Source organism: Podarcis liolepis (assembly GCF_965112155.1).
Source record: "Podarcis liolepis genome assembly, chromosome: 5".
Taxonomy (NCBI): Eukaryota; Metazoa; Chordata; class Lepidosauria; order Squamata; family Lacertidae; genus Podarcis; species Podarcis liolepis.
Window position 1 is genome coordinate 39005037 of NC_139556.1, and position 122118 is coordinate 39127154.

The following is a 122118-nucleotide window of genomic DNA, read 5'->3' on the forward strand; positions in this document are numbered from 1 at the left end:
ATGGGTTCTGGCATGGATGATGCATATTTCTGGTGCCAGCCCTGTGCACTACAGCACAGTAGTGCTCTGGACAGTGGTGCAATCAGGGCAGAACTTTGGGGCAGAGATCCACGGCCTCACTCAGCAGAAGAACTCCTTCAAAGCGAGACTGGTTAATCGCTTTCCCCCTTAAAGATGGCGCCTTCGTAAGACTATTCAGTCCAGAGTCTAAAATTACATTACAGCACCACTGGTTCTTGCAGATTTCCCATTAATTCAGAGAGAGAGAGAGAGAGTGCAGGAGAATTTCATTTCCCCAATTGTGACTTGCATCTGTTTCCAAGTCTGCATTGTGAAGAGTACAGTGGTACCTCTGGTTGCGAATGGGATCCGTTCCGGAGGCCCATTCACAACATGAAAAGAACGCAACCTGCAGCGGTGTGTCTGCGCATGCGCGGGTTGCGATTTGCCGCTTCTACACATGCACGTGATGTCATTTTTCCTCTCTGTGCATGCGCGAGTGGCGAAACCAGGAAGTAACCCTTTCCGGGTCGCTGCAGGACGTATCCTGAAAGAATGTAACATGAAGCGGACGTAACATGAGGCATGACTGTATCTCTTTTCCTCACGTTATCCAGGTATTCATCAAATACAGACCAAGAAATGGTGGTGCTGAAGATGGTTGCTGACAGCGGCGAAGACATTGGACTGTTTATGTAAGAATTATGAATGTTCCATTTAAAAAAATCAAGGGGAGGTAAATACTATATCAGAATGATTTTTTTCAGTCACTTTAATTTTTTAAAAGATTAGGATGATCTGGCAGGTGGGTGTGGTGGGACAGAGAGAAAAGAGAGACCACACAATGGAAATTTAAAGAAAGTTAGCAGAGAGGGGAGTTTAAAGAGACCTGTGATATTGAGTGGAATCCAGCTGGTGACCCTCACACTCACAGGAGGGCTTTTGATCCAGTGGATGTCTCTATTAATAAAGAGAGGAGGCAATCAGTTATGAGTTGCCAGTCTCTGCAGCCACAGCAGGCGCTGTGATTCTCCAGTGGTTTGACTTCACCCCTGGAGGTGCACTCCGTTGTCTCCTGAGATGGATGCCAACAACAGCCCCTTAGTATTTCCTAGGAAACAGAGCTCCAGAGCAGCACAAGAACAGGAAGGTGCTGGGCGTGGGTGGGCACTGCAGGGGACATGGAGAATTGGCAAGAATCATCTTTTGATAGAAGCACCCACTTGATCAAATAGGTTCTGCGAGCACAAGGGCAACCATTGCAAATAGATAAAGAGCAAAATCAAGCTGTAGGCTTAGATGGAAAAGGGATGTTAAGAGAGAATGGGTTAAAAAGGAAATACAGATTTTGAGTCTCTTGAACTAAACATTCAGGAAAACATTCTGACAGCAAGAGCGGTTCAGCAGTGGAACAGACTCCCACAAGAGGTGGTGGACTCTCCTTCCTTGGAAGTTTTTAAACAGAAGTTGGGTGGCCAACTGTCATGGATGCTTTAGCTGAGATTCCTGCATTGCAGGGGGTTGGACTAGATGACCCTTGGGGTCCCTTCCAACTCTAAGTTTCTATGAATTAATAAAAATGTGAAGTAGCCCTTGGTCTATACATGTGGCAGAATGAGGTGACTTTTGAATGCTTCCTGCTTCGTGTAATATATATATATATTATACATATACATATACATATATATATATATATATATATATATATATAATCTTTTTATGTGATTTACACAAATTATCTAAAAAGGCTGCATTAGTGAATATTTTTAAATTTTTTAAAAAATAATTTTTATTAAGTTCCATTTAACAAACCAATCATATCACATTAATTATTCCAAATTATACCAATACATATCATAAAGTCCAAATATTTTGCCAAATTATAATTTTTTTGTTGGGGGTTCCCATGATTCGAGTTCAGTAAGGGTTTCTGCTGCTTTTAGTATTCACCCGTCCGATCTTTCAATCTTCTTGTTGTTATCCTTTTTCTTCTTAATAGCCTCTGAGTTATTTCCACAGGCGAGTTAAAGTAAGCAATATTATACTTCTGTGTGAACTTTGTAAGGCTCTCCCTTTTTTAAAAAGCTGGTAAGCATTTTGTTTGCAATAAATCTTCACACGCTGATCCAAAAGTCCTCCTCGGGCGGCAAACGCCATTTTTCTCAGTTCCGATGAAATACCATCTAGACCTTTGCTCATTAATTTTCCCAGACAGGTTGCACCATAAATTAGTCTTTCCAGAGAAGATTTGCCAAGTCGAATTTAGAATACAAACATGATAACATAGTAATGGCTCGCCTCCCCCTTTGACTATTAATCTCGCAACATAGTCTGTCTCATAATGGCGGATCCCGATTAAAAACTGCATCACAAGAGAGCCTTTTATTTTCTTTCCAGATATTTCAAAAAACAAAGGCTTTAGTTGATATTTTTATTTTCACACAGTTTATTTTCCAATCTCACTTGCTATAGGTTGTATGACGGTTCTTCGGGGGGGGGGGGTTTGTTAGGTAATATCATAATAAAAAAAGAAAAAGTCCCACCCCCTTTCCGTTCCGTTTCAACATACTGGCATAGATGTTATTCTTTAATGTTATCTACTTTCCAGTCCATTCCATCACTCTTAACTTCTCAGTGGCAGGCTTAATTAGCAGCTAACATGCCCTTTTCTTCGCTCGAAGCATGTGTAATAATTCTTATTTCCAATTTTTCATCTTAAGAAATGCAACTAGAGTCACTCTCAGAGACAGCGTCCGGGAGATCCGAACTCATTCGAGGGCTTTCCGTCCAGTGCCCTCATCCCCTCCTTCTTTTGCACTCGGGGGTGATTTATGGGCAACCACGGACGAGGCTGCATCTTCCCTTCCACCGGGAAGAATTTGGGAGGCTTATTTACTCCCATCTCAGCCCCTTAATTACCTCGTGTGAGCTGGCGAGATGGTATTGTCGGCCATCTTCCAAGGCACCCCTAGCGCCCCCCCCCCCAATTATTTTTCAAATTTTTAAAATTCTTATTAATTTTTCTTAGGTGGTTTCCAATTCACCCTGTCAGTATGAACAACACCAACCGTCTTATATGTAGTGACAACGTTGGTTATGCAGTTCATCTCCTTGAAGAAGACAAAAACGTAGGATATTTTCAAGGAAAGGTAGGAACTGTTTACTTTGCTCCCAAAATAAATTAGGATTTTACCAATGCAATACCTTATCAAGACTTTCCAATGTTCAGGCTACTGTGATCAGTCAGCATCACTGGTTTATCAGCCAGTGATATCTTCTTTTTTCTTTGGCGATCACTTATAGCTGAGTAAGATTGTCTCCCATGATCACGATCTTAACAGTGAGTCTGTAAGTGACTGTGGAGGCCAATTTTGGATCCACATGTCCTTCTACAGTGAGGACATAGGTTTCCAGGTGGGAGCTGATCATGGTGAGGGTTTGCCAAACGTGACTTCCTCTTAGCACGTTTCTCCCTTTCATCCTGAGTTCGATCATCTTAAAGTCCATAACACCTTTGATAGAGGCTGTTCTCCAACTGGCGCTCTCACAGACTGGTGTTTCCCAATTGTCAGTTTTCATACTACTTTTGTTTTGTTTTTTAAGTATTTTTTTAGTTCTATAGTGTATAATTTATTTTTAGTATTTTATTTTTAATCTTAGCATGGAGAAGTTAAAAATGAACTTTTAAAAAACAGTAGTGGATATCACCTTTTTCCAGCTGTAAGCTCCCCTTTCTAATTCCACCTGCTCAATCCAGCACAGAATTCTAGTTCAGAAATTATGCCCAAATTCTTGTAAAATATTAGTCACAATCCAGCCAGTTTTAGATACCGCTTCTCTATATGGAAGGCAGGAAATTATTCACTCTCTAGCTGAAACCAATATGATGTACCAGCACTTAATTGGATGATGCCCTTAATTTTTACCTCCATGTTTTACAGTGGCTTTCAATAATTGTATAATTGGCAATAATTGGCAACCAGCAACAAGGTCTGGGTAACCATTATTATCTTCTTCAGTGGGGTTGTTCCACAACAGATCACCACACCTTTACAACATCTGTATTACCGACTCTCAAACTTTGGGATTGTTGAAATATATACAACAAAAAAGTAACCAACTGGAGTCATGTGACTCAAATTGGGTCTACTAGACCCACAATTTTTAAGCAGTGTGGACTAAAGTCGCTTCTGGAGTCCCTCAAGGATTAGAGGCCTTGAAGCTTAAGCTTCATTAGTTTCCCAGTAGATCTGCCCTGATTGGCTTGATCCAGCAGGCTGTTGTTGTGTTATGTTATATATTGCAAAGATACTACAGTCTCTAGTGGCCTTCCTTTGAAGGAAAGCAAACCTGAAGTACACACTGCAAACCCTGTAACTTCTCAGTGCTTGGAGATTAGGGTGCTCATAAAAAAGAGCACAATCTGCTAAAAAGGGGGTCTAATGGGAAAGGCAGGTGGAGCTCCATAGCAGCTCCTCAGCACCAGTGGCGTAGCGTGGGTTGTCAGCACCCGGGGCAAGGCAAGTAATTTGCGCCCCCTAAACCGTGGATTTGCGCCCCCTAACCCTCATCCCCAGATGTTGCGCCCGGTGCGGCCGGCCCCCCCCTGCACCCCCCACGCTACGCCACTGCTCAGCACAGCGGAAAAGGACAGTCACACCACTTTCACACAACAGCATAAGAAGTCCGACTCCCCCTCCTGCCACATAGTTTCTCACCTTGTAAGGGAAATGTCTACCTATACAGGTGCTCAGTGTATAAACATTACATCACACAAAGTTGAGGGACATGAAATGAAGGGAAACAACAAAGATAGCAGAGATGTTGGGCTCCACTGTGATAAAGGACCATTTACTTCCATTATATCATGCCACATATTACTTAACTGAGGTGGATGGGAAAATCTAGGTGATGCATGCTATCTAGTGAGCATTAACTGGTTTCACATTCTTGCATCTACAAACATTTTCCGTGAGGCACAAAAATGAATATGTGGCAGACGTTTTGCAGCAATATTTTGGATGGCATCACCAATGAGACCATTCCTCCCCTTGCAGGGGCCGTATGTAGCAGGTTTTGCATCATCTAACCTGGGAGATGTGTCTCCGAACACAAAAGGTCCACATTGCATTAACACGGGAGAGTCGTGTGAGAACTTGAACAATTACTGCCCAGGAGGTGGGGTAGGTATCATTTTATCTTGATTTATTTAACAAGGTTTAAATATTGCCTAATCAACAAAAACCTTTGAGTGGCTCACATAGCACAGGATAAAATACTCCTTAAAACCAACTGCTAAAATCAATCTATGTCTAGATTGGCTTTGTCTCCTCTCCAGTTTCAATTATAGGGTTCCCAGTGCTTCCCTCACACCCTGTAAAACCAATCTCAATAAGCAGGTTTAGCAAAACCACAACTCCTACATACTCAGCCATCTATAAATGTCTCGGTCTTTCTGTTTCAGCATACTTTGTACATAAATTATCTCAAGAGGTGTTTCAGATACTCATTAAATACAAAATTACACTACTGCTGCCCAAGTTAAATGCCACTGGCTAATTACATCTTTACCCACAGAAAGAGTTTACAATTGTTTGTACTGCGCTTTTGCAAATGGTGCTTCATTCAGCACCATTCTAGCTGACATAATGAATTAGGCCAGTAGCAATCCTGATGGCACAACCAAATGGCTTGAGCTCAGCCTGTGAATTTGGCCAGAACCTAGGTGAAATGCAGCCAACGTTTATAGCAACCAATTTCATGAACTTGGGGAGTCATCCTGAGCATCTCTCAAACCAGGACAATGATCCACAATAACCCAGTCTTCTGTAGCTGCTGTTGAGGTTTTTGTCACAGTTCAGTTTAAAGGCATGGTGTGCGGCTGATGCAAATGCTATTTCCCCGTTCCCATTCAGTGCCAATCCTCCTTCTGTTATTTGCATGTGCCTTTCCTCGAAACTCACAATGAGATGACAGACTGGCAATCAAGGAAAGGGACATATGAGATCAAATAGTGGGTTTGATCTCATTTTGGGGTGGGGGTGGGGGGTTGCAAAGACGACAAATGAAATCCATTCCACAGTAGTGGAGAAACAGCATCTTCCCTGGCGCCCCCAGAGTGGCCTGTGGCAGTGTTAGAATTCTACTCAGGACATCTTTCTATCTTCCCTACAAGATGAGTGAAAGGGAAATATTTATTTATTTACCACAAATAAATATGTGTGGTGCTTTACAGAGCACCAGAGGCCACGTTCCTGCCTCAGGGTGCTTACAATCCAAAAATCAACTGAGAGAAAATCAACAAGAGGAAGGGACTCTGGTTAAGATGGCGTCAGGTCAGAAAGCTGGCTCCGGAGCTCTGCTGATCACATGATTTTAATTGAGTTTTAATTGGTTTTAACTTGTGCCAAATCAATGGTTTTATCAACAAGAGGAAGGCGAGGAGAGGCAGAGAGTTACTAGAGAAGCAACTGGTGTGTTTGTCTCAATTGTGTGCACCTAGAGTAGAACATAGGAACTGAGCTGCAGGAGCAAAGATCACAGGGAGGGATGTACTATTGGGATAAGAGACAAGTGGCGAGACAGTTCCTTCTGATCACACTGGGGAGAAAAGAGATAAGCCTCCCCACTTCCTGATAAGGGTGTCTCCCCTTCAATGCCTGAATTTAAGCAAGGAAAACTAGAAGCACAGGTGCCTGTTCTGTATCTAGCAAGCATCTTGGCCGGCCCTAAGGCCCAATTCATATATTTTTCTAGCTATGTAGGAGTCCCATAAAGCGGAGTAATATAAATAAGTTTCCTGACAGTGCAGGTTCATGGAATTATGATGGAAATACATATAAGAGCTGCCCTCTTTGATAAAACTGCTACAACAGTTTTTGCCTCTGTATACTATAGTATAAAACTATATACTAACAGTTTGTGCCTTTCCCCTTTTATTTGTTCTTTCCAATGTTAGGCCACAAAGTGCATAGCTTCAGGTCCTGGCAAAGATATGTTTGAGAGCACCAAAATAATTGGCAGAAAGATCTACTTGAAAGCGAAGGTAAGCTTTGATGGGTTGAAATTCTAGGATGCCTTTGTGTTTTAAAAACAAGCATTCTTCTGACAATTAAGTTTTCATCTGTAAGTCTTTGAAAATGCCTTTGACCATTTCCTCCAGCTGGAAATAGGTAGGTAAAGGTAAAGGACCCCTGGACGGTTAGGTCCAGTCAAAGGCAGCTATGGGGTGTGGCGCTCATCTCGCTTCAGAGTTCTTTTTCCAGTCCATTCCAAGGACATAGGGAGAGTCACAATACATTCTTATCTTATTTCATATTGATAGGCACCTTATCTGACAGGTAAGGCTGATGGTATGTAACTAGTATGTAACCCAGGAAGCGCTACTGAATAGTGATGACTGAATAGTTTGCTGTGAATTTCTTCCTCTAAAATATTGTTGGTAATACCAGCCTGACTCCTATTCAGTAGAGTGGGAATAAATATCACTATTGTGCACAAAACTAGCTGTGCCATAAACAGTTCCTACCATTCTAGTAGGGGGTGGTGGTGTGTTGTTTTGTTTTGTTTTTTAAAAAAGGCAAATATCCATGACCTATTAAGACTCAGTTCAGATACCCAGGAAGGATATAGATCATTCTTGTCCTCAGAAGAAGCAGTTCTATTCCATAGACTAGTTGATCGTTGTTCTGGCTTTCTTCTCTTCCAGTATTACCCCCTCCTAACTAGCAGAGAAGATTAAATCGGCTGCATGAGAGAGAACAATAGAACAGAAAAAGGACCGCCAGTAATGACAATTCACCCAAGGCTAATATGGCGTGCAGAGATGACTCTTGGGAGTGGGGCAGAGATGATGGCATCCTTCTGTACACGATAGCACTGCACTTGTCGGGACAGTGCTGGGGTTGCAGTGAAATCAGCAAATGTCTGGGGCAGGTGCAGTGTTCCCAAAAGTGTATCCATTGCTGCCACCCCAGAGCTCACCCAACCTTGCCCCATCCCAAGTGCCCTGTCGCTGCCTCCGGAAGGGTACCACTGCCTCCACTTCTCACCCCCTCAGGAACCAACTGTTGACATGGCTGAGACTCACTCCATCTCAGGAGCAAATAGCAAAGCAAGGAGGGGGAGGCTATGCAATAGGGCCTCCAGCCTTCCTATGTGTAGAGGAAGTTGGTAGGACAGATCCTCTGGAAATATAAGCATGCAGATTAGGGTGGGTTTTCCCATGACTGCCATTTGTATTTCAGGAACTGTCTATGAAGGCCTCCGAAGAGATAAGTGGCCCCATCAGATCAAGTCACGAGTGGGTGGACATGGCTAACTTCACTGTGCAGCTCAATGCTACTCACTCGGTAAAGTATCAGCAGCCACCTTGGAAGTCTGTTGCTAGGTAGAAAGTCAGCAAATAAACAACAATACAGAGGCATTTACAAAGCGCACCTTAACTTTTTCATTATGCTTTTCTCAAGGGAAAAACATGTAAACCTGCTGTGGGGTACAGCTTTGCTGCTGGTACTGTAGATGGACCAGGCATCCTGAATTTCACTCAAGGCAAGTGGAGATAAACCTTACAGTTGACTTGCAACTTGCACACTTTTAGCTTGCGCGATTACAGCTTTGCATGCCTGGCATGTTGGGTTCCGGAGAGAGGGATGATCACACATGGTAAGTTCAGGCTATGCACTATTTTTCCCTTTGTGTACAGTCCCTGGAAACTAATACCCACGCAAGTTGTAAGTTGTCTGTATATGTTTGCTAATTATTGGGGGGCCACTAGGGAGCGCATTGGAAGATGGCCGACAATACCATCTCTCCGACCCACACGGGGTAATTATGAGGCTGTTATGGGAGTAGGCAGCCTCCCTTGTTGCCCCAAGGAAATGGGGAACACTGCCCTTGCTTGCTGTGCCCATAAATCACACCCTAATTCGAAAGAAAGGGGTGAGGGCCCTAGGCAGAATGCCCCCGTGTGGACATCGGCTCTCCTGGACGCTGTCTCTGATCGCGCACTAGTTGCAGCAATTTGGAATAATTAATTACAAAAGAAGCAAATGCACATATTTCAAGTGAAGAAGGGGAGTGAAATCTGCTAATTTAAGTGACCTCTACGAAAGAAGACGACGGGCTGGAGAAACAGGAATATTTTACGATGAAGATACACTAAAGGCGGGGTATGTTGACAATGGGGCTGAATGGGGGGGAAACCTTTTTACTTTCCTTCTATGTGATTTACAAGAACCCCTCCTCATTAGAACCGTCGGTTGAACTGACCCAAGCAGGATGATTAAGGTCTGTGTGGAGATAAACTATAATGGTATGGGGTTGTTTGTGCGTAAGTTGTCGCCTCTCCTGGCTATGTTGCCTTGTTAAACCTTTCTGCCTGGACAGCCCTTCAATTCGTGGCTGCCTCAGTCACTAGCAGAATCCATCAGTGGGCGTTTCTTAAACCTTTTCCAACATAAAAGTTGTTTGACACCCAGTCTCCTCCTACTTTCTCTGCGCGGAAGTCTTCTGCGCAGGGTGGGCATGGGTAGTGGAGGACCCGTGCTCTCCCCGCTGGTGTCCAGTGAAGAGTCTGGGAGCCCTCTCGCCGATTCCCCCATCTGCCCCTCCTTATTCCTGGTGTTGCACTGAATTGCTTCCCCATCTGCTGAGCTGCCTCTCTCCCTGCTGGGCCCTTCTCCAGCATCATTTGAGAGCCTTCCCTCCGCCTCTAGCGCCGATGTCAGTTCCCTGACATAAACTTTAACCAAAAGTATGCTTTATGGATACCGAGAAGCAATAAGAGCTTTTGGGAATGGCACAGCAATTAATTCGGAGTCGCCATCTTGCCAAAGGATTTACAGCCGGGAGGAAGAACGGATTTGTTTTGAGACTGCATTCCTAGTGAATCTCCTCAGAGGTTTTGAGAAAGGAGGCAGATTGGTGAAGATTAATGACGCTAAGACTGTTTTGATGTATGGAAATGATGTTATGTGGAAAACGTCTGGATATGGCTACTGGATAAATAAAAAAAAAAATCCACGCAGGATTACAAACTGTTCTAACCAGCTTGTGGATACCATCAGATGTCACAAAGAGAAAGGAAAAATATATGAAAATAACAACAAGATATGTGGAAAAATAATAAGAAAGGACTGGATAGTACTGTGAACATCATAAGGTTAGATTTGTGGACATTAATACAGCAGTAAGAAGCAAGAAGTTGATTGGATCCCTTCGGAACTTGAAATATGGGTACCCCCAACAAAAATTTAAAATTCGGCTCTGTAATTTGGAATTTATGTAATTTGGTTTGATTTGATGTGATTGGTCGGTTAATACAAAATTATTCTTAAAAAAAAAAGTTTGCTAATTATTGTTATTGATTGTATAACATTTTGTGATCAGTATGGACCTTGAAATCAGGTAGTGTTGATTTGGAAGGGTCGGATATCTTCTAATCTGATCTGATTTCACCACTGGCCTAAAATTCACCCCTCAGGTGGCCCACCCTAAGATGGCTCCTAACTTCAGGTGTCCCTCTCTTGTGCACACCAGATAGGCCTTAAACACCCTTAGTCTGATTTTACCCAAATGATTAAAAAGGTAATGGACCCCTGACAGTTAAGTCCAGTCACAGATGACTCTGGGGTTGCGGTGCTCATCTCGCTTTACAGGCCGAGGGAGCCGGAGTTTGTCCTCAGACAGTTTTTTCGGGTCATGTGGCCAGCATGACTAAGCTGTTTCTGGCAAAACCAGAGCAGCACATGGAAACACCATTTCCGCCAGAGCTGTACCTATTTATCTACTTGCATTTTTTGGCATGCTTTCGAAACTTCTAGGTTGGCAGGAGCTGGGACCAAGCAACAGGAGCTCATCCCATCGCGGGGATTCAAACGGCGACCTTCTGATCGGCAAGCCTAAGAGGCTCAGTGGTTTAGACCACAGCACCACCCGTGTCCCTACCCAAATGATTAATCAATATCAAAAAGTTGAATTGGCCTTCCTTAGCTTTAACTCCCTCTGTAGTGAACAATAAGAGATTTTGTGGGAGTTCATTCCCTGTATGTATGTTTATTGTATGTAAAGGCTGTTACCTTCTTAAAAGATAGGCTCATGAGAGTGTACAGCCAATCCTCGCACATGATTTGCATCCTTAGACCCTTACATAGACTACTGTGAGATAAGCCATGTTGTGGACAGCAGTTCCCACTGCTGCAGGCAATGTTTGTTAGTCAGCTTAGCTCAAAGGGTTATGAAATCGCACAGCCTTCTGCAGTGAAAATCATGAGCACTATTAAAAGTAGGGCAGCGGCCATTAAAATGTGGTAAGGAATCTTTATTTGATCTCTCATTTCTACATAAATGTTTTTCTCTATATTAATGTTCAGTTGGTTGATTAATTATCTCAAACTCTTTAAATGATGGGTAGCTGTAATTAGCAGCTTTTTATAGGCTGGGGACGTGGGTGGCGCTGTGGGTTAAACCACAGAGCCTAGGACTTGCCAATCAGAAGGTTGGCGGTTCAAATCCCCGTGACGGGGTGAGCTCCTGTTGCTCGGTCCCTGCTCCTGCCAACCTAGCAGTTTGAAAGCATGTCAAAGTGCAAGTAGATAAATAGGTACCACTCCAGCGGGAAGGTAAATGGCGTTTCCGTGTGCTGCTCTGGTTCGCCAGAAGCAGCTTAGTCCTGCTGGCCACATGACCCGGAAGCTGTACGCCGGCTCCCTCGGCCAATAAAGCGAGATGAGCGCCACAACCCCAGAGTCGCCCACGACTGGACCTAATGGTCAAGGGTCCCTTTACCTTTACCTTAAGTCATACTTGACAGCAATATGAATTAGTGATAATGTTTTGGGAGGAGCCTAAGCTATTTGTTTTTTTCAAGGTAATGGAATCGAAACTACATATCCATCAGGCTTCTTTTGAAAATACTGTGCGTGTATTTTTTAAATGCACATAATAGGTTTTTATATTAGAACTAAAGCTAGGCATTCATTCTCAACATATATATTATTTCAAAAATAAGTAAAATATTAGCAGGTTACCTGCTGAAGAAAAATGTGTTCAGCAGCAGCACGAGACTAACATTTAATGAGCTTTTTATAACAAAATAGCATGAGCTTCCATGAGTAACCACATGAGAACATGACAAGAACCCTCTGGCCCATTTAGTCCAAGACTGGTCTCACAGTGACCAGCCTTATACCCTTAGCTACCTACTTCTTGAGATGCTCGGTTGGAACCAGTGGAAAGGAAGGTGGAAATGTCAGGCAAAAACCAATCAACAGAAAACACTCTAATGCTCTTAAAATAGTATGGAAATAGTATGGCTCATGCAGAATATAATGTTCAAAGCAACATCCTCTCTCTTTAGCTCCAGCTTTTTGCCTTCAAAAATCTAATAAACACCTCTTAAGCTATCTTACATATTTGTTGACAGGCACAACAGAAGGCAATTCATTGTGGGATGCACTTCGTGACGCATTATTTGTTGAGCCATCCAATGAAACGAAAGAATGCCACAGTCCGAAGCCCATCCTGCTTCCTACAGGAGAGGTATGAAACATGAGAATTTGCTGCCAGGAGTGAATCCATTTCAGCTCAGACTTGAGTAATCTAATTGATGTGGACCTAGATAGTCAACATAATGCTGTGCACACCAGTCTTCTCGGAGCAAAAAGGCACTTTCCCAGGCTGGTTTTCCTGGAAGAGGCTGATTGCCATTGTGCAATATTTGAGTTTATTTACAAATAAAATAGGTGGAGCATAGATGGAGGCGCATCTCCTCATACCTCCATTCACTTTTCTCTGATCAGTCACTAGTCCCCACAATTTTGGTGAGGATGAGGATGGGCTGTTTCAGAGGACTCAGCTAGATTGGTAAAGAAAAAGCGATTGATATGCATTATATATGCAATATAACATTGTGCCACCAGATAGCGCTGTGGAGCCCCGTTTTTCTCTACACGTTTTCCCTGTTTAAATTTAGAATGCTTTTAACTGAAACGCTTCTTTGATGTGTCTAGATTCATCCAGAATGGCATCTTTCAGAATAAAAGCTAACATGAGATTCTCATTTACTTCCTGAATTTCTTAAGCTTTCAAAACCTTACCCATGGCACCCACATGTGATTGATGTTCAAATAGCAACCATTGGATCTGTGGCAATAGTGGCTCTTCCAGGAGAGTTTACGTATGTATTCACATTCTACGTTGATAGTAAAGTGCATTCATTAATGTGTGTTAAGGACCTTCACAGTGCGTTCAAAAGCAGGATAAATAGTTGAAGGGAAAGAGATAGTTCTGAAAGACCTGCAGCTGTGCATTTGGAAATGGAATGAAAAACAGCTGGGAAAGTGGAAAGGTCAAACAGACAATATGAGTGGCATATTAGTTCTGTATTAAAGTACTGCAAACTTAAAAGGAGAAGGTCCAATGCTTTTTTAAAAAAGAATAATAAAAAGGTGCCAGTATTCACCATGAAGTTGTCCATTGTGCCACACTTTCAACATTTGCAAAAAAAAAGGTGGGGGAAAGGTGGAGCTGGTACTAAGTAATAATAATAATTTATTATTTATACCCCGCCCATCTGGCTGGGTTTCCCCAGCCACTCTGGGCGGCTTCCAAAAGAATATTAAAATACAATAGTCCATTAATCATTAAAAGCTTCCCTAAACAGGGCTGTCTTCAGATGTCTTCTAGAAGTCTGGTAGTTGTTGTTCTCTTTGACATCTGGTGGGAGGGTGTTCCACAGGGCGGGTGCCACTACCGAGAAGGTCCTCTGCCTGGTTCCCTGTAACTTGGCTTCTTGGAACGAGGGAACTGCCAGAAGGCCCTCGGCGTTGGATTTCAGTGTCCGGGTAGAATGATGGGGGTGGAGACACTCCTTCAGGTATACTGGACCAAGGCCTTTTACCCTTGAATACTCCCAGAAAAAATAGCACTGGAAAAGATCCATTCCCATTTGACTTTGTACACATTAGCATAGTAACTATGTTATATTTAATACACAGTGGACACAACTGAGCAAAAGATAAGTCATGATTAAGGTTGCAATTCTGTGCCCAATTACCTGCAGTAATATAGGGCTGCAGTATCAGTCGTATTTAAAGCAATGGGACTTAATCTAGTCACTAGCTTGTTCTCTAAGTTTCAGCTTAACTTAAAGAGTAGCTCTGATCTAGATCTACAAGTCCTTTTCTATTCCCTTGTGCAATGTCAGAGATGTCAGTAATTGTTTTTGCCCTTCTCCTAAATCCCCTACAGATTTTGGAAGTACAAATCCCATCAAATCCAGTCAGCATGACCATGGAAGGGATAGCCCATAACATCTAGAGGGCACCAAATGGGGGGATGCTTAATAGTAGTAGTAGTAGTAGTAGTAATATCTGCGTTACATCCATAGATATCAGGGTGGATCACAACATAAAAAATCGGTTCTGTACCAATCACCTACAAACCTTCAAGGTGCTTTGATAGTCTTGAAACCTAATTTACTTACAGCTCAGTGGAAGGGTATGGACACTAATGTATCTGTTTTCATGTTTCTCAGGACAATGGCTGGTAGAAGGGTGCGTGAAGCTGTTAAAAGTGTAAGTTCACAGCTTTAAAAGTATATGGGATTGCCCATAAGACAATTCTCCCGCTCTTGATTTATTCATTTCCCCTTTGAATCAATAAGGTAAAGGTAAAGGGACCCCTGGCCATCAGGTCCAGTCGTGGCCAACTCTGGGGTTGCAGCGCTCATCTCGCTTTACTGGCTGAGGGAGCTGGCGTACAGCTTCCGGGTCATGTGGCCAGCATGACTAAGCCGCTTCTGGCTGAATCAATAGACTATTATAAAAAGCTAGCTTGGGCAATAGTTTCTTTCTACTAGTCCCATCCCGTCCTGCTCACATGCCACTGCCACAGTCTTGCTAAACTGAGGAGGATTTAAACCGCCCCCCCCCCCCACTTATCAGCTGATGAGCGGAGGGTCAAATTCTGCTGCTTTGGCTATGCACCCTACAGGCCCATGCAGCTAATGCATGATTCAATCCCAAGGTAATTAGTTCTGAATAGTAATTAGTTCTTCTGCTTCATGCCGATTGACTCATTTGTGCACCTGTTTCTTAGGAATTTGAGAGTCAAGGGAAACCAGGAATGAACATTATACTTTCGGGACTGTGTAATATTTATACCCACTATATAACTACTTACGAAGAATACCAGGTAAATAAACTGGCACCACCCTCGTACAAAATTTCTTTTTCTTTCATATCTGACCATCTTTCATTACAGCTGCAAACTCATTAACACCCACACCAGCAAATGAATGACTCAAAATTACCTCCAGAAAAATTGTGGATAGATTGGAAGCATATAAAGGCACTTTTTGAAGGTGCCTGTCATCTAGTAATTTAGCAGGAGCATGAAACAACAATAAACCCCAGAGGGCCTGCTCCCTGTTTTTCTGTTGATGCCACTACACCTCATTACACTCCCACAGGGAGTGGAGGTTATTGTTCCTTGTCCTTGCGCACAGAAGCCAGATCAGAGCGGCCGGTCCTTCACCACCTGAGGCAAAACAGGAAGATGCCACCCTGCCTCTGCCTAGCTTACAGGGGTCACATGGCAACTTCGGCACGTCTCCAGAAGAAGCCACCACCACCACCACACAAAAGCAGCAGGGGCAGGCAGGGCACTTTGGCAAGTTCTGAGGCCCTTGATGCCAGCCCAGAACTCAGGTGTTTTCCTATGTCACTTCACAGGTTCAACGATACGAAGGAGCATCCACCATTTTTGGACCACACACCCTTTCTGCTTACATCCAGTCATTCCGTGCTCTGGCCAGGGCTATTGCTAAGGTAATTGCTGAGCTGTACAGATGGGACTCTCTATATTTAATTGAAACAGAACTGCGGTCTTTTCTTTTGTGTTCTTCAAGGGCTATTTCATAATGCAGCTTGGACGCTCAGTATTTAGGACCGGCTCTACCATTAGGTAGATGGTGGCAGCGCTAAACTCTTGCCTCTTCCCTTTTCCATGCCTGTACAGTGGTACCTCGGGTTAGGAACTTAATTCATTCCGGAGGTGCGTTCTTAACCTCAAGCTGTTCTTAACCTGAAGCACCACTTTAGCTAATGCGGCCTCTTGCTGCTGCTGCGCCGCCAGAGCACGATTTCTGTTCTCATCCTGGGGCAAAGTTCTTAACCCGAGGTACTATTTCTGGATTAGCGGAGTCTGTAACCTGAAGCATCTGTAACCTAAAGTGTATATAACCCGAGGTACCACTGTACATCATTAAGACGCAACAGACCATTGCCATTTCAAAGCAAATTTAACTCATTTCAGGATACTGTTCCGGACTTGCCCAAACTCCCAGAACCAGTCATTTTCAACATAAGCCTGAACTTGTTGCTTCCTGTTCTTGATGCAAAACCACTTGGTAGCAAATTTGGGGACATCGTACAAGATGCACGGTCAAAGTACAGGGTGGTATGTATACCATTTTTAAAAAAATAAAATACTACGGTGTTCTTCTTTGTACCATTTTGAACATGGAAATTATGCAGTTTCTTAACTTACATCAAATATACTAATTAAGGATATGCATTTGGGAAATAGAATTAGAAGTTAGAATGGTAGTAGCCCCATTAATATTCATCTTGGATTAAATAGATATGAACCAAAAGAACTCCAAATGAGATAACCCCAAACGCTTTTTTCATTAATTATTTTCAGGCTTCTTTTTCCACACACACCCTTTCCAGATTTATTTAGCTCCACACACACACACACACACACACACACACACACACACACTATTCCAACACACACATGATGAAAGCCGGGGCAACTGAAGGGGTGTTCTCCCCCCCCCCCAGATGCTTTTATGTCAGAAGTGGACTTTTTTTGCCCTACTGTGCAGATTGGTGCAAAGTTAGCTTCTGAAATGCAATCTGAATTAACGAAATACAAATGAAAAACATACGAAATAAATTACGAAAATAATGTTTAATCCCCCCCCCAAAAGGTAAAAATATAGCCACTACCCTCCATTCCTCTGAGTTCTTCATTGAACCAAAACAGCACCGTTTGTGCAGCAGAGAAATAACCCCACCCTCTTTTCAAAGCCACAGCACATTCCTTTATGTCTATTTAATGGTTCCTACTATAGTAGGAGCTGAACAAACACCATCCTAGTGCTCAGAGGGAAGGAGTGATAATCACCTGACCTCCTTGCGCAGGAGCAGTGTTGTGTGGTGTGTACACACAACATAGCATTCGTTTCCTCAAGAACAATTCTCTCTCTCACACCTCAGGGCGAAGTTGTCGATGTTCATTTTGTTGGTGCAAATCCAAGGAATTCTGCGGCAAATATGGTAAGAATCTTCAGGGACAGGTTTTTTCTGGGTTTGTTGGTTTCCAGCCCCCCCCCCCATCTCCCTGCATTTATGTGCAGAGATTGGAGGTGTGAGAAATACGGGAGCATAAGGGATACTGAGAGGAAACAAAGGTGAGGAAGGAATAGCACTGGGAACTTAAAAAACACATTGTTTGAAAAAAACATTTATGCCAACGCGCCTCTGCAGAGGCAAGTCTCATCTCATGCTTCTCGTGATAATCTCTGGGTCACTGTTCTGTAAACTTTTTTTTTCCAGACCAGTTTCACATTTCTCACAGTAGAGAAATTTGACAATGCTTCCAGAAGTTGGCAAGTAGTGCATGATGATGCCTCATGGGACACCAGGTGAGCCAATTAAAAAATAATAATACAGAGAACTGGCAGGAGTTACATTTTCCTCAAACTGCTGTGGGCCAACCTTTTCACAATCCTAAAAGCATTGCTTGCAGGTTGCAGCAATCCTCTTTTTTAAAATGCAAATAGCATCTTTAAGAGGGAGACAATCAGGAAGGGGACAATTGTAGGCAGGGAGATTTAACCCTTATGCTTCTCTGCCAAAGTACTGACGAAAATTCCTTGGTACAAGATGCAAGTTCTTCTTGGTTCCAGTGAGAGCTTCTATTCCATTCCAAACAGCAATTTACAGAGCAGTGGTTTTTACTGGGACAACCTGGGAGGGAAACTTTCTTTCGAAGCCTCCCCATGTGTCATGTAGCTTGTTCTTGATTATGTCCTCCAAAAGCAATGACATGCACCTCTGCTTCCACATTTGTGGAATGCACTCCCCAGGGAGGCTTGCTTGGTGCAATCTTTTATCAATTCGGGGGCCACCAGGCAACTGCATTCCTTTTTGTGCAAAATTGTTCACTGATGCAGACTGTTTCATACAGTAGAAACGGGACGTATAAATGTGAAAATACAAAGTCGATATACAAAGCTTATATATAGGTATATTATGTTAACCTTCAGCAATTATGGCTTTAAATGTCTCAACATCTAATTTGAAATTTGTTGCTCGTAATATCAGGGCCCTTGCTCATCCCAGTTGGGCATAGGAAGCAGACACCATGAAATGCAAACTGTGACATTTCAAATAGCTATCTGGACATCCCATAGTCATTAGCTTGCCTACGTTCCAATAAAAAACTACTACCGGTAATTGCCTGCTTGCAATCTCATTTCCCAATCCTTTCCTGAAGACAAGTGACTGGGAAGCACACAATAGGTATCCATCTTGTCCCTTTCTCCCATAGAATCATTGAATTGTCAAGCAGGAAGGGGCCACGAGGCTCATCTTGTCCAATTCCCTGCAGTGCAGGAATATTTTGCCCAATGAAATGTACTTTTCCGGTAACTGTTGCTTGTGTATTCTCTGACTTGGCTTAATCCATCACCCTCGCTCTCCCAACCAGGTTCATCTGGCAAAAAGGCAACTGGGGACGAAGCACATCTCAATTACAGTGGCACATTCAAAACAATACTGAACCAGGAACTTACAGACTACAATACTTTGGTCACAGCAAAGAATTGCTGGGCTCAATTCGGGCATTTAATGGCTCATCTTCCACATTTGAAGTTTCAAACTGAAATCTGCAATTGTAAAATTGGTAGCTAGAAGCTGGAATGTTTATCATAAGGGTGATGTAAATAAACGGGAGGCTTTTGTGTAGCAATAGTGGCCATCTCCATCCTTAGCCTTAGAAGTCAATAGGATTGACTTCTGGTATGAATTCTGTGACCGTGTTCACAGTACTCACAATTTGTTTACAGTCCTCTGCTGTGCAACAGAAAATGAGATGCCAGGCGCAATAGAGATTGTAGGTTGGTTGTGCAGGGGAGTACATTTAAAGGGAGTAAATTTAAAGACAGACACAGCCGGAATATTTGTACCAGCCTTCAAGCATTTCAAATGAAACACTGTTGTTTCTGGTGTCTCATTCTAGTCTGTAGCTCGTTGTACTTATTCTTTAATAACTATTATTTAATAGCATTTTCATAGATCACAGAACTGTAAAGTTGGAAGGGACCCTGAGTCCAACCCCCAACATGGGGCTCAAACTCACAACCCTGAGATCAAGAGTCTCATGTTCTGCCAACTAAGCTGAAATGCAAATTTATAAGTCTATTCTGTGGAAGAGTGTTCACTGCAGGTGTTCAAAGATTTGTAACACGGGTGCTAAAACATTGCCCCAAAGTTGTGCTGAGCTAAATGGGCTACTGTGAAAACCTACTCATTCTCTCAGGACAGAGAAATATGTCTGTACTAATGCAGCCCTGGCCAACTGGATACCCTCCAATTCCCATCCACCCCAGCCAACACAAGCTGTCAAGGCCTAGTGGGAGTTGTTACCTATAACACCTGGAGGAAGCTGTGTTGGCTACCTAGGAGGGCCTTAGGAAAGCATACTGTGAAAAGTTGTAGGGAGGAAACAATGAGCTGTATCCTTGTTGCAGCACCAGATGTCTACCTGCCAGTCCTGGCAGTACAGGACTGTGTGTCATGTGAGATTTGAACATCTTTGTGAAAGGAAGAGCAGTTGATAACTTCGCTGTGGCTGGGGCATGCATACTGCATGGCCTGCAGGCACTAACTCCCCTGAGTTACTCATGAACACAATTAAATTCAGTAGAATATTTAGCCAAATGTAGCTTTGGGGAAGTGTGTTTTCAGTCTTTGATCACTGGTTTGGTTTGGAAATTTTCATACTGATTAACCTTTTGAGACTGATGAAAGCAAGCTGTTAATTTAATATTAAATTGCCTAGCTATTTATGCAACAGACTCACCAGACTCTGATTTACAGTGGAAGGATTAGCTCAGAGAGTCATCGCTTTTTCGCAGCTAGCAGTAGAATGTCCAAGTGACAACAGACATGTTCAAAGATCAATAGTGAGTTCCTTATATAATTGGGGTGATGGCTCCCAAAGTTTCTTTTGAGAATATGTTCACTTTACATGTTTAATGGGTGAATCCCCTCTGCAAGCAGTCAGTTTAGACTGATCTGGTCCCCATCACCAGTCCCAAAGCCTGCTGGGTAAGGAGGGAGGGAAAAGAAAGAAGGTTGGAAGAAGAAGAGGAGGAGGAAGAAGAGACAGTCCCACCCACTTAATTCTCTGGCCCTGCACACCACCAGCATGTGTCACCTCATGGATTACCCTTGAGTGACCAAAAAAGTTTCCTCATGGTTTGCTTTAAAAGGAACCTTGAAGAGGTCTAGTAGCCATTTGTAAGATCAACCATTATTGGAATGTCTCTCCTGCATGTAGGTAATCATATAGTAGAATTCTTATTTTTGGCCAATAGAACAGGCAAGGCCCAAAACACACCAACCGTGAACAATGCAAAACCATTTGTCACCCTACGTGGGAAGTTATATATATAAAACCGCTTCAGTACAGATGTGCAGATTCCAGCCATGCCATAAAACAGGTTACTTGAAGTGACCACAACTGCAGAGAGAGAGCTGCCTCACACAAACAGGTTGCACCCACATAACTGCATCATGAAGAAGCAAATGTGACTAGCTACGCCTAGAAACAGAGTCACTGCAATGGTTTATAATTGTTGTGCTATGAAGCAGGAGATGTGGCTGAAACGCAGAGAAATACCTTCCATTTGTGCTGCATAATTCTGCTTAGTATATGCATTTTGTCAAGCAGTTTTCTTCTGACAGAAAGCATCTTTGTTGGGCAGGGGCTGGATTTTGCTAATATATGCATTCCACGTGCACTTTTCAATCACATGTACTGTACACATTCTCGGTTGGAGAAATACAAGGCAAAAGATGCAAATTTTTATTAAAAAAAGGTAAAGGTAAAGGACCCCTGGACAGTTAAGTCCAGTCAAAGGCAACTATAGGATGCAGTGCTCATCTCGCTTTCGGGCTGAGGGAGCCGGCGTTTGTCCATAGACAGCTTTCTGTGTCATGTGGCCAGCATGACTAAACTGCTTCTGGTGCAGTGGAACACTGTGATGGAAGCCAGAGCTCATGGAAACAGTTTAATTTCCCGCTACAACGGTACCTATTTATCTACTTGCACTGGTGTGCTTTCGAACTGCTAGGTTGGTGTGAGCTGGGACAAAGCAACAGGAGCTCACTCTATCATAGGGATTCGAACCCCTGACCTTCTGATCAGCAAGCCCAAGAGGCTCAGTGCTTTAGACCACAGTGCCACCTGCATTATTAACACCGGATGCATTCACTGAAGGAATGAAGAATTCATCTGCATCAACTTCAAATGCAAACTGAACTCATTTCTCCCCCATCTCTAGCATGCACTCATCAACAATGAACGTTCTCTGGGTTTTAATATGTGTGCAACTGAGCAGAACAAGCACACAAAGAATTTCAAAGCTAAAATTAACTGCCTTTTAGGAAATCAAAAAGGCTTTAAAATAAAGGAACAAACCTTAGTTAAATTTAATGAAGGCCCCTTTCTAGATGTTCATTGTATTATGCTTCCCAAACAAGAGGGTTACCATAGACAACTGCACTTAAGTGGCTACATCACAAGCAAGAACCCACATGGTTGGATGCATGTACTCAAGATATTCGAGTGTGTTTACTTTGCACATCAATACTGCAAAAGCTCAGTATTGCTCAGTAGAAAGCTGCCTCCATACCAGCAATGTCGCAACAACTCCTTGTGATACTAGAGCCAGCTTCGCTATGAGTTTTTTCAAATGGAAATTCGTTCCTTCCATTTGTTCCCTCTGATTACTACAAATTGTTTTCGGGTGTTTTAAAGAAGAAACCTGTGAGAATCGCCAGCCTTCCAAAAGCCACATCCCAGTTGTTTATCAAATCCAGGCACATCATAAAGCATATTTTGTGACCTTTTGAAATGAAGTTAACCACAGTATAAAGCAGCAGTTCTGCAGCTGAGTTCCTTTGCAGAAGTCAGTAGGCATCTGTTGATTTTCAGAGTTAACCAAATAACACATTTAACCTTTTTTCATCCCTGCTTATTCCAGGCAAGAGCAGCCACGTGCAAAATTAAAAGGCTTTTTACTGTGTCAACACTGTTTTACACACAGTTTTATCATCTATTTGAATGTCTAGTTTGCCTTCTTTGTGCATACAGGGCCACCCTCAACCTCCCCGGCACTGCGTTAGAAACTATCTTAACTACATCCTCAGAGAAGAACTTCCTCCTTCTCTGCTACCCTCATTAGGGCACAGGCTTTTTACCTGCTGAAAGGACAGAAAACAAAAGTCCCATTCCTTCTCTCCTTTCTTCCAATGGGGAGGAACATCTTCAAATAGTGTAGCAAGACTTAACAAAAATCTATCTTAGCAAAAGGTTATTGGGTACGCTAAGGAGAGGGGGAGGGCCCTTTCAAGCACGTTGTCATCTTTTGCTATAACTCTTTGCCTCACTGGCCAGCAGCTCCACACCTCTGGGATCTAATTCTCTAGTTACAGAATAGACAATGGCTCCATTTGTCCAGCTTGGTTGCTTGGCCCCAGGCCTCAAGGGAGTCCGTTTCGCCTTCTTGGCTAGTCTTGCGCAACACAGAAGCATCGAGCTGAATATCATGGAAAACCCACACAGCAGAAACGAGGCCATGTAGTTGCCAGTTGTGTCCACAAGCCAACCTGTAGGGAAAGATACAACATTGCAGCCATTATTATTATTATTATTATTATTATTATTATTATTATTATTATTATTATTATTTCAATTTATATACCACCCTTTATCAAATGATTCCAGGGCAGTGTACAATATTAAGAATGCATTAAAAGGTAAAGATAAAGGGACCCCTGACCATTAGGTCTAGTCGTAACCGACTCAGGGGTTGCGGCGCTCATCTCGCTTTATTGGCCAAGGGAGCCGGCGTACAGCTTTTGGATCATGTGGCCAGCATGACTAAGCCACTTCTGGTGAACCAGAGCAGCGCACCCCGTCATGGGGATTCGAACCACCGACCTTCTGATCGGCAGGTCCTAGGCTCTGGGGTTTAATCCACAGCACCACCCGCGTCCCTATGCATTAGGGAGCACCTAACCCTTATGGCTGCAAAGGTCATCCTTGAAAATGTGTTGATAATACCTGGTGAAATCTTGAAAGCCAGAGGACATGCTGAGCAATATGACAGGCAGGGCTTCCATGCTCTACATTGCTAGGTGCAATGCAACTAGAAGCAGCAGAAGGTATTATCATCAACAACCTCTGTATCCCATGGTCGTCTGCATGGATGTGGGTTACCCTGCTTTGTCCTCACAACAATCCCATGAGGAGGGGTCAGGCTGAGAGCAACTGAGTCCCAGTCCCCCAATGAGCTTCACAGCTGAGTAAGAGTTTAAACCCAGACCTGCCAGACTGTTTGGTCTGCATAGCTCACATAAGGCAAATGGTTCCAATTTCTTCGGCAGATAATTTGAGTTGCCTTGACGCAGACATTTGGTGGCAGTGGCAAATGCTACTTCTAAATAGCAGCTCAAGAGTATCCACATTTGCATTAGAGCAGTTAAGGAAAACAAGGTGTGATTTTGCACTGAAAGTTCACAGTGAGAGAATGAAGAAAAATACCCAGAAGACAATGAAGAACTCTGTTCAGATCTGTCACATATTACTGGCTTTATAGCAACAATGCAGTATGGTGTCTGCTGTTTTTTCCGTTTCCTCTTAACTGGACTTCTCTAGGGTCCTCTTTCTTGCATTTGCCTTGCATACAGAAGGAATGTATTGCCCTCTGGTGTTCAGTTTAGTGCAAGAGGAATCCAAACAGCGATTGGAAAGAAAAGGAAGGAGCCGGTAAAGCCATGTACTTGAGATTCATACATAACCAGGGAAGCCGATTCACATACAAAACTGACCTGCAACAGGTGGGCTGATTAGGTAGGGTATTGCGTGAAGGAAGTACACCACCCCAAGGGCGGATGACAAGGAAGCCGTGCCCACCACGTCCGCGGTCACCACTGGGAGAAGCGTGATGTAGGCTCCATCGAAATACCCGAAGGTGAAGGAGAAAGGCACAAGGAGCGGAAAGCTCTGGAGCACCGGAAGGAAAAGGCAGCACAGGCCATCCATCCCCACCGCAAAGAAGTAGCAAACATAACGATACTTCTTCAAACACCTGCAAGGCAGTAGGCAAGAGAGTCAGTTGCAATGAAGTAATATTCATTTCATCTGATATCTGTGATCTTCACTGTAGCTGGGGTCTATCTATCTATCTATCTATCTATCTGTCTGTCTATCTATCGGCAACTCCATGGGCTGATCCTCATGTTTTCTGCCTGGACATGCTCTGTTGCATTTGTTGGATTTTTGTCTCCTTTGGTTGTGGACTCTAGCCTGTAATAAAAGGGTAAAGGACCCCTGGACAGTTAAGTCCAGTCAAAGGCGACTATGGGGTTGTGGCACTCATCTCACTTTCAGGCCAAGGGAGCCGGCATTTGTCCACAGACAGTTTTTCAGGTCATGTGGCCAGGATGACTAAACTGCTACTGGCACACAGAGGACCGTGGCGAGTACCAGAGTGCACGGAAACACTGTATACCTTCCTGCCGCAGCAGTACCTATTTATCTACTTGCACTGGCATGCTTTCAAACTGCTAGGTTGGCAGGAGCTGAGACAGACCTTGTTGTGGGGATTCGAACCGCCGACCTTCCGATCAGCAAGCCCAAGAGGCTCAGTGGTTTAGACCACAGCGCCACCCTTGTCCCAACTAGCCTGTAATATTTAGCAAGGACACGCAGCTTGAGATGTACTGGATAAAATGGAAACCACAATAAAATTGTTAATGCTGAAGGGGGGAGGGAGGAAAGATGCACTCTTCTTAACGTGGAAAATAATCCCTGGGGCGTGCAATGGGGGTCATTATCCCACATCACCCAGCTTTCTATGTCATCGCTCTTGGCCATTACCGTCTATCTGTCAGCCATCCAAAAGTGATGTTGCCGATGATGTCGACGACCCCAAGGATGGACATGAGGAAGGCCGCCTGCTGATGACTCATCCCGACCCTTAAGGCATAAGGCACCAGGTAAACGAAGAGGGGGCTGCAGCCGTAAGCCATGAACAAGATGGACACCGCGAGCACCACAAAGTCCGGCATCAGCAGAAAGTGGTACTCCTGCCACGAGCACTGGCACAGGTATTTGTGGGACCAGACTTTGATCAGAGGGGAGCAGACCGACCACTGTGTCAAGTCCTGCTTCTGTGCTTCCGGCCCAAACTCCTGCTCCGGGAAGTCGGGCACGCTCTTGCGGTCCTCTTTGCCCGCAACCGGTCTCATCAAGGCACCGCAGACGCAGAGGTTTAAAACGAAACCTCCCAGGATGAGCAAGGCTCCCCGCCAGGAAAACTGTTCAATTAGGAGCTGGACCACCGGGGCCAGGATGAAGGTGCCAATGCCGCTGCCTGACATGGCCATCCCATAAGCCAGGGCTTTCCTCTTGCTGAAATAGTTGCCCACCATGGCTATGGCTGGTGAATAAGAAAGTGCAAATCCCAGGCCTGGAAGAAGAAAATCACAAACACAAGCAAATCACGATTTGTTAGCAATGCAGATTCATTCACTGTTTCTCTTCTCTGCTAACCATTCTCTGCTAACCATTCAAAAGGCCAATGAGATCAGCATAAAGGAAATAGCCCTCCTTCCATAGTTTGCTCTCAGATTTTTGCTATGTTCAAAAGGCACACTGAACTGAGGGCTCGCCATCATATCTTGCAGCAGTGAGTTCCATAGATGGTTCTCATAGTAACTGTCATTCAGGAAGCTGCCAAGGCATGAAGGAAATCTGCTAGTACAAAGTGCTGGTTATTTTGGGGCAATAGCTGAGCTGAAGGCTGATACTGAAGCACTCGCACAATATGTGCTATAATAGGGACCTTTTTTTTCTTAGCAAACAAGCTATTGGCAGCATTTGAGTACAGCATTTCTACAAAATTGTTATTAAACTGCAGGGGTCTGTGCTCTAAGCTCCCATCACCGTGGCTATAATGCGAGTTTTAACAAGTCAGCAATTTCTGTGTAAACATTTCCATTCCTCATTTTTGAAGAAAACGAACTAGCAGAACATTGCAGGTTATTTCACACACACACACACACACACACACACACGGCTGAATTCGCTGGGGATGATCCCAAGCAATGTAACCAGCTGAAAATGCTGGTTTCACATTTAATTTTAGTGAATTAACCATAGAAGGTTAACTGGTGTGCTTACTTCACACTGTCACAATGTGTGGCCTTTAACTGGGGGGATCATGTAATCACTTGAAATCTGATGAACTTTCAGAATCCAGAGTTTGAGAATTTTCAGCTGCAGACTTGAGAATCTTAGTGAGAAGTAGTGGGAAATTTGACCAGAACTTCAAAAGGTGTCATTGGTGAGCCTCACATTGTAACACCAACATTTGAACAGCCATAGGCACACAATTATGGCATTCCACCAAAACAACAAACCTGCATTTCTGAATTTCAAAATTAAGATCCCATTGTGATTTTCAACATTTGAATTTGCAATCTGAGAATCCAAGTCAGAATTATTATTATTTTTCAAAAGTAACCTTGGCTTTGTTCTGATTGTTTCCTTCATATTCCTGATTTTGTTGACCAGGTTCCCTCCTTTTCCCCTCTCCACATCTCACCATAGTTATGGTTCTCACTGTATGGCTTTGTTCAAGTCACTGTCTCCTTACCTAAGTTCCCACTCTGTAAAATGGAATTATGGTGTCCTGATTCAAATATGTAGTTGGGAAACTGACAGCTGGTCATACGTAAAAGCATAAGATATTCTGATCCATTAACAGATATGTCCAATAATGGAGGAGGAGGGGAGAATTTCCACACACACCCCACACCCCATCTCCCCTCCTCTCTGCAGCCTTCAGTGTTCCTCCACAAATATGCTCTGAGGGGTCCCTCAACCCTCCAGGACAGATTTTCAGGGACTACCAGGGCCTGCAGGTGGAGAGAGAATCAGCCAACATCATCTCCTCTTGTCCTCCATTAGTGGATGCCTCTGGTGAAGCAACAGCACTAGGACGACCAGCTGGATTTTGGGCAGCGGCTGCAGCCCTAAACACACACAACACACAAACAAGTCAAATTAGTCTCCTGAGCAACATGCATGGAGCTCTGCTGCAAGGTTGCAGTTCTCTAGATGCCTATCTGGGGTTAAGTCTCAATGAATTAAGCAGCAGAGCCCATTTCCCAGAAAAATGCACAGAACTGGGCTCTCAGAGGAGGTTCCTGAAGCATGGAGAATAATAGTATTGATGCTACAATAATAACAGCAATAGTAATAGTAGTAGTAGTAGTAGTAGTAGTAGTAGTAATAGTAATAGTATGATACCTGTAAGAATTCCTAAGGAAAGGTAAAGATGCTCTAGGCTTGTGGCAAAGGAGCTCAGGATAAGTCCAGCAGATGCAAGAAGTCCTCCCAGAATGATGCCCACTTGGCAGGAGAGGTGATTGCTGATGAAACTCCCCAGTGGAGCTTAAAATGAAAATGAAGGCAGTCAATGGGGTGCATCTCCATTTGAACACACGTACTTTCACATGGACCAGCATGCACATTGGGGATAGATTTCTGTGTACTAAAAAGGGATGCACACATATCTGTGATGCTCCCAAATCAAACAGAGAGAAAGGACGCCATGGGTTGTGCACCCTACTCTCCATAAAGCTTTCAACCATGGCTGTTTCCCCTCAAAAAAAAAATCAAGAACGGTGGGGAGGGGGATAAAAGAAAATATTGGCATCCACTCTAGAGCCCAGGTGATTTGTACATTTAAATTAATAACACACTCCCTAAGTTATGTTGAAATGTTATCCTCCGATGAGGAAGAAATAGGTTCTATGCCCCATAATGACTCTGTGCATCTCATAAATGAAATGTGGGTAGAGATTATCTCATAAGGGAATTCTCAGTGAGTGATGGTTTGCAGATGGGGAAGCAATAGACATACGGGTCAAAGGAGCCCATGTCATCCCCTTCCCAGGTGACACTTGACAATAGATGTGAGTTGGGATGAGCAGATTAACCTGTTTCTACTCTGTCTCAGTTCTAAACATACCCATTCATAAATCTGTTCTGTCTTTTTTCCATGCTGGTCTGTGAATTTTTTTAAACGTACAAAAGTTCACACTGGGTGGCGTTCGACTAAATGTTATTCAGAGTAGGCTCACTGAAGTGAATGGGCTTAACTCATTTCAGTAGGTCTGCCCTGAATAAAACTTAAGTCAAATACCACCGTTTTTTAAAAGGTCTTTCATGGAAAGAAGTGCCAATTCCCTTCTGCTTGCGCAAATATGGCTTCGGAGGCCAGGAAGTGAATTGTACCCTGTGAGTTTTGCATTTCAGCTTGTGTAATTACAGTCACACCTCGTCTTACATTTGCTTCAAGTTGCGGCTTTTCAGGTTACAAACGCGGCCAACCTGGAAGTGTTTACTTCTGAGTTCACCGCACACACAGAAGCAATCTGTGCGCTTCATGCATGTGCAGAAGCGCTCTATTGCACTTTGCGCATGCACAGTAGCGGCACTCTACTTACAGACCTTTTGGGGTGCGAACGGCACCCTGAAACAGATCACATTCGTAAGTAGAGGTACCACTGTAGTCCAAAACAAAGTGATGGGAGTGCATCCTAAAAGTTTCTCCAATCAGTACCTGCCTTAAACTTTGATTCCCTGATTACTAAAATGCATATCGTGTATTTTAAACCATAACAGGAAAGCAGTGCACTATAAATGAAATGAAACAACTGGAAACCAGAGAGATTGTGTGGAATTGCTTCTTCTGATCATCAGGCAGGTCTAAACCAGAAACTCTGCTCATTTAGTTCTGGTTTTTTATGACTATGTATCAAACCGTTACTAAAAGGAGACGTGCAGCACAATCCCTATGCATATTTGCGCAGAAGGAAGTCCTACTGAATTGAATGAGACTTTTAGGCATAGGACTGCAGCCTAAAAGTACTTCACCCATACGCACAATTGATCCAAATACTCACCACAAAACATTGTAGCACAGTCTACTATGGAATGGATCCAAGCTGTCCGGGCATAATCTTGAGCAAAGTAAGTCTGGAACTCCACAAAAAAAATTGAGATGCACCTGGAAAACACACACACACACACACATGTAATTCAACATGTTAAGCTACTGCAGTTAAAGAATAAATGGAAACTAACTTAAGATGTATGGTGGATTCCAAGTGAAAGGCAGAGAGTTGATTCAACATGGTTCCTTGTGCTTTTTGAGCTAGGGATGTCAGAGCAAGGGAAAGGGGCGTGGAAATTGCCATAATTCATGTGTTCACCCGTGGGCAGGAATGGAAATAATAGAAACGAATATGAGCACTATTAGCTATCTATATCTATCTATTATCTAGATCTATCTATCTATCTATCATGTATCTATCATTTATCTAAAGTTAAGTAACATTCATGGACCTTTAGCCAACAGAATACTCCCCACTGCTCAACCAAAACCCCCCAAATTGAGGCACAGAGGGATTGTGTGTGTGTGTGTTTTATTAAATTTCCTGTTTTATAATTTCAGATAAACATTTTACATACTTAAGATATCACCAACTTCCCTTCTTCTCTTTTCATGGTTCATTTTACATATCTTATATCCCTGCATATTTTATAAAAACTATACCAGTCGGTTTTCCATTATTACATCCATCAAAACTTATTTACACCATTGAATTTATCTTAATACTGCCAGCATTTTCACATGTACACAATTATTTTCCATATATTCAATAAACCTTTTCCAATCTTCTTTAAACATATGTTCTTCTTGTTCTCTTATTCTATATGTTAAGTCTGCAAGCTGTGCATATTCTGTCAACTTAAATTGTCAATTTTCTTTGGCTGGGACCTTGCTCGTTTTCGATTTTGGGGGCTAACAAAGCATGGGCCGCAGTTGGTGCATACATAAACCACCTTTTCTTACACGTAGGAATTTCAGTCTGAATTATCCCCAACAGAAAGGACTCTGGGGTTTTTTTTTTGGGGGGGGGGTAATTTTAAACATTTTTTTCAATTCATTATCAATCATTTCCCAATACTATTTTACCCTTTTCCATGCCCAGGCACAGAGGGATTTTCAAGGGGGTAGGGGAGGTGAGAGTTGGGGCCCCGGTGTGCTGCCAACAACAGTTTCTTTGGTTTGAAAATATGCCCCCAGGTCCCAAAAGTTTGGTAACTCCTGAAAATCAAGCAGCCCTACCATTAGCAAAGCAAGGAAACCTGAAAATTTTATAGATTTCTTTTTGGGGGGTGGAGGAGATTAGTATTAAAGAATGGCAAATTGTCCATTTCTCCTCACCAGTGTGTGGACTCCATTTAGTTTTTACTTTGAGGGCACCAAGGAGCCTTGGAATGTCTTTGGGCTCGAGGCCCAGTTTGTTATTTCAGGGAAACTTATTTTTAATAGAGTAAGAAGAGCCCTGCTGGATCAGGTCCATGGCCCATTTACTCCAGCACCCTGTTCTCACAGAGGCCAGCCAGATGCCTCTGGGAAACCCACCAGCAGAACTTGAGCCCGACAACACTCTCCTCACTTGTGTTTCCCAGCAACTGGCACTCAGAGGCCTACTGCGTCCGACTGTGGAGGCAGAATATGGTCCTCGTGGCCAATGGACATTGACTATTTAGCCATGGATTTTACCCTGTTGTGAGGGTTACTGGGCCCCTTCTTTCAAATAAGCCCTCTGATGGCAAAGAGAAATGAGAAAGATGGCTTCTGTAAGAAACAGGAGGATGACGGTGGCTGATCGTCTTTTGTGTAGTCTCAGACTAAAGCTCCTATCTCAGGTATGCACAGAGCAGGTGCATTGTTCCGAACAACACAGATCTACTGAGTGGTGTTCTTATGAAGGAATACGAAATGGAGCTTGAAGCTTATAATGTTTATGTCCGATTATTGTGATCTATACATCAGTTTTCACTGTTCTGTGCAAGACACACACTCACCCAAGAGGTGTGGATTAAAAAGGCTTTTCTCCGTTTTAGATAAGACATTCCCCTTGCTTCACACAAGATAAACAAGCTTCCTCCTGGGAAAACTGCAAACATGACAGAAAACTGCCCTTCCGAGGGGCCCGTGTGTTCACAACTGATGATTAATGGCAGTGTTTGTTTCAAGCTCATCATGATACAGCATTAACTGAAACACGTTCACCTCTGAAAAACAACTCAGAGCTGTCTTTCCGTGCCATCTGATTTGGCTGGAACACCGAGGCCCATTTTAATGTGCTCCCCAGTTATGTCATCTGTTGCACTTGCTTTAGCTGCAGGATATTCCTCCTGGTGCACGCTCTGAGGCTTCAGTCTCTTTCCTCTAGACAAGTTAGCAGACACAGCCTGCAGTGCTAAATATTTGGCTGGACGTTTCTGCCCTTCTTGGGTTGGTGGGAACAAAATTCCATGTATAATTCTATTTCTTAAAGTTTTATCACCAGGAAGAAAATGGAACTGAAGCCACATTTGCAAACCAACAGAGACAGGCTTGCCTATATCTCCTCCACACCTCGGGGCCAAATGCATTTTAATTTGTGCAATGCACTCTTGAACAGTCCTTGCACAATTTGTGAAAAGCAGCTCTGAATCAGTGTTGTAGTTTGCATGATATGTGTTATGTGGTTGAAGAGCAACACCTGGAGGAATAATTTTGTCTCCATACTCCAATGCGTATTATGCAAACGCTGAACGCTGGCCAATTTTTTCTTCTTCTATTTTCTATTTTGAAGGAAGGCAGTATCAGATATTTTCTGAATATCTAAGATGCTTGAAGAGTATATATAGAGAAGGGGCCTTCTTGGGTCACTCACCCGTCTCATTGAGGGTAGTTGTGGAAAGGGATTGCACAACCAATGTCTGAGACATGAGTCATGTCAGGCAAGTCCTCAAAAAACAGGGCAGAACCAAGAAACCTGCTGTCTCTCTCCGTCTCTCACGTTGCCCACCGAGACAAAACAGCACACAGCCCATCAGGCATGTGCAGCAGTCCCATTGGATAGGGGTCTTTTTTATTGAACAAAGATAATTATTAAACAAACTTAGTACAGTGGTGCCTCGCAAGATGAAATTAATTCGTTCCGCAAGTTTTTTCTTCTTGCGAGTTTTTCGTCTTGCGAAGCACGGTTTCCCATAGGAATGCATTGAAAATCAATTAATGCGTTCCTAGGGAAACCGCCTTCAGACCAGGTCCGGGGACAGTCTGTCCCCCGACCTCTTCTGAAGGCTGGGGGGGGAACAAGGGCTTTTCTTCCCATTGCCAGCCTTCAGAAGGCTGTTCTGAAGGCTGGCGGTGGGAAGAAAAGCCCTTCTTCCCACCTCCCGCCCCGCAAGCTCCGGGGACAGGAGGGCTTTGCTGCCGACCGCCAGCATTTTAAAAGCCCCTGCTGTCCCGGGGCGATTTTAAAATGCTGGCGGGCGGCAGCGAAGCCTCCGCTGTCCCGGGGAGATTTTAAAATGCTGGGGGTTGGCAGCGAACGCTTCGCTCCCGCCCGCCAACATTTTAAGATCGCCCGGGACAGCAGAGAAGTCTCCGCTGTCCCGGGAAGGCAGGCAGGGGGGAGCAAAGACTTTTGCCCCCCGCCGGCCTTCAGAAGAGGTCCAGGACCTCTTCTGAAGGCCGGCTGTGGGCGAAAGTCTTTGCTCCCGACCGCCAGCAATTTAAAACAGGTCCCCGGAGATTTCCCTATGGGCTTTCGTCTTGCGAAGCAAGCCCATAGGGAAATTCGTCTTGCGAAGCGCCTCCAAAACAGAAAACCCTTTCGTCTTGCGGGTTTTCCGTCTTGCGAGGCATTCGTCTTGCGGGGTACCACTGTAATTACTTTTTGAAGAAGTGTAAATCATATTACAAAGCGTCTTGGTAGCGACTCTGACAAGGGGGCAGTGCTAACAAAAGGTTGTCCTCACCTTGGTTCTGTTATTTGCCATCCTCTTGCATAATTTTCAGAAAGGTTGTGAACTGAGGCCAGTCCTATCACTAAGCAGAGTAAGCCTCAGACAGCAAGATTAGGATGTGATGAAAGAGCAGCGAGTTGTATCAGCCACTTAATCTGTTATTGTATAGAAAAGACCCTTGTGGCCTCGGGTGCTAAGACTAATTTTAGTTACTTAAAGTACTGTTATCGGCCACCCCAACCTCTGCTGAGCAGTGCAAGATACAAAGGGTCTTGGCACCCAACCAGGGCTTATGTTTCTTTTGGGCACAATGGAGGCTGTAGGGTCTTTATGAAATATGGTTTGTTATTTACACCTGAGTCTGGATGGAGAGAGGGTTCTGAGCATCACATCTCAAGAGGGACTTGCTTGCTACAGCGGCACAGCACTGGATTTAAAGGCAACCAAAACACCATTCCTGTGTCTCCTCCATACAGCTTGTCCGTCCCTCGGCCCACATGGCCCCACTCTTTTTCTTCCCCAAAACCCTTGCTAAAAATGCAAGCCAAGTTTCGTTTTTAAAAAAGGACATTTTCCCCTGTGGTGACATCACACCCACTGTTACCCTGGCAACCTCATTTGCTCAGCCTCAAGAATCTGATTGGTCATCAGCACCTTTGTATTCCTTAACGAGTCCCCACCCCAGGCTATGCCCAGGTCTGGAAAAGGAGCTTATTCTGCAGTTTTACTAAATCCAATACCAAAAACAGTACTTTTAGGTTGCCTTGTAAAGGTCAAACACCACCACCACCGCAAAGGCAGATTACAAAAGAAAATGCAATGCAGTACAATTGCAATTAAAACCTCACATATATTAATAAAAGCAAGAAATGCATACATAAATTATCCAAGCAAAACTGCTACAGGAAAATAATCTCAGAAGGAAACAAAGGCAGGTATCCAGGGTTCTCCTGGATATGTGTGACCATGGGGTTTGAGGAATCCCAGCAGGAAATGTCTTCTAGAAATGTGAGGCCACTGTGGCCTCCCTTTTGTGCTCTCCACCCTCTCAGTGGCAGGCATGTGAGGGCCTCCGTTGCAGATCTTAACATATGGACAGGCTGCAAAGGCAGTCCTCAAAGTAACTCAGATCCGAAACATTTAAGGCTCCAAAGCTGTGGTGCCTAACCCTGACTCCCAGTGGTTTGATCTGCTCCCTGCCCTCCACAAATTCTTCTGTCCTGCTCAAAGCAGATTTCCAGGAGCCCACCAATTTTGAAGGTGGCAGCAAAATGAAAAAAAAGTTGGCAGAGAAGCTTCAGCCCCGTGCCCTGATGGGGATGCAAACTGCTCCCTGTTAAATAAATGCAACCACCTCATTTTGAATTGGTCTTAGCAATGCACTGGCAATCAGCACAAGTGCCTCGTGAACCAATTGTCAGGCTCCTAACAGGACACAGCCAGCTGCATTTTGTACCAATTGAAGTCATCTGGTTGGCCATACCAAGAAGAGAACATTGAGAACTGGCCTGATCCAGCAGGGATCTTCTTATATTCTTGGCAGTCTTCAAAGATAGTCCTATGTGAAGCACGTTGCAGAAATCCAGCCCGCATATCACTAACACTTGGATAACTGAGGCAAGGTCAGACAGTGGCATACCAGTCTAAATTGGTTAAAAAAACACACTCCTGGCTGCTATCACCACTCGAGCTTCCCCAGTTGGCATGGAGAACTCCAGAATTCCACTCTTCGTCCTCCAGGGGAAGTACATGTCCAAACAGCACTGGTTGCAAGCCTCCATCCACTCACTTTATCTGGATGGAACCCATCTTGTCTGGATTCAGTATCAGCTTGATGGCCCTCATCCACTCTATGTGTTGACTAACTCAAAGCCAACAAGTTCAGTAGGTGTACTCAAGAGTATGACACAGCTGGCTACAACCCTACATGTCTTTGTGGCTCTTCAGAGGTAGGTACCATCATGTATCAGGGATGCAGAGGGATGTCACATCCATATTTCAATGCACTCCCCTCAGGTGATCCACCTGGGTTTTTCTCAATGTATGTGACACACTTTTAATGCTGCCTTAGCAAAGCAATCCTGCTGTTATTAGACTTAGAATCAGAGAGTTGGGAGGGAACTTGAGGATCATCTAGTCCAATCTCACGCAATGCAGGACTATGCAGCTGCCCCTGTGACCTTGGCTTTATCAGCACCATGCTCTAACCAGCTGAGCTATCCAGTGGACTGCTGTAATCATTCTGCAGATAACACAGCTAAGAAGTGTCCAGATAGATTATTTAACATCCTCCATTCCTGGACCACGAGGTAGCATTTCCCACTTCCCACCGCTTTCAAGCAGGGGATAACAACAACAAAAGCTGAGTGAAGAATCACACCCATAAACGCCCTTACCTTGTTACAGCTCTCGTGCAGATAGTAACAAGGAAGCAGCCGATCACAATCATCCACCCCCAGCCACCATCGGGAGGGGAGGCGCTTAAACCTTTCCTTGGTGCAGCCATGGCTGGGATAGGGAGTCTTCCTTTCTGTCCAGAGTCACTCTGCAAGACCTGCCAGTTGACAGGCAAGGCATGCATGGAATGTTACCTGGCACATGGGTTATTTGACATCTGAAACAAGAAAACAAAAAAGAAACAATAGGGAACAGATCAAAGCGAACCACACATGGCTCTGTCAAAGGCCACTATCAAATAGTTCAATGGAGAGGCAAGCTTTATTGTTTAAACTTAAGCTTCTTATTTTTAACTCCCAACAACCGTAGGAGTAAATTCTATGCATTGTTGGCAGCAGCTGACTATGGGCCATATTCGCCACTTTAATCCAGAGTCACTCCATTGATCTCACTTCATGTTCTGCCTCACCCATAACAGATGGAATCTCTGTATCTGGCAGAGAATCTATCATCAGAATACTTTTAAATCATAGCACATTAACATTCAAAATGCATTTGAATGGACTAAATCCTGAACTGCAATGTCCTGTTGTTTTACTTCGATACTTGGGAGCTGGTGAGGTGAGGTGGCTTAGAGTCCAGTCCACAAACCAATATTTACTCAGATGTTCCATTAACATCACTAATTCCTAAGTAACCATGCACAGGATCACAGCCTTAGATGTATGATAGAACATCTGTGTTCATGTAAGAAGGAGGAGGAAGAGGAGGCGGCCTCACAGGCTAATCTTCCAGAAGTGCAGAGTAATGACTCTTAAAAGGTATGCATGCAACTTTCACGGCTGAGACAACAGCATTTTGCCCCAGTGGTGGGGGGAAAAAGCAGTTAACGTCTTTCTAAAGTTGGGAAGGGTAGAATGTCAAAGGCATAACTAACATCAAGCAGCCCAACTGTCAAAAGTGCCTTTGAGGATCATCTCCCTTATAGCTTTGCATGAATGAGGAACTGTATCGGCAAGCTGGAATTTAAAGCCAGACCAAAGATGGGCACCACTAAATCCCAGACAGCCAGCCAGTTTCAAATGCAGTCTCTGCAGAATATGCTTCCTTTTCCTAGACCCATTCCCTATTTGTTAGTTTTAAAAGCTTTTATACTGTATACAGTACTTTTTAGGTTAAGTTGCCCCTCAGAGGAGTTTTACAACCATGTTCAAATATAAATCCATCAAATTCAAAGGAGAAGCCAGTAAAAGAAATAAAATATCCAGTTTGGTTCCAGTCATATGCAAGCCAGCATACCAACAGAATAACCCAGGTATCTCTAAAGAATGTGATGTTGTTCATAGTTTTATTCAAATGGGTATATCATGGTTTTATTATTGTTGGGATTAATTGTGCTGTAAATCACCATTAGGTGAATAGTGGTAGGCAAATTTACCAAACGAAAGTGAATAAAACACCTTATACCTTCGTCTAAAAGCCCACACAACCTCTTTCATTGGACCTGTCAGTTGCCTGTCTGTACTCCTGTCAGGGCCCAATTTCAGAGTCTTATTGGACAGGGGTAGGACGCTGTGTTGAAAGGATTCCCAGTTCTCAGAATTCTCAGTTCCCAAAATCCTCTGGGGAAAACCTTAACAATTAAATGGATATAAAATCCGCCTCATAGATATGAATGGATTTTCTAACTGTGGTGTTGTATAGTTCTCAGAATTCTCTGGAGAAAGTCTTAACAATTACACTGACAGGAAAAACCTCCTCATATTTATGAACTTTTATTAGTTCATAGTATGGATATGCCCTCTTGTTCATCTGAGAACAGGGGAAATGGCTTCCAGGTCAGAGAGCCTAAATTATCTGGAGAAACCCTGGAGCTAAGACACTACCACACTTTCCACTACCTTACTCAAGCAAAAGCACTTCATTTGGACCCTCAACATTAACATTCTGTTGCTCTGTTGAAAAGGATGTTTCTTCCCCTGCTGAATGAAGAATTCTTTTTTAAAAATAATAATAATAAAACAAATAAGCAAAGCTGTCTGGTATGTGATATAGTTTTCCTTGGAGGGAGACCTAAAATAGCCCAGCTGCAGCCTAATCCTTTAGTGGTTGAACACACAATATTCCTGCTGACAAGAATCACAGGCAGTCCCTTGAAACCTTATCCAATGCCATTTCTAGGAGGGAACTGAGTCCATTTCAAGATAAACAACGATAAGCAGCTTGGAAGAAGCTTTTAGTTCCATTTCAGCTTTATTAGCACTGATCTTGAGGCCAACTCTAATGTTATGGCCCCACATCATAACTACCAATAAAGTACCAGGAATGTGCCCAGGACTCGCTTGCGCAATGGTCCCTACCTTGACAGAACTCTGGTGTGGTGCCAGCCAGGCCAGGACTTTGGGTCAGAGGGCCAAGGTCCCATTCAGTGGAATGAGCTGTTCATAACAGGCAGCAGTTCTGCACAGTTCCCTATACCTCTATATCTGTCCTGGGTAGAAGAGTATTCATGTCTTTCATCCAGTTGTCAAGGGTCTCCGTTCTTTATTTTTAAAACTGTGATCCTTAAAGCTGCCTCGTATCCTCTGCTGCGCATGAAGTGCCCTGCTTGAACATACACACCAACTCCAAGCGGGATGTGGTTCTCAGATCAACAGGAGATCTGGCAGGAAAGTGCTTCCTAAGAATCTCAGGATTTTGCATATTAACTTTTATGCATGACTTGTTTTAAACATTTACATTCCATTTCCCCCAAACGTTTCTATAAAAGCTGCTCCTTTATAGCCGTGCACATGACTTACATGCAACCACACCAAAAGTGGAAGAGAGGTTCGGAAGAAGGGTGGTGGGATGAAAAGGAGGGCAGGGCTCCTGGCACCTTTACCAGCTGCAGAAAATCAGGATTACAGCAGGTATAGCAGCCCTGCTCCCCCTTCCATCTGACCACTCTACTCAAACTGTTTTAAGTGCCAAGCAAAAAATCAGTCTGCTTCCAGAAAGAGGTATATTATGTATCGGTGCCCCACATGCATCCAAGATTATTTCCAGTGTCCTTATGACATAGGTAAAGGTAAAGGGACCCCTGACCATTAGGTCCAGTCGTGACCGACTCGGGTTGTGGTGCTCATCTCGCTTTATTGGCCAAGGGAGCCGGCGTACAGCTTCTGGGTCATGTGGCCAGCATGACTAAGCCGCTTCTGGCGAACCAGAGCAGCGCACGGAAACGCCGTTTACCTTCCCACTGGAGCAGTACCTATTTATCTACTTGCACTTTGACATGCTTTCAAACTGCTAGGTTGGCAGGAGCAGGGACCAAGCATCGGGAGCTCACCCCGTCACAGGGATTCGAACCGCCGACCTTCTGATCGGTGAGTCCTAGGCTCTGTGGTTTAACCAACAGCACCACCCGCGTCCTTCCTTATGACAAAGTGAACATTAAAATGTCAGTACCTAGCTTTCCCCAATCTAATCCAGATTTACCCTACCTGAAGGAAATCCAATGAGTTTTTTTTAAAAAACACCTGTTGCCATAACAACCCATTATCATGTTTCTGGAAGTACCCTAAAAGCCATCACAATCCCCACCCCCCACCCCGATAATGGTGTGCTGCCTTTAACTCATGCCTGAAAGAAATGCAACAGGTACAGTTTCCCCCTACGCCACGCTACTTGCTTGTCAGACAGAATGATCCCCTCCTCCTCTCTTCCAAGTGCTGTTTTGGGGGCTCTCTGATGAGGATTTGGGGAAGATGCAGGGGAGGGAGCCCCACTGAACGAGTGGAAGCCATTGCACTGGTTTCTGCTAGTGTGCCAGCTAAATTTAAACCAGTCCTAAGGGTTGTCTTCAACCAAGTCTTACTCAAAGTAGACCCACTGAAGTTTATTGACTAACTTCGGTTCATTAATTTTAGTGGGTCTATGCTAAATAGCCCTTAGTTCAAGACAACCCCAAGAGACTTCGTCTGGAAAACAAAGGTGTCAAATCTAGTTGTGACCTTAAACCTAGAGCTTCCCTAAAAGGCAGCGATTTCTACCTGCTCCTGCAGTGAACAACACAGGATAATATCACCAAGGCAACAATAAACATCCATAAAAATGGCAACGGTAGTTTCTTTCCCAAAAAGATTTTATCTTTTTAAAAAAAAATGTTTTATTGTGTTTTTATATATGTTAGAAGCTGCCCAGAGTGGCTGGAGCAAGCCAGTCAGATGGGTAGGGTAAAGGTAAATGGTCAGGGGTGACCATTAGGTCCAGTCGTGACCGACTCTGGGGTTGCGGCGCTCATCTCGCTATATTGGCCGAGGGAGCCGGCGTACAGCTTCTGGGTCATGTGGCCAGCATGACTAAGCCGCTTCTGGCGAACCAGAGCAGCGTACGGAAACGCCATTTACCTTCCCGCCGGAGTGGTACCTATTTATCTACTTGCACTTTGATGTGCTTTTGAACTGCTAGGTTGGCAGGAGCAGGGACCGAGCAACGGGAGCTCACTCCATCGCGGGGATTTGAACCGCCGACCTTCTGATCGGCAAGTCCTAGGCTCTGTGGTTTAACCCACAGCGCCACCCATGTCCCCTAAGATTTTATCTTAAACAACAGCAAAAACAGTACATAAAGAGTTCACTTGTAATATATATCAGTGGTTCAGGTTTAACAAACTGAAGAACATCGTCCTCTTTCTATGCTCCTCCCGATGGAAACATGCAGATGGGGACAGATGTACCCCTGCTTTAAGTCGTTTACATACTGTCTTCTCTTGTATATTATTTACTAGAAAGCTTGATGACTAAGCATTTTAGTGACGAAACGTTGTATTACCGGAACGACGTCCGAGCACTGAACCACTGGTATATCACAAGTGGACTCTTTATTACTGCATTTGCAATTGTTCAAGATAAAATCTGTTCTGGAAAGAGAAGAGATGAACACTGAACCACTGATATATTACTAGTTAACTCTTTATTGACCATGTTTGCTATTGTTTAGGATAAAACCTATTTGGGAAAGAAACTGCCTTAGCCATTTTTATGGACGTTTATTGTTTGTTTGCAGATCGTTGCCTTGGTGATATTATCGTGAGTTGATTGCAGTAGTCATTGTTCATTTTTTTATTGTTATTCTCCTGCAGTGGGCAGCTGAATGAAGGAGCCGTGTGTGCTAGGCTGCAGTCCGTTCATGCAGGGAGATGGTGATGTCGCTTTAAGAGCTGCATGGAAAAGGACATCTCAGTGGGTGTGAAGTGTCATGCAGGGCGAGAAGCTGTACCTGCTGAAATGCACTCTTCTGCATTACTTTCAGTAGGGCATTCGTATAAGAGTGCTTACAATCCCAGTTACCTTACGAGCATATTGAAAGGATAGCAAATGAGCCTGGATCCTGCACCTGGCAGCTGGCCTCTCTAGCCCACTAAGGGACTTCAGCGGGAAAGGTCACTGCAACACCATACATTTAAAGCACATGGCCTCCCCTCTGGGAACTGTAGTTTACTCCTCGCTTACTTACAAATCCTAGCACCCCAAACTGCAGTTCCCAGAATCCTTGGGGGGGGGAGAGTCATATGCTTTAAATGTATGGTATAGATGTGACTTTCTACTGCTGGACATTTTCAGACCAGGAAGCAGAGGCAGCTGTGAAGCCTGCAGTCAGAGCAGTGAAGGAATGTTCAATGGGAATAAAGAAAACACACCATCCATGGTCGCTGTGCAATGTTAAATTAGGCTCAATCCTGCACCCCACGAAATGATAAAGAAATTCTAAACCCTGAGAATACGGAGGAAAATTGAATTTTTATTTTTTTATTTTTATTTTTTGCAGGGGAAGAAAACATGGAGGACAGGTTTCGGCACAGAACTAATAGAAATATCCTGTTGAGGCTTTGTTTTTTTTAGGGCCATTTGGAAATACCATTGTATTCATCTTAGTGCAATGAGACACACCTAATCTGTAGTGCAATGAGACACACCTAATCTGTAGATCGAATGTTGGGGAAACTAATCTCTGCATTTCCTCAAGGCAAAAACATCACCAGCATCACCATCACCGTGGGCAACAGACTTTGAAGAGGAAGCATAGCAGCAAGTCAATAAAATGGAAGGTGTTTTTCCTAGGTGGTATCTCTGTGTTTCTGTTGCTTCGGGGGGGGGGGATTTCCCAGAAGTGAATAAGTGATAGGGAAACTTGATGAAAACGGGACAGCTGTCAAAAGCTCAGCAGCCCCATGAAGGACGGGAACGGTGAAGCTAAATGGAAATCAGATACATCAGAGTGAGGATACTTAATCTGCCTCAACTCTAGAACTCGTGAGTAGTCGCCAACTAAAAACACCTACTATGAGAAGCTGTACATGTAACAGAAGCCAAAAGCGGAATAAGTACAAGCTCTCGTTCACATCAACATGAAGTCAGAAACAGCATCCACTTGGTTGGATAACTGCAAAACAGTGTGGGATTAAGTATTAAGGGCTAGACATGATACAATGGCAGCACGTCAGCCACATTGGGAGCTGAAGGGGCACAGGATGGAGCCTGAACAATTAGAAGGAAAGGAAGCAACCAGAAAACCAATGGAATTTCTGACATTTTCTTTTAGGCAGTAGACCCCACACAACATCACAAGGTTGTGTGTCGGTGTTGTTTCTAAATGACACCTCAGTTTCAAACATAAAACTTAGAAGGCTGATGATCAAGAAACAGAAACCCAATGGGCACACCCCATGCTTAATCACCCCATGCTTTGGACTCGGGCTACATTTCCCATCAATATCTCTTTCCCAGACCATTACACCTGTTCCCTTGTTAAATACAGGGTTGCCATGTGAAACCGCCCTGCCTCTTTAAAAGCTGCAAATCATGATGTCGCTGTAATCTTTCTCACTTTGTTTTCCCTGCAGTCCTACCACCCACCTTTTCTCCAACCACACCTTGTTCCTCCAGTTATTTAATTACCGTATTTTTCGTCCCATAGGACGCTCCGTCCCATAGGATGCACCTAGTTTTTTTGGGGGGAAATAAAGGAATTTTCCCCCCTTTATTTCCCCCCCAAAAGCAGGTCGGGGAAACCGAACCAGGTCGAGGAACAGCGGGATGGCGGCGCTGCGCCTCCCTGCTGTCCCCCGAGCTTGTGGGGCTGGCCCATGTCTGCCCGGCGCGAGGGGCGCTCTGCATCAGGGCGCCCCGCCCGCCGGGCAGCAGGCTGCTATCCGCAGCGTGGGGAGCTTTGCGGGGAACTCCTGCAAGGCTCCCCACGCTGCGGATGTCTGCCGGGCGCGGGGGGCGCTCTGCTCCCCACGCTGCAGGTGTCTGCAGGGCTCCCCACGCTTGTGGGGAACTCCTGCAAGGCTCCCCACGCTGCGGATGTTTGGCGGGCACGGGGGGGGCTCTGCTTCAGGGCGCCCCTCGCGCTGGGCTTCAGCAAAAGCCTGCATTCGCCCCATAGGACGCACCCAGATTTCCCCTTCATTTTTGGAAGGGGAAAAGTGAGTCCTATAGGGCGAAATATACGGTAATACCTATGTAATATGTATATAGCCCAGAAATCCTGGACTGCACACAAACCCTGACAGAAAGTGTAAACTGGGTACATGATCTTGAGGGAAAACACTTACTGAAACCAACCAACCAACCAACAATTTCCATTAGTCGGCATCAGAATTAATTTCCAACCCTTTGTGGATTCCAGGGGAAGAATTTCTAGGTCAGAGAGCCGGTCCTGGAGGCAAGCTGGAGCTTCAGTATTCCTAATTTTAAAAAGAAACTTGAGCAATGACCTATTTAATGAGCACTTCCGGTTCCTCAACTATATCTCTTGGTATTTTCCATCCCTAATTAGTGCTCTCTCATTTTTACATGGATTTAAGTGAGGTCTTCCTTGCTATCAGGGTGGAAATCAAACAAGGCTAGGATCAATTGTTTCCTAGTCTTGAGCATGAAAAGATACCCAACCAGACCCACTGGCTTTTTTTTAATCGAGCATGTATTCTGATAATGGACAAGATTCATTACTAGTACTATAATATTAATCTTTCTCAATGGCCATTACTTCCACTTATTGCAGGTTTGCTTTGTGCGCTATGCTTCTGAAAATTATGATGCCTATCATTGTATATCATCAAGCCTCATTGTATTGATTCCACCCTCTCTCAACTACCACCACTGTTGACCATCAGGGGATTTATGGAAGCAATAAAAGAACATATCCAAAAGTAGGGGATGTCCACAGCTCAACCACAAGAATCAAGTGAGATTTCTTTAGACGTATGGGCTTTTTAAAAAGGGGGCTTTAACATGTCAGTTATTGATGAACATGTTGCAACAATGAGGCTCGATGCTGCAGTGCAGCCAACAATGCAAACACAAATCACAAATCTGACAGAATCCCCATTAACCAAGTTATTAGAAACTCCTTGCTTTAAGAGCTCATTGAGTCTGTGGGAAATGGGTGTGTTTCAGTACACACTGGAGTTTCCACAAAATTTCACCTAAAGTAAAATCAGAGGTGAATTTGGAAAGGCCTTGATCAACTAAACTGATCTGTAGGGACTACGAGAGAAGTTGTTGCTGTTACTAATGTTTTATGAGTGGTAAATAAGAAAATGAGGGTGGGGTGTGGATACACTCACACAAGAGATCACACATGCCTCATTTATTTTCACTTCCAAAAATCAAGATCTGTTGTATGCCACCGTAGCCCCCTTGATACTCTCCAATTCCCAAAACTGACTGAAAAATTTATTCAATGCTCCTGAATAAACCAAGTTGCCTAGAAGCCATAGGTTGATTGAGCAGCTTTGAAGCAGCAATCCTCCCCACCCCCATGTGAATTCTGAGGTGGTACAGTCCTAACAAGGAACAGCGTAGCTCAAAGGTGAGAACAGATTCCTGAGAGATGTTTGTTGACCTCATGTCACCCTGGCTGAACCGCCTCCAAATCTCCTTTGCCTTCAACACCTGAAGTTGAGGCAGTCACAGAGGATAAAGAACATATTGCTTCTGTTTCAGTGCTGCGGCTGCTACAGCTGCTTCTGCTGCTATCAGTGCCAATGTTATTTCATATCTATTAGCAGGCAACTGTGTATCAAGAACACACATGGCCTGTGAGTTTATCCTCTAAACCAGGTGGGACTAGCATTTTAAGAGACCAAAAGTTTTTTTAGCCAGCAGAGAGGTTCAGAAATGAATGAACGCATGAAATTGTATTGTGACCCAAAATCAGAAATGTATAAACAGTAGAGACTAAAATAATATGGGATGTGCACTGGTGGGAAGCGACCCATTGTGACCACCCCCAAACCTTTTGCACATAGAGAAACATTATAGCATCATGAGCACAAATCATCATGAATGCTCAATAGAAAGAATATCTAGCTGGGCCCATAGCTAATTTAAGCTGCAACACATTATTTTTTTAGATTTCTAAATAATGTAAACAGTTTGGAATGGCAACATTAGTTGTTGTTGTTTTTTAAGGAATAAAGGCAATATGTGGGGCTACCTCTGAAGACAGTTCAGAAACCTCAACTGGTGCAGAATTTGGTGGCCAGGTTTCTCATTGGGGCAAGATGGTTTGAATATATTACATTGCCCCTGGCCCAACTGCACAGGCTGCCAATTACTTTCCAGGCCCAATTCAAAGTGCTGGTTTTGACCTATAAAGCCTTAAATGGCCCAGGACCACAAGGTCCACCTCCCTCCATATGAACCAACCTAAATGTTGTGATCATCATCTGAGGCCCTTCTTTGTATGCCCCTTTTACAAGAGGTCTGGAGGCTGGCAACACAAGAACGGGCCTTTTCTGTGCCAGGGAAGCTGACCTGGCACCTTCATTATACAGTGGTACTTTCTTGGGCTCCATGATCACTGCAGATGGTGACAGCAGCCACAAAATTAAAAGACGCCTGCTCCTTGGGAGGAAGGCGAGTGCAAACCTAGACAGCGTCTTAAAAAGCAGAGACATCACCTTGCTAACAAAGGTCCGTATAGTAAAAGCTATGGTTTTACCCAGTAGTGATGTATGGAAGTGAAAGCTGAACTATAAAGAAGGCTGATCGCCGAAGAATTGATGCTTTTGAATTATGGTGCTGGAGGAGACTCTTGAGAGTCCCATGGACTGCAAGAAGATCAAACCTCTCCATTCTGAAGGAAATCAGCCCTGAGTGCTCACTGGAAGGACAGATCCTGAAGCTGAGACTCCAATACTTTGGCCACCTCATGAGAAGAGAAGACTCCCTGGAAAAGACCCTGATGTTGGGAAAGATGGAGGGCACAATGAGAAGGGGATGACAGAGGACGAGATGGTTGGATAGTGTTCTCGAAGCTACCAGCATGAGTTTGACTAAACTGCGGGAGGCAGTGGAAGACAGAAGTGCCTGGCGTACTCTGGTCCATGGGGTCACGAAGAGTCGGACACGACTAAACGACTAAACAACAACAACCTCAGGTTACATACGCTTCAGGTTACAGACTCCGCTAACCCAGAAATATTGCTTCAGGTTAAGAACTTTGCTTCAGGATGAGAACAGAAATCATGCTCCGGCGGTGCACCAGCAGTGGGAGGCCCCATTAGCTAAAGTGGTGCTTCAGGTTAAGAACAGTTTCAGGTTAAGAACGGACCTCCAGAACGAATTAAGTACTTAACCTGAGGTACCACTGTATACTGGTAGGTGCCAGGCAGAAATGTTTCTCTTCAACCAGGCCTTGGGCTGATTAACATTCCAAGGCCTTTTAAATATGTTAGTGGAGTAAACAATTTTGCTTCTGTTTTTGTTTTCTTATCTATTTTGTGTTATGTATTTTGCGTTCTTATTTCGTATTTTTGAGTTGTGAACCACCCTGCGATTTATTATAATAAATAACAGTAATAGCAATAATAATGTAAACCCCGTGTGTATCTGAATCCGCAACGCTTTGCTTACCTTGTAGATTTGGGAGCTGCCGGGATATGTACTTGTCAGCAGATCAGAGCAAAGAGATGGAAGGACATATCTGTAAGTACATAAACATAAGGTGGTTCTTAAAAGAAAAAAGAGGGATTTGTGCATCGCAACATGAGAAGCTGGACGTGTCCACACTTTTACATCCATATCTTACATCAAGGAGTTCAAGAGGAATGGCAGAGGAGTTGAAGCTAAAATGGGAGATGATCCATGTAACATCAGGGGATTGGCTCCACACTCAAAAATGGTCCACAGAGGGTAGGATAATTCTGGATCTGGCTCGCAAGGTGAAAAAAAATTCCCTATCCCTATTTTATAGTGCGGTCACTCCAAAACACATCTCACCCCCCAATTTTGTTAATCGGTAGCCTATTGTGTTACGTTGAAGTCTAGATTTGGCATGTGTTCCAAAGATAAAGGCACAGTCGAGATGAGTGCTACCACTAGGCAGCATGAGGTAGTTCAACTCAGGTGGAAAATCTCGGAATTGTCTTAGAGTAAATGATTTCTGCTTTCATCTTAAGTCTAGAATAGAATCGTTGGGCTAAAAGCAACACCACAAGAAAACTATCAACTGGATAAAATGAAATGAAACAATGAAAGAGAAGAAAAAGAAGTGGAGGTCAAGGGAAAGCACTTTTTCTTACCTATATGGATGTTAGGAAACTTTGAACTGGTCGCACAACTAATGCTCTGGTCTTTCAAAGAGAGAGACTCACATTCCATAAGTTTAAAGGTAACTGGTGTGGCCAGGCAAGTCAGCAAATTCTCTGTGCTCAATGAGCAATTTGGAGTTGCTGAATAACTCGCATTCCCAAATGTCTATTTTTCTGTATTACACACTTTTCTCAAAAGCTTTATTTTGAACTCCCACAGTAGAACAAAAGAAAAAGACCATGTTGTTATCTGAGTAACCAGCCAGCAGTAACTTCATGAACAGGGAATGGTTATTGGGAGGGAGGGTGTCCTACAGATTTGCACAGTTGCACTCCTGACTGTAACTGATATGGACAAAGGTTTTCAGGAGCTGCCATTCTCTTCCATTTGGTTGTTGACTCTTTCCCCTGCCCAAGAGTGTTACATTTAGAAAAAGAACCCCAGTCCATTTTGCCATGTTACTTAAGTGTGTTCATATTTCAATAACTTGTTTTTAAAATAATCAAAAGAAAAACAAAAACAACCCAATAACACACACACACACACACCGATAGCATTGGCTGTCAATCATCCAAAGGCTTAGTTAAAGAGGAACATTCTTGCCCTCACGCCTTTTAGGACAAGTAGTGATTTTTAAAGAACAACTGCTTATCCCTTCTGAACAGAAATTTTGCATTTAATTAACGAAATGACTGGTTATACTATACCACAAGATCCGAAGGTAGTTCTGTTATGCTATCTTCAGGATTTGATCAATGGTACAGTGGTACCTCGGTTTAAGAACAGTCCTGTTTAAGAATGATTTGGTTTATGAACTTCGCAAAACCAGAAGTAGTGTCCCAGTTTGCAAACTTTACCTCAGTCTAAGAACAGAATCCAAACGGTGGAAGGGCACCAGCGGTGGGAGGCCTCATTAGGGAAAGTGCACCTCGGTTTAAGAACGGTCTCGGTTTAAGAACAGACTTCCAGAACGGATTAAGTTCGTAAACTGGCCGCCTTCATCTGCCCCAGCTGCAATCCAACATGTCTCCTCCGCATCGGACTCTACAGTCAGAGCAGGCACTGTCCAACAGCTTGACCTCATCCTCAATGGCACACTCCTCCATTGTCTCCTGAGACAGACGGATGCCAACAAAAACTCAGGGGAACACTTCATGCGTCTGATGAAGTGAATTGTAGTCCATGGAAGCTTATGCTTTAAGAAATGTGTTAGTCCTTAAGGTGTCGCAAAACTCATTCTTTTTTGCAGCAAGAGACTAGCACAGCAGTTGTCTTGGTAGCCAAGTGGCATGGGAGAATATGGAATATCACATTCTTACTAAATTAACATGCTATAGAAGTGGGAGACTGACAAATGAACATCAGAAAAATAGGCTTATCCAAAGATGTTATTTGCAATGATTTGCATATACTGTTTTAGAATAATCAACTATCTACTTAGTTTCTGTCTTATAAACATGTCTCTCCCCCACTCCATCATTTCCAAGGTCCTTATGTATACCAGATTGTTAGTTATTATTATTTCTATGAATATCTGCATAGGTATGTTTCATATAGGCGTCATCATTTTAATTTTTGTAGCAATATGTGAATGTATGATTGGACCCTTAATACACGTGTTTTTTAAAATAAATAAAGGAGGTAGTGAAGTTGCTGCTACTCTTGAGTAATTCAAACAGGGGTGGGGAACTGAGTCTGGCCAGTGGGCCAAATCCTAATCTCCACATATACCCAGGGGGCAAGTTTGACAGGTGGGCGAGACCACCCACCTGTCAATCACCTGACATCATCATGACATTGGGACGCAACATCGCCTTTGAAGTACATTTCTAAGTGGTTGTGGAAAATGGAAACAGAAAGCCGTCTGCTCTCTTTCCAACAGCTGTGCCAGAGGAGAGGAGAGGAGAGGAGAGGAGAGGAGAGGAGAGGAGAGGAGAGGAGAGGAGAGGAGAGGAGAGCATGAGCTAGATGCTTGCTGCTGATTGGAACAGTCTGTTCTACATTCTTAATGTATGCAGTGCCTGCCTGAGTAGACATGGATGTAAGAATGCTCTTGTTCCCATTAAAGGTCATATGGGGCGAGGGATAGGAGAAGAGGCCACGTGAGATCAAGGCGTACCCTTGCATCTCTGCCATGTGTGTAACCAACACACCCTTGTGCGAACCTCCCAAAGAAAATGGAACACATCTGTGCCAGCTTTTCATTAATACTTGCCTTGTTTTTTGCTTCGTTTGGAAAGGATTAATCAACGATGGGATCATTGCCCCTGCAGAATTCTGGCTGTGTGCAATGACAGATCAGTTGTTTAAAGCAAAGAAAAAGAAAATAAAAGGGATCAAGGACCATGCGAATAAAAGAAAGATCAGGCGGGCTACCTCTGGTTAAGCTCTTCTCAGGGTCCTCCCTTGGAAACAATGCATTTAAGAGACCCAACGGCTGCAGATAGGTGACAATAGATAGGATTAACTGGAACTGTTGCTATACCCATTTCATGTCTGAGCTGCATTTTCTTGTGTGGCGGTTTGGTTCAGACATGAAGGTGCCATTGCTTATGGAGCCAAGTCAGCCCCACCCACACCCAAGACAAAAGTAGCAGCAGGCTTGGGGAAGCCACAATGTTTGCAGAAGTTCAGGTTTATTCTGGGGCAGTGGCAAGCATTACTCAGTTCCATTCCAATCTGGTTCAGACCTGGCCACAAGACTGAGATGTCACTGATCACCCTTTGTAGAAAGTGGGGCAGGGGAGTGTGACCTCGCTTTTACTTCATGATCTCTCATTGGCTTTCAATATCATTGGCTATGATATCCTTCCAGGCTGGCTCCAGGGAATGGGAATTGGGGGCATAGTTTTACAGCAACCATGTGCTTCATGTAACCATTTAGTCTGCCTTAGTCATGCAGTTGTGCAATGGGTTGTTTTTACGTAGGCTCCTCAAGTAGTGTGTGCTGAGGTTGCAAGTTTTTTGTTTTGTTTTTTGAGATTGTTTACTCCTACACTTGTGCAGCTATTATAATTACGCTATATGTATATTAATGTTTTATGTTTAACAAACTGTGGGGTCAATAAGAACACACATACCATTTTGGACATTGATGAATGTTACATAGTGGGATATTGTTGACTCTCATGACTTATGTATCACTATATTGTTTTACTGCAAAATGAACGTTATCAATAAAAGCATAGTTTTCTGTTTGTAAATGAGGTCACCCTCAGTACCTTCCACTAAGTATTTTATCTTTATAGCTTTCTTGGGTACCCAAAAACAAAACAATAAGCGTCAGTGTTTCTATCAACAAAGGGTTAAATAGAAGATCGCGTTGTTCACATTAATCCTTGTATGATTTATTTTTTTTAAGTATGAGGAGAAAAGTAAACAATAATCTAATGGTTTCCTGAGCAATTATTGTTACTGAAAAGTTAAGCCACCGAACTAGAGGATAAAAATAATAACCAAGTGATCTACTTGATTTTCCATAGCAATAATGTATCAGCCAGCTTTAAAGTCATTATCCTAAAGGTCTGTCCCCTTTCAACTAAACCACCAAAGAGATAACTTTCTCGTGGGAAACACTTCGCCTTGGATATATATTATTTCCTTTCTTTCCTTTTGGCAGAAAATAAGAGGTTAAAGTTTAATTTTAAAAAAATGAAAACAAGAAAAAGATCGGGGGTGGTGGTGTCTGTATCATAACTTCCTTTTAAAATCAAATCCATTCATTATGGAGTTTTTTCCCCAGAATACACCACAAACAAAAGAAATGTTATTTCCTTAAAGATTACCACCCACGCCATTAGCTTCTCACAAAAATGCTAAATAATCAAGCTTAGTGAGAATGATTACAATCTTCTACTATAACATGAAATAAGATACAGAATATGAAAGCGAAGAAATGATTGAGTCCAATTCACTCCCAGGGGAGACCAGACAGGGCACTCGGTGAAGACCATTTTTCCCACAGAAATTTTAAGTAAGCTTAAGATTTTATAGCTAATTTTAAATGGTTTATATCCTTTATATCTCTTTTGTGACCACTTAGAAATGATGGTGTTAATATACGGCAATATACGGCAAATGGCAGAAATCAATCAAATCAATAAAATGATCAATAAAGTACTGAACTTTATGCTTTGATCCGATCCTTCCTCCAAGGAACTCAATGAATGGATGCACCAAATGCAGAGGAAACCTCTTTTCCCACCCAGATGCCTTCCAAGATTATGACCTGGTCTGCATGGTGAAGTGAGCCAATTTGTGTGCAAATTTGCGGGTTCCCAGAGAGGAGCTCACAGTACTTTGCTCCTTTCCTGCCCCTCTTGGCTGCTGAATTAAGCTAAGCCAAGATTTGTTCTAGTGTGTCATCCACACCAGGACTCACGATTAACTTTCTCCTCCTCGCTATCAGCTAAGGTCAAGAACAAACCTTGGCTGAAGCTTGTGGTTAGCAAGAAGAGAGCCTAATCATGAGCCCCAGTGCAGATATTGAGTTGATGGCTTGGGTATGGAGGGTGCTAATTGGTTCCAACCAAACCTGTGGTTTTGAATCTGCAAAAAAGGGGTCTGTACAAGATGGAACCTGCTGTACTGGCGAAAGAAACCAATCTTTTCATAAGATAATGGCATTAGCCAGCCAAGCTAAGTACCCCCACTTGCATGACTAAACAGACGGCCATGTTATCATGGAGACAATGGAGGGATGGTGTTATACAGGAGGGGGCAAACATTTTCCCTACCCCCTCACCTGGCTGGAGGTGACATCATATTGTAAGGAGGAGAACAGCAAAGGCTGGTTGGCATGTTTAATGTTGACTGGAAGCTGGAAAGACAGGGAGGCTTTTTGCTCTTTGCTGAATCCAAAGCTATGGCATTGGGGACCCCTCACCCCACCCCTAGAACCCTAACAGGGAAGCAAGATCTGTTGGAGCATTGATGTAATAATCCATTCCATCCTATGCTCAGGTTGTATATATGTGTAAATACAACCATGTATCCTAAAGACACTACAATCTCCATTGACCTGCATTCCAAGGAAACCAAACCATGAATGAGCTCCTGGAACCCCTGGAATCTCTCGCCGCTCAAAGATTGGGGCATGCACAGTAATACGCATAGATGCAAATGTAGCCTGACTGCAAACACTGACTGCCAAGAGGATTTTCTGGGCTCAGAACACTATATGTGGTCTGGGCCCTCTACCCCACCTGCAGCCTGTACTGCTGTGTATGTCATAGTAATACTAAAACAAATGTCTCTGGCCTGATTAAGATGGTGCACAGCTAGAGTTTCACTTCATGTGAAGTGAAATAAATAAAAAGTGAGAAGGATGCCCCTGCTGGTCTCCACATTTTAGGCCCCAGAAGCTGCAACCGTATACATGCTTACTTGGGAATACGGAGGGTAGATCAAGCATCAAATTGGCCCATAGTCCACTTTTCTCTAGTTTGGCTTGTAGTGTCTTTCTGTGAATTTCTCTAATACTGGGCTTTTTTCCTTTTCCAAGTTTTTGAATTCAACAGCCTTTGTTCCCATAGGGCAGGCATAGACAAACTCGGCCCTCCAGATGTTTTGGGACTACAGCTCCCATCATCCCTGACCACTGGTCCTGTTAGCTAGGGATCATGGGAGCTATAGTCCCAAAACATCTATGCCTGCCATAGGATTTGGTCAGCTACCATCTTTGATCTTAACTGTGTATTCAATTTAACTTATTTTATTCACTGTTGAGATGGTTATATTAGCCATTAACCACTGTTAACATATATTGGCTTATTGTTAATCTTTCTCTCACTTTTTGGCCCTGTGACGCAAGCAGAAAGCACAGTCACTGTCTTTCATCTAAATGTGAGTCTATGTTATTTATTAATGTAGCGAAAAATGAGCTTTACTTGTACAGTGGTAACTCTGGTTACGAACTTAATTCATTCCGGAGGTCTGTTCTTAACCTGAGGTACCACTTTAGCTAATGGGGCCTCTCACTGCCGCTGGCGCGCAATTTCTGTTCTCATCCTGGGGCAAAGTTCTTAATCCGAGGTACTACTTCTGGGTTAGCAGAGTGTGTAACCAGAAGCGTCTGTAACCTGAAGCGTCTATAACCGAGGTGTTTGTAACCCAAGGTACCACTGTATTTTGTGAATGTTAAAATGTGAGCTGGATGTGTATATTTTTCTAATAACATTGTGACAAATTTATAACATTGTAATAAACAGTTTATTTTTCCATCATGCTGTTTATGCTTATTAATTTTCATTATTAATCCATGCAAAAATACCCAATACTGTATTGTGGATTGTTGTTTTTTGTTGTTGTTTTTTTCTGGACAGAGCATGTGGGTTGGGGGAGGGGGGGAACCATAAACATCCAGTGCCCTGAAATCTGTCCAAAAATCGAAAGCAACAATCAATGAAATGGGCAGTCATTTACTTGACAATGTAAATTGTGTAGATGGCAAGAAAAAAGTCACCAAGAAGAGTAACTCCAGGAAGGGGGTGAAAGTGCATCATCCCCTCAACCTCACTTCCAACAGGCAGTAACCCTGAAGCAAGATGCATAATTCAATTAGCAAGGTAAAGGGACAGTGCTGTGGTCTAAACCACTGAGCCTCTTGGGCTTGGAGATCAGAAGGTCGGTGGTTCAAATCCCTGCGACAGAGTGAGCTCCCATTGCTCTCTCCCAGCTCCTGCCAGCATAGCAGTTCAAAAGCACGGCAGTGCAAGTACATATATAGGTACCACTGTGGCGGGAAGGTAAATGGCTTTTCCGTGCACTCTGGTTTCCGTCTCAGTGTTCCATTGCGCCAGAAGCGGTTTAATCATGCTGGCCACATGACCCGGAAAACTGTCTGCAGACAAACACCAGCTCCCTCGGCCTGAAAGCGCCGCAACCCCATAGTCGCCTTTGACTGGACTTAACCATCCAGGGGTCCTTTACCTTTAGCTTACTTCAATTAGCAATTACCAGTTCAATGAGATTTCAGCCAATTCTAAAAGTGTAATTAAAAATTGTAAACAATAACATTACTTATGAAGAGCTAAAGAGAACTGAAGCAAACTGGCACAGCTAATGTGTCTACCAAGTATCGCTGGGAGTCCCACTGAACTCAGTGGAGCTTACTTCCGGGTAGACAAAAGCAACCCAAAATGCTTATTTTCCAGTCGCTCCGGATATTTGCAACATGCGCCATAGGATTACAAAATGTTATCTAAGGACACAACATCTCCTTCTCCAGGAAACAATCCCTTGCTGAGATGTGCAGCAACGGCGCCGCTGTACAACTTTGTTGTTTTGCCAATTTTACATCTCAGCCACAGGTCACTTTGCAAAATGCAGACCAAAGTCAAGCCATTTTATTGTCCCTTCCTCCCAAATGCTGTTTTGATTGCAGGATCGCTACTACCAGTACTGCTACATTTTTTGGTAGAGGATATGCCTTTGCTGTATAGTGACACAAACAGTATGTTTTTCCAACTGTTACAAAAGTTCTAAGGTTTCAAATATAAAATAAATGTTTGTAGGTGCACAAGGTAAATACACACATATAAGTATATAAACCACAAGTCTGAAAGAGTACAGAGAGCAATCCTGAAGCCATCTTGACCTTTAATGACACCCCCCCCCTTATTTCCTGTGCAGAAGGAAATATATTGGAGAAACCTTTTCCAATCATTCTTTTCACTTACAAATCCTGTCTTAAGGTCATATTTTGTGTATGAATAGGGTATGTCTGTGACCTGGCCAGGTAATGCAATCAGTGACCATTATCAGGTATCTTGTCAGACAGGAGACAAGCCACACTCTCTTCTGTTATAGACCGCCTCTTTCTGTGACACGTATATTATGCCTTTTCGGTGGTCTTTGGCTAAGGAGTTGGCAATTTCAAAATGTCATTCTGGCGCACCTTTGCTCTGGGTCCTCACCTCCTTGCAAGGGGTGGTGGGACTCTCTTGCAACATAAAAATAAAGATCTTCCTTGCTTTCACTCAATTTTCTCTGATCGACCTAGGGGGAAACTGAATCCTCTGATGGAGAGTTGGGCTGTAAAAGCCAACCCTAATTTTTTTCTAGAACACTATTATTGTTCTGGGTTACCCGTATCTAGGAAGCAATGTTATACTTCAAGACTTTCTTTGATTTATTTGTATTTATTTTTTTCCAGACTTATATTCTGTTATAGCAGACTGGCTCATGTCGAGTTGGCCAACATGAAAACATTCCTTTCTCCAAAAATGTATTAATAGTAGGAGCACTAATAGCAGAAGCGGTTATTTTTATGCTATCTTTATAGATAAAAGTAAGGTAGGAGGAAATGACAGCCCACCAACCGGGTCAAGTTCACAACCTAAATTCAGTAGAAAGGGAAACAGATGGAAAGGAAGCCAGAGAACCAGGAACATATAGCTCCATTTCAAATGAGGACTGAGGTGTAAAGGGTTAAGGAAGGAGGGGAGTGGGGGGGGACCCTGAACGGGCCAAGGAAAAGCACAGGCATGTGGAAGTCAAGTTGTAAGGAAGCACAAAATGCAGGCACCTATAGAACACGTTTGCTGCTTACTTGACACGGAAACCAAGGTGGAAGCCTGAACTCAACCATTTCTATGCTTTTTTTATTCAGCGTGACTTCCTCCGTGTAAAGCACTTCAACTCTTTTCTTAAAGCAAACTTTTTTGAATACAGAATCAAACATACCGTAATGTTAGTAAGCACACTTAATACACACGGGGGGGGGGGGGCATTTGAGCAAAAACAGAGAGAAAGAGAGAGAGTTGAGGAAACAAATAACGCTGCTCCCTAATCTGTTTTCAGAAACGAAGCAAGACAGGAGGTTTGAAAACTCAGCAGTAAAGCAAAGAGTGAGGCAAAACAGCTTAAGGCTTAGGCTGTTGACTTTGGTCTATTATTTATTTAATAACAAAAGAAAATAACTCTTTGGATCTTTTCCATTGTCTCATGACTGCAGCAATGCACAATCAATTTTTTAAAAAGAAGTATGAAGCCTGCTTTTTCCTTAATTTTCCCACACACTCCATGTGCAGAGTCAACGTTGCAAAATATGCAGCTAAAACAAGGAGTTTCCCAGGACATCTCCATACCATACATTTAAAGCACATCCAACTCACTTTTAAAGCCCAGGACTCCCCCCCCCCAAAAAAAAAATATGGGAACCCTAGTTTGTAAGGAATGTTATGAGGGGAAACTACAATTCCATAGATTTATCCCAATCACTTTTAAAAACAGATTTACCACATTTATCACATGTACAAATGAAAAAGGGCTTTTGCATTTGTTGCTTCATGAAGTACCAAAGCAGGCAAATGTATACCGTAGTTAAGTGGCATACTTTACTATAGCAAAAATAACAGAGTCACGTGGCTAACGCATTCATGAAAGTCCACCATATATTTTTTTTACGGCAAAAGCTTTTGTGAACTACACTCCACTTCATTAGACGCATGAGACGCCTTTCTGAGTTGAAAGTGTGCATGTATTTCATTCTTAACCGTGGCCATTCACACACACACAAAGTTGTGTTGATAACACAGGCATCTTCACACTGGCAAGTCAGTTAACCCATGTCATGTGATTTGTGTTTTTAAAAGAAATCCACTGTGACAATGCAACCCACAAATGACAGAACAGAACCTCTTGATGAATTGTAATTCTGGGGTTTTACATTGAAGTCCCCATTTGAGGTTCCTTTGGTCCAGAACAGTCCCCTTAAGATCAATTACAAACCATGGCTTAGTATGAGTGAGCAGGCTCCTATAGAGCAGATTATAGCCACCTTGCTCAACCTTGGTTATTTTGCTTCTGCACTGCGTTGAGCCAAGTCATGGATTGGCATAACCTGGACTTGTGATACAGCACTGTCCAGACAAACCACAAACCAGTCCTACCGTGGTTTACAGCTTGTGATTTGTCCAGGAGAGTCAACCATAACCCTGGTTTCCAGTGGTTGCGGATGCTTCTTGAGACTGGGAGGGTAGAAGGCAGGGAGACCAGCAGTAAGCAGAGCCACAGCAAAAGACAGGAACAGCCAGGTAATTCCAGGTTTGCTCCCATCCTCCTTCCCCGCAAAGTTCTACAAGAATGAGGAGGAAGAAGCTGGCAAGCAATGCCACTCCTTGGGCTGGTTGTATGTAACGAGACAGCAGGCAGGCAGGGGAGGGGAGGCTGAGGTTGGGGGGGCAACGCATGCTTCCGATGACACACTAAGCCAAACCATGGCTTAGCTCAGAGGGAAGAGAAATTGGCTACTGTGTTCTCTCTGGGAATCTGCACATAAAAATATTTCTGGAGAAATGCTGTGCGGTGGGACTTTGAAATAAACTGTAGCAATGAAAACGGATTTTACGAAGACTGGTGCTACCTGTAATCAAGGCATAACTTTTAGAGCACGCCTTAATCCTGCCGCGTTTCATTAAGTTTTCTTGTTGTCCTAGTAATTTGCCAGCATTGAAGGAAACGTTCCTTCATCAGCTCTGCAGGGAACAGGCATGGAAAGCTGTGAGCAGAAGTTGGCCACTCCAATCTGCTTGTTAATACAATCAAATCACTGTACTCAAAAGCCTCCATGCAAAACTCACTCGAACCAGTTCCTCCTGAGCAATGAATTCATCACTAGGTGGCTTTTGTTGTTGTTTTTTAAAGTAGTAAGTGCAATCTGGCGGCATCATTGAGAGAAATGAGAGCTAGTCTAGAGGGCTCCATAAATAAATCCTGACGCAGGACCAAACTAATGGCAGCATAAAAAAAGCATGTTTCTCCAAGGTTGAAAGCCTTAAGAAGTTTCTGCAGACTTCCATCTATGCCCAAATTTCACCGTAAATAAGTAAATTGTTGCCGATAAGGCTTGGATCCTAAAAAAAAATAAGGGAAGGAAAGTTTTGCATCCCATAAACCCCTGCAGTGGTTTACTGGGGGTCTACTGGAAATTGGCCCAAATACTTACCTAAAGAAAAATTGCTTTCCCGCGGACCATGAGCAGAAGAAATCTGTATTCAATGAGCCATAGCTCAGTTGCAGAGCATCAAATTTAATCTGCTTTGAATGCAGTGGTTAAATTGCTAGTATCTCCAGGTACGTCTGGAAACACAATCCCTCCCTGTCTGAAACCCTGCCAGTCAGTGTAGACAATACTAAGCTAGACTGACCAACGGCCTGACTTGGTGTAAGGCGGCTTCCTAAGTTCATTTGAAGAAAAAGAATTATCGGTGCATTTGCACAAGTTCATCCATATCCAGTGGTGGCACTCTCGCCAACACACAACGAAAAGAGTGGGAGGAAGGGAATGAGACCAAGTATAGGACGATTGCTGTGCGCACACACACACACACACCCTGCCCAAGACCCACAACATAGATGACAAATTCCATCACATCCATACCACCCACCCACCCTGCCTATGGATGCAGCCAGTGGGATTCAGGGGGTGCAGCTGCCCACCCAACCAAATAAATAAATAAATAAATAAATAAATAAAAATGCATAACTAACTGACCAATTATGCCACAGATAATGCAGTTCGGGCCCCCTAGCATAAAGTCTGCCCCCCCCCAAATAAAACCTGACTAGGCCCCTGACTCTGCCCATAATTTATCTTCAGATTTCCTGGAAAAGCTTATGACAATTCACACAAATAATGCAATAAAATCCATAAAGATGTCAATCCTGAACCTTTAAAATCAAGCATCCACCCAAGAAAACTACTGTGGTTAATTCCCTTTCCACCCTTTCCAGAGATGAGTTTTTCTACTGCAGGGCAGCTTTTATATGACCCTTCTCCCTGAAAGCACTAATACTAGCAATATGTGACAAGAGAATACAGGTTAGAAAGGGAGGTGCATTACTTGATCCTTTGCATTGGTAGTTGAATCTGGGTCCTTATCCATGCAGAGCATGTGCTCTAACACTGAATCATGGCCCACTTCTCAAGATGAACCTCCCCAGACACAAAGGGGGCCCAACCAGCAGAAGAGAAAATATTGATGTATATGCATCTTTTAATGTAGGGACAAGGAAAGTTGCGCCAACCTTCTACCCCAGCCTTTGCCATCCAGATGTTTTGGACTACAACTTCCATCAGTCCCAACCAGCTGCACTGCCTGGGGCTGCTGGGAGTTGTATTTCAAAACATCCAGAGAGCCCCAGGTGGGCAAAAGTCACAACTCTGCAGAGATGCAAAAGCCTTTGCATCTGATTACCTACAACCTAGTCTGGCATGGTGGGTGGGGGGGGGATGCTTGCTTCAGATCTGGGTGGAAGAGCATTTGGATAACCCATTCTCAGCCTATTTCCCCACTGCACTGCATCCCTTCCTCTCCTGCTGCTTCCTGCTTTTGAAGTTTGCTCTGGCAAAAGGAATGATTTGAAGGGGAGGGAGAGGGGCGGCCAGTGGGGGGGCATTAGCAAGGCACACATTCTTGCTTGTAAACAAGCAATGCTTCCAATTGCCATACTTACTAGTTTTAGCTTGTTTCAGTCTGTCGGGTGCACTGAGATCAATGGGGCTTACACCCAAGAGAGCAGGCAAAGGATATGAAGGCATACCAGTACTAGCAGCTTGGAAAATGTACATCCTTTTAAAATGATGTGCCTGAGTAGAACAGCTGGTTGCCTACATTGACTAGGGTCATTAATTTGCATCTTAGAGACCTTGTTCCAGGGCAGTAGAGTAGGAGATGTTGAAGATGCTGCACTGTTGCCTTTGTCTGCTCTCTTTCCTCACCTGCTTTAGCAAGCAAAATGCCTAGTTTTAGCCCCCCAGGAGGAGGCAGGGACCAAAGGAGGTGCAGCAGCTGTCTCAGATACAAGTTCTCCAGTGAGACCTGGCAACCCACTGAACTGGTAAATATGTTGACAGATCTTCCCTATAATCCTTTGCTCAAAATTCACATGGACCGAATGTTCTTTCCACAAATTGAAAGAATGGGAAATGTCCAGTTTTCCCTTTAAAAACACACACTAAAACCCCGAATTTGTGTTTTATAGGGGTATGGCAAGTGTGTTGATAACTATCTAAGTCCTCTGGGGACTTATCTGGGGAGCCTCACTGAACACAGTGGGACTTACTTCTGAGTAAGCCAGTATAGGATTGCACTGCACAATAGGCAATGTAGTTTTAGCACTCCGCCTATGGGTCTAAAAGCACACCACCACATTCTTGTGTTCTCTGTTAATTAATCTAAACAGACAGCCACTCCCAGTTCCATCTTCCAGGTCACTAATGCATATTAGAATCCTCAGTTTATTGGGCAACTGGGAAGCCAGAATCAGGGACTCCCTGTTCCCAGATACGGTACTCCCTGTTCCCAGATTAATCAGCAGGAGGTGCAATTATGTGATCCTATATATGTGGTGCACACCCTGTATTGTACTTAAGAACCAGATAGAAATTCTGGCCTCATAAAAGCTTATCAGATGCACTGCGCATCATGCAACACCAAAAACACCTGCTCTTCTATTCTTCTTATAAATTATTTGGAATAATTAACCTCTCTAGATTCATATTCCTAATTACATCGGGGATGCAAAACTCTACTACAGTGTTTCCCAAACTTGGGTCTCCAGTTGGTTTTGGATCACAATTCCAATCATCTTGCTAGTTCAGGATGATGGGAGTTGTAGTCCAAAAACAGTTTGAGGACCACGTTTGGGAAACACTGCTGTACCCACAATATGATGGCCTGGATTTGGACTTGGAGGCTGAACCTGAGGAATCCCAGCCTGCACAGGATTCCCCGCCTCCAGAACCAGCTGAGCTGGGGCTGGGGCTTGAGCCTGAAGGGTCCTCACCTGTGCTGGATCCTCAGGTGCAGGCACCAGCTGAGTCTGCTCTGGCTCCTGAGGTGATGGAAGACCCATTGCCTGCAGGTGCTCCACTCTCAGCCCCATCAGGGGAAGTTGAGGATGCCTCTGGTTCCGGTAACCCTCCAGCCTCTCCTGAGCTGCAGAGGCTCAGGGCAGAGAGGTGGAGGGAACTAAGTTCCCGCAGGAGGAATGCTCGCCTCCAGGCCAGGAGAGGCGAGTCACCTGTGGACCGGGGCCGCCCTATGCCTCTGGGCAGATAAAAGCCAGCCAGCCCCAGTCCCAGGTTGCGGGAGCAACATTGTTGGTAACCTGTTCCTGCCTGTACCCTGTCCTGCCGGATCTCCTGACCTCGCCCGACTCCCTGCTTTGGACCCAGCTTCTACTTTGATGAACGGCCTCATTACTGCACCCTTGACCTCGGACTGGACTCGGACCACGCCTCATGGAAACCCACGGGACCAGCACACACACAAGCTCTTAGGGGTGATGGTTGGAAGTAACTCTTTTTACAATTAAGTTTATGGCAGGGCATCCTCCAGATGTTGCTGGACTATAACTCCCATCAGTACTCATTAGCATGATGGGAGTTGTTGTTCCACACCTTCTGGAAAGCACTATGATGGCTTCTGCTGGTTTGTGGGATGAGAAAAGGCATGTTTGGGCTAAAATTTGGGGAGCCGAAGGATTTGTGGGTATAGCTTGACCAAGCCAATCTGCCGCTTCCTTCCTCTTCAGCCCACGCTGAGAGTCACAATTCACTTTCTTACCACTTTTGAGCTTCCTAAGAACACCTTTGCTCCACAACTCTCTCTAGAATCCTGGTTAGCAATTATTTTTTAACAGTGGGAGAGTGGAAGAGAGTCTATATTTTGCCTTGAGTAAAAGAGCCAGCAAGCATCATATGCTCCTCCACCCGCTGACTCATTCTAGTAAAAACTGGGCGAAACACAAGCAAAGGTCTCTTTAATCCTTTCCTCCCCAGTTCATCCATGGTGCCTCCATTGTGAGACACAGGCAAAGAGGCTAAAGAAAAATCTACCCCACCAATGCGAACGGGAGAAAATAATTCTGTTCTTATTCATTCCTTACTTGCCAAGACCAAGGGGTGGGTGGCTGGGTGGGTGTGCTTTGACTCTCCAGATGTTGCTGAACTATAACTCCCAGCAGCCCCAGCAAGCACAACCAGAGATAAGGATGTTTGTAGTTCAGCAACATCTGGAGGGCCAAAGGTTCCCCACACTTGGCTTAGGTCTTGGCTCACACATAGAAGCATCAGCAGCTGAGAGTGCAGATAGTAAGGGCAGGCTCCTTGGGCCTGGAGGTCATGTGAAAGATGGCCAGGTGCAAGCAAACAAATAAAACCAGACTCCTGCATCTTTGATAGTTGCATAGAAAGGGGGATTTCAGCAGGTATAGCTTGCCTGACCAGCGACATGTGCTGAAATTTCCTCTTCCACACAAATGTTAAAAGTACAGGAGCCTGGTACACTTTTTGTCTCTGACCATCTTAGTTGGGGGGGGGGTACACAGAGTGAGCAGTTCATTTTCAATAGCCTGCCTCTCCTCTCTAGGTCAGGTGTGTGGCTGACCTCCAGCTATTGTTGGACTCCAACTCCTATAAGCCCCAGGCACCATGGCCAAGGGTAAGGTTACCAGATTTTTTTTCAATGAATCCGGGGACACTTTTCAACTTCAGTTGAAGGGGGTGGATTTTGTCAGGGGACTGTCCCCAGGAAACGGGGACATCTGGTAACCTTAACCAAAGGTCCAACAACAATGGGAGGGTCACACATCTCCCACCTCCTGCTCCAGCCTAATCTCCACTTCCAACCAGCCACCTTTTCTCCTTCAACCTACTTCCCTTACACTTATTTATTTTAAGCATTTTTCACTCTGTTCTTCAAGCAAAAAAAGCCTGCAAGAGCAACTTACACACATAACAGCAAGGATAACAAGACGGTCCTTGCCTGCAGGCTTCCCATCTAAAGTACACAACACAAAAGGGAAAAAACAAAAAGAGATGGGAAGGGAGAAAGAAAACAAGCAAAACTCAGGATGCTGCCTGACTATCACCTGTTTCGTGGGAGAGGGATGCTAGGACATGGTGAAACTTGAAAGGAATCAAAACAAATGCTCAACCAAGACCTGACATAATCTAACCTCGGGCAACCTTTGTGCAATGAAGTCCGGAGGAATGCTCAATAAGCTAGTCGCCTGGAGCAGTCCTCAGGCACCGGTTCTTAAGTTAGGCAGCAGGAGGGCCAACTTGAATAAAATATAGGGGGAGCGCATGTCAGGTAGACCCTGCCCCACATAATCGAACACATGACACGGTGCATACCATTTGAATGGCAATGGCCATCAACTTGGGGAGTCCTAGCCCCCTCAATTGGGGGGGGGGCAAAGGGACCTCGGCCCCCAGGAGTCAGCTCCTATGTTAGGCAGTAAGCTCTTATATGAACGACCAGCTGGATAATTCGAGCAAAGGATTCCCACTCTTAAAAAAAGGATGCTTAAGTTATATATCACCACTATTGCTCCCTGTCCTGCCATTCCACCCCTCATGAACACAAAACAGGTGTGTGCCTTTCCTTCCTGGGAAACCCAGCCAGATGGGCAGGGTATAAATAATAAATTATTACTATTATTATTATTATTATTATTATTATTATTATTATTATTACAATGTTGCTTGCTGAAAGGCTGCACCGGCTGAATTTCCGCCTGGCGTGTGCAGCTGTGCTTTAAAGCCACAGCAGTGCTACTGCACACCTGGGTAAGGTAGCTCAGCTGGTTAGAGCATGGTGTTGGTCATAACACCAAGGCTGAAGGGGTGGGAGGCAGCTGCAGAGTCCAGGGGGCTGGACTAGATGATCCTCAAGGTCCCTCTTCCGAACACTACAGTTCTAGGATTCTATGGCAAGCAACCCTTTAGGCAATATACATATACATATATACACGCGCACGCCCCACACACCCACGCTCACCTGCGGTCGTCTTGTAGCCGCGCGGGCACGCGCGCTCTCCCTCCGCCGCCGCCGTGGCTCCTCTGGGCGGCCGGGCTGCGTGCGGGTCTGTGCGGGGGACGAGGGCGGGGAGAAAGGGTCACCTAGCGCACGAGAGGCGGCTCCTCCTCGGAGCCTGCAGCTCCGGCTGCTGCCCCCGGCTCGTCTGTGCAGCGGAATCAAGGGCGGCGGGGAAGTCAGCCCTCTGCCCAGGCCTGGCCCCCTCCGGGAATCGGATTACAGGGCCGGCCTCCCTCCCCGGGATTTATTTGGGGCCCTCGGCACCGCGGAGATTTAGCCGGAGAGCAGCCGGGGGCGGGAGCAAGCGGCTGCTTAATCCAGGCCGGAGGGGAGCGGGGCCGAGCTGGAGGCAGAGGAGGGAGGAGGCTTCCCGCAGAGCCCCGCCGGAGCATGTCTACTCGGGAGTAAGTGGCGCGGAGGACGGGGAGATGCCCAGGCAGGGAGACAGAGCTAAGCCGGCAGCCGCCGCCGCGCCCACAGCCAAGCGTGTTTCGTCTCGCCGCGTTTTCCCGCTCCAGAAAAGGTTTTGCTTCTGCTGCTGCTGCTGCTGTTTGGCCACGTTGGTGCCCAAGAGAAAAAGCCCTCGCTTGCTGCTCTGTTGTATCTGCTCAGCGGCAGAAGGCGGGGTGGCTCCGTCCAGGAAAGGAAAGGTCTGGCTAAAGGCCACAGTGCCTCTGAGCATGGGCAAAGAGCCTTTCCCTCACCGCAATCGGTTACGCCGGAGCCGCGACACATCCTTTCAAAGTGGTTCGCGGAGAAGCTTCTCGGGGCTCTTTTGCCCTTCCTCGTGGGAAAAGCAACAAGCGAGAGAACAGTGTTAAGGATGGACTTTTCACAAATATTGCTCCGAAATTCTCACTGGTCTTGTTCAGATTTTACTCGTGGTGGCGATAGTCTGCCTTTCTTCCAAGGAGCTCAAGGTACTATCAGCCTACATTTTTCTCTCTCTAACCCCCACCCACCCCCGCCGGCTTTTATCCTCACAATAAGTCTGTGGTGTAGGCTAGCCTGAAATTAATTCTGGGAACTGTACTTTACCCCTCTCGGGAGCTACAATTCCCAGAATCCTAACAAACTGTGGTTCCCAGGATTCTTTTTAGGGTGGTGGGAGGCAAGGGCTTTACATACATGGTGCTTGTGGCAGCCCCTGTGTGTTTCATGGGTGGGGGGGGTGACGGCTTGAACCTGCGTCTCACACTCTCAACTAACCATTGCCCCACCCTAGCTTAAAAGATGCCTCTCCTGCCAATGCCATTCAGCAGGCAGGAGAATGTGCTTGTAGTAAGTTGTGTTCACAAGGACAGGGAAATGCTGCAAGGTGCCAATCTGCCTGGCCTGCTGCCCTGTCCAAGCCTCTGAGTAACAGACCATTCCACTGCTTTAATGGTGTTTATGTTTTATTGTTATACACTACCCTGATGTTTTGATACAGCCATATGCATATATATATAGTGTATACAAATAAATAAATGTCATATAATTTAACAGTATTGTAAAGCCAACATATTCAAGGTAGGGAACCTTTTTCATACTCAGGCCTTATTCTTATCTGCGCAACCTTCCTGGGTGAGTGGCATATGCCAGTGGTGGGTGGGCAGAGGTAAAAGTGTGTGAAACAATGGGTTTGATATATATATATATATTTGGCCTGTGTGCAGTAGACTTGGTTCTAGCCACACTCACAAACCTTCTCTATTCAGACAACCAAGAGCTCTTGGTTGTCTGAATAGAGAAGGTTTGTGAGTGTGGATAGAACCATTATGAGAGTTCAAGAACACATTCCAGACAAACAAAAAAGTCAATGAGGTTCTATAAAGCAGGTCCGGCAAGGGGGTGTACGGCCTGGGGAGAGAGCCACAATCAACCTCCAGGGCTTGTGTTTCCCGCCCTTTTTCTGCCCTCTTCCACGTTGTCCATGGACAAGGTTACACCTTCCATCTAGTTATACTGCACTACTGGCCTGGGGCATTTAGAACCACAAGACAGAACAATGCCTGTCAAAAAGGGCATAGCTTCCAGCTAATCTTGTTGGAAAGGAAGCATTGCAATTGCCAAGTGCATTCTATCAACTGTGGCATCTTGGAATTTGCATTTAGTGACTAGTTTCTTGGCAGTTGGTACTAGGGGACATGAGGAATCTTGTCTGTCTTCATGTGAACAAATGAGAACCCCTTCCTGCACCTGGGAATATAAGACCTACAAATGAGCATAAACTGCCCATGCTGGATTACTGTGTAGACTGTCTAAATCAGTTTGCCAGACAGCAAACAACCAGGTGCCCTGGGGAGTTGCCAGGTGCCCACAGGTGCCAGCTGTGAATTTGAGGGACTGTTGTTTCCAGCACTGTGGGTTTGGCAATAAAGTGGTACCTCAGGTTACATACGTTTCAGGTAACATACACTTCAGGTTACAGACTCCGCTACCCAGAAATAGTGCTTCAGGTTAAGAACTTTGCTTCAGGATGAGAACAGGAATCGTGTTCCGGTGGCGCAGCAGCAGCAGGAGACCCCATTAGCTAAAGTGGTGCTTCAGGTTAAGAGCAGTTTCAGCTTAAGAACGGACCTCCGGAACGAATTAAGTACTTAACCTGTGGTACCACTGTATACTACTGCTGTAAATGGAGGTTTCCTCTAGCTGTCATAATAGTCGTTGATTCCATTCCACCTAAACTTCTTTAAAAGCTACATATAAAAACACAAAAAACTGGTTGGGTAAACAATATACAGTACCAGAATAATAATTTTTAAAAAAATCTTTTTAAATTTAAGGAACAAGAGAGGGAGATGGCATGCAAGAATCTACATTCATTCAGAAAACTTTATCCCATTCTTTAGCCAAAAAGGCTCTCTAGAATGGCTTATTGTTCATTTTAGAGATATATATTTATATATTTTTATATAACAACCAGAGTCCTTGCTTTCAGACATGACAGAAAAGGAACAACGGATGGGGAGGGAAGAGGGCAACTGGCAAATTCTGCACCAAATCCTTGATGTTACAAGGTTCTTGTCCTGATCCACCGGCCCAAAGCAGGGCTTGTAGGAGTGGCTTGGTGCAGACACACTGAAGAAAGATGTCAAAAAACAACAGAGTGATCAGTTCCAGTGCTCCACTACCTTTGCATATGCAGGACGGACACTGCAACAGTGAGAGGCCGTCATGACTAGTCTGAACCCAAGCAAACGTTTTATACATTCTTTATACCCAAAGCAGCATGCATCACTTCGGCCAGAACTTCACCTGACCGGATGAGAGCATAGGTGGCAAATACCCAAGTCTTACAGACAGTTCCCCTTTCTGGGCTCAGAGCCCAGCACCCCAAGCCCATCGATAAGTATAACATCAAAGCAAGGCAATCAGTTTATATCACAGCAAGTGAATATAAACATATATGAGTTCATTGTTACAACATCTACCAATTAATTGTGGGGTTATCTTGACTATGAAGATGGTGTTTGCAGAGCTTCCGGAACAGTTTTTGTAACAGGGGATTGCTGGTTTTTTTTGCCTTGACAGTACAGTACCTGGGAAACAGCCTGGTGTAGCCAGCCTTCTTGGAAGTTGCTGCAATTGAGCCATACCTTGTTGACCTTAAAGGATGAGGACTTGGCACTCTGAGTCCTTGCCGGAATCCGACACCACCTTGTTGGTTCTGCAGTGCCAACACCCGCAAAGCTGCTCTTCCTTACAGAACAGTTGGTTCCCAAATCTACGGGGGGAGGGGGAGGTGCCTGACCCAGCCAGCTGCGAGTAACCAGGTATGGCTGGGAGAGACCCCTCCCTGAAATACTGGAGATCTGCTCCTAAGTCAGTGTAGACTACTGAGCTAGACCAATAGCCTGACTCTGGATAAGGCAGCTTCATATGTAAGGCAGCTTCATTCTCTGCTTCTGTACAGATCCTCCAGGCAACATATTTGAGAGTGCAGAAAGACCCATTTCCTGACAGCTATCTGATACGCTCCAAAGTGAACTGAATGGTGCCCTATATTTGACCTCACATCTGCAAGAGCTGCATACACAGACCAGGGTGGAAGGCCATGAAGTATGCTAGAAGAAGAGATCTTCTCTTGCATGATGCTTTCTGTGTTTAGTAAAGGCATCCATACAGTGCCAATGGAGCCACCACACCTTTTCCTCTAAGCCACAAGAGGTTGAGGACGGTCTTTGCTGGAGCATCACTGCCACCTCTGACAACCCCATAAACACAGCTAGTTGCTGGCCAGGACCAGCCTGAAAGCCTTTGAAGAAATGGATGCTTGTGAGTCTGCAGCCCCACTACCGCATGGGATGTATGCCACCCTTTCAGTTGCAGCGCTCATGTGGGTGTTACTGGAACTCGCCAATAAGAATTATGATAGAGATGACAGCTCCCAATTGGGATGGCTCAAGGGATTGGGGGGGGGGGCTTTGGCTAGATATCCTCCATAAGCTTCCCACAGCAAGTCTTGCTCTTCACCAACACTATCACCAGCTGCTGCTTTTCCTTATCACAGCTATCACCTGCTTGCATGCCAGGCAGACTGATCCTTTGCCTGCTGCTGCTGCACCATTGCCTAGGCAGAAATGAGAGAGATGCAGGAAACCAAGCAGGTTGCAATGGGGAGCAGGAGGGGCAGGTCCAGGGGGCTCTTCCGAGGGGGGCCTTGACTGATGCCCCATCATGCTGACCCACCATGCAGTCATAATAATCATAAAATAAAATTAATAATAATAATAACAACCACCAAAATAAGTGACATCTGATTCTCCTATGTTAACCAGGGCAGATGAAGGCTGGCTAGCTGGTTGGTCATTCATTATAAACCCTTTAACAGCAGGTGTGAAGTAAATTACTTGGGGGAAGTAACTTGTTAGTTCAGATTAACATGTGCCAAAGCAAACACCCACACAGATATGTTAGCACAGATTTGTGTTGCTTGTCACATGCTCATCAAAGGGAGTTACCAGGAAATATTTCAAAGAACACAAGGAAGATAAGTAGGAGGTTGTTTACTTAAATGTTTGATCTCCATTGCAGGATGCTTTCAGTTAAAAAAAATGGCACTACATAACCTTTAGGCACTTGCTTTAAACATGGTTATTCAAGGAAGTCTGTAGCTGAGAAAATGAGTTTTCTGATGGTCCTAGTCCCGCCCCCTCCTGTTTTTTTGGTCTTGTGGAATGCTGCTTTTGTTCCTTGCTGGAATTTTAAGCTCCTTGGGTTGTGTTTTATTATGATTGTGGTTTAAGGAATTTTGGGGGGGGGGGTTATATCATAATGTTTTGCTGATGTAAACCATCTTCAGTTCTCCCCTCTGCCCTTTTTAATCTTATGTTTGTTTTTGGTTTTTTAAAAAATCTTATTTCTACACGTTAATATTTATTATTACCATTATCATTGACAAGAGATTTCTACCATGCTCCTTCAACTCTAAAAGGGTTCAAGTTAGAGAAAGTTTTGCAAATCAAAAGAAAACTGGTTCTCCCTCCTTTGGAACAACTTTTTTTTATATTCAATGTGGCTAATGTCACAGTTTGACTTCACCCCCAGAGGTACATTCCATTGTCTCTCAAGACAGAGGGATGCCAGCAACAACATGTCACAAGTATAACCCGCCCTTCATTGTAAGATGTTCTCAGGGCAGTTCACACTATATACCAACACATAAAACAACATATAAAAACAAAACATGCTTAAAAACGCAATATACTGTTCAATGAAGACCCACTTCTGTTTCACAATTCAGCAGAAAGACCCATTGTTATTCAAAAAGCCTGGAAAAAGAGGAAGTTTTTCAAACTTTTGGTGTCTTGATTAAATACTTCTTGGCCTGATGACAGACCTAGCAGATAGCATCCACTCCTTGTTAACCGTACCAGATTAATTTGGGGCTTTATTTTCTTTCCTAATGCAATTGTCTACTCAATGACACTTTAAAAGTGGGAGAAAGTAATCACGCAGGATCTTAGGGAAAAGGAACTGTCCTCAATTCATTATACCGTCACAAGGGACTCCTAATTAGGCTTGGACATATCAGAGATAGTATGTACTCCCTTTGACCTGTTGGATCCTGTGCCAAGAGGGCTCTCAGTTGGTGGGTTCCTTAATGGATCTAGGACCTAACAACTGCCCCATCTTACCAGTGCATGGTGCCTGCTCTGGTTCAGCAGAGACATAACGTACATTGCATCCTCCATGCAGTGTATAATTGCACAACTCTATTTGGGGAGTAAAGCTCCTAGCATGGCAGCTGCTATTCACATTGATCTCTAGATCTCTTGGCCATGTGCAACAAACAGTGCATGCAGAAGTTTGCACCATACGGTTGTTGCTGAAGATTCTCAGCACCTTGCCAAAGTCACATGCCTGTCACAGCATTTTGCCTGGGCCAAGTGGGTCAGCAACTTGCAAGCTATAGCTGTCTCAACTGGCATTACTGGTTGCAAGCCAATCAGCAGCAGGTGCAGTGTGTGTGTGTGTGTGTGTGTGTGTGTGTGTAGATTGGATGAGTTTTGACTTCAGCTAACATTCACACAACTATGTTCCATACGTGCATGGATTTACTCAAGTCACATATTCCACATCTCTAAAAAGTGACCACCACATTTGTAAGTCTATTGGCCTCTTCACTCATTCAGCTGTACATGTGTCACTCGGTATATCAAAGAGACTAATGGCACGGTGGGCTTCTGTTCATAGTCTCAAAATAAACAAGTCATTGGTACACGTTTGGGAATCACTAGTTTAAATCATATGGCTTGTGGGCAATATCTAGTTCCCTAAAGCCTGGGGGTTTATGGACAGTCTTCTTAGGAGCTACAATATTTGTCTGTAGAGCACACAAATGAAAAGTGTGATTGTACACACACAACACTAAGTTAAGTTATAACTGTGTCTGTGTGAGCTAAAAGACCACTTCTGAGGTTTCCCTTGGCCCATGAAACAAGAACACTTCTCTGTGGTAGCACTCTGTTCACTTGGGTGTTTAAAAACCAGAGAGCAAGTTTTAATTAAAAGAGAAAACCCAGAAGCATCTCACCACAATGTGATTCACAGAGGCAGCACTGAAAAGGCCATACAGCAAGTGGACTCCTAAACAACAAGAGCCAAATCCTATACTGTCCAGTCCTTCAAACACCATCAGCATGGGGAAAAATATTTAGCTATAGTGAAATAACATACTGTTCAACACTGGCATTAATTGTTTTGAAAACACAGCACACAACAATAGCAGGGGTAGGTATACAAGTGACAGATAAAAAATAATTTAACACGTTAGCTCTTGTCTCTGATTCAAATCTTTCTGACATATTTCATGTAGCTATTGCTTTCCCTTACCTGGCACACGCAAAAACATTCTAAAAGCGACATTCCTTTGCAATTACTTTGACATGTTGCTCTCCACAGAATTGCTCTTGCATGCACCAACAGCACATGAGGTGTCCGGTTAGGATAGTTTCCAGTGAAATCTGGACATACATTATTGCACCTGAAGGGTTTCAAACAAAGTCGGCCAAAGACTACCTATGTAAGCCTCATTGAAAGGAATGGAGATTATGCCTCAAAACCAACTAAAAGAATTTAGCATTTATGTAGCACCCCTCCATACAATCACTTCAGAAAATCCTTCAACTTTCAAAAACGGATTGGCATTATTATCCCCATGTTAGAGATGAAGGGCTGACACAGAACTGATTCACACAAGTATTTCTGTCATCTGAGGACCTTAAACAGTGGGGGGGACTTACATGTGTGAACAGACTATTGCAGTTAACTATGTAAGGAAAGCCTGCTGGATCAGGCCAACCAGGTGCCTGTGAAAAAACCTCAAGCAGGATCCGAGCACATGACCATTTTCCCCTCCTGTGGTTTCCAGCAACTGATATTAAGAATCCTTCTTGCCTCAAAGTATGGAGCAGAGTATAGCCACCATGGCTAGTGGCCACAAATTTGTCTTTTAAAGCCATCCAGTCTGGTGGCCATCACTGCCTCCTGTGGGAGCAAGCTCCAGTTGGACTGTGCGCTGCCATTATGCTGCAGCCCGGTTTTCTCACCACTTCATATACAATGCTCTTCAGGGCTGGGAAAGACTCTTGACTGAACGTCCAGCGAAGAGCCACTACAAGGAGACATTTGACCTCCGAGTCTGGGGGTGCAGTAGAGACACAATTCTCGTTCTCTGGCCCTTTATATACACAACACATTCTGTTGTGTTTTTTTTAATCTGCCTTTGAATCTGAGAATAAGCTTGTCTATTATTATTTTTTAGAAAATAAAAACAAACTGCAGGTTCTGTCAGAAGGCATTTTGGCAGCTCTTATAAATCACAAAATCCCACAAGAGACGTGTTTGAAAACCTCAAACTCCCATCCAACAATGCCCTCTACTGGAAGAATTAAAGCATGCAAGAAAGAGATCTGGCTAACAACACAGTGGTACCTGAGGTTACAGACGCTTCAGGTTACAGACTCCGCTAACCCAGAAATAGTACCTCAGGTTAAGAACTTCGCTTCATGATAAGAACAGAAATCGTGCGGCGGCAGCACAGCGGCAGCAGGAGGCCCCATTAGCTAAAGTGGTGCTTCAGGTTAAGAACAGTTTCAGGTTAAGAACGGACCTCCGGAACGAATTAAGTTCTTAACCCAAGGTACCACTGTACTGCATTTGAAGAGGCCTCCGTGAGAGAACACAAGAGGCATTTTCTGACAGGGGGTGGGTGTCACCAAAAGACAAAGAGTAAATTACTTTCTCTGCATTGCCTAAATTTCCTGCTGCTTTTTGCATTGTTCTGTCAGGGTTCGTCATATAAACTCAGCTCGAGGGTTGCTTGGTAGACAACATGTAAAGTACTGTATCTAAATTCATATATTTGTTGAGTCTCTAAGTGCCTCCCCCACCCTGAAAAGAGTATTCGATGCTGCTGCTCATCCTGTCCATATACCTATTGTAATGTATGTAGGTGTTCGTAAATGCTACTTTATAACTCCGCCCGCAAATGTTAAATCCAGTATTTTAGGTATAATGGCAGGGATTTAGGTGTGGAACTGGACTGTCCACTTTTGGATGTTATGTTCAGCTGGCTCCCCCCCCTTGCATTTTTTAAAACAATCCAACAAATAAGCACCTGTAATGAAAACCTGAAAAGAAAAGGACTAAGTAAAGCTCTTAAATGAAAAGGAGGCCACGGATGCATTCAAAGCCATCACAACAGTAATGGATTATTTTTATTTCAGCCAGGTAAGTGAACAGTTAGTGTTAATTTATTAAAGGTTTCAAGGTAAAGAAATCAAATACTGTATTCCAAACAAATAATTCAAATTTATTAGAGAAAACGTTTGCTCCTTAAAGCTAATGCTGTCATCTCCCGCCACCATGTGACGGACATTTTACATTTTGCAAAAACAGAACCGTCTTTCCAATGTGAATCAACAAGGTAGAAAGGAACTTAGGAAATTAATCTGTTCTTTGCTAGGTCCATAATTTTTGTAGTTGATCAGCCAGGGCATGTAGTTAATTCACTCAAACATTTTTAAATTTGAACATTTTATACCACTACGTCATTTGTTCCTTGTGGTAAATATCAATAAGAACTTCTAAGAAATAGTATACATTAATACTCAACATGTGGTCTGACACATTTGACATTTTTAAAAGTGTCAGATATATGGCATGGTATTTGTCTTGTAACAGCCAAATAACTTTTCAGCATACTAAAAATGTATTTTAAGTAAGGCCCAGTTCTCACAAACAGCAGAGGAGGTGGTTAAACTTGCTGGATTGTACCATTTTCAGATTTCAGGTAGGGGTTCACAGGATTGAATGCTTCTCCATAAGAAAAAAGAAGAAAAATACATCTGCATGTAGAATGCTGGCATGAGAGGGGAGGAGATATGTTTTCTTTGCATGCAGGTGCATTCAGGTATGTAAGAATACAGGTCTACCACGTCATCTGCAGACTGTGAGAACTAGCCCTCCCCCTGCCCATGGCCCAATAATCTTTTTTTTTTTGTTCTAGCTCAGTGTACCACAAATAAGGATTCCGGTGCTACAAGGAATAGATAACTCATTGTGTGCGAGTTTCTGAAAGGAAAGGTTGAGGTCTTCTTCCTATTTTCGGTGGATTTGATGACAACATGGACAGTCAAAGAAAGTTTGGGGAAGATGGAAACACAGTTTAATAATAATAATAATAAAAATGAAGGCAACAAGATTCATTACTTTACTGCTCACACTATATACTAGTTTTGCGGTTTCACCTGAAACCAACAGCAATCATGAAACGTCATGAAAGATTTAATAAAAAAAATCTCCTAGAGCAATTACTAAAAGAATAATTATATCACACTAGGTCAGTAAACCCCAGAAGAAAAATAATAAAATAAAACCAGTGTCGTCACATATCTTAGGTCCATTTCCCACACATATCCACTTTTTAGATACGATCCATAAAAATCTGCCATGTTTGGCAACATTGCACATTTTTTTTTTGTCTTAAAAAAAAATGTTTTATACAGTTAAAAATGCCTCTTTTTTCTTTTAGATTCCTGGTACGAATTCTGAAGCTAATGTCCAACCCTAAAGTTAAAAGATCAGCTAAAAGGAGTTTAAATTATTATTTACAAATCCAGCAGGTAAGAGTGTCCATCATGGCTTCTTTCCGTCCTCCTAGCAGCTGTCCGTCTTGTAGCAGCTTCTACAGGCATTTGGGCTCCTGGAGGCTTCATCATTGATCATCTGTCATTTTAAGCAATTCCAGAAGGGCCCCAACAGCACCGAAATAACCCTTCAAAGTTATTGAAAGGAGAGGAAGGCGTTAGTATGTAATGTTATTTGAGCTCAAACCACTTGTCACAGAGTCAATGAGTTCAGCACAATATAAAGCAAGTGCTCTCTCTCTCTCTCTCTCTCTCTTTAAACAAAGGTGCAAGTCTGAAAACATCTGAAACATCAGACAAGCAGGTACTGCAAAACAAAATACAGTGCTGTTTGAGAGCAAAGGAAGGAATCCATACCAGCCAGGGCCAATTCTACTGGAAATTCAAGTGAATGCTGGGAGCAGCAAGCAAGCATATTGTCTATTCAGTAGAGCTGTTCTCAGAAGTTCTGAATGCTTAAAAGTAGTTGGGCCCAGTAAAAGATGACATTAATATTCCACATTTTGTACAAATACAAAAGCCAGAACTGATTTTGTTTGCATGCATATGTCACTGGATGTCATTTGGAACTTCTTCCAGCGGAAGAAATGTTTGGACCCTTGGAAGAGAGTCATCGTAACATAAACAGGTAATTTCCTTGCCTGTATTTTACTTGCACTGAGCTGTAAGTAAGGCAGTGGGTTGCTGTACAAGTCCCTACACCTGAGGACGTGGATAGAGACTTCTATAAGTGTGCTATAAAAGTCACAAGGACATCTAAGCTTGCCAGTATGCTGTGGTATGGAAACAGGCCCTAAGGGAGATTTCACAGTTTCTTATAGCTTTATCATTCTACTCTCAATTGGTTAAATGGGGGGGGGGGGAAACATGGCTCAGCTTCTTATGCATTACAGGTGCCATTTGGAAACTACTTTAACACTGCGTGAGAACCGTAACTATGTGCTGAATTGTTTGCACCATTTCACCATGTGAGTAAAGCAGTTTTCTCCACAATGTTGGAAAGAGCCAGAAAGGGTTATGTGGAGAGAAAGGAGCTGTTACATCCAAATGGTTCACCCAGTGAAGACAGCACCCCCTCTGAATGAATTAAAACACCCTTCAAGTGGCACTCTTTCCTAGAGTGTGTGCATGTCAACACACACACAAACACACACACACACACACACACACACACACAAAGAGAGAGAGCGCTGTGTTTACATGTCATGCTAAACCATAATTTAGCACAAAATCGAAGAGCAGGAATGAGCTTCAGCAAGCATTAGGCTTGCCCTTTCCTCCCCCACCTGTCTAGGAGGCATTTAGACGCTGTCTGCTTGGTTGTTAAGATTAACCACCATCTCAACTGTTAGTTTAAACAAGCCCACTTCTGTAACTATGGTATGAAGTTGACTTATTTGAAAATAACAATAGCTAATAGCAACCGCAGGGTTTGTCTGGATGACGTGACAAATCACATGAGCGAAAGTAAAAGCCGTAGCTCCTGATACTAAAGTAACCCAAGCTGGGTTGTTTAAACTAACTACAGTAGTACCTTGGTTCTCAAACTTAATCTGTTCTGGGAGTCCATTTGACTTCGAAATGTTCAAAAACCAAGGCTGATTGGTGCAGGTGCCCCGGAAACAATAGCCGACAGCTGCACCGGACATTTGGCTTCCAAAAAGTTTGAAAACCAGAAGACTTACTTCCAGGTTTTCAGTTTTTGGGAACCACGGCATTTGAGAAACCAAGGTACCACTGTACTGCAAAGATTAATCACAGTCCTGGGTACTACAGCAAACTGTGGTTAATATAAACCTATTCAGATTATTGGAATAATCACTTACATGTTTCTCAAGTTTAAGAGGAATACATCATGAATACACAAAAGATTGTGGATTGTTGTTCTGAGAAAGAAGTGCCCCTGATGCAGGCCATGTATTCTATTCAGAGCCAGTTTTTTTATTTGTCTTTTCTGTTTTTGTTTTATTTCGCATTTTAAATTATAGCTGGTTGAATTGTTTTATTCCTCGTAATTTCATTGTAGTGTTCATGTGAAAGCACATTTGCAATTTTAAATTTATTTGAAATTCATTTTTGGACAAAGGGTGGATTATAGAATTTTGCAATAAAGAAATGAAAGCCTGTCCGGAAGAGATGGGAGGAGGAAGCATGCAAGCCCAAAACTCCGTGAAACTTGTACATGTCCTGGAAAACGATAGCATTGTGCAACATGCAAATGTAGCCAGAAGCTCCCTGGATCTATCGCTACCAAGCACCTATGTTCATGAAAACTAACTACAAATACTCCTATTCGGCTCTATAACACAAAATATTTTATTTTTGCATTCCATTGCTTCAATACTAATTAAGAAGCCTATTCAACTTCTACAGTTCACAGTCTTTCCCCACCCCAGCACAGTTTTGTTAAGACCCATCAATTATCCCAATTAAAAATGTTTCTTTCCCATTGTCATTGGATGGCTGCACATAAACTACAATGGCAGATATCACCTCTATATTTGAATGGGTCTTTCTATTTACATTTCGGGAACTGGAGAAAGTCCAATCATAACTCAAACCATGACTTCACTAGCAGATCAACTGAGTTTCATATATATACATATTTCTTTTGAACAGTCTTTACCTCGTGTTCCAAAAAGAGAGCTTTGAGTTGTCCCTTTGACCAGTAGTCCATGGCATATGCAAGTACCTTCATAGCGACCATGTTGATTCTCAGGAAGTTTCCAACAAACACCACCCTCTCAATGTTCTGCAAAATTTAAGCAAAAATTAGGAAAATATATACATTCAACAGGGTGTCATGTTTAGCTTAAAACTTATGGAATTCACAGCTATGATATTCATTCTGTGTTCATCAGATGTCTCCTAACAGTAAAGCATCAGAAAGACAATCAAAACTAGATTACCTTATTTAAATGAGATTGTACACCAGTGGAACATTTCTCCTTAAACTAGAACACCATTTTTGAGGTCAATGTTATAAAGTTTCTGTACAGTCAAACCTTGGCTCCCAAATGGCTCCATTTTCGAATGAACGGGGTTTGACTGCAGTACTATTAAGACCATCAGAGTTGTTTGACAGCAGGATGGACCCCCCTAGGGAGGCTGTGGACGATTTTCACTTAGCAACTTCCTTTTTTAAGTAAAGCAACCCCCACGATAACACAACCTACCAGATGTCCTCCAGATAGCCACCAAAAAACTGTACTAGCCCATCTTCTCTCCCACCCATACATATTGTGATACGTATTCTGTGATAGATGAACAAACTAAGGAAGAGAACAGCAAGGGAGAGACACTCTAGGCTCCAATCCTATACACACATCCATCAGTATTTAGCGTGACTGATCTGCTTTGGAAAGAACAGGACAGCAAAAATTGTTCATGTTCACACTACTTAGGGCGGTCAAAGTGTTATCCCAATAGTGCAGTTTCAGTCCCAAACTGACAGTCCAATTAACACCCTTGGGGGCTTGGGTGACTAAATAAGCACCAGCCTCTTCTTATGAATCACTGCAAGTTATTTTTTGCTTGGAAATCTTTCAGGTGTTAATGTGATAAGGACTGGTGTTAATCAAGCACATCTGAAGTCTGCCTCCCCTGACAACTCAGTGCTTTCCCGACATTCCAATCAGTAAAATCAGAAAATACTTAGTTTGGCATTTGTTTGGTGCTTTTTTGAACTTCTCTTTGAAACCTCCACAGAGCATTTTTATCTTTACGAGTACCCTGTGAAGTGGGCTGGTGCTGCTTCCATCCCCAAATCTGAAGCTAAGTGATGGCCATTTAGGGCCCCCCATCTTGATTTGAGTGAAACCTTTCCTGGGACACAGCCCATGCCCTTTACTACTTAAGCTTCTAGAAATGTTTTTTAAAACAAACAAACAAAAATCCTAAATGTTTATAGAAACATGGAGGCTTCATTTTTAAGATGACTTAGGGATTCTATAACACAATGTATTTAGCTAGCTGTCTTACCATGTAAAAATGTACATGGCTCAACCATGGTCTTAAGAAAAAATGGGGAGCTTAGGGAGGAAAGAACAATTTGCTACTTGCCTTCCACCTAACAGAGGCACAGAAGTTTGGCTTTGTATTAGGCAAGCTTCCCATGTTCAAATCTCTGTTAAGGTGGTAATAATGGTTTGGAAGAACATATGAAATGAGCCATAGATTAACAAAATCCAGTAATCCAGCAAAAATGTTGCTGGGTTCAGAAGACAACTGGGATGCAGGAGCAAGTAAAGATCCCTAAAATCCATTTTTTCCCTTGTCAAATAGAATTCATTAACTCATTCCTTTATTTGTATGCCGCTATTCCGCACACATATGATGCTCAAAGTGGCTTACAACAAAGCAACAGGGATGCATTTCAAACAATCACCACAAGAACTGTTTCATAATAACATAGCAAAACAATAACATAGCAACAATTTCATAACATAGCAAAATAATAGCAATTTCATAGTAACAGTTTATCTGAATCTGTGCAATCCCATCTATTCATATTTGTATCGTATCACAAGTTCCTTCGTGATATTCATGCTTTCACAAACAAATCACCATCATCCTCTTCCAAAACCAAATATGCCAGTCTACAAGTGGCGATCAGTCTCTTCATTTTAAATGTACCCTGTGTTGCTCACTGCAGCTAACTCTCTATGCTTTGATAGCCCTGTACAATGCTGCTTGAACTCCATGCCACAAGGCAACACTGTAAAGAAGCTGAAAGCAAAGAGAAAGGCTACTTGTTTCCCCGAGAAGCTTCTAACAATACTTCGATACAAAAGGTTTCTTATCATTCAGGAATACTGAAAGACGTTCCCAGTCGCCAACACTGAAGCAATTAACTAATAGATTCGTATGTACTGGATTTGCTGGGTTTGTTATATATTAGACTTCTGCAACTCCACCAAATGCCCCAAAGTTATGGCAGGCATGTGGCTGTTGTCAAAACAGTGAACCTGTGTCTTTTCCTTCTCTCTCTCTCCCTTACTGCGAGAAGGGAAGCTACAGGGCACCAGGCAGAGGGCCTTCTCAGTAGTGGCACCCGTCCTGTGGAACGCCCTCCCGTCAGATGTCAAGGAGATAAGTAACTATACAACCTTTAGAAGATATCTGAAGGCAGCCCTGTATTGGGAAGTTTTATTGTTTATTGTTTTATTATGTTTTTGTATATGCTGGAAGCAGCCCAGAGTGGCTGCGGCAACCCAGTCAGATGGGGGGTATAAATAATAAAATTTTATTATTATTATTATTACTACTATTATTATTATTATGTGCAATGGAATATTCCATTGTTGTGAGTTTACCTGCCTCAACAAGTGACACAGCCAATTAAATGAGCAGGAAGTAAGATATGGAGCTTACATAAAATGTTAATTATATATAGCTAAGACTGTCCCTGCCCGCAGGCTCATAAGTCTAGTAGAAACAACACAAAAGGGGGGGGGAAGATGGGTAGAGAACAAGAAAGTAAACACTGGAGCAGCTGCTGCTTCAATGGCTGAAGGATGCCCTTGGCAAGAGGTATTGGGCTTCACAACTACAGGTGTTGACTTGCCGAAACCCACCACTGAGCGTCACTGCTGAACAGTGATGCTCTTCCTAGCTCTGCACTGCACTGGCGCCAACTTGCAGGTGTCCAAGTTAACAAATGCACACCTTCAAAGGTGCCATGCCGTAGTCAACACCACTATCAAACCAGGTTCCATCAGGCATATGAATATGACTGGAAGCTCTTGTGGGTTGACCTTAAAAAGAATGCAGAGATGTTTCTGGACGCTACAGGATTCTCCAGACGGTAGCCCAAAAGAAATAAAAAAAATCCAGAATGCTTGACTGAATGACAACCAATTCGACAGCAAACATTCAGGAAGAATTTCACACAAAGGACCTATCAGAGTACAAAGTAGTATTCACTACCAGCCTCATTCACCACCACATCAGTTCACATGGTTACACTGTTAATATTGGTGGTCTAAAAGGACAAAGCTGAGAAGCAGGCTTTGCCAGAGGTGGGATTCCATTGCTGGTGCTCAACTATAAGAATACGCCAGGAGACGTCAAGCACTGTTGTATGAATGAAGAGGCACTGTGATTCTGTTCGTTTTAGCCATTGAAAAGAAAACTCCGTGGATCGTTCTGTCAAAGCTTCACATGAGAGCATGGTGTGCACTGCAAAAAAATGTCCTTCGGTATTTAACTAATGCAAAACCAGAGATCAAAGTAAGGCAGTAGCTCAATAGCAGCTTTCAAAAGCTTGCCAATCAGCATGTTCTTACCTCGTTCAGAGCACACATCCGAGCGATGGAGCCGATGTTATTGGTGATGGTAACTAAGGTCGCTCTTGCTAGGTCCTCTTTACTGATGGAATCTCGCTTTTCTTTGCTCATCATGTTGCCGAAGCTGCGTGACAATACTAGAGGATATGATCTTTCTTACATTTTTCAGAAAGGCCAAGGTTTCTAAAAAATACGTTTTTCAGTAGTTTGCCCGGGACAAACAGGCGTCACCATTGCAGGATGCAAGACACGCACGCAGACACAGAGGACGTCAACTAACTTTAGTGAGCTAGCACCACCCTCTTACAAAATTGCTGCATTTCATATTGAAAGCTTTTACCATTTTTTTAAACATTGTGGATACTTAGTAGTAAGCAATTCTCCTAAATAACATAGTCTTGCAACGTCTGCGGGCCAACTTTGACAGGTAAGCAGACAAGTTTACATCATATGGCTGGCATGGGTTGTCCTGCTCACCTGACAACATCACTTGTGCAGCACTTCCCAATTGCCTGACAGTCAGCGGGTTGTCAGGTACTTGGGAACCATGGTGCAAGGGCCTCTGACAGCTCTACACTCAGCAAACGGCTGACATAGGTGCTTTCTGCAGGTATCAGTGCGCGAGCGCATTTCACATGGAGAACTCAAGTCATGCAGCCAATTCAGTAGGGCTGAACTCCTCGCCTCTCAGCTGACAGACGGTAAGTGCAACCCTGTTTTCTGCAGTGATCCACTGCATGATCAATTTCCCCATGAGGAACACAGTCAAGCAGCCAATCCAACCATCTTTCTACCTGCGCCACACCTGTCATCACACATGGGGACAGGTGTGCAGGTGGAAGCTTGCCACCCCTGCTTTAAAGGCTATTAATTTTGGTATGAAATACACAGAGAAGCTGTTGGAGATTGAGGAAGGGAAAAATTCCTTTCAAGGCAAGATTAATGTACAAGCAACACAACCTGAAAGCAAAGCGATATGATACAAGTGAGCTGAAATTAATCAAACTAAGGTCCTAAGCAGTACACATAATTAATTATACCCACATAAGCATTACACATGGAGGCCCAGCTATAATTTTAAATACAAACACAGGCAACCAAACTTTATTTTCAGGAAAACTGTTTTGGGAGGGTGCAGTTTGATGCAGAACACATACAAAACCTTTTCCACAAAACCTCTTATCCACTCCAAATTAACCCCCAGTGATCTGCCCCTCCCCCCACCCTCGTGGTATTTCAAATGTGCAGGAAAAAAGCTTAGCAGGGACAATTTGGAAGAGAAAAGCAACAGGTAAGGAAATGGTTACGCAAAGCACACACACTTCTTTCTACTCCTAACTGTCCCTCCTGAAGCAGCTTTTCCTGAAGAACAAAATAGCTACCTACTCGGGTTTGGTTGCATGCAACATGTTGTTAGGCTCTCAGTATCTAAATCCAAACTAGGCCCTCCAGCTGTTTTTGGACTACAACTCCCATTATCCCTAGCTAGCAGAACCAGTGGTCAGGGATGATGGGAGTTGCAGTCCAAAAACAGCTGGAGAGCCAAGTTGGGGAAACCCTGATCTAAGTAATCTCCCATCATCTGCAATAACTCATTTATATGTGACTAGTTGATATTTACCTTGATGCTACAGCAGATCCCTGAAGACCAAACCGTTCATAGTCTCCTCCATAAATATCCTTCACCAGCTTATCAACATTGGTGCTGTCCCCTTTAGCTGCCATTTCCAGAGCTTCTTCAAAAGTCTCACAGCCAGTCAGCAAACAACACAGGCCCAGGAATGTACCACCACCGAGACTAGGAGGAAGAGAAGACTCATTTCAGCCAACTTGCAGATTTTCCTGTTTTGTTTTATGCTGGTTTTACTGTATATGTGTTATTTGTTTATTGTTGTAAGTCACTCTGAGTTACTTTTGTTTGGGGTTTTTCAAAGCAACTAACAAGTTTAATAAATAATAATTGTTAGTAACAACCGTCTGGATTCCTAAATAGCCTGTTCTCTGGGCAAGCTTCAAATTCCTTTCTTCAAGAAAGCCCCTCAAACTGAAACTTCGCTATGATGCACTGGTTAAAGGGTGGTGGAGGGACTGGATCTTGATAGCTTAAGGTATGATGCATCTGGTTGTAATCTGAAGACTGTGGTCTGTTCAAACATAATCAGACATGGCTCCCCTTGTCAGAGCAGGAGTAACAAGCCATAAAGCCTTGGTTTGTCACTATGTCGAAATCTGGGATTGTGTCTCCCACCGGCCCCCCAAAAACATGATCAGAAAGCCAACAAGAAGTCATAGCTTCATGTTGGCAAGCAACAGTGATTTAAGGAGAAACCACAATGAGAAGCTGTGTTTCACAGCTTATTGCTGGTACCAGGGGAGGAGCGAAGCAGGAAGGATCAAGCAGTTGCCACCAGCATCCTGTTCAAATCCTGATAAGCCATTGACCATGCCTTATCGTTCTGTGTGAATCAATCTATTGTCAGACTTGCAGGAAGGAAGATAGGAGCAGTACCTGATTTCTAGAAGAAAATGCCTGTGTAGACACCCTGTTTGAAGATAATACTTTTCAAGAATCTGATTTTCAAGCTAAGCTAAAGCAATAAATTGTTGATATCACACCTGCAAAAAGTTGCAGATCTCTTAAGAACATTCTGCTCAAACATGTTGGCTAACAGTCCTGTGGAATTAAGTGGGGAAGTCTGCTTTGGTCTCAGATCCATACAGTGTGGTTCAGTAGCTCTGGGGAAGAAGGTGGGTTCAAATCACAGGCTGCGCCATGGTGTCCCTTAGCTCTGAAGCCTCAGCTCAGGGGCATTTTATTTATTTTTCTGCCTCACATATGCTTGAGGAGGTTTAGATAGCATTAACCTGACTTCAGGAGGCCCTCTGTAAAAATAATAAAACAATTCAGAACCTCCAATCTAGACAGGTTGGTATTTTCTTTTAGCAAGAGCTGTTCCCTGCAGATAGTATATTCACCTGGTCCCCGTAACTCTCTTATAGTTGTCCTTGGAATACACAGCTAAGATGCTGACCCCGGAGCCTATGTTAACCAGCAACATAGGAAAAGGATTATCAAGGCAGTAAGGCTTTTTCTGACACCGTTCAGGATCTGCGGGGTTTTCAAAATAATAGCACTCTGGGTGGCCGTTGAAACCGACAGAATCCACATAGAGCAGGCCCTGGATCAAGCAGTCCAACTCATCTAGCTTATGAAGCTGGAGGTCAGCAATCTGGAAGAGAAGTTAATAAATGAACACTCGTTGATACAGTGTTAAGAAACCTAATGGAAGAGTCAAAAGGCCCTGCTGAAGTACTTTGTACTGTTTGAGTTGCACAACAGGTCATTAAGAAGTATTTGCACAGGAAGTTCATAATCAAGCAAGCAGGTTGGCCATCAGCATGAAAACAAGCACATCACAAGGTCAAGCCATGTTGTGCATTTCAGGGTTTGGGGGTTGTTGTTTTTCGCTCCTTGAAGACACTGCGATACAGACCATAGTTGCTGGGTTTTTTAAAGGAAATCTTAAGTGGTTTCGAAAGAAGGATCTACCCATCCCACTTTCACCTGAAATCAAATAGGTTTTTAATATTGTCCCCAAAGCCTACACAACCTGTTTTCCAAGAGATGAGTCAAACAAAACGCTTTTGTAACTTATGAGAAGCAATATTGCCCTCAAACATTTTCATTTCCCATAACAATGTATGTTGCCAGCTTTAAAGTGCAATTATAAAGCCAGAATCCAGCTATGCAGCAAAGTCCAGCCTAACAGCAACTTTAAAACAAACGTGACCTTTCACATTTGAGGGACAGGCAACATGGCCTTTGTCCACTGCCTCACAGAAAAAAAAGGCCTTCTCTCTAGTGCAGAGGTTTTCGAACCGTGTGCCATATAGCTGCCAGCTCTATAGGCAAACGGTGACATAACTGGGTTTCTGAGGCTTGCAGCATGTTTCCCCACAGAGGAGCTGCAGAAAGAATGCAGTTGGTCAAGGAAGCCTTAGGCTCAAAAAGGTTGAAAACCTCTGCTCCAGTGTGAATACCAACAGCCTGGGGATATGCTCTCTCCCTTGCACACCTCTGGTGCTGATCTCCACTTACTTTACTCAGGTACCAAATCTGCAGCCGTGAGATGCACACAGTGAAGAGCAAATACTCCACTGAATTACACACCCTGGGTTTGAGCTCCCTGGCCAACGGTTGCCAATCCCTCAGGTTGAACAAAATTTGTGCAGTTGAATATAAAACACCACACAAAAGTCGAGCCTAATTAAAAATCCACCTCTGCACTGAAGTTCCCATTAGTCATTATAGTTGTGGGTGGTAGGGAAAGAGGACTAGTTTTTACCATGAAAACAAAAACACACACACACGTACCAAGAACTGGTCTGTTTTCTTAGTCAACCCTCTACAACCACACAGGCAATATAATTGAGTTTTGCATAATGAATGAAGGGTGTATAACTGAAACTGTAGTCCATCACAGGACTGGAAATATCAGCTGCTTCTGTTACAGTGTTGAAACAGCTCTGTTACCATCCCTTCCCTGGAGGGATCCATTCGTTAGTGAAACGCACAATCTGAAACCCATAGCTGTGGAACATCAGTTGTTTGCGTATAATGCATGCTCTGAAAATTGTGTTGGGTGGGGGTTTTAACTGACATTTCAAAAGTCGGCAGAGAATAATCGTTCCCACCTCTCTTCTAGAATTAAGGTGCCGTAAGGTGAAAAACAGAAGAACGTGTGTGCATGTGTTACATAATCCTCAGCAGCATGCTCACCCACAGAAAGCAATACAGAAAGAGTATCATCTTACTTACCTTGCCTCACCCATTGCCTCAGGACAGCAGCAAACACCGTAAACATTCTGAGAATTGTAAGTTGACACAGACCTGCCTGAATTCTTAGTGGAATCTGTTCAGGGGTTGTGTGATTTTGAAAAACAAATGCTTCTCTTGTACTTTTAAATAAGAAAAGCTGGCCAAGGAAGTACCATATTTTTCGCTCTATAGGACACACTTTTCCCCCTCCAAAAATTAAGGGGAAATGTGTATGCGTCCTATGGAGCGAATGCAGGCTCCTTGGCTTCAGCAATAGCAACACGAAGCCTCCGAAGCACAGAGGGAGCGCTCCCTCCGTACTCCGGAGGCTTCGCGTTGCTTTCGCTGAAGCCTGGAGAGCAAGAGGGATAGCCGCCTGAAGCCTTTGGAGCACAGCGGGAACTCGCGCTGCGCTCCAAAGGCTTTGGGTTCCTTTTGCTGAAGCCGGGAGAGCAATACTCTCCTGGCTTCAGCAGAGAGGGAGAGCTACGCAGCGCCCCTTCAGCGAAGTGGGAGGAGAAGTGGAAGGGGCTCAGTTTCTCCTGCCGCTTCGCTGAAGGGGCGCTGAGCAGAGAGAGGGAGAATTTTTTTTCTTGTTCTCCCCCTCTAAAACCGGGTGCGTCCTATGGTCGGGTGTGTCCTATAGAGCGAAAAATATGGTAATTACTGTGCCTATGGGAGCAGCTGGTATCACTCAAAAGAAAAATTACATTGGGGGTTTGGGCATCTTTTTAGAGGAATTCCTGACTTCAGGCAAAGTTTTGGAAGCAGCCAGAAAAGAAAGTTCTGCAAAATTTATGGATCTGCAACTCCTGCTAATCTTCAGTCCAGCATTGTTTTCTTTCCAACCTGCAGTCCAGCATTGTTTTCTTTCTTTTAAATTAAGTGCCATGCCTATAGTTCTACAACTACGGCTCACCTGAGGAGGCAGCCATGTTTGGAGGAAAGGAAAAAAGTAGCACCATCAGTTATGGAGGGTTTCTTGAAGTGATTCAGAAAACCAGTTCACTGAGCTCTCTCTTAACCACTCATTCAAGCGGCCAGTTTTCCTTAAAAAGCATGGGTGTGTAATCCTATAATTCAGTGGTAACCTATCGGTCCTGCCCTCACATCTTTTACATACATACAGCAACCACATATTGAGGAATACCTGCAAAATGCATTCAGTTACTCCCCATAATCTGATTGTGTACAAAGCTGCAGATAGAAGCACACTATAGCCATTTCCCTGATCATGAGGCAGCTGCACAACCTCCATGCCCACAAAAACACCAACAAGGAACGGTCAACCTGACCCCAATGGAACACCAATGCCTGCTAACAAAAAAACAGGAACTTGCTTTGTTGACAGACTCCGACTACAATACACAGTGTGAGGCTGTGTGGCATGCTGAGTCGAAGCTGTGCTTTCCTGCATTTAGTCTTAATACTGATAAAAAAAATAAATATAAGGAGAAAATTCTGAGCGTGATGTATGTGTTAACACAGCATAACAAATATTGCCACCCCTGTGCCTCCTTTCTCTCTCCTCCCCAGAGACACCGACAGTAGTTAGCACTTGTAGTTAACTACTCTCCTCAGTTAGCACTTATTGAAGGCAGGTTTGCTGGCTTGGAGTGACAAAAATAAACAATGACGTCCTAAGGTCTGACTGACACAAACACACCCCCTGTATTTGATCTGGCAACACCAGAAAAGTGGTAGGAAAGAGCTCCTTAAACCAAGACATTGTGCAAACAAAACATACCGTTCGAAAGTCTTCTTCAAACTTGTAAGCTCCGCCTCCCGTGGCACAAAGCGTGGTGTGCAAGCTTGAGAAGTTCTTTTCACTACCCATCTGTATGAACCTGTGCATAGCACAGCTTGGAAAACGGATGAAATGAAGGTTCCCTTTCCGCCCACACATAGTCAAGTTTTTCAGTTCGAGGTGGACATCTCGAATCCCAGTTTTACCGTAGGCTGTATTGGAAGTCAAGTACTTCCTGATGCTTTTCAGGTTTTCCACCTCCTCCTGTTCCTCCTCAGCGGTAATGTCCTTTGGTTCAAAGTAGACCAGTTTCACAAGCGTCCCACCAATATCCATGCCAAACCAGGGGAACGCTGGAGAAGGGGCAGGAATAGAAGGGAGACAAAAAGAAGAATTAATGTGAGCATTCTTAAAGTATTTCTAAAGGTGGGACTTTAAGGGTAACAAAGCCATTAAGCTTAGAAACGTGGCGCTGATTGAAGTGATATTCATGCCCATGTATCTGAAAGCTTTTGTTTGTGTGTTTTAAGTGACGTTTCAGGTGGCCTAGGATGCCATTACAGAAGGGGGTGGGAGCAAAGGGATTCCAGCAGGGATAGAGTCCCACGGAAAGTTTAAAGGTCCTCTCTTGGATATAATTCAATAATAAGCAGCAAAGCACAAATCATATTTTGGTTACTTATTTAGTACCTCTTCAAAGCAACCGTATCAAGACAGTTAAAATCATACTTCTCTCTCTCTCTGAGCCTGACATGCATATTTAGCATGCAAAATCACTGAATTGTTTATTACAATGGTAGTTCAGAATTTAGAACCAGTAAGCTCGGTCACAAATACGCATTCTCCTAACCCCTGAACCTCAGCCCCCAGTTGGCTGCAAAAACAACCACCACCACCACTTTTCCAAGAGTTGTATCAGCAAGTTCTGAATATTTCCACCCATTGTTTATTTTCCTCTATCATCTCTGCCCAGTTTCATTAAAATTTAGACTGTAAGCAACTTAGGACAAAGACTTGTCCCTTTTTAATTAATGTTATCCTGTTGTGCCAGGCACATTCACAGTACTAAGCATACAGGTATTTCCTGACATAGATGGAAAACAGAGCAGTGAAAAGCAATCACCTCCCAACCCTATTTCCCATAGCAACTTCCGTCTTAATGATAACCTGCACAGGTTTCCACAATGCTGGGGCTGATGGAGGCAAAGCAGCAGGAATACTTTGTGCTCGGAAGAAAGAGCAAGCAGATATCTATGTTCTAGGATGCAGCCCACTCACTATTCTACTTTTAAAAAGCAGCACTGCCAACACCACCCTCACTGCCCATGGAATTGTTTACCCATGCCTATTATTAAGCCTTACGTTCAAACTCAAAGGAACAGCACACAAATGTAGAATTATGTATTTCTTATTACAAACACCTCCTCAAATCTGGATCTACGCACAGCAGGTATACAGTGTGTTATTATGGTTGATTCTTAGAATTACTGAATAGAATGAGCCAGGATAAAAAGGGAAGGGAAGAACACTTCCTGGCCAATCGCTTTCCCTGTCTCCCTCCTTTGGGGAAACAACGCTCCCAAAATAGTTCCTCTGGTTCTATTCTTGGAACTGACACAAGCGCTACAGGGGGTGTTAGCAACATGCCTGCCCCAACCAGTTGCTCCAAACTGAACAAGGAAACAGATGGAAAACAGCCTCCCGTCAAAGGATAAGATGCCACCAGAAACATATGGGCTGTTTACATAATTTATCCTCTGTGTTGCTTAGGCATCATTGTTGAAATAAGCTACATTTATTTATTTGCTACTGGAAAACATTTAAACAGAAAGTCAATTTGAACAATCCATTTTCTGTGTTGAGGCTGCCCCCAAACCACCACAAGCCCATGTTCACGCTCCACACATCAATTATAGCATAAAGGACTACAATCCTGGGAGTACATCCTACTGAATTCAGTGGGATTTACACTGAAGAAGTGTTTGAAGCTCCCATTGTTCTAGGCGCACTTTGCAAAAGGGAATTTCTTTAGCACGGTCAGCTTCTGAGTTCTGGGCACAGTACTGCGCCCTAAGATTTCAGTTTAAAACTGCAGTGGAAGGAAAGGAGGACCTTTCCTGCATCCCCACTTCCAGCCCCTCTCTGAAGACTGGAGAAGAGGCCCTCTTAAGAGTATTAAGGGGGTGGTCAGGGGAAGGACTACTAGACCATGTGAAAAATGAACATAATATTTTAGCTGCAGTTCATTCATTTTCAGCTTTGTATTCTTGTTATAAGAAAAGTGTGCCTAGACACTGTTACACCCATAACCATGCTTAAGGTGCCGTTTAGATCCTAGCTTTCATATCTCAGTTTCTAACACTGCTTTGAAGTACACAATCCCAAGATTCTATTTCAATGGGATTGACTACTGAGTAGGCAGAAGGCCACTCATCTATAGGCTGCACGCAGCATTGCAATGTCATTGTGTATTCTGGGAGAGAACTATATTGGCATGCAGGTACTACAGGCACCAGATAAGGCGGGGGGCGGCGGCATTAAGAGCCCTTTAAGTGATACTGCTGCTGCAAGGCATGGACTACAGTGGTACCTCGGGTTAAGTACTTAATTTGTTCCGGAGGTCCGTTCTTAACCTGAAACTGTTCTTAACCTGAAGCTAATGGGGCCTCCCGCTGCCGCCGCAACACAATTTCTGTTCTCATCCCGAAGCAAAGCTCTTAACCCAAGGTACTATTTCTGGGTTAGCGGAGTCCGTAACCTGAAGCGTATGTAACCCGAGGTACCACTGTACTGACACAGGGATGTGCTTTCCATGTGGCAAACAAGGCCTCATTTAACTCAGTCTGGAATAGCAAAGCAGTTGGGGCAACAAGTGAGTGAAAAATGCAACTATTCTGCACAAATTCGAAGAAAAGAGCAGAATGTTGTCCCTTCTTCCAGTGACTGGTTTTTTTTTGGGGGGGGGGGGCGGGAATGGACTAACATTCTCAAGTTTAATTTTTAGCTAGCCATTATGGAGGGCTTAAGAACCAACAGCACTCTCTCTGAAACCTCCAAATGGGCAGCCTAAAAAACCTAAATATATTTGGTTTACACAATTAATTACAAATCAAAGGATGAAGAAATCTCAAAGAGAAACAAACCCAGCCGGTGCTGTAGCCAAGGTATTTCTATTCCCCACCATCTCCCATTCCTATACTTTTTCTGGACATGTCACCCACTCTTGGATAAATCTAACCTGTTGTGTAGCTAAAAAGAGATAAAGATGTACCGGAATCAACCTTGCAGTCTTGAGCTAAGGCAGATAAAATAAATCCAAATACAATTAACAGTGATACCTAGACATTTCCCCAAACCCTTCATTAAAAGAATTATTTTCATCTGTATTTCCATTGTGTTGCTAGGACAAGGCTGACCATAGAAAGAGGCATAGTCAATTTTATAATAGTGGGAAGGGTGCTTTAAATTCCTAGAAGGCTCCCTCAGATTCTAAATGCCTACTGGTGAGCAGGCAAAACACTAACCATGCTACAAATAGTTGCTGTCATAATATTCAAACGGTGGGTGTTGTTCAGTCCAATCAGCTTCTGGAGACTGCACAGTTTCTGGTTTTGGATTTTCATTCTGCGTTTCTGGCAATTTAGAGGAGAAGCCTAATGTTTAAGCTCTTACTGATAGTACCCTTATGACTGAAAGGTAGTGTTAGTATAGTATACATGTTAACCCAAAAACCTGATCCTATGAGTACTCAGAAGCAAGTCCCACTGAATCTAATGGGGCTTCGTCTTACATAAGCATGCAGAGGATTGCAAGTTAATGGTTCCCCACAGCCTTTTATGAAACCTTACATTTATTACGAATTGTTATTATGAGTTTTCCCTTCTTGTTTGTAATGTTGCCCTGAGGATTTAAGGTCTTTCATTCATATTCCCAGAGCATCTCAAGGTCCATTTTATAGAAGTTTTAATTTCTAGCCCTTAAGAGATAAAAAACATTATGTACCTAAGAGGAAAACTTCAAATAGGGCTCTTCTACACCCACAAACACACACAGTTCACAAAAAGCTTTTGTTGCTTCCAAACCTGTTTCACTTCACAGTTAAAAAAGCTAAACACCTCATCCTTTTGCATGTCTAATTTTCTTACCGTACAGCAGTAGTTTTCAACCACTGTACCATGGCAACCTGGGGTGCCTGCTTGCACAGCTGTTTATTGCAGCAGCCCTGGCTATAAGCTCCGCAGGCGAATGGTGCCTTTGGGAGGAACCTCTTCTTTGGGGTGGGGGCAGCTCAGAGACCAGTGACAGCAGCAGCAGCAGCTGCCCAGAGGACTCCCAAGGAGAAAGGAGAGGAGACTGAGGGAACCCTCCACAAGGTAGTGTGTTTGAAAAAGGGTGAGAGGCTGCCAGCTCTGCAGGCAAGGGGTGACATAACAGGGCTCCTAAGCCCCACGGGGGTGCCGGGGAAAGACTGTAGTTGGCCAAGAAAGCCATGGATTCAAAAAGGTTGAAAACCTCTGCCATACAGATTTCCTTTTTAATTCTACTAGTGTAATACACAAAAGAATCTGTCAACTAATGGGAGGTTTCTGCAAAGCCTTCTCTCCCGTTGCAACACAAAATCATAGTTACACCCTCACCAGATGGATTTGTCAACCTAAGATGACAAACTTGCATGACAGAGAAGCCATGCTGGCAGAAATGTTCTTTTATTTACCGGGTAATATATCCCAAAATTTAATTACAGTGGTACCCCGCAAGACAAATGCCTTGCAAGACGAAAAACGCGCAAGACGAAAGAGTTTTCCGTTTTTTGAGTCGTTCCGCAAGACAAATTTCCCTATGGGCTTGCTTCGCAAGACGAAACGTCTTGCGAGTTCTTGCGAGTTTGTTTCCTTTTTCTTAAAGCCGCTAAGCTGCTAAGCCGTTAATAGCCGCTAAGCCGCTAATAGCCGTGCTTCGCAAGACGAAAAAACCGCAAGACGAAGAGACTCGCGGAACGGATTAATTTCGTCTTGCGAGGCACCACTGTATTGCACTTCAAATACCATAAAGAAAATTTGCCATCATAGTGATCCCATTTCCAAGTAATCAGCTTCTGACTGGCATTTCTACAAACAAGCAAAAACAGGAGCCAGATTATTTCACACTCTAAATATTGATCCCCGTAATTTTTTAAAAAATGACGATGACTTCAGCTGTACCACATAAAGGCTGAAGATTAAGCCATATTTGTGTTGAACAGAATCTGCGCTATGATCTCTTAACACACACATCAAGGTGTGTTTGTTTAGTAGCTTCCAACGACAGGTTGTTCATAATGCTAGGAATACACATACTTGACTTTCCATTATTGCCCACCCCCTGGTAACACCAGATTTCCTCTACCCAAAGCCGGTGCACAACTCATATCCGCTCACAAAGGACGTGTACTACAGACCAGCGAAAGAATGAAAGAATGATGCCTCATAGCTTGACCTGGCTGCAGCAACAAGTAATATTTGAAGTTCTACACCATTTACACAAAACTAACTGCCTGCTCTCTCACACACTAAAATGTACTCTGTTGTTAAAGTTGTTGTATCTGGGGGGAAAGCACCCCAGCACAGTGCATGCCAAAGTCTGCCCGATAGGAGACTAATCTATAAACCACCAGGGAATACTGTTAGTATATGTTTCTGCAGTTACCTGGTGCAACATCAAAGATCTTACTTTTAAAGACACCCTTGTATTTAAGTACTAGCCTGGTACCCATCGGCAACCAAGGACTGGAAGCAGGCAGGTGCATGAAATTATACCCAAACAAGTGAGTCACCCAGGCAAGTGACGTCTCCACACACAGGATAGAAGCAGAATGAGCTGGCCTCTCTCCAGCACCCAGCATACAAATACATTTTTTCAGTCAGTCCCCAACAGGCTGGTAACTTCTTTGGGGGGCGGGGGAGTTGTTACTTACAATGTCATTTTCATAAAACTCCAGAAGGCTTGCGGCCAGTGCCAACAGGATAATATTTTAGATTATCTAGATTAAACGCTGCAAAAGCTCACATCGTATTGCACTATGGTGCACTGAAGCTCATAACACTAATCCCATTACAGACTTACACAAATCCTGGTTTTTAAGCAACCAAGAACTCTAATTACAGGTAAATTCACACTCGCTCTATTGACTTAATTATTTGTGGATGGCAAATTAAAGGAACTTGCCCATTTGCACCACAGCGAAAGAGTTCCTCTGGCAACAGGTGTTCACCAAAATGAAAATGCAGAGCCAGCATAAGTTAGTCTCATCTACTGATGAGAAAGCTTAAAGCTATAATTGAATCTATACAAATCCATGGCCACCATTGATTGGAAGGCCTGTCCTTACCACCTGGAGCCTGGCACAGTCTACACCTGCACTTCAGTGCTACTCCACCATTCCTGTATGGTGAACTTTAAATTCAGGGAAATTTCAAAACACAGCTTCTGTTTACTAAGACACGCAAAAGGGGAGGAAAGTGAACAGTGCAAATAAATGACATCCAGTTGTGCCAATGCAAACTTTGCCTCAAGCTACAGCCTGTGCAGACACAGTAGGCGCGCTCTCCCTCTCTGGATCATAGCTTATGGCTACAATGACCTGACCTCATGCATAAGCTGCGCAAATGGAACATGTCTGAACACAGGAAGATGCCTTATTTGAGTCAGACAATTGATCCATGCAGCTCAGTATTGTCTACACTGACAGGCAGTGACTCTCCAGGGTTTCTGGCAGGGGACCCTTCTTGGAGATGCCACGAGCTGCCCACCTGCGCCATTTCAGTGTCTTGCACTTCCTCTTCCCTTTGCAAAAGAGGAAGAGGGATTGTCCCATTGTTGGGAAGTACATACATCTTGCTACAAACAGAAACGCAAGTGTATTTTGACCTGGGTTTCCACTCTTCTCAATTTTTAAGAGCAAGCAAAGAGATCCTAAGAGTTTACTCAGTCTGTTCTTGACAGGGGCTTGTTTTATGTTCTGTGTAAAGAGTAGCTGCCTCTTCTCTTCCATTTGGGGGCAGACAAACAGAGAAAAGGATTTCGACTTCCCTCTTTCACCATCTATCACCTAAAGCACATTTCAGTTTGCTTGCCGGTGTCAGCACAAACAACTTGCAGGCCCCCGGTGTTAGGAGTCGTATTAATTCCTACACTACTTGCAAGCCATTAATCCAACACAAAGGAATTTGAACTGCAGAGAGGAAATCATATGACTGACCTATCAAGGGCATGCAAGCTTTAAAATCCACATGAGGGCAGCAGAGAAATTATAGTACACAAACAAGACCCTGGCCAGTGGTATTGCAGTTATGTTAATTGCTTGTTGGCATCCATCTGTCTTGGAGGTGATGGAGGAGTGCGCCTTCGGGGGTGAAGTCAAACTGTTGGAGGGTTGCAGCGCCTGACGTGCTATGTATTCCCATGTGCCATGTGTATATATCCATTGCCACACTGGATTAGCTCATCCTGACCTACTCTCCAAGCAAGGCCTTTGGGGCACACATTGAAGAAGACAGGCCAAAAGCTTTCTGAAAGACAATTCTATTTCTTCCAGCAACAGTTTCGTTGGGAACAGAGTACATAGATCTATTTGGGTTTAACATCTTCTCTCATATACATAATAGACATTAAACTGATAAAACCCATTCTAATTCCAGACATTCTGGCTTACTACCATTATTTTATCCCATTTATATTTCTACTGTCCTCCCATCTCGCAGGAAATCAGGGGAGCAACAATCATAAACATAGGCTAGGCTGAGTTTTGTGACCAAATGGAAACTGAACCCCAGGCCAATACTATATGCTTACTGTACCACACTGGTTAATATTTATTTCTTTACAATAATTGTAACATAACAAGTCACAGGTTTCAGCTTGTGGATAGCACCTGAATATCCTAAGATTATTAGTTTTCTTGGGTTTGGGATTGTTGCTGGTTTTTTTTAAGAGCATCTATCCTTTAGGATTGAAAATAAGATTTATTTGGTTTATTTAGATACAGTGACTGAACTGGAGGCCCCTCGACTGACTTCAGGTCCAGTGTTGGACCATTTCGATCGGATACTCCCTACTGATGTGGATAGATTCCTCCAAGTTGGTAGGCCCACCACCTGCCTCCTTGATCCGTGCCCGTCTTGGCTGATTAGGGAGTGTCCAGATGTTGTGCGGACCCCCCTGGTAGAAATTATCAATTTGTCCCTTGACACGGGGACATTCCCAGGGGAACTGAAGGAAGCAGTGGTGCGTCCACTCTTAAAGAAAACTTCATTAGATCCCTTAGACCTATCCAATTACCGCCCAGTTTCAAATCTTCCATACCTGGGTAAGGTAATTGAGAGAGCGGTTGCTGAACAGCTTGGTAGGTTTCTGGAGGAAACATCGGCATTAGATCCATTTCAGTCCGGTTTCCGTCCTGGTTTTGGGACGGAGACGGCTCTGGTTGCCCTAACAGATGATATCCGTAGACAACTGGATCGAGGCGGGTCAGGACTGCTGATCCTCTTAGATTTGTCAGCAGCCTTTGACATGGTCGATCATGATCTTCTGGACCATCGCCTTGCAGACGTGGGAATACAGGGCATAGCCCGTAACTGGTTGTGCTCTTTTATCTCTGGTCGGGGACAGAGGGTGGCACTAGGGAGGGAAATGTCATCACGCCACTCCTTGGTGTGTGGAGTGCCGCAGGGCGCAATTCTCTCCCCAATGCTTTTTAACATCTTTATGCGCCCCCTTGCCCAGATTATCCGGAGCTTTGGGCTGGGCTGTCATCAATATGCTGATGACACTCAGCTCTATCTGCTGATGGATGGCCACACCAACTCGGCCCCTTACACACTGACCAGATGCTTGGAAGCTGTGGCTGGATGGTTTCGTGGGAGCCGATTGAAACTAAATCCTTCGAAGACAGAGGTCCTATGGCTAGGTCGGGATAGCATGGGGATGAGGGACCAACTCCCTTCTCTTGCGGGGGCCCAATTAGTACCATTGCCTTCCGTTAAGAGTTTGGGTGTAATCCTTGACGCCTCCCTTTCCATGGAGGCGCAAGTCACAGCAACAGCCAAGGCGACATTTTTCCACCTTCGCCGCATCAAGCAGTTGGTCCCTTACCTTTCCCGCCCCGACCTGGCCACAGTGATCCATGCGACAGTCATATCCAGGCTTGACTACTGTAATTCGCTCTACGCGGGGCTGCCCTTGAAGCTGTCCCAGAAACTCCAGCGGGTACAGAATGCTGCAGCGAGGCTCCTCACGGGGTCTCTGCCATGGGAGCATATTCATCCAGTGCTTTTCAAGCTGCACTGGCTCCCGGTGGAGTACAGGGTCAGATTTAAGGTGCTGCTTTTGACCTTTAAAGCCCTTCACGGCCTAGGACCCTCGTACCTACGGGACCGCCTCGCCTGGTATGCCCCACGGAGAGCCTCAAGGTCCATAAATAACAACACCCTAGTGGTCCCAGGCCCTAAGGAAGTTAGATTGGCTTCAACCAGAGCCAGGGCCTTTTCAGCACTGGCCCCAACTTGGTGGAACGCTCTGTCTCATGAGACCAGGGCCCTGCAGGATCTGATTTCTTTCCGCAGGGCCTGTAAGACAGAGTTGTTCCGCCTGGCCTTTGGATCGGAGCCAATTTGATTCCCCCCCCCTTTTTTCTTTTTTCTTTTCCTTCTCCTGCAATGAGGCTTCATTTTAATATTTTAATGTTCCATTATTTTAATGTTGTATTTTATTTTTGTTTTTAAGTTGTAATCACTCATCTTGTTTTTATTATTGCTTGTAAGCCGCTCTGAGCCCGGCCTTGGCTGGGGAGGGCGGGGTATAAATAAAAAATTATTATATTATTATTATTATTTAATGCTGTGAAATTCCCACGGCCTTGGAGAAGTTACACCCCACCCTGCACCCTTGGCAACTTCTCACTGAAATGTCACACACCCATTATTAACAAATCCAATTAAAATGTTAGCACTATACAACTGTCTTTTAAAAGAAATCACTGAATATTTTATATTATCTAAAATTATCTTACCAACATTATTCATTGCATTGTTTGGGATTGCTTCTTTTTACTTCTCATCTGTTCAGAAGAACTTGTTAGCAATTCCTTTGCCTAATCTCATTACTTTAACAAAATCCTGAGAGATGGGAGAAGGTGTCCACTACTGTTGTTATTTCATGTTGTACCAGGTTATAGGAACTTGCATTGGCACAACCCAGTTCTAAGTATCCGCCTGCCTTTTTAAAAAACTACAACTCCCATCAGCCTCAGCTGACATGCCAGTGCTTTCTGGAGCAGGTGGGAGTTGCAGTCCAAAATATCTAATGGGGGGGGTGGGGAACTGGCTCCAACTGGTAGTCTGGATCCTAACCTCCTCCATCTCGGACAGGTGGGCAGGGCTTGGTTGAAATGGCCAAATGGGCACCCCTAAATAGATCTGCAGGCCAGAGTTCCCTCCCCAATTGGGAAAGGCTTTTATAAAACTGTGGAATGTTGAAAGAGGAGGACGAGGATATAAAAGGGTCCAAAAACCAAATCCTATGTGAGGAACAACAATAGGAGCTGGATATGTTTAACCTGTTAGACAATGGAAAACAGCTGCCAGGTAGAAGGGGGAACTTGTTCTGTGCTGCACCAGAAGGCAAGACTAGAACTAACAGGTGGGAAATTATTAAGGAGGCAGCAGAGTTAGGAAAAACTTCTGAATGCTAAGGGTTGATCCACAATGAAACAGGATACCTCAGGAGGTGATTGTCATCATGAAGAGGGTGGCTGGATGACGAGAGTAAGTGGAAGGAGCCAGGAGAGGCTGAACAAGAGGAAATCCTAGTGGGGTGGGAGGGGGTGATAACTTGGCGCCATTATAGGATTCTGACCCAGGGGGAGGTCCCAGAGGATTGGGAGATCTGGATTCAGAGGAAGGGCCCTTTCAGAAGAGCAGCCTGCCTCCGTGGCATCGAAAACCCCAAGTGATACATCACCAGCTGCGGCGGTGGCTCCAGTGCCTGGGTTCAAGCCCAACTATGAGTAGGCTAGATCAGTGTTTCCCAACCACTGTTCCGCGGCACACTAGTGTGCCGCGAGATGTTGCCTGGTGTGCCGCGGGAAAAATTAAAAAATTCGAAAGATTTTTTTTTTTAAGTCAAATTTTCGATTGGGGCGCCGTCACTAGATTACCCCTGGGGTTCCCTCCCTCCCTCCCGCTCTGCGCCTCCCTCCTCCTCCTCCTCCTCCTCCGGGGAGGCCCTTCCTGGCTCTCGGCCAAGGCTTGGCGGCTGCCACTCACTCACTCGCTCGCCCACCCGTCCCTCCATCCCTGCACCCGGCCTCTCCCCCTCCGTCCCCGGCGCGGGGGCTGCCGGGATCCGTAGTCCCCTCGCCCTTGGGCTCCGCGAACTACGTTTCCCAGCGTGGCCTGGCGGGCCGGGCGTTTTGTTTGAAGCGCTCTTCTCCCGGCCATGGAATGAGCGCGGCGGCGGCGGCCGGGCGGGCAGGGGCTCTTCCGCGCAGACCCCGCGCAGCCTGCCTGCGCCCCCGCGGAGATCGGACGGCAGGATGGAGCCCGGGGATCCCCGCGGAGGCGGAGCGGCGGCTGCCCCCCAGGTAGGGCTGCGTCGGGGTTTTTTTATTTTTGCAATGCTGCATCCGCGCCGGAGGGGACGCATCGGACCGCGGGGAGACCCCTTGGCGGGCGGGCAAGGCAATGCATGCGTGCAGGCGTTGCATGGAGTGCAGTGCAATGCAATGGCAACGCGGCGCCCTGCATGCATGCATGCAACTTCCACCGGCGCTCCGGACTTGGCAGGTGAGGGGGGTCCCCAGTGGGCGGCAGAGAGAGCCGGGAGGGCGAAGGGGAGGCGGGGGGGAGCAGCGCTGCTCCCCGAGCCGAGCCCGGGGGGAAACTTCGGCATCGTTGCGCCGGGTGTTGGAAGCGGAGGCTGGCGGGGGCCCCTCACCTGCAAAACCTGGTCGCCTCTCATATATTTCGTGCATTGCATTCATCGCCCGCTTTCTCCTCCAAGGAGCTCCCGGGGGCGCGCCTGGTTCTCCCCGTGTTGTCTTTGCAACAACAGCCCTGCGAGGTGGGTCAGGCGAGTGGCCCAAGGGAGCACCCAGGGATTGTCCTGGCCAGGTGGGGTGATTTGAACCCTGCTCTCTGCCCGGTCTTCGTCCTCATTTAGCCCCCACATGTGCATGACTGTGCATGACTGAGGTTTTCCCCCCTCGTCTTGGCTATGGTGTGAGTCTGTGCTGTTAATTAATGGGGTTCTGCCTTCGGAGAAGATGAGCCAGCCCTCAAGGAGGTGATTATGTAATTTGCTAGCAATTCATGTCCCTCCCGGCGTGACGCTGCGCGCTGACGTCACGGGGCTGTAATGGTGGTGTGCCTCGAGATTTTTTTCATGAAACAAGTGTGCCTTTGCCCAAAAAAGGTTGGGAAACACTGGGCTAGATCAACACAACCTCCATCTCCCAAGGACGCAGAGGGGCCTGAGTGAGCAGGCCATGCTAGCCCAGCCTCTATGGAGGAGTTCCTGTTTGCTTGCCCAGCCCTGAGGCTCAGGACATCAAGCATGTGAATAAGCTGTGCACACCTTGCTCTTCAAAAGGAAGAGTGCAGGGGCCAAGCCAAGTATCGGATAAACATCTTAGGTAAGCCTACACATGTATTTTACGGCTCTGTCATGCTTTACCTGCTTGTAACATGTAGACACACGTTGGGATGCTACACCGACTTCATCAATAAAAGTTTCAAAACCTCCAGTTGTGAGGGTTTAAGGTCTGAGGGGAAGAGCAAGGGCAGTGATGGGCTCTCATTTTACAAGAGGTATTTAGCAGAGACTCAATGGGATAACATAGTTGCATCCTCCATTACACATCCTGAATTAAGCCAGGGGTTGGATTAGACCAGGCATGGCCAAACTTGGCCCTCCAGATGTTTTTGGGACTACAATTCCCATCATCCCTGACCACTGGTCCTGTCAGCTAGGGATGGTGGGAGTTGCAGTCCCAAAACATCTGGCGGGCCAAGTTTGACCATGCCTGGATTAGACAATCTCAAAGTTCTCTTCCAACTCTGGGCACTCTTAACCATTCAAAGAAAAAGCATATGACTGTGGCTTAGTTCTCGAAGTCATATACTTCTGGGGGTGGGGGCATGTATGATGGTATGCCCATGGGGGGGAATCCTACATAAAGAAGGAATTCCCCCCCACACACACACACACAAGCTTAGGCTCGGTTAGAAGGCCTTCTCTTGACATCTAGCTTCCTATGTGCAGGGAAGTTCTTTTTTCTGGACAATTCAATCATGTGAGCCCCACGTGCTATTTGAAGTGGTACAGCTCAGGCCCATGTTTGCCACCTCAATGAGAAGGAGGTCTAAAGCAAACAGGAGGTATCTAAAAGATTACAAGGATCACTTAACTTGATGGCTGCTAACAGCTGGACAATCTAGGGGAAAGTTCATTTGTGGATACTGTGAGAGTACCTTTAACACAGTTCCCGGGTGCACTTTAAACTGGACTAATTGTCCAGAATTGGGAAGGGGGGGAAACAGTCGAGCTGTGTGTGCTATCTAGATTTAGAGTAGGGAATTCTAATCTACTTTACTGATTGAGGGTATAGAGCAAGAAATGGGTAGTTCTGCAATTATCTAGATGGCCTACAAGGGTGAGATCTTTATGTACGAAGTTCATGACTTTTTCTCCCTTGCTGGAAAACCCTGTGCAAGATTATCGCCCCAGAAAATGCATGCTTACATATTCATTCATATATTATTATTTTTTAGATCTTTACATGCAGACACGAATCAAACAACAAAGCAAAGGCTGCTGCACATCACACATTACTTTAATGTTCAGACTGCACACGGTAAGATCACACCAGGTCATTTGTTATTTCAACACATTGCAAGTCATCTACCATGCAGTCAAGAAGTGTAGGAAGTCAGAAGTAGAATACTGCACCTCTCACCCTATTCCTGCGACTGCAATCTGTTTTAAGCTGTTTTAATATTATAGTTTTAAATTGCTGTAACTTGCTCTGGGGTCTTATGGTGAAAGGCAGGTAAGAAATGGGGTAATAATAATAACAATAAGTACATGGTTGTGAGGGATGACACAGCTTCCCCCTCCAGTCCTGATGTAATCACTTGCCTAACAAGTACTTAGGACACACCTAACCTCAAGGTGGGTAATAAATAATAACAGTCACCACCAATAAGGTAGTTCTCTTGATTTCTTCAGTTTTGGTGACTTGCAGCAGAACACAAGAACTCTGCTGAACACCATTGGGTTTGCGTTTTCATGAGCACAATTCAAAGTGTTAGTGCTGACCTTTAAAGCCCTAAATGGCCTCAGTCCAGTATATCTGAAGGAGCATCTCCATCCCTATCGTTCTACCTGGACACTGAGGTCCAGCGCCAAGGGCCTTCTGGTGGTTCCCTCCCTGCAAGAAGCCAGGTTACAGGGAATCAGGCAGAGGGCCTTCTTGGTAGTGGCACCTGCCCTGTGGAATGCCCTCCCACCAGATGTCAAAGAGAACAACAACTACCATACTTTTAGAAGACATCTGAAGGCAGCCATGTTTGGAGAAGCTTTTAATGTTTGATGCACTAATGTATTTTGTTGGAAGCCGCCCAGAGTGGCTGGGGAAGCCCAGCCAGATGGGCGGGGTATAAATAATAAATTATGATGATGATGATTACGATGATGTTTAATCTGTCCTGCATCACTCATATATATACAGATGCATCATTCATACATATACACATGATACAGGTTAGAATCAAGCCTAGACTGCTTCACTGATACAAAAAACACCTAACACTGTCCAGTTTAGGGTTGTTAAAGTGCTTTCTAGAATGAGGAATTATTTGATTGGATTTATGGTATCACAGGATTGTAGCATTGGAAGGGACCCCAAGGGTCATCTAGTCCAACCCTCTGCAATGTGATCAGGGTTCTGAGGGCTTGGGCTAGGCGACAAAATGCCATTTCCCTCCCCGCCCCCCATTCTCCGTCCCATCAGTGGTTTTAGTCAAGCCTCTAGAAAAAGATAGTTTCAAAGTTGAAGGGAAGCCTATGGACTGGATTGAATATTTAAGAGAATCATTAATATCAAAATAAAATATAAGAGTGAGGGCAGTCTTCTGGGTGTGCAGGATCCAGGCTATTTAGGGTTTTATAAATGATTGCCAGCATACTGAAATAAGTTCAAAGCACTGGAAAGTATTACGGTCAACTCTGCTCTCCGCAGAGATGCAGAATTTCTGAGCATTTTATAGGTAATAACACCATTATCACCACCACCACCAATGAAAAACCCTCTTGGTTTGTTTGTTTTTTGTGAGGAGGGCACAGAGAATGGAAATACGTGCAGTATTTATTTGACTAGCACTACTCAACTAAATTATAATCCTGGGGCATGAAAGGGAACATTCAAAAGCATTAACTCTTGAATCCTCAGATAAGGCTACTTCATTTGCATTGGTTTGCAGCCAGTTTCTGTACAGGCTTTTTTTTTTAAAGAGTTTGTTTTGGTAGCCAAGGTATACAAAGCATGAAAAGCAGTTGCATACTGCCACTCCGGAAAAAGTGCTTTCTGGCAGACAGGGAGAAATATAGACTCAAGGACAATTCTATACACAAACAGATATCGCCTATTCGTATGCATAAAGAGCTGGTCAGCCCTGCCCTGATTCAAAGCACTGGACTCAAATCTGTATCTCTTTATATTCCCCACCTTTCAAGGTACTTCGTGCAATGCCCTCTGGAACATGCAAGCTGGAAGAGCTCAGCTGTTCCAGGGAACGTCTGATTAAAAAAAAACTTTTGAGAAGTTATAGTTTTGAGAAGAAAGCAAAACGAACTACAACAGTACCACCTGCCACAGCTGCTAACTCCTCCTCCTGTTTTTCCCTCTGCCCAAGGAGGTGGCTATGACCAGTCTCTGCAAGGAAGCTAGGCAGCTCAGAGTTCTTTCTCCAGAACTGGGATGCATGCCTGACCCCATGGCATGCACTGAAGAACTGTGAGCACTCTCTAAGAAGCTGCTGCACAAGGGAACCCTGAACCACAAGTAGGTTGAACAAAATAAACACTTTAAACCAGGGTAGTCAACCTTTTTATACCTACCGCCCACTAATGCATCTTTCTTGATGGTAAAAATTTCCTTACCACCCACCAGTGCTCGATGGAAGAATTCAGCTTGTGCCATAGAACCCCCCTACCACCCACCTAGAATCCTACCACTAGTGGGCGGTAGGGACCAGGTTGACAACCCCTGCTCTAAACAGATGCAACCCATAGACATCACCTGGCTACCCAGCGTGAGATCACCACAATTTCCATCTTGAGACCAGTAATGAAGGTTCCATCACAATGCAATGGAATATATCTGTTGAATCCAAATAGAGTTTCAACATAACGCAACATGAGGTCCATTTATTTCAAGTAACCTTCTTTCTCCACAGGTCTGGGTTTCCATGCTGCTTGCTACCAAAAAAAAGAGAGATCTCAGCTAGAGTACATTTAATGTCTATATAGCTCTGAAATTATAACTGGACTGATTTTTTTTTCTTTGACACTGAAAAAATAATAATGTTTTGTGCCATGCAAGAAATTAGTGGTCGGAGGCATGTGTTACCAAGACCTTTTCATTAGCAAGTTCCCTTCCCACAAATCCACTGATGCAATTTTCATTGCACCCTTTAACATACATAGCTAACAAGCACCTTTGCAGGCCAATGTTGAATAATCACATTAAACCAGTAAGACCGGGTTTTTCATTGTTATGTTCTACTCAGATCTGTTCTGTGCCAGCTCTCTGTTTTAGTTCATTAATGAGGGCCGGGGAGAATCACCCAGAGCTTTTTTTCCGAGCTGGCCCAAATGTATCTCAGTGTAAAAATTCTGTACTGTCATTTTACATTATTTTTGCCCATTCTCTTCAGAAAAAAAGTATTAAAATAATATGTTATTGTACCTTTAAGGTCTGTGTAAAACAACAGAAGTTGCAACCTGTTTTGCAAAGAATTTAAAAAAAAACAACAAACTTTGCATTTGAGTATAAACTGGAACTAACATTATCAGCACAAATGTACTGGCCTAATATTTATTTCATTTATTAAATTTGTCAGTAGCTTTATCTTGCCCAGGACAATATACCCCACATATATACATTAAAATCAGAAGGAAAGAGAAATAAAAACATCCCGCTTTGCATTTGTTGAAGATGAAATGCAACACTGTCTTTGACTATTTTTCTTAAACACAATGTTTAAACATGACATTAACAACAACTTAACAAAAGGGAATTAGAAAGTTTCCTTTCACCTTTGCTTACGCAAGCCTTGTTTGAAGATACAATCTACAGAAATCAAATGACTAGATGCACAGTGCAAAACTTTTTTTAGTTTTGCTTGATATATAGAAAGACATATACACCTTCAGGGTGCTATCTGACTAACTCATACTCAAGGTAAACCCACAGGAATCAATGGATTGAAGTTAACAATGACTAATATAAGCATATTTATTTTAATAGATCTACTCTGAGCATGACTTTAGTCAGATGCAACCCATAGTAAACAAAATTGGGAGGGGGAGGATGTAGTAGGCCAGCTCTATAAACCTGCAGACAGACAGTATTCCAGATACTAGGGCATATTTTTCCTATTTTTTAAAATTACTGTAGGAAATGAAATAGGGAAAAATGGCACTGACACAGACCCATCAACTCCAGAGGCGTAAAAAGAGTCAATTGGCACTTGAGTGACTCCATGTAGTCTTACTAACTTACCTGCATCAGAATGAACAGTATCTTTGGAAATTTTGCCTTTTTTAAGATGAGTATGTTCTACCTTAAAAGGAAGGGATGCTTAGGCTTAATCACCACAGTAGGGCTGTGTATTATTTACAGAAGATATTCATCCAAAGCAGCTCATGAAATTCTGATACCACAATAGTCAGTGGCAAAACACTCATCTTTAGAAGAGATGCAATTTCTGTATTTGTGCTGTCAGCCACAATAAATAAATCCATGTGTGAAACAGGATTTAAACCTCAGATCCAGTGAATATGTGATTCCCATGTGCTCAGGTTTACTTTATCATTTCTATCTCTTACCCAACTATAGAACTGATCTCTCATGCTAGCCTGCTCTCTCTTATCATGCATCGATGATGCTACATAATGAGATAACAACAAACTCTCGAGTATTTGTTTTCAATTGGAGTATAAGTGCACATTTTCTGGCTCAGCAAGTTATCCAGAGAGGTGCTTGGCTTTCCTTAAAACAAACAAACAAAAAAGCAGAAGAATGGCAAGTCTACACTGCAGCTCAATGCTGTTAATCCTAAACATACCAACCAGCAAGTCCCACTCAAAACAATGGGTCTGGCTTCCATGTAAACAAAATTAGGAACAGGCAATTAATCTCACCATTTCAGTCACTTCCAAGGCCCCCTGTAAGGGCAAAATATGCTGTGAATTTCTATTTATTCTTGATTATTCACTTTTTTGGGGGGGGGGAATCACACACATACATGAGCCCCAAGATTCGTGCAGATCAGGTGAATCTCACAGAGCTCAGATTTCTGCATTATAGATAAAAAAGGAAACAAATTGCATAGAACCACAGGGGTGAAATAGAGCCAACTGATTATCAACTAAAACCCACTCATCCAAAACAGTCTCACTTACTGGAATTTAACTCTGCCACCTAATCAAAACCTTCCTCTTTTCTTAAAATGCTTTCCCTAAATTTAATGGAAGGCAAAGAGAGAATGAAGTTCATCTGTCAATGCCATTTACTTACAATGCCTTTCATCAATTATAAGCTTCATTTTGAGCTGCTAAAAGGCACAGAGAGCCGGCTTCCAGGAGGCTGACAATCCAAGCCTGCGCGTCTTTTACACCCCCAACAATCGGCATCCGCTTTAGCAAGGTCACATTTATGCAGGCTGTAAATTGAGAAATCTCTCATTTTAGCGACTTGCACTCAGCGGTGTAGAAACAGAGGCAAGCCCACTCCCTCCCGGCCTCCTCATTGGTCGGCCGCGGGACCGGCCTACGTGGTATCAGTGGGTGTGATCGCCGGGAGTGCGGCCCTATTGGTCGGAGCGAAACGGTACTTAATGAACTGATTGTTGTGCGTTCGAGCAGGAGGCTGCCGCACGCCGCTGGCGGAGCGCGCGCGCAGGAGGAGCTCTTTGGAGAGAAAACCAAACAATGAGAAGGAACGATTGGGTCCTTTAAGGCAGAAAAAGGCATAACGAGCCCGCTAGTAGGGCAAATCAGCCTTTCTAATCTTACCTCCTTCCTGCCTTAAAATACTGTATGTATGTATGTATGTATGGGTGTGTGTGTATACATATACACACACACAGTGTATATATATATATATATATATGCATATATATGTGCATGCATATGAGATTATTATCTGCAGCCAGCTAAGCAATCAAATCGTTGCTCTTCAAGCCTTGGATTTCGTCACGGGCAATCACATTTGACAGCACACACGTGAGCAAGCCAGCCGCCAAGAAGCGCCCTCGCCTCATTCACAAGGCAGCCCCCCCCCCCGCCCCGCGGTGGCCGAATGGTGGTGACTCAGGGCTGCTTGCCACACGACTGAAACAGCCTGGCCTGCGCTGCATCACGCGATGCAGAGGGCTCCTGCACGCCTGCCTAGAGATGCACAGATGCATGCGCGCGTGCATACTTGCAAGGCAAACCGCGCTGCCCCCCAGCTCGAGGCGGGCCCTTCTCCGCATTCCTCACTTACGTGGCCTGTTTTTCTTGCCCGAGTCCATCCTCCGGCGGGTCCGGCATTTCTTCGTCGGCGAGCCCTGGCCGGGCACCGGCGGGTCCTGTCGGAAGAGCAGCGAGCGCGCGGGAGCCTCCCCATTGCTGGGCAGCCCGTGGAAGCCGTTGTGCAGCAGCCCATTATGCAGCGAGCAGGTGGGGGTGGGGGCCGACGCGGCCGCCGAGGAAACGCCGGCTTGGCTTCGCAGCCGCTCCCCCATGGCGGCCGCACCGACGGCGACGACGGTGGGGAGGAGGCGGCCCCTCGCCCGCTCCCTCTTTGTCCTCCTCTCCCCTGCAGCGCGCGAGCGAGCGAGGCAGGGAGGAGACTCTCAGCGCCCGCCGCCTTCGCTCATGCCTCCCCACAGCGGCTCCCTGGCGCCCGGAATGCGCCGCCCTCCCCGGCGCAGGCGTCCTGCCCTCCGCAGGAGAGAGGGAGGACTGACGAGAAGGGGCGGAGGCAGCCGCAGAGTTCCCGGCTCCTTCTAGAGCTGGAGCGGCGGCGGCGGTGCCGTCCTGAGGAGGCACCTTCTCCCTCTCGCGCGCGGCTTTTGCCTGTGCATGAGGCGGGATTGCGCCTATTCCAGCGCGAGCGCGCTCCCCCTCCTCCGCGCGCGCACTTCGTGTCTCACATAAGGGACTCCTTAACTCGCCCTCGCGTGGAAGACAGAACGTGGTGAAATAACCCTCCGCGACCTTTTGTTCCCAGGACGCCTCGCGTCTTCTTGACAGCTCTCGCCTTTCCTGCTGAAGAGCTGAAGGAGCAGCTCCTGGGTTTCCCCTCACAACGACCCTGTGAAGCAGGCTAAGCTGGAGGGATGGAGATGGTTGCTGAGCCCTGGTCGGCAGCTAGGGAGCCACAATTTCCTCAAAGCCCCCCCCCCCAAAAAAAACACTCACACGCTAAAAAGTTGCAGGCCATTTGAGGGGAAAGGACAAACCTGGTAAAAGGGGAGCAAAAAGTCCTTGCTGGGCATTGCTTGGAGTGTTGGACTAGGACTGAGGAAACCCCCGATTCAAATAAATTTCCACTCAGCCGTGTCTCTCAGTGGGGGCAGAATCGCTATACAAGCGTGCTTACTGACTCCCTCGAGCTGTTTGAAAGGCATGGTTTCGTTTTGATTTTTTTGTTCTTAACTAAAAATAATATATCCTTCCTACTCATCAACCTGTCCCTACTTGCAGAAAATGCCATTTCCACTTGATGGGTGTCAAAAATTCTCTCTTGCCCAAGAGACCTCCCATTCCCAGCCTTGTTTGTTGACAGTACAGTGGTACCTCGGGTTACATACGCTTCAGGTTACAGATGTTTCAGGTTACACACTCCACTAAGCCAGAAATAGTGCTTCAGGTTAAGAACTTTGCTTCAGGATAAGAACAGAAATTGTGCTCCGGCGGCAGCAGCGGGAGGCCCCATTAGCTAAAGTGGTGCTTCAGGTTAAGAACAGTTTCAGGTTAAGAACGGACCTCCGGAACGAATTAAGTACTTAACCCGAGGTACCACTGTGTCTGTTTGGTATCTTTATCCACAGTCCTGAAGTTTTACTTGGTGCAGGTTTTATCACCCTCATCTCTTGGTCTCTTTCATGTCCTTTTCCTGCCACTGTGGATTGTGTTTATTTCATAAAATGTAAAGACCATTTGGTTGTAAATACCTCAAAACAGTTTACAAAGAGAATAAATGGATGCACCTAAAGGGAAAAGGGTTCAGATGGGGACATCCTCGCTTGTTTTATCTTGGTGTGTGCTTGACACAGTTGTAATTTGCAAATTGTATTTCCCCATAATGATTGATTTTTATCCCTTTCACCAATCCTGTGAAGTAATATGCTATCATTAGGGCTACTTCATACTTTACAAAATCCCTTCTGTGCAATAACAATTTGCGACTTATGTTTGAACTGTCACGCAATGATTGCACAATCAAGTTTTTCTGCAGTATGTTCTCACAATGTGGACACCGATAAGCTATAGTCAGTTGCAGGTTTCAGTGTTTGTACAAGTCACTGTACACATTACACCTTATTTCCTATGCAGAGTTTTGTAGGAAAATCACAGATGGAGAATCAAGGCCAATAAATACAATTGAATCCTATGCATATTTATTCAGAAGTATGTCCCATTTAATTCAACAGGACTTATTCCCCAATAAGGATGCTTAGAATTGGAGCCATTGTGATTCACCCACCTGAATTTGTGGCTAAGGCAGGATTTACATCCTTGTATGCTCCTGTTGCTCGGTCCCAGCTCCTGCCCACCTAGCAGTTTGAAACATGGGGCCTGAGGGGGCCTGAGCCCCCTCAAAAATTCGTTTGGGGGGCTCTGCCCCCCCAATAATCTCAGGCGCCCCTCCAGCAGAGCGCCACCGCCGCCCCTCCCCCAGCCCAAAATGCACAGGGTCGGGCTGCATGCCTCCTGCCCTCCCTCCCGAGCAAAAGCTCCACCCAATTTCCTTCGGAGCTGATTAATAGGCGCAGCACGCTCTCCCCTATTCGCTCACGAGGAGGCGGCGCCACTTTATCTGCATATTCATGAGCTTATTTATTATTCATGAGCTTTCACGGGCTCCCCCAATATTTTTTATAAGTCGGCGCCCCTGGTTTGAAAGCATGTCAAAGTGCAAGTACAAATAGGTACAGCTCCGGCAGGAAGGTAAATGGCGTTTCCGTGTGCTGCTCTGTTTGCCAGAAGCGGCTTAGTCATGCTGGCCACATGACCCAGAAGCTGTCTGCAGTCAAACACCGGCTCCCTTTGCCTATAGAGTGAGATGAGCGCCGCAACCCCAAAGTTGTCCACGACTGGACCTAATGGTCAGGGGTACCTTTACCTTTATGCTTTTTGTAATGCTTAATGTGAGGATTAAACCCTAGACCCTTTGTTATTGTTTCAGTGCCAAAGCTTAACCCTGGAGAGTGAAGTGATAACTCAGTATTTTTCCCTCACCTCTGAATAAGCATAGTCAGTTCTTTCACTGTAGATTTGAGTGAAGAGCTCAAAGGGCAAAGGGCATGATTTCTAGTGCCTCTGTTTTTAGATATTACGAAATCCTGTCTATGCACAGTCAACTTCCATAGGTGGCTCCCACTGCACGTGAGCCAACTTAGGGATCACACAGTTCTGCCCCTGAGCCAAGGCCAATATTGCAAATACATGATCACATCATGGCACACTTTCTGCGTAATACAACATGGAGTCACATCTCCCATTACTTTTTCCACAGAATCCTTTTCTAATGTGGGTGCATTTTTAAAATGTGCAAATTGTATTTTAAGTAGTGTGAATTATGAATAAAGGACACAATCACACCGTTCTTCACACATCTTATTTTGCAAACTCCTGTGAGTCAAATATAAACATACTTTTCAGTTCTATGTCAGTATGGCAACAACTACCACCAAATTTCTATATTCAGAGCCACTAACATGGATCAAATTCATTCTTCACTGATAAAGGTGCATGCCAAAGATGGGAAAATACATCTTTTTAACCACTCTAATTTTGAGTACAATAAATATGATGTTAAAATGTATTATAGATAGTGGGTAACAAATCCAAGATGAGTGAACTTCCACCATTGTTACACCGTTAACTGACAATTCCTTCGTGTTATAAGAAAAAACTGCTCTTTTCCCTTATGGGGTACCCAAGAGCCCATATAGAGTCTCCTCTTTTTAGGTTCTCTAATGGAAGGAGAAAATAACAGAGGCCAACCAGAGAATATTGAGAAGCAAGGCAGCTAGTAAGCCTGATCTTTATTAAAGCTGTTGCAACAGGGTGCTCTCCCCCACACACACAGGAGGGGGGAGGGACCCAGAACAAAGGTGTGACCACCATTATATAGACTTTTTAAATTGCCCGCCCTCAAACTCCAGACCACCCCCAGAAACATCATACATACATCACAGAAGGGGTGTATCCCAGAAGGGGCGGACTACAACAGAAACAAGTGCGTTGTTTTTATCATGTCTGCCAGGTTACCTGTTAACGGTCACTTGACTGGATTACAGTGGCACCTCAGGTTACAGACACTTCAGGTTATAGATGCTTCAGGTTATAGATTCCGCTAACCCAGAAATAATACCTCAGATTAAGAACTTTGCTTCAGGACGAGAACAGAAATCGCGCAACGGCGACGACAGCGGGAGGCCCCATTAGCTAAAATGGTACCTCAGGTTAAGAACAGACCTCTAGAACGAATTAAGTTCTTAACCAGAGGTACCATTGTACCTGGGGAGCCTGGCCACTCTTTCATTATGATAACTACTGGGCTCACACCCTATTCATATCTTAAACATGCCCTTAAGACAGGATTTGTGAGCAAAGACAGTAGGGAGATTTCCCATTTCCTTCAACCTTGCAGAGAAATATTTGAAGTCATTTTGGGAGAGAGAAAATGGTTTCAGGAGTTTTCTGTAGGTTTCAGACATGTAGTTTACACATTTGTATGTGTTTGATTGGTACATTTATGAACATCTAATATATATATGACCTTAAAATTCTTACAATAAACCTTGTTAGGTTTATTGCTAGTTAATAACTAATAATATATAGTAGGTTGGTCAGAGCTAATTAGGTGATAGGGATCTCTATGCTTTTGGCCAGGATGACACCTCTCCTGCTGAGGGATGACCCAGATATAAGAAGATTGTATGCATGTGTGTGTGTGTGTGGAAATGCATTTTGCTCTTTTGGAAGGGGCAGAAGAAATGGAGGCAGATAACTCTGAACTCATGAGGCAGTGCCTGATCTCTTTCTGATTATCTGATGTAGGGTAGCGGATATGCTGCCTTGTAGTAGGGCTGCTTTGCCTCTGCTTCTGTTCTACTTATATATAAACAGTCATTTTTCTAGAAAAAGAGGTTCCGGAGCACACCATGAACTTCTTCCTTGTTCTCTTAGAATGGCAATGGTCAGTGGTGTGCAGTGAAATTTTCCATAGGAGAACAGCATGATGTCTTGATGTCCTGCACCCAAGCATAGCGCCTCCCTCTATAAGCCAGGCAGAAGCTTCCTGGGCTTTGGGAAGGAGATGCCAAGGCTCTGACAAGATACTGGAGCCCTTCTGCCTCCTTCGCAAAGCTTTGGGAAGGTGGCAGGAGGGTTCCTGGACCCATTGGAGCATCGCACCTCCCTCCCTAAGCTGAGCAGAAACTTCCCAGGTTTGGGAAGGAAGAGCCAAAGGGACATTTAGGGTACTAGCTTAGTCCCTCTAGTCCAGAGGTTGGCAACCTTAATCAGAAGATGGGTTGACGTGAGCATGGGTGCATGCACTCTCTTCCGGGTCAGAGGAGTGCCTGTGCGCGTTCACACATGATATTTCCGGCGCTCCTCCAACCCACGCGCTATTTCCGGCACACATCTGGGTCGGAGGAGTGCCCATGCGCAAGTGCCATCAACCCGGAAGTCGGTCCCGATGCCACACCACGCCGCACCGGGAAGAGCAGGCGGCAGAGGTCACCATGGGCTGGTTAGACAAGCCTCTTGGGCCACTACCGGCCCATGGGCCTTAGGTTGCCGACCCCTGCTCTAGTCTGCTGACCGCATGCCACAGGAAATGGTCCCCCCCCCCCGAGAGGTGCTGGAACTGAGCTCTGGCTGAAAAAAAGCCCCTGTAAATAAAACAAATATTATAAAGGTACTGTAAGTCTGATGCAGTGTTCTCTTATCCAAAGAATGCTAAACCTGTACCAGCTCCCCTATAACCTATCACTGTTTGCAGCTGTGGAAAGTGCACTGCATTATATGCAACACAACCCTAATAATATTTTCTTATGTTCCTACTTGGAAGTAAGCCTGCTGAGTTCAATAGGACTTTATCCCTCCTTAAAATGCCTATGATTGCAGGCTAAATCACCGAATGAAGTGTGAAGTGGGTCTTTTCACACCTGATATACTTGGTGTGGGTGTTTATGTGGTCTTTATATAGAAGCCATATTATCTAAATGACAGTCATCAAAGCAATCTGCTTATAAAAAAATAAAATCCACTTCTCTCTTCATTGGTGTAACTGTATGTAAATAGTACTCCTCTTTATCCAAACAAGCCTGGTTTTATCCAAACAAATCTGAAGGGTTGTAGATCTCTCTTACACCATGCAGATGAACAAAATGTTGTAGAGTTCGCTACCGTGTTGACATGAATGCATCAGTCAGTGTTTTATCTAGCACAGTATGAATACAAATACGTTTGAAGATTTGATTCCCGGCATTTACTGTGAAAACTGTATTTTTCAGTATTTAAATGGCTATACTTCTTTCCTGCTATTAGAAGGGGCTGTGCTTTCCCATACAGATGCACACCTGCTTACCTTCAACTCTGCAGCAGGCCATTTACTTGGCTCCTACTGTAAACTTTATGTCTGTGTTTCTCATCTACATGGGTAATTTGGGAACAGATAAATAGGAATGGTACTAATGTGTGTAGGTCAGCTTCCATCACTCAGATCTAAAACCATGTGTGTACATGTCACTTTCCTGGGCTTTCATAACACTGCATAGTACTGTTACAGTAAGTCAGCATATTCTGTGCAGCTCACACTTCAATAGATAAAATATTTGCTACTTCTATGTGTTGCCTTGCACATGTGATTTTCACATGTGAGGATAACTGGTGATGTTCATTCCTCTTAAGGCCACTCTGTGGCATTGCTCCAGATGGTAAAACCTAAGGATTTTTCTGCATTATGTTCAATGGGATGCCATGGCATGTCCTTTGTACTTCATGTTTTCTTATGTTCTGCTTCTGCAAATGTGCCTGTATTACCTTTACACCTGTGAATGTTGTTTGAGCACAAAATAGTAGTTTGCACCAGTGTTATGTCATTTCTGTTTCTGTATTTAAGCAGTTCAGGGGGACCTTTGTCACATGTGACTCGATGCCTTTTCAGTTTCTTAGCTTCCAGTACAAGTTTTTTTCTTGTCTGAGTTATTCAGCTATAATAAAGGTAAAGGTACCCCTGCCCGTACGGGCCAGTCTTGTCAGACTCTAGGGTTGTGCGCTCATATCACTCTAGAGGCCGGGAGCCGGCGCCGTCCGCAGACACTTCCGGGTCACGTGGCCAGTGTGACATAGCTGGCGAGCCTGCACCAGCGCAGCACATGGAACGCCATTTACCTTCCCGCTATAAAGCGGTACCTATTTATCTACTTGCACTTAAGGGTGCTTTCGAACTGCTAGGTGGGCAGGAGCTGGGACCGAAAGACGGGAGCTCACCCCGCAGTGGGGATTCGAACCGCCGACCATACGATTGGCAAGTCCTAGGCACTGAGGTTTTACCCACAGTGCCACCCGCATCCCTTTCAGCTATAATAATTAATAATAACAACAACAACAATAATAATAATAGTGCAGCAGAAACAAGCCTTCTATTAGGGATTTGCATGGGTGTGGACTTTTAGTTACCACTCTGAAAAGAATTCAGTTAAAATGCTTTGCTTTCATATTACCATATTTTTCGCCCTATAGGATGCACTTTTTCTCCTCCCAAAATGAAGGGAAAATCTGTGTGCGTCCTATGGGGTGAATACAGGCTTTCGCTGAAGCTTGGAGAGCGACAGGGGTTCCGCAGTAAAATCTATGCTGCTAGAAGCAATTTCCCTCCTGTCAAGTCAGAAGTTTTATCCTACTTAGTGCACTTGAGACGCTTGGGCCGCGCCCCTAAAACCCTCAACCTACAGGCGGCGGCAATATCATTCTTTTGCAATATCATTCTTTTGCAATCTGACCTGTGTGCCGATATTGTAGTGCGGAGGGCCTTGGAGGGCTGGCGCAGGCTGCAGCCCCCCAGCTGCGATACGATAAGGCCAATATCATTCGACATCCTTTATCAAATTCATAAAAAGTTGAGAACTGTCTGCTGGTCTAAGTATGAGGCCCGCTTATTCTCAGCGGCATATTCCATCGCTTTTTTCGGCACACTGCGCGTCGGTGAGGTGGTATATGAAGAGGATCAGCAAGGTTCCTCCCGGGGTTTGCTATTAAGTGATGTCACACTATCACGGGAGGATCTAGTCTTGCGGATACGCAGCTCCAAAACGGATCAGTACGGGAGCGGGGCTTTGGTTCGGCTCTTGGCAACCGGAAAATCAGGCCCATGTTCGGTTAAGGACACCAGGCGTTTCTTATTTCTGAGGACTAATGCAGCAGCGCCACTTTTGATCCATGCAGATGGCTTACCCCTGACATGGCACCACTTCACTCGTGTCATGCGCTTAACAGTGGCAGCATGCGGCTTACCCCCCATGGAGTTTGCGGCGCACTCCTTTAGGATAGGAGCGGCCCCCACAGCAATGCACCTGGGCCTCACTGCCGAGAGGATTAAGGACCTGGGCCGTTGGAAATCGGATGCTTACAAGCGCTATGTTAGAAAAAACCTATGACTGCTTACCTGGGGTTACCTGACTTTGGCCTGTTCTTTCAATTTCTCTTGCAGGAGATATGAGGGCACGCATTTGGATAATCGGGCACAGCATTGTGCACTGGGCCTGGGTCCGCGCCATCAATTCCGGTCTCGGGCCGCGCCTTGACTTACCGCCTGGCATCAATATATCCTGGATCTCTCGGAGGGGAATGCGCTGGGCTGAAATGTTGCCCGCAATTAAGGCCAGAGCGGCAGCGGAGGGCCCCCCAGATGCTTTACTGATACAATTAGGAGAAAATGATCTAGCTTACCGAAAGGCAGTTGACTTGTATTGGCACATATTTAGTGACTTTGAGGAGCTCAAGGCCTTTTACCCAAACATCACAATTATTTGGGCCTCATTGATGGAAAGGCAGGTTTGGAGAGATGGCAGGTGCCCAATAGCCATAAATAGGGCTAGGAAAGCCTTGGATCGGGCGGTGGTGCGTAGAGTGGCAGCCCTGGGTGGGAGGGTCATTGACCACCCGGGGATACGTTTCAAATGCGAGGCCCTCTACCGGCTTGATGGTGTGCATCTTTCGGATGCTGGAAATGATATTTGGCTGATGGATATAGCAAAGGGGATAAGGGATTAGTTTCAGGCATGAGAGTATTGGTGGCGAGCGATTACTCGTGTGGCGGTTAGGCATTGGTAAGAAGGGGTTTAGAGGATGTGGGGGGGAGGAACGCCATCACCTCCCCCCAGAGAATGAAGGGTGGTCCGATAAAGGATTCTGGGGGGCGTGGCCCTGTCCGAAGCCTATGGAGGTGTGGGCCTAAGGCACGCCCCCGAGCGGTGACCCGGGGGACCTCCTAGTTGACATACCTCAGCAGGAGACTTCCCCACTATGGTGTTAACCCTTCCCATGTCTCCAGCAAATGGGCTGGAGCCGGATAGTCCAGTGTTTCCCAACCGGTGTTCCGCGGCACACTAGTGTGCCGCGAGATGTTGCCTGGTGTGCCGTGGGAGTCTAACGGTTCTCAGCACCCTTAACAAAATACAGTTCCCAGGATTCCTTGGGGGGGTAAGTCGCCGCTCTTTAAAGTGGTAGGAGATACCACTTGAAATGTGAAGGGCTGTTGTAAGAGAGGGAGAGCCGTAGCTGGCGCGGAAGGTGTTAAGGGGAGTCGGAGGCTCCTCCTCCTCACGGGAGTTCGAGTGTCGCTCTTTCTCCGGCTGTACCATTCGTCCTGGAAGCGGGGGGAGGAGGAGGGGAGGAACCATTAAGCCTTCGCTGACGGAGAGCCATCGCGAGCTTCCAGCGAGTGGCAGCAGCAGCAGCAAGCGCCCGCCTCGTCTCTAGAGGAGGAGGAGCTGCAGTTGCCGCCGCCTTTTGCATGTAAGAACGGGTGCATAAGCGTGCGGGAAGGAGGCGCGTGCAAAAGGTGGAGGGATGGGGCGCCTGGGTGAAGCGAAGGCCTGGTCGTGGAGGCGGTGGGGCGAAATCCTCCCTCGTAGCCGCCGGAAGGCCGCCCCTCCGACTTGCGTCTTGAGCAGCCTCCCTCCCTCCCTTGAGATTGAAAGCCGGGCAAATCCCAGCAATGGGAAGCGCGGCAGGGGAGGCCTGGCTGGGCGCGCATTCGCACAACTGAGGTGACCCGGGTTACGACATGCGCGTCAAGGTGGTCCAGGGGAGTGCGTGCCTCCGTCTCTCCAGGGCAGGCCTCCAGATGACCGACAACGTCAGCCCCGCCCCACGCCCCTTCTCCAGCCCTGCTCTAAGCATACAGTCAGACAGCAACCAGGTCTGCTCCTCTGCCCTTGCTTTCCATCTTTGGGTAGGCCAGGCATCCAGATACCCAAGGCTGAAACCTCCAATCTGCCCCCTGCTTTCACAACTGTGCCCGCTGACTCCAATTTCCTGAAAAGGCCAATGCACTAGGATAACACAGGACTACGCTGCTGGACTGTAACTCCTTCCTACTCAGCTAAACAGGTATTAGCAAAGCAGAGCTATTTTGCACTGCTGGCAATAAGCGGTGCACCCTCAGCTGCATAGCCCAGTGTTTCCCATCCTTTTTAAAAGTTGCATGTGGGATTGTGGCATTGTGCAAAATGCATGAATAAATCTTTCATGGAAATGGGCAGTGACACAAATCCGTAGTCTTTATATATACTTTATATATAGTCTTTATATATACTCACTCTCTCTCTCTCTCTCTATATATATACTTTATATATACTTTATATATAGTCAATATAGGCACAGAGTTAATTTTTTAAACATTTTCTAATGGTGGTGTGCCTCGAGTTTTTTTCATGAAACAAGTGTGCCTTTGCCCAAAAAAGGTTGAGAAACACTGGGATAGTCGATAGGACCAATGCCTAAGCCAATGCCTCTCATTCCTGAATTCAATAAAGTTGTGGTCTAATTCGCCCATTTAACCTTAAATTCTGGTGTCTGGTGTCTTTATTTATTCCTTGGTGGGGGGCGGGAACTCGCCACGCAAAGCCACTTCTGGCTTGCCCAGGAGGTGGGGTTGCGGGCTTCACTCCCACCCCACGTGAGCGGGGGCTGGTTTCAGCCCCCGCGAGAGCAGGGGAATCCCGGCCACATCGTCCACCCAGCCAGCCTATCGGGTGGCTGGGGGGCGTGGCCTGCCCTATTTAGGGCCGGCACAGCCAGGGCTCGCCCTCTTTTGCCAGCTAGCCCCCACGTTTTCCCACCCTCCTTCCCTTTAGGTAGGTTTCTGACTTTGCTATGGACTTCGGTCTGTCGCCGCAAGGGGCATGGTAGGAATTTTTCCCAATTGGCAATTTACAGCCTTTTGGTTTTTCGCCTACCTCGTAGCAACTCATCACAACTTCTTGGCACTGGCGGTTAGGCATTGGTAAGAAGAGGTTTAGAGGATGGAGAGGGAACGCCATCATCTCCCTCCAGAGAATGAAGGACTCCGGGGGGCATGGCCCTGTCCGAAGCCTATGGAGGTGTGGGCCTAAGGCACGCCCCTGAGCGGTGACCTGGGGGAGCTCCTAGTTGATGTGCCTCAGCAGGAGACTCCCCCACTATGGTGTTAACCCTTCCCATGTCTCCAGCAAATGGGCTGGAGCTGGATAGTCAATAGGACCAGTGCCTAAGCCAATGCCTCTCATTCCTGAATTCAATAAAGTTGTGGCCTTGTTCGCCCATTTAACCTTAAATTCTGGTGTCTGGTGTATTTATTTATCCTTGGTGGGGGCGGGAACTCGCCACGCAAATAGATGGATTTGGGGTTGGGTTGGTAGACTGGATGATCCCCAGTTTCCCTTCCAAATCAGTAATTCAGACTGTTAAGACTGGAGACTGGGGAAGTATCTGCTGAAGTGGTCAAGCCTGTTAAGACAACTTACTTTAATAGCTTTGGGGCCTGCCTCTTAAGACTTGACAAAGAAATTTCTGCACTGGCAGATCAAGCACAGATTGCAGTTTGAGGAGAGACAGACCACTGGCCTTGGGCTCTGAAAAGCAATCAGCATCTTAGAGTCCTGGCTAAGATAATCTGAGAAAAGGAGATTTGGGCAGCATTGGGAGTGTTAAAAGCTGTGTTTCCACCTTTGCTCAATTGGTGTATTTGGAAATAAATATGAATATTTCACAATACCATAAGCCTCCTGTGACCTCCTTTCTAAGGGAAGCCAAGCCTAGGAAAGCACTGCTCCCCTAGAGCTTTTCCCTTTTGATGAGGGGGAATCTTGGTGATCAAAGATGAGAGAAGAGGAATTCTGCTCACTCAATGTGGGGTATCGTCCTACGTGTCAAGATTCACAGACCCTGATCAGTAAGCCACAAATTAATTTGCATATTGCATCTTTGTTCCATTGCTATACAGTAAGCCCACAATTTGAATGCATTGAACTTGTGCACATTCAGCTTTACACACATAATAATAATAATAATAATAATAATAATAATAGTTTAAATGGGGCAGGCATCCAGGAAACCCCACCACTGAACTAAATGTGTTTTGACCATACACAATTCTGGCTTTGGGTGTGATCTCTGGAATGCAACCCCTGTGTAAGCTGCAGAGTTAAAGTAAGGTATACTAAGGTTTTCCTGGCATGTTATATGAGGCCATTGACCATGCTTGCTGGGGCTGATGGGAGTTGTAGTATAGCAACATCTGGAGGAACAAATGTTCTCCACCCTTGCCTTATACTTTAACAACTTTACTTGAGATGGCACGCATAGCTCAGTTGGTAGAGCATGAGACTCTTAATCTCAGGATCCATTAAGCAAAATATTACTGCATTTTCAGGAAGTTAGACAGCATTACTCCCATGGTCCCTTCTAACTCCACAATTCTACGATACTTCTGACTTTAACACTGCAAGCTGATATATGTTGACACAAAAATAAGCGACATTGACTTCGGTGGGAGTTAACTCCTGATATTGGCATCTGTTTTTCTTGGGAGACAATGGAGGAGTGCACCTTTGGGGTGGAGTTAAACTGTTGGCAGGTTACAGCGCCTACTGTGGCTGTAGAGACTAATATGGGAGAGACATGTTTTCTTGCGGATAGGGCAGATGAAGGTGTCTGGCTGTGCTGCTGCAGATCATAGCTGTCAACCTTCCCTTTTTTTGAGGGAAATTCCCTTATTCCAGCGCTGTTTCCCGCTGCTTCCCGCTGCTATCCTGGATTGTTAGATATCCCGTAGACTGTCCCTGGGACAGGTGAGGCTGCTGATCCCTTATTTTTGAGGCTGCTGATCCCTTATTTTCAAATCTGAAAGTTGGCAGCTATGCTGCAGGTGCACCATAGCATTTCTTCTCCCTGCACTCCTCCCAGGGGTCATTCCTAGGTAAGTGAGTATAGGACTGCAGCCTAAGAATCTGAAGTCTTTGTTTTGCCATCTTTGAATCTGAAGTTTCGGTTTAAAACATGGTTACATACAGTGGTACCTCAGTTTAAGAACAGCCCTGTTTATGAACTATTCAGTTTACTAACTCTGCAAAACCGGAAGTAGTGGTCCGCTTTGGTAACTTTACCTTGGTCTAAGAACGGAAGCCGAATGGTGGAAGGGCACCGACGGCAGGAGGCCACATTAGGGAAAGTGCGCCTCAGTTTAAGAACGGTTTCGGTTTAAGAACAGACTTCCGGAATGGATTAAGTTTGTAAACCGAGGTACCACTGTACTGTACTTCCCTTACTGAAATCACACTAGTGAGAGTTAAAACAATGCAGCAGATGCCTGAGTCGTTTTATACCCTGCATCTCAATAATGGTAATTAGGCACCAAGTTCCCAAAGATATTGCATGAGGCTAACTTCTCTTGCATTGTTTGGGGCTTCCAGACCTCTGGCTGCAGGCTAGGTCAAAACAAGCGTAACAGGTGCAACATATACTTGCAACACCCAGGAACCAAAAATATTTCCCCAGAGCATTTCATGTGAGTTATTCTTATGCAATGCCAGCTCGAGAGAGTGAATCGTGTTCTGGAAAGCAATTTTAATAAGTAGCATTCATGCGCCTTCTCAAATGACAGAGAAAGCACTGTGTAGGGCAGATAATGACAAAAAGAACTTGCTACAGTTACTAGCAAATCTATGCTCCAAGAATTACCATTCCTTTCTGTTTTACTCTCTCTACATTACTGCAGTCTTACAATGCTACTTATACATTTCTGTTTGATAGATTATACTATGCCTTAGCGGGACAACACTTCTTGCCATTTCTGCTCACTGAGTTATATATATTCAACCTTTTATAGCCTGTTTTTCTTTCTTTCTAAGGAACGAACATACTGACTGATCTCTGCTGCTACACTTCCAAGGCAGAGATCATGCCTTCCTGTCTGACTCTCAGACCTTGTGCACCTGGTAGATGAAGTTCCACCCGGCACTGACAGCAAGCTAGTAGTTTGCAGAAGGATGCATCATTCAGTTTAGGAATTTTAAAATGCCACTGTAGTTTTATTTTTGGCCTTTTACAGGGACCCATCTGCCATTTTATTTATTCTGCCTGAAAAGCAAGTTAAAGAAAAACATAACATTAATTTTGTTTCATAGATTATACTATGCCTCAGTGGAACAACACTTCTTGCCATTTCAGCTCACTGAGTTATTCAGCCTTCTATAGCCTGTTCTTCCTCTCTTTCTAAGGAATGAACAAACCTTTTTTTGGGGATCTCAAAGAAAAACACATCTACAGTGGTACCTCAGGTTACATACGCTTCAGGTTACAGACTCCGCTAACCCAGAAATAGTACAGTACCTTGAGTTAAGAACTTTGCTTAAGAACAGCTTCAGGTTAAGAATGGACCTCCAGAACAAATTAAGTACTTAACCCGAGGTACCACTGTACAACTAAATTCTATTTAACTTTACAATATATTGTTTCCTAAAATACTGAAA

The 122118-nt window shown here is 44.5% G+C and overlaps 3 protein-coding genes and 1 long non-coding RNA gene across 14 annotated transcripts in view; 2 read left to right on the forward strand and 2 right to left on the reverse strand.

The window, feature by feature from the left end:
• The window catches only part of ASAH2 (N-acylsphingosine amidohydrolase 2), a 45955-nt gene extending 25807 nt beyond the window's left edge, over window positions 1-20148 (forward strand). For all 5 annotated transcript variants that reach the window (XM_083503070.1, XM_083503073.1, XM_083503069.1 and 2 more), the window contains 15 exons: window positions 618-695; window positions 3029-3149; window positions 5058-5183; window positions 6959-7045; window positions 8247-8351; window positions 8469-8550; window positions 12425-12540; window positions 13083-13177; window positions 14537-14576; window positions 15100-15195; window positions 15735-15830; window positions 16318-16461; window positions 17289-17348; window positions 17628-17716; window positions 18784-20148. In XM_083503070.1, coding sequence (XP_083359196.1) covers window positions 618-695; window positions 3029-3149; window positions 5058-5183; window positions 6959-7045; window positions 8247-8351; window positions 8469-8550; window positions 12425-12540; window positions 13083-13177; window positions 14537-14576; window positions 15100-15195; window positions 15735-15830; window positions 16318-16461; window positions 17289-17348; window positions 17628-17716; window positions 18784-18958 — 1510 coding nt within the window. In that variant the 3' untranslated portion in view covers window positions 18959-20148. The remainder of the gene's footprint in view (window positions 1-617; window positions 696-3028; window positions 3150-5057; window positions 5184-6958; window positions 7046-8246; window positions 8352-8468; window positions 8551-12424; window positions 12541-13082; window positions 13178-14536; window positions 14577-15099; window positions 15196-15734; window positions 15831-16317; window positions 16462-17288; window positions 17349-17627; window positions 17717-18783) is intronic.
• Window positions 20149-22140: 1992 nt separating this feature from the next.
• Window positions 22141-64147, reverse strand: SLC16A12 (solute carrier family 16 member 12). Of its 3 annotated transcripts, XM_083503111.1 has the most exons (8): window positions 64031-64147; window positions 46560-46629; window positions 35652-35869; window positions 29343-29446; window positions 27682-27825; window positions 25246-25837; window positions 24195-24454; window positions 22141-22970 (listed from the first exon to the last, which is right to left on the reverse strand). In XM_083503111.1, exons 3-8 carry the CDS (start codon window positions 35834-35836, stop codon window positions 22723-22725), a joined length of 1533 nt encoding a protein of 510 aa, XP_083359237.1. In that variant the 5' UTR covers window positions 35837-35869; window positions 46560-46629; window positions 64031-64147; the 3' UTR covers window positions 22141-22722. The 3 variants fall into 3 exon arrangements, with proteins under 3 accessions (XP_083359237.1, XP_083359238.1, XP_083359239.1); XM_083503112.1 differs by lacking the exon at window positions 46560-46629 and having other exon boundaries at window positions 64031-64124; XM_083503113.1 differs by lacking the exons at window positions 46560-46629; window positions 64031-64147 and adding an exon at window positions 40915-41026.
• Window positions 64148-65082: 935 nt separating this feature from the next.
• Window positions 65083-69361, forward strand: LOC310706881. Its single transcript, XR_014526214.1, has 2 exons — window positions 65083-65206; window positions 67586-69361. It is a non-coding gene; the product is annotated as an uncharacterized lncRNA (long non-coding RNA).
• A 3878-nt stretch (window positions 69362-73239) lies between these two features.
• On the reverse strand, window positions 73240-108055 carry PANK1 (pantothenate kinase 1). Of its 5 annotated transcripts, none has more exons than XR_014526179.1 (7): window positions 107364-107935; window positions 87560-87912; window positions 83970-84223; window positions 82615-82791; window positions 80994-81130; window positions 77333-77458; window positions 73240-74834 (listed from the first exon to the last, which is right to left on the reverse strand). XR_014526179.1 is itself a non-coding variant. In XM_083503124.1 (7 exons), the coding sequence occupies exons 1-7, from the start codon at window positions 107602-107604 to the stop codon at window positions 74775-74777; spliced, it is 1335 nt and encodes a 444-aa protein (XP_083359250.1). In that variant the 5' UTR covers window positions 107605-108055; the 3' UTR covers window positions 73240-74774. The 5 variants fall into 5 exon arrangements, 4 of the variants coding, with proteins under 4 accessions (XP_083359250.1, XP_083359251.1, XP_083359252.1 ...); XM_083503124.1 differs by having other exon boundaries at window positions 80994-81117; window positions 107364-108055; XM_083503125.1 differs by lacking the exon at window positions 107364-107935 and adding an exon at window positions 106395-106749 and having other exon boundaries at window positions 80994-81117.
• Between the last annotated feature and the right edge of the window lie 14063 nt (window positions 108056-122118).

Bases quoted from the DNA above. Each gene is read 5' to 3' on its own strand.
- SLC16A12 (XM_083503111.1), bottom strand. From the start codon at position 35,836: ATGCATGCCTTGCCTGTCAACTGGCAGGTCTTGCAGAGTGACTCTGGA. The intron at 25,838-27,681 runs GTATCATACTAT...TTCTTCTTCCAG, and splicing joins TTCCTTAGGAATTCTTACAG to GCCTGGGATTTGCACTTTCT. The intron at 24,455-25,245 runs GTAATGGCCAAG...ACTGCCTTGCAG, and splicing joins GGATGGCTGACAGATAGACG to GTGTTTGAAGAAGTATCGTT.
- PANK1 (XM_083503124.1), bottom strand. From the start codon at position 107,604: ATGGGGGAGCGGCTGCGAAGCCAAGCCGGCGTTTCCTCGGCGGCCGCG. The intron at 84,224-87,559 runs GTATGTTTTGTT...CTTCTCTTCCAG, and splicing joins TTGAAGAAGACTTTCGAACG to ATTGCTGACCTCCAGCTTCA. The intron at 81,118-82,614 runs GTAAATATCAAC...ATTGTCACGCAG, and splicing joins GGATCTGCTGTAGCATCAAG to CTTCGGCAACATGATGAGCA.